At 40.7% G+C, this 117,457-nt stretch overlaps 4 protein-coding genes across 23 annotated transcripts in view; 3 read left to right on the top strand and 1 right to left on the bottom strand.

Moving 5' to 3' along the window:
- The first annotated feature begins 4,304 nt into the window (after positions 1–4,304).
- LOC125749068 (zinc finger protein 830-like) lies at positions 4,305–10,407 on the top strand. The gene is made up of 10 exons (XM_049025942.1): positions 4,305–4,900; positions 5,275–5,374; positions 5,660–5,780; positions 6,041–6,071; positions 6,424–6,608; positions 6,835–6,925; positions 7,425–7,488; positions 9,229–9,309; positions 9,557–9,633; positions 9,822–10,407. The coding sequence occupies exons 1-10, from the start codon at positions 4,728–4,730 to the stop codon at positions 10,009–10,011; spliced, it is 1,113 nt and encodes a 370-aa protein (XP_048881899.1). The 5' UTR covers positions 4,305–4,727; the 3' UTR covers positions 10,012–10,407.
- A 728-nt stretch (positions 10,408–11,135) lies between these two features.
- LOC125749067 (poly(rC)-binding protein 3-like) lies at positions 11,136–72,722 on the bottom strand. 15 transcript variants are annotated; one of them, XR_007399769.1, is made up of 17 exons: positions 72,319–72,716; positions 52,965–53,071; positions 44,324–44,384; positions 28,958–29,120; positions 28,795–28,818; positions 28,669–28,701; positions 27,939–28,055; positions 24,368–24,499; positions 23,752–23,880; positions 23,406–23,549; positions 23,129–23,161; positions 20,145–20,186; positions 18,964–19,039; positions 17,443–17,495; positions 16,309–16,662; positions 16,134–16,219; positions 14,660–16,088 (listed from the first exon to the last, which is right to left on the bottom strand). XR_007399769.1 is itself a non-coding variant. In XM_049025932.1 (16 exons), exons 4-16 carry the CDS (start codon positions 29,063–29,065, stop codon positions 14,308–14,310), a joined length of 1,407 nt encoding a protein of 468 aa, XP_048881889.1. In that variant the 5' UTR covers positions 29,066–29,120; positions 44,324–44,384; positions 52,965–53,071; positions 72,319–72,721; the 3' UTR covers positions 11,136–14,307. The 15 variants fall into 15 exon arrangements, 9 of the variants coding, with proteins under 9 accessions (XP_048881889.1, XP_048881890.1, XP_048881895.1 ...); XM_049025932.1 differs by lacking the exons at positions 14,660–16,088; positions 16,134–16,219 and adding an exon at positions 11,136–14,653 and having other exon boundaries at positions 16,493–16,662; positions 72,319–72,721; XM_049025933.1 differs by lacking the exons at positions 14,660–16,088; positions 16,134–16,219 and adding an exon at positions 11,136–14,653 and having other exon boundaries at positions 16,493–16,662; positions 72,563–72,721.
- Positions 72,723–74,134: 1,412 nt separating this feature from the next.
- Positions 74,135–97,117, top strand: LOC125749256 (molybdenum cofactor sulfurase-like). Of its 6 annotated transcripts, none has more exons than XM_049026327.1 (15): positions 77,850–79,041; positions 80,065–80,154; positions 81,205–81,271; positions 84,919–85,545; positions 86,022–86,098; positions 89,768–89,967; positions 90,183–90,299; positions 90,568–90,624; positions 90,706–90,948; positions 93,102–93,264; positions 93,868–93,952; positions 95,177–95,289; positions 95,651–95,753; positions 96,028–96,358; positions 96,751–97,117. In XM_049026327.1, the coding sequence occupies exons 1-15, from the start codon at positions 78,921–78,923 to the stop codon at positions 96,856–96,858; spliced, it is 2,502 nt and encodes an 833-aa protein (XP_048882284.1). In that variant the 5' UTR covers positions 77,850–78,920; the 3' UTR covers positions 96,859–97,117. The 6 variants fall into 6 exon arrangements, with proteins under 6 accessions (XP_048882287.1, XP_048882284.1, XP_048882283.1 ...); XM_049026328.1 differs by having other exon boundaries at positions 77,855–79,041; positions 90,568–90,948; positions 96,028–96,163; positions 96,254–96,358; XM_049026330.1 differs by lacking the exon at positions 77,850–79,041 and adding an exon at positions 74,135–74,230 and having other exon boundaries at positions 90,568–90,948.
- A 9,252-nt stretch (positions 97,118–106,369) lies between these two features.
- LOC125749437 (potassium-transporting ATPase alpha chain 1) overlaps positions 106,370–117,457 on the top strand; it is a 16,008-nt gene continuing 4,920 nt past the window's right edge. Inside the window, exons 1-13 of the mRNA XM_049026705.1 lie at positions 106,370–106,381; positions 109,599–109,718; positions 109,888–109,947; positions 110,347–110,550; positions 110,774–110,887; positions 110,974–111,108; positions 111,279–111,396; positions 111,568–111,836; positions 115,865–116,063; positions 116,270–116,379; positions 116,490–116,624; positions 116,840–117,032; positions 117,181–117,356. Of these exons, the coding sequence (XP_048882662.1) occupies positions 106,370–106,381; positions 109,599–109,718; positions 109,888–109,947; positions 110,347–110,550; positions 110,774–110,887; positions 110,974–111,108; positions 111,279–111,396; positions 111,568–111,836; positions 115,865–116,063; positions 116,270–116,379; positions 116,490–116,624; positions 116,840–117,032; positions 117,181–117,356 (1,845 nt within the window). The remainder of the gene's footprint in view (positions 106,382–109,598; positions 109,719–109,887; positions 109,948–110,346; positions 110,551–110,773; positions 110,888–110,973; positions 111,109–111,278; positions 111,397–111,567; positions 111,837–115,864; positions 116,064–116,269; positions 116,380–116,489; positions 116,625–116,839; positions 117,033–117,180; positions 117,357–117,457) is intronic.

The raw sequence follows: 117,457 nt of genomic DNA, 5'->3' as shown, positions 1-117,457 counted from the left end.
GAACCTGCAGAATAACAGTATTATGTTTGCAGAAGTGACATTCCTTGGTCTTTAGCCTGGTCCTTTTCCTGACAAGATTCAGAATGATTTTGATCTTCAGCTCCAACTTAACATGTTGGTGTAAGGTGTAAAACTAACACCTTGCTGGAAATGATCATAGAGCTGGAAGAACAAATCAGAGAACACAAGCAAATCAAAGATAGCACTTTTATAGTCTTACTCTGCCAATCCATATGTCCCATTTAGTCTTTATCATCAGCTCTGATGGAGTCATCACCTGAGGAACGTGAATTTGTCAGGCTTCATTGGAAGTGCAAATGCAGGGAACCCATGGTCCCTACGCAGTATCCTTTTGAAATCTTTTGGCATTCAGCAACACACCTGCATAACAGACTTTAAAGTCTTTAATAATTAGTGAATCAATACTTCTGAATGTAAAGGTAAAACAATCTGCAACCACAGGCTCATTAATAGGGTCCTGAGTGACTGACATCAAGCATTAATTTTAAACTGAGGGATCAAAGTTAGTGAAAAATTTCTAAATTTGTTATCTGTATCTATTTATTAACACAATGAGGTCAACTTGAGGAAATTAAAAATTATGGGTACTCCAATCAAAACTCTTACTGGTTGTGTAGGTAATTCTATCATCATTTACACCCCAGGTTGCCAAAACTCCAAAAGCAACACATAAGTTTGATTCTTTTGTTTGCCTTCCCCAGGTAATGACTGGTTACCATGATTGCTGCAGGTTTACTGCACCTGCCCTTGTTTCAGAGATTCTAGATTATAGGTCAGAAAACTTGCGCCATGCAGGGCAGCAGCCAGAATAATGCGGCATGAGAATGTAAGGCGTGGGGGGATTTGGGGCTGGGAGGGAGCGCAATATAAAATAAGGTGTGAGGAGCAAGGAAAGCAAAAGAGTCATTTCAGTGCAAGCAGGTTGGTGGTGGGGGGTGGGCAGGTACAAAAGGACAAAATCAGGGTCTGCATGTATCCTGCAGGGAGAGAAAAGAAGGTTCTGTCTTATATAAGGATTGGGAATAAGAAACTGGTGAGCATAATGGATGGGCTTGTGACCTGTTTGACCTGTCCAGGATGTCCACACCTCCTCCATAATTATGCCTCATGTGTGTATGCCAGGTATGACGTGCTCTGGTTTCAACCCCAGACAGACCCCCATGCCTTATTGCTTTTGATTCAGTATAACACCCAAGTCGCAGCCCCCCCCTTCCTGGCAAAACAGGATCTTCATTCTTCATGTTTACTTTCAGTGTTATGTCAATCCCCTATCTACCCAATCCCTGTCACGCTAAAAAGGAAACCCTATCAACCAAAAACGTTATTAACTGCCAAATCCCCATATCATGTATTTTTGCTTGCTATCATATCCCAGAGTGATCTGGCAATATACTGCCATGACTTCTCATCATTAGAGAAGGAACAACTTATCCATTTTTAATTTTGCTTCATAAATATTTCAGCAGATACTTTTTCTGGACATTGACACATCCCTTGCTAGCTGCAAATGTTTTTCAAAAGTGCAGAAGTAAAAACGCTTTATAGCATGACCTCACCATTAATTTTTTTCCCCTAAAAATAGCTTTAAGAAATCACAAATGCCTAGGAAATTGTATGCCTGCCCATGCATGGCAGTGGATCAATACGGCTCCTGCATTCACAATGAGAATCAGATGAAGAATGAAGGTAAAGGATGATCAATAAGGCAGAGCCAGAGTGCATAACATGCCCACTGCAGATTATTAGCAAACATTCAGATATCAGAGAATGAAGCGTCACTTTCGCAGATTCTGACTCAATGACCACTTCATAAAAATTCTACATCTGGGAAATTCTCTCATATAAGAATTTATATTAAAAATATAACTTAAAACTATGAACTCATAGTTACACATGCAATGATCACAAATAAATTTGAAGAAAGAAAGCCTGTGACTCCCGGGGACTATTCCGGATCATCTGAGGCTCCCATGTCGTATTTCTAAAAACGGCATCACTGAAACGCCAAAGGAAGATATGAACCTGCTGTTCCTAAGCTGCACATCATGGGTGCCATCATGCACAATGCAGAATACAGTCTCACTGGTTTAGGGGGAGCGGATTTCAATGTTTACTTCTGACAATTGAATTTTCATGCATTTTTATATAAATATGGGTTACTTTTCCGTTGTGGCAATTTCACCAATTAGAAGAATCGGTGATTCCAATGACATTACAAAGCAGACAGTGTGTAATAGGCCTTAAGGGGATGATTATAGAGGTTCATTGTGCCATGTCCATTAAAATCTGTCACTCTCACTGATGTAGTTTTAGTTCCTCCGTATGCTTTCTCGGTGTGATTATATCATGCACTACCCTTTGTGTTATGTTCCAAACATCCAATTCCAGAACAGAAATGCATTGAACGAAATGTGAGGAATTGACAATCTGATCACACGTACAAGGCAAACTACATCAGGCCGAGAGTCCGTAAAGCACAACCGACTGAAACGACTCGCGATGTGTTTCTTAGCATGTCGTGCTCATTCATGAACGCAGTTCATAACAACACCTGACAATATTCTTGGTGAGGCCACTTCTTGGCCAGTGTTCTCCTACCATGCTGGGTCTTTCTCATTCTGTTCTTCATGCAAGCATAGGTAAGACCTAACTGTCCCTGACTGAGCTTTTCCACAAACCCAGTGAGTACCAGGATTTTACATTTACCTAAAATAGCCTTAAATCAGCTGTCGGCGAATGTGTACACCATGCATGAATGGGTTTAATGGTAATAATTTTCAACAGAGTATTGGTCTACATCACAAAGATACAGTCTATTGACGACAGTCAGAGCCCAGGGACAGTGTGCAAAGACACAGGCTTAGGCCGTCCAAGACCACTGTGAAGATGGAAAGACCAAAGACCCAACTCAGGCCATCAAACGTCACCCAGGATATAAAGAAAAGGGTAAGGCTATCGGTATACATTTCTAAAGAAAATAAGTATGTGCGTATTTACCTAGCATAGGTAGGATAGTGACAGTAGAATATCTTTAGAACTTTAGAAGATTTCGCTGGAGAGGTGGATAGTTCAGGTCCAGAATGTACAAATCCAGACCAAGATTCTGTTTCAACCAACCAGGTGAGCATAAAGAGTCACAGTCACAGAGTACTCAACTGGTTGGATGAAACAAAATCTTATTCTGGATTTTTACTTTCTGCACCTGAACTGTCCACCTCTGTATGCCTGGTTTTTATTTATCATCATACTGATATGCCGATTATACATGGGTTGCTACACATTTTGCAATGTCTTGACCCTGAAATGGTGCATCACTTTTCACTTGGAGCCCTTAATGAACCTGTGACAATGATTAATTGAAAACGACACCTGAAGTAGGCATCTATAATTCAATAGTGCAAAACTGTTGTGTACCTTCTCGCTGAATATGTAAAATATCTTTTAATGTCTGCAACAGCTCACCTTTGTATTAACTACATATATTCCATTCTGTTCCATTCTGAAAAATGCCATCTAGTCAACCATTCAATCAATGGCTGCAGAAACACAGACTTTGGCAAAGAGTATAAAACATCCCCCCTTTCCAATTTACAGAACCACTTATCTAATGTAGCATTGCTTGGAGTCTATCCCAGGGAGTGTAAGCTACTCAGAAAAGATGGCCAGAAAGAAGATGAAATGCATAAAATCACTATGCTCAAAATATTATCCTGGAGTTTTGCGCTAAGACAATCACACAGTTGCTGTGTAATCAGAAATCCAAACCAAAATGCCAAGCCAGTGAATTACAAGGAACATGCACACATATGTGTATTCATCTTATCTTTATGAGGACTATTCATTTATTTCTATGGGCATAACCTTAATTCCAACAATGACAACCTTAACCAAAGGTTACAATGTAATATATTCATGACTACACGCACACACACACACACACAAAGTCCATACACACAAAGACAACTGCTAACCATTGTGTCTATACTTTGGTATAATTTTTTTTCAAATTATTAGTGAAAAATTATATTGCCCCTAAAAATCAAATTAATAAAAATCCTCCGGCAAATATAAAAAAAAGCCTAACTGATAAAATATTCACAACTGAAAAGTCTAAAGTATGTTTTTTTAACATAAAAACGATTACTTCAATTTATCGTTGGAAAAGAAAACTGTCCAACAATATTTTAAGCTGAAAATGTCACAATACCACCATCTGTCGGCAAATCCAGGTATTTCGTTACATATTGACCATATTTTTGCGCAGAAAACCCGAGTAAGCTGGGGGAGAACATGCAAAGGCTAAACGCACAGAGTCCAGAGCAGTAATCTTAACACCGCTGGAGGTGTTAGACCATTGTACCATCTTTCATATCTAAATGAATGTTGATAATATTCAGAAATAAGACGTTTAAATAGGGGTTAAATAATTTTAGCTAACCAAAACCTTAACAAATACGTCATTCACAAAGCTATATGTACGAAGGTAGGAAGTGAGAGATTTGGGTCGTGGATATTTAACCGATTAGCATGCAAAACTACTGTTTGTATCTTATAACCTAGAAAATAAGGCGAATGAGGGCAGTTCATGCAATCCACCAACAGTGGCATTACAACACTTATAAGTGAAGTGTGAAGCTGGCAAAAATAAAGGGGAGACTTCCGCTTGCTATTTCCGTTTGTTGTATCAAAATAAAAGTTCTGTTTCGATGCTTGACTTCTACACCGGAATTAAACTCCTGTTTACATCCGGAATGATGGCGTCCTCCCGAAATGACAAGGGAAAGAAATCGGTTAGTCAGGAGGAGCTGCGGCGGCTCATGAAAGAGAAACAGAAAGAAACAACCGGCAAGAAGAAACGTATCGAATCGCCCTTTGCAAAATATCCTTTTGTTTTTATCATGCGTCCTGACGGTAGCTCGCGTTTTGTTTCTAGTCGGCATGTGAGATATGTCTTGTTTACCTGCTGACTCTTTTCGATTTAGTGTTTCATGTTTTACTTTTCCATAGTGTATCGTTGCGTGTGTCCCGATGTGGGCCGGTATGTCGTCTTGGAAGTTCCCTGCTTCATGCCCTGAGCTGCCTCGGATATACTAAAGGCTCATGGCGACCCTGTGCTGGATAAGCCATACGAAAGATAGAATTATGGCCGATGTCTTAGATCAACTTCATTGCCCTTGTAATGTTTTCTATTAATGATTTTTAAACGAGTGACTCCAGATTTTACTTTTATTGACCTTAACCTCCGTCGCTCACGTACAACAGCCTTGGACACCTGAGCTGTGTGCTCTGCAATATTCCCGTCAAGTCTGAAATATTATGGCAAACTCACGTCCTGGGAAAACCACACAAAGAGGTTTGTTTGATATCAAAACATATGGTAGAGGCATATTCAGATTTACAGCATGCTTTGTGTCAAATGCCTGTGCAAAGGGAAATCTGAAATGCTGTGGCATTTGAGTTTTCAAAAGAGCTTATGCCTGTGCAAAGGAACCCAAACTGTGTAGCAGTGTGCTTGATAGTTTGTTTACTAGCACCCTTGTGCCATTTGTTGTTGGTGGGTAGCAATGTATTGAATCTGCTATTAAGGTGTTTGTTAGACAGTGTTTTCACAGTTACCTTTGGGTCTATTTTAATACAGAAAGTGGCTGAACTGAAAGAAACTAAACAAGGTCCGATTGTTGCTTCAGTTAGTCAGAATCCTACATCTTCTGTGCTAAAACGAAAGACATCAGACTCCCAACAGCCTGCAGCAAAAAAAGGTAACCTATTTGCGCCATGGACAATTTGGATTTACGTATTTCCTAAAGAGATTTATCCTTTATTTATGTATGGTTAATGAATTAACACATTCTCCAAAGAAGAATTTTGTCCATTCTGTGTTTATGCTGACAAACAGGAATATATTGAGCATTGTTATCTGAAATATTTAGATTTATATCAAATATGAGTTTCACAGCAGTTCTTGCCAAAAATTAAATTGTTCAGTAGAGCACATGTGATTTACAGAATTACCTTACAGGTAAAGCAGAGGGTTCATCATCTGTGTCAGGGTGAGTTTTGACATTATGTGCATGCATTTTATTTCTCTTGTATTTAATTGTTTTTCTAGTTGCTATAAATAGAAACAGGAACATAGGAAATGGGTGGGACATATCCCCAACATTTACCTTGGCTTCATTCAGTTGTCCAATACGTAAACCTTTGCATTTGAATTATTACGTTGTTTCCCACCCAATGTGAAACTCAATCTATGCTGTTGTTTGGAAATAATTGTGATGTTAGGTCAGTTGCATTGTAAATTTTTGTTGTGAGTGGCACAACCTGAACTACATTTCTGGTGTAATATGGTTGCTCTGAATCAGGTATTTGTGTGCATGTCCATTTTCTGCTCCCATTCTCTAGGATTCCTGCAGACTTTTTTGATGGAGGACTGGGACAGAATACTGCAGGCTCGAAAAAACCATCAGGGCTTGGGTTACTAGCTGGGAACTATGATGATGATGAAGATGATGCTGTTGGTGATGCAGAGCAAACAAAGCAGAACGTTGCTCTCTTGCCTTCATCCACCACACCTGGACTCCCAGCAGGTAATTTGTATAGGACAGTCATTTAAAGTTCTGATACATAAGGCTGCTTTAGATGACATGAATGGAATAGTATTGGCATGGATGAGCTAATCACTTACACAGTACTACGCAGTGGAACAGATCAACCTTTCACTTGGAAAAGTTTAGCCAATAAAAAAACATTGTATAATATGTGGCATAATTGGTGTTTATATATATATAATATATATATTTATGTACTGCCCAGACTTTTTTGACAGTGGCCTTCCCAGCGTTCCTGCTGTGTCTCACTCAGGATCCATTCTGAAAGTAGATGAACCAGAGAAGCCTGTGGAAAGGTATGGGACAGTACTGCGTTCTTAATTATTAATTGTGTGTGTGTGTGTGTGTGTGTGTGTGTGTGTGTGTGTGTGTGTGTGAGTGAGTGAGCATGATTGCGTGTTTGGGTAAGCATATTTCATAATGCTTTACATTAAAGGCACCTTCATAATGTCTTCATAGAACATTCATAAGCAGCATGTAAGGATATCTTAACGTTCTGACATACCTTAACAGCTTTAATATACATTTATAGCAAACATTATATGATAATAACAACATAATTGTATAATATTTATTAATGTATATTAAAGTTGTTAAGATATTAAGGTATACTTACTTGCTGCTTATGAATGTTCTATGAATGCATTAAGAAAGCACACTGAAAGTTCTGTGAATGTATAATGAATGCATTATGAAGGCTATGAGGATACACTCTACTTCTAATGAAATATTTGAATTTCTGATCATATCTGACTGTGAGCATATAGTGATAATTTGACCTTTGTACTTTTACAGGAAGGAGAACACAGCTGAAGCCTTACCTGAGGGATTTTTTGATGATCCGGTGATAGATGCAAAGGTAAAATATGTCTTTTATTTTGCATAATAATGTGAGCATTATCGAAAGGATTTGGGGCAATTCGGATCATTCTCTCAATCTGCCGAGTTCCCCTGCTGTCAGAAAATCAGATCTGCAGTCTGCTTAGAGCACTACTGAATGTTATCGTGTCACAAGCACTCTGATAAGTTGAACTAATTTATTGGAACTTTATCTACAATTGAAATAGAGATAATTAGTCTTATTAGCTTGGTTGGTGCTGTTCAAAGAACAAAAAGAGGAGCATTGAATTAGCATCATATTCCCAGACATCTGCTCCCCTTACCTGTCTTTCTACAGATGTTCTGTATTTTCTCTTTATAGTCTCCTCCTCCTTTTATGTGCTTTATTGTAGCTGTTTCAGGTCAAATGTATTTATATCAAGCAACGCCACATTTGTTGCCAGTCTACCATTAGACATATTAAACCATTTTCTGAGACTGCGGCCATTATTTGTTTTATATGATACAGTAGTGTCTTGGAACACAAACTTAATTCATTCCAGAAGGTGATTTGGTCGAGGACCAAGTCAGATTTCCACATAGGAAATTATGTAAATTAATTTAATCCGTTCCAGACCACCGAGTGATTGCCTATTTAAACGTATCTACCTAACTAACTAATGATAAAAAGCATTAACAATCAATATGAAACGGCATGAAAATCACACATGCAAAAGCAATAAACATGAGACAAATGACAATCCCATACTCTGAAGCGAGAGCAGACATACACGTACCAGTCTTGCTATAATTTCCTTTTTAAGTTTACTGGTACTCTTACTAGGTCCATTTGCCTTTTTTCAGCCCATCAGAGACACACCTTGATCTGTACAAATTTTAGCAGGTCTGTTTTGCTTTGTTGTGTTCCGAATTTTCAGTCTAGTTGCATCTAGTTTTTTCTCGACCAGTCCGTTCAAGGTCTGATTTGGTACAACTTAATGTGTCTTGACCCATACGCTTAAACTTTAGCAGGAATGGTCGAGTTCCAAAATTACAATTCAGTCTAGGTACAAGTACAAAAAAAAAAAAAAGATTTCAACAGACCGTTCGATGTCATAGTTGGTCGAGTTAAGAGGCGTTCAAGTTCCAAGGTTCTACTGTATTATGTTTAAATTTACTTCAGTTCATATCTGGAAGATTGAAAGATGTTACTCTGTTTAACAGTGTTTATACTTTTAGATATCTGAACCAGTTCAGTCTGAGAGGAGCCTGCACCTTAATTCCTGCATTATTATGAATCTGTGGGCCAGCTCCATGGGGATAAATAATTTAACAGCATGATGAATGGGTCCTTTGCCAGTGCTGCTATAGTCAGTACAGTCAGTTAGTGAGAGGGACAGTACAACGAGTATTGGAATAATTATGCCGAACTCACTTAAAAGAATATGAACTTGACAGTGGTAAAAAAAAGTGTAAACAGTATTAATGATTAATTAAAAAAAAAAAAACCTCATTGCACGCTGAATTCTATTCTTGAGATAAATGACAGCAATGAATGAGAGTAAATGTTGTTTAGTACTGTAATATTTTGGTCAGATATCTGAAATTGTCGTAATATCCACCATAAGAGATGGCAGGGAGTCTGATTCACTCCAGTTCAGCTCAGCATGGCTTGGCCGTGTGTGAAGTAGGGAAGGCTGGAAGGGCTGCGTCTGGAGCTGCATCACACCACAACAGGACACACCTAAGCGGAAAGGTGACGCTGGGCCTGTGATTTCAGGTACGCAAGGTGGATGCCCCCAAAGACCTGATGGACAAGGAGTGGGAGGAGTTTCAGAAGGAAATGCGGCATGTGAACAGCGTAAGGGGACAGACACTCTCCTTGAGCGCTGATGAAGAACAGCCCTCTGCCAGCCATTACCCCATGACCTGCATTTATTTACATTTATTTACAATTTCAGCAGGTTACATACTGAATTATATAAATTGTATATATCAACCCACGTGTAGCATAGATACCTGCTACAGATTGGCATGCGTATGGCCACCGTGTAGAACATAGTGCCAGGTCATCACACCTGTCCCTTACCTGGGTACCTTCATCACAGGCCTCAGAAGCTATCGTTGCTGAGGAGGATGAGGATGGTCGTCTGGAGCGTCAGATTGACGAGATTGACGAGCAGATGTGGGTAACCCTGTAGAGATTGTACAGTGAGTGAGTGAGTGAGTGAGTGAGTGAGTGAGTGAGTGAGTCCATCCATCCATCCATCCATCCATCCATCCATCCATCCATCGAGAGTCTTATTGGTGTATTCAGACACTCAGGGATGCGAAAGAGTTGATTGACCGTACTGTGTTTGACCATCTTCACAGTGAGTGTTACCGGCGAGTAGAGTTACTCAGGGACAGAAGGGAGGTGATGAAGAACATGGGGCAGGTGGATTCGAAACCACAGCAGGAACAGAGGAGCAGTGGGGACAAGGAAGAGGAGGAGGATGAGGAGGAGGAGGAACTCTTTAGTCTGCTGTCTCGTGACTGGAGAGCCAAAAGAGTGCTGAACTAAACTATTAAAACCCAAACTGATCCATTGCTAAACTCCTAAATGCTTCAGCTGTTATGATTTAGCAATATGCTTTGAACCTTTAGATAACAGGACTAAGCAGATATATTTTCTAGATTAATTATGAGAAAGTTTGATTTCAAGTTCCTTCCCTGAGCTCCCCAAGACCGCACTCAAATGACGAAGACACTTTAAGCAGTCAGAGCCCCATTCTTTACCTACCATGACCAAAAAACCCTGAATGTTGATGTGTAACTGCAGCCTTTCTTGCTGGTCAGCCACACTGGGTGACAAGCCACTTGCTTTTTTGTACATTTCTGAATGTGAATATCCAGTGTTGATGAGGCCTCCTGTCCAAATCTCTCTGTATTAAAGAATTTTTCTTTTTGTTTTTTGAAACACTGCCTGGCTGCTTTGCTGACACTGTCCATGCCCACTGCCCATGTCACGAAGCAGTATGGAATGACTATGCTGATCTCTTGACTGGATTGTCAGTAGTTTGCAGTCTATGTAAGTGACATGGAAGATGGGGCTGTTAGCAGCGTGGGTAATATGGAATACCAGAATATATGTCTGATTAATATGTCCTAGTCTTCTGATCATGCATGGTGGGGATTCTAGCGTAATGCCCTGTTATGCGGAATGACCTTGCAGAATGGCTTCAAGCAGGCTGCTGAGTGGCTGAGTGGGCTGAGTGTGCAGCTGCTCGCTGTACATCCCACACTGGCCAGAGACCAGCCTCAAACCAGCCTCAGCTGTTTCTTAGGTGGCAGTGTGTGGCTCAGCTGGCTAAACCTTTGTGCCTGCGATCAGAAGGTTGCTGGTTTAAGCCCACCCTTGGTAGAATAGGCATCTTTCTGTGGGCCCTTGAGCAACGTCCTTAGTCCTCAGTTCTATAGGCACAGGACTATAGGTGACTGCCCTGCTATTATGAGTGTGTTTGTCTCATGGAGAGCAGCATGAGGTTGGCAAAAAGAGGATTTCCCCCCAGAAATCAATAAAACATCATTCTATTTTATTAAATTACTATTACAACAGTGATAATGAATCAAGTTAATACTTGATTCATTTCTGTGTTTTGGAACTTGACCCAGATCAGCATGTAGAAATAAACGATGTGTCAAAGCATGTGTAATACTGATTCAGATTTATTAGGTGTATCCATTTTTACAGCACAGCTGTACAAGTACTGAAAAGTTCCCTGAAGCTCAGTAAATATACTGCGTGTTTATACAGCAGCAAAACATATCAATGCAAGTTTTATTTAAAAGTAAAAAATAAAATTCAGCCGCAGGTGGAACTGTAACACACTGAGACCATTGACTAGGTCCAGAGAAGGTACACCAGCTTCAAAACTGAAGGTTAAAACAACAACAGACGTCATCCCAGGAATGCTTCACTTATAAAAATCGGCATTTAATTTTGCTTAGTAATGTAGACAAAATTTAAGATACGGACCTGAATAACTAGAAGATCATGCTTTTACAAAGACACAAAAACTGAGCCCTAGTCCCAACTAGACCGAGGAAAATAAAACCGTTTAAGAAAATGACAAAACACAGATCAGGAAGCACATTTGCTTAAAGAGGATCGGACTTTCGTCTGAGAGATGAATGAATGGCAGGAATTCTTCACAGCATAGGAAGTCCATAGGAAGCCCATGTGGCTAAGGAACTGCCCCTCGGGATGCTAATCTGCTGACAGCAGCAGCAGAGCTACTACAGAGCTCCCAGGCCTGACACTTCAGAAGACAGCCTAAAGTTTGGAGAAAACCAGAAAAGAACAAAGAGCAGGACAATTCTTACTATTCGTCCCTTCACAGAGATGAGAACAACAAACTGATTGCACAGTTTCACAAGCTGTGGAGCTGTGTTCTGTCCATACTTCAGTACTTTAGAAAGTAATGTGATATTGCTGCGGGGTAGAACAGAGAATTTAATAACTTTAGTGCAATTTCATTTGATGAAGTCTGACCAGATGAATGTGGTTATATACATTATGCAGTGGAAGGGCATTTATATATGATATATGGGATGAGGATTATATTACAATATGCAGCAAAACACAAAATATATTATTTGCTTAACTGATTGCATGTGCATCACTTCATAACAGCTTTACGCGGCAGAAAATTCTGTTGCAGGCATGTGTGCAGCTCTCTGCCAGTGTGAGTAAGTGTTGGGGTGCATATGGGGCATCGGGTGCGGCTGTTGGGGTGGGAAAGCAGTGTTGGGGTGGATATGGGGCATCGGGTGCGGCTGTTGGGGTGGGAAAGCAGTGTTGGGGTGGATATGAGGCATCGGTTGGGGGCAAAAACCAAAAGGCAGCGTGAAGCACAAGTATAAATACAAAGTCAGTTAAAGATTGAACTGCTTCTAACAAGCCCCGAATGAATGTCAGGCTCCAGGCATGAACCTTAAGCAGTGCAGGCCCATTTCAACCCTGAGTCTCTCTTATGCCTTTTGTTATTCATGATGTTGTTAATCGTCAGCCAGATTATTTATTGATTTGTTAAAATATCAAAGCTTACCATAATCACATCCATTATGTAATATGAAATGAAACAACTGTCTACAGAGGATAACAGTATTTCTATATATAACTTAAACATCAGAGCAGAATAAGCATTTTTCCATACCAGTGGTGTTAAACGGATAAACTTGATTTTGATAAAGAATTAATGTTACTTTCTGTTAAGAAAAATAATAAGTATCTCTACACTGTCCATTTATCAGATTTTATTTACATTAAAACAAGAGTAAATCACTAAATGGCGAAATGTGAATATAAAATAAATGGAATTTGATGTGTATTTGGTGTGTGTGCAGGGAAGAATGAAAAATACTTCATCTCACAGCACAAGCCAATAGGATTTAGTGTTAAAAAGAGATCAATCACAGTAATACAGTTAACAGCTTAGAACTAAGGTATTCTATTACTGGAATACTGGACTTTAGTTACGTAATAAAAAATACCACCAGAGGTCACTAGTGTGAGCTGGATATTGCCTTCGCAATTTTGGTTAAAAAATAGGTTAAAAATAAATAGAATGAGGTTATACACATTTAAAATACAGAAGGGAATAGATGTTTTGGGGGACAGGCAGGCTGGAGAACTACTCCGGTGTAATGAATTGATAGCTGTATAGTCACCATATACATAATTGTATTTTATTGGCTCACCTCTCTATTCATCCCAAATATAACCCATCAGTTCCGTTTTTATATCTTTTCAAAAAGTAAATTTTATAGCTTAATTGTGTCCGGCGGGGTCAGCATATCCCGGCATCCTCGAGGGTGAATCGTAAATATCCCTTGTTATATTGTTGGTGTTAAAGCTGCCTTCCCGATCGAGGCGTGTACGTTTGCCCGTGTTTTGCGTGTACCCTGTCCCATCCTGCTGTGTTCGTAGCTTCTATAAATCTCCCACCATGGGTGCACCTTGTGTTTATGAGGCGGGTTTGGGGTTCGTTGAGTGTCATTTGCAGTCCTGTCAAGAACTACAATAAAAAGCCGTTTTCCGTTCCGCCAGGTAAGTCTCTTCGTCTTTCGCTATGCTAACGATTCCTCGGTCTGCCCGGTGCTATGTTAATTCGGATGTTTGTAAAAGTGACATTGGAGCTGGAAGTGGTGAAGGAAGGTGTCATGCAGGAAGACTAACAAAAACACAAAACAATCCCATTGAAAATGAAACACAGAACACCACCTGTTTCCACACACTTTACAGTGTTGTTGTTAGAGACATTAAGTTCATGATGACTGGGGTTAGTGACAGAAGGTTTCATACTGTGACTGGCATACTTTCAAGAAATTACAGCCATTTGTTCATACTGTCATTGGTACTTTAATCTTCAGTTCCTTGTCTGTGATTTAAATTTTATAGTGGAGTAATAGTTGCAATAGCTCAAAGTTTAAAGATATCAGCTTTGTCTAACATGCATTGGCGATGTTGGCAGTAAACTAGACAGAAGTTTGTTTGATTCTTGTGTAAAATTGCTTCTGATTAGTCTTGAGAAAAGAGTCTTTTATTAACGTATGTATGTAATATGGTTTAGTGTGGAAGACTCTTCATGTTTATGGCTATTACACAAAAGATTTGTTTGTTCAACACATAACTGGAGCTGTTGGAAACATCTCTCTGTTTATCAGAAGTCAGTTTACAAAAGAAAAAATAAGGTTTCAAACATGTTAACACATGGACATAATTTTGTTTATATAATAGGGCATGAAAGTACAGTCTACCCAGAGCTTCAAATTAGGGCTTAAAATGAAACAAAACAAAAGTGTTAATCATCTTTTCTCAGTATGGAGCAAACTTCTGGCGGTCTGATTTCTTGACTGCGGCAGTGGTTGGGATTTTGGTGGTGTATGCTGCACTGGAGGCTGCCGCCGCGGCATTAAGCGCGAGGAGCGGGACGGTTTTCATGCCAAGCAGACTGGAGACGGGCACGGCGTAGTGGGTGCTGGGTAACGTGGGCAGGGCGGGAGGGGATGTGGCACTGGCCGCGGCAGACACAGCGGCGGCTGCCAGGACGGCCATAGAGGAGGGGGTGGAACAAGGGGGGGTGGATTGAGAGAGGCTGATGTTGAGGTCAACAGGGGTCGTGACAGCAGCAGTCGGGCTGTTGACTTTAGCCAGTTCTAAGCTGTAAATGAAGGAGGAGGAGTTCAGGGACACGAGGGGAGGGGGGTTAAGCCACGGAGAGGGGGGATTGGAGTAGACCACGAGAGGAGTGGGGTTAAAAAGGTCAGCACAGGAAGAAGGGAACACAGGTGGAGCGGGAGAGAAAAGAGAAGAGAGAAAAAAGGAAAAATGAGGGTCAGAGGGGGGCATGTTATGTGTTAAAGAAGAAAAACAATAAAAGGGTTGTTTCATGATTTGATGGAAACACTCATGAGAAGATCCCGCATCAGGCTACATTTTTACACTAAAGAGAATAAAAGAAGCAAAGTAACAAACACGGTGAAATGACACACAAGCAAACTCAAAGGAAGAAATGTAAACCTTTGCAATGGCAAATGAGCTCCTGTCTCTCCTAGCAGCACATTATATTATGCTACTCCTGTTCGGCCAATTTCCTTATGTTAAATTACACATATTATACAATAATAATAATAATAATAATAATAAGCCAAGTAAATGGCGATATACGTCACAATGCCCTTTTATCTGGTTTTATTTTTTAACAACTGGCACAAGATCCTTCCTGCAATTCTGTGACCTTTCAGTTATTGGTCCAGTTTCTCCATCACTGCAGAAGGCAGCTGGGCGTCTTGTTTTATACACAGTTCGGCATGCCCAACAGGCACCTTGTGGCATGGTTAAACACTGGCAGGAGGAGAAATGCCACCTCACCCCTCATAACTAATAGCTAACAGGCACCTGGAAGAACCCTGAAGCAGAAGAATGAAATTCTCTCAATTTCCTTCCCTCCTTTCAGTGAAATAACTTGTTTGGCTGTGGTTTCATTCATCTGAGCTGCCATCTGAACCACTTCAGGAACTGATGACTAGGGCCCGCCTGACTAAGAGAATCTACCTGATATTACTGAGGTATGTACTAAGCTGATGTCGGGGGGAGGGGGGCTACTAGACATCAATGAGGTACTGTGCTAAGCTGATGTGGGGGACCTACCTGGCATTAATGAGGTACTGTGCTAAGCTGATATGGGGGAGCTACCTGGCATTAATGAGGTTCTGTGCTAAGCTGATGTGGGGGACCTACTTGGCATTAATGAGGTACTGTGCTAAGCTGATATGGGGGCCTGCCTGGCATTAATGAGGTACTGTGCTAAGCTGATGTGGGGGACCTACCTGGCATTAATGAGGTACTGTGCTAAGCTGATATGGGGGCCTGCCTGGCATTAATGAGGTACTGTGCTAAGCTGATGTGGGGGACCTACCTGGCATTAATGAGGTACTGTGCTAAGCTGATATGGGGGAGCTACCTGGCATTAATGAGGTACTGTGCTAAGCTGATATGGGGGCCTGCCTGGCATTAATGAGGTACTGTGCTAAGCTGATGTGGGGGACCTACCTGGCATTAATGAGGTACTGTGCTAAGCTGATATGGGGGCCTGCCTAGCATTAATGAGGTACTGTGCTAAGCTGATGTGGGGGACCTACCTGGCATTAATGAGGTACTGTGCTAAGCTGATGTGGGGGACCTACCTGGCATTAATGAGGTACTGTGCTAAGCTGATGTGGGGGACCTACCAGGCATTAATGAGGTACTGTGCTAAGCTGATATGGGGGCCTGCCTGGCATTAATGAGGTACTGTGCTAAGCTGATGTGGGGGACCTACCTGGCATTAATGAGGTACTGTGCTAAGCTGATGTGGGGGACCTACCTGGCATTAATGAGGTACTGTGCTAAGCTGATGTGGGGGACCTACCTGGCATTAATGAGGTACTGTGCTAAGCTGATGTGGGGGACCTACCTGGCATTAATGAGGTACTGTGCTAAGCTGATGTGGGGGACCTACCTGGCATTAATGAGGTACTGTGCTAAGCTGATGTTAGCTGGTGGTCCCGTGATGGTGACTTGACGTTCACCGGATCCTTCTGTAGCATTTGAAATTTTGATCTGGGCCCCTGACATCTGCCGGATCTCATTAATCTTGCTTCCTTGCCGGCCAATGATACATCCAATCAACTGAGAAGGAAAAAGGACAGGACAGAGGTTGTAGGTCAGCTACTGCCCATCACAACAACCTAACAATAAACCAGAGTATACATATAAATATTTCCAAAATCTTTACTCATTCTGCTATAAAAAACTACTATTCAAAGCCACCATCCTGGTAGATGGTCACTTATATTACAGGACTTTCATGAAACCACTACTTTTACTACTTAGTGCTCCCAATGCGTACATAGATAAAGGGGCATAATACACATGGTTTGCATGTTATACAAAATGGTCTAAAAGGAAATGATAAAGCAATTTGACATGCAAAGTGTAGAGTTCAGTCCAGTACAGTTTGTTTAGAAAATGTTATAATAAAATTGAATTTTTTAGGTTATTAGTCAGCCTAGCAAACGGTTATGGTTTGAGGTTAGAGGGGCCCCAAGTATTTTTTGCAGATTTTCACATTCGTGAGGATCTTCTGCTTCTAACCCTTGTAACTGGGAAGGGGTTACTATACTAGACAATTTCAGTTTGATAATGTACTTGTCATTTTAATTAGTTTTTCCTTCATTATCTGTTTGAACATAGTTATAAAATCCTCTCTATAAACCATTCCCATTGTATATAATGTAAATAAGGCACAGCACAGAAACATTGCTGAACACTCTGTTTAAACTCTGTCCTCATTATAGACCTGAAACAGGTCCGGGACTAGATTAATGTGCTGAGGTAACTACGAAAAGGTAAAAGGTTCTCGGGTCCATGACGGGATGAGTTTAAAAAAACGACTGCGTTCAGACTTACGTCATTGGGAATGGTGAACTCATGAGAGCTGGCTGGTGTGCTTGTGTCCAGGCCTGCATTGGGGAAACACAAAGAACATGCCCAGCTGCAAGTGGGAGTCTGTACACATGTGGGGAAGCCAGGTTTGGGGGATGAGAGGACTAACGCTCATTTGCTATTTTGGTTGTTAATGTTATGGGCATTTTGAAAAAAAGAAAAATATAAATGATATGTTTGTGTGGATATAAACCTAAGCCCTGATCCAACGCATGCATGGTATTCATGAGCACAGCGGCCCAGTGGAGATCCACTGAGGTTAACAAGGTGACAGGCTGGAAGATACCAGCCATCAGCTGCAATAGTATGTGGCTCAAGTGGGGCAGAGCCATAGCTAATCACAGAAATGCTGGGGAGGGCCAGAGGATACCCAAAAGCTATGGGCTTCAATGGGAAGAGTAAAGAGATGCATATTTTACACCGCCATTCTAATCAAAGGCAAAAGGCAACTTGCAGCTTAACCTATTTATACAGCTAAAATTTAATACTTTGGTCTTCACTCCACAACCCATTTGTGTTAGGAGGCTTTCTGTAGTGACCATAGTACATATTCATGAAGTTATCCATACACAGTAACAGTCAATAGTTTGAGTACACCACTGCCATAATTACCTGCAATTTTAATTTTAAATCTCTGCTAAACCTGGTGCCGTGGTCTGGGGTTTCTTTGCTGGTGACTAGGCTGAAGATATTTTCCACATCTAGTGCAATCTCAGGGGCGGCATGGTGGTGCAGTGGTTAGCACTGTTGCCTCACACCTCTGGGACTCGGGTTCGAGTCTTCGCCTGGGTCACATGTGTGTGGAGTTTGCATGTTCTCCCCATGTCGTTGTGGGGTTTCCTCCGGGTACTCCGGTTTCCCCCCACAGTCCAAAGACGTGCTGAGGCTAATTGGAGTTACTAAATTGCCCGTAGGAATGCATGTGTGAGTGAATGGTGTGTGAGTGTGCCCTGCGATGGGCTGGCCCCCCATCCTGGGTTGTTCCCTGCCTCGTGCCCATTGCTTCCGGGATAGGCTCCGGACCCCCTGCGACCCAGTAGGATAAGCGGTTTGGAAAATGGATGGATGGATAGTGCAATCTCAACCATCATCGCTATCATAGTATATTTCAAAGGTACGCCATTCAATGAGAAGTAAGGCTAAATGCACAGGTATTCATTCTTTAACAAGATAAAGACCCAAAACAGATGCTAAACTGTGCCTGAACGACCTGGTGAAATAGAAATGAAAGGACATCTCAAATGAACAACCTCCTCTCCAGGCCTTTGGCCACAAAGAAAATGGCCACAAGTGTTTTGCTTTAACCCTTGTATTCATCGCCCTGGGTGCCATGTGATATTACCATGGTATGGACATGAAACAGTAACAAGGACAGATTTGGTAAGACGGAACAGAAAAGGGTCACTGGGCACATTGTAAAGAAATGTTATCATGAGCACAGGAGGTGAGAGGGAGACTGACTCCCAGGAGGTGCTGGGTACGTACCAGGGAAGGTGGGGTTGTTCTGCCCAAGGGGGGTAAAGGGGGAATGCTGCATAGCCAACTGGTGAAGCTTGGTCAACTGCAGGGTAGGATGGGGAAATTAGAGCTAACCAATCAAATTGAATTATTTCAGAGTAAGACAACCCCCTCGCTTTTCTCTAAATTCTTTGATTAACTGGATTAATATTGTTACAGTTTGGTTTCCACAATTAATTATTAATCAAAGTACATGCAGTTATTTTATTGATCAAAACTGTTTAATTGCAAATACTTTTGTTGTTACAGCCACTGTTAATACAGTAGGATAGGAAGAAAGTCTTTTAGTATCATTCTCTTGGCTAAAAGAATTCCAGTTTGAAATTTGTCTGGTCGTTCACTAGATCTTTACACTCCCGTTTGTCTGCCTATTTGCCGATCTGTCTGTCTTTCTGTCTGCCTGTTTGTAAACATCATCTCAGTGATTCTGTCTGTCTGCCCGATAGCCCCTCTGTCTGTCTGCTTATATATTATGTTCCTACCTGTCTGTCTGTATGTCTATCTGTTACTTGTACACAGTGTCTCTATGCTCCTGTCTGTCTTGTATCCTCCATTCTGTTTGTCTGCACAATTCCTTACCAATTTGCCAATATATAGTGCTTTCCGCAATTATTGGCACCCCTTGTAAAGATTTGTAAAAAGGGTTAGAAAAAATCCACCTTTTCATGAAGCGGCTTCATATCACACTGAAAAATTTAAAAAAATCCAACCTTTCATTAACATAAATTTATTCCAAGAAAAAAAATCCTTTATCAAGAAATAATTATCTTTAACAAAAACACGTGTCACAATTTTTGGCACCCCTGCTTTTAATACCTTGTACAACCCCCCTTCACCAGTATAACAGAACTGAGTCTTCTCCTATAACATTTTATAAGGTTGGAGAATACTAAGCAGGGCATGTTCTCAGTATTCACCTGTCTTGCTTGTTTTTCTTAAAATCTGCTAACCCATATGCCCCTCTGTTTACCTGTCTGTCTATCTGGCCTGTGAAACAGGAAGCTATTCTGTTAGATGATGTTGTTAATCAGTGACGTTGCAACACAGAAAATAGGGTTTTAGGAAGGGTTGCTGTGGAGGGGTGGTGGTCATGGTGCCAGGGGTGCTGGTGGGGGGCTTGTGGGTTTAGGTGATGTCTGTGAACTCACGTCTGGATGGGGAATAGCATACTGCCCCTGGATTGTGAATGTCTGTAAAACACAACAAAAACAGTTCGAGGTTACAGTATAGTTATAACAGTCTTTTCAGCAGTCTCTCATCATGGTGTGAGAGATGTTATAGGGTATATGATGCACCCTTGCTGGTTATACCACAAAAGCAAGCATCTCACAGAGTGAAATATAGGATCAAAGCATACAGTGCCTCCTTAAGAAACACTATAGAATCCTTGCTTTTCAGCATCATGGTGAACTACCTCGCGAATTAAGTTTTTAAAAGAAATGCGAAATAATTAGTGTATTTCATTGGAAAAATATCTTGAAGAACTGCAATATTTTAGTAGTAGAAGAGAACAATCAACAATGTTTAGCAATGAAACACATTTTGTTTTTTAGTACAAATATTTATCCAAAGTGAATGAAATAGCAGGCAGCACAGTGGCTTGGTGGTCAGCACTGCAGCCTCACACCTCCAGGGGTGTGAGCTGAATACGGGCCCTGGCTCTGTGGCTCGTGTTTTCCCCGTGTTCCCGGTTGTTTTCCCAGCATAGTCCAAAGACGTGCATTTAGGCAGACTGATGTCTCCAAAATGACTCAGTTACCCAGGTAATGAGAAATATGTACATCCTTCTAATAATGATTGCACTTTGTAATATTCAGATTAATCTAGTAATTTCAGTGAACTACCTCTCAATAACTGAAGAGCTACCAATTTAAAGTATGCCTTGGAGGTAGGGGTCCCCTGTGAGCTGGCCAGGGCACAGCAATGGCAGTGGGAGTAGTTTTGGGCCTGCTTTTCAGTTTCCATGGTATTTGATCACCGGCCCCGTTGTCTCAGACTCTGAAAATCTAGCTGGCTCTGATTGGACTAATTCACTTGCTACAGTTCTAAATAGGGACAACTGGGCTGATGTGAAGCTAAAGTAATTATGGTGGAAAACGTCTATACTGGTCATCATGGATTTTGTGCTTTTTCTGTTTTAGGAATTAATTTGTTTGTTTCAGGGCTTCTGTTCCTCAGCTGGACCTTGTCTTCATTTTCTGAGGGACTTTGAAAATGGCAACTTCTTTTTTTTTCTTTTACATCTGGGAAAGGAAAGTATCTCTGGCATTCAGTCTCACCAATTTGGCAAAGTAGAACCCTAGCAGTGGACTAAGCCTGTGATCGGAATGGTGCTGGTTTGAGCCCCAGCCTTGGCAGAATTGTAACATGTCCCTGAGCCCTTCAGAAAGGCCCTTAACTCCCAGCTTCAGGAGTGCTGCATGCTAGCTGACCCTGTGCTATGACCACCAAGCTTGTTCTCACCTGTCTATGTGTCTCATGGCGATCGAGATGGGGAAGGCGAAAATAGGATTTTCCCATGGGGATTAATATCACTGTTCTGTTCAAAGCCATGTTACTTTTCAGCTGCACCTAGCATCTGACTGAAAGTGGCAGGATGCTAAGCCAAATTATACTTGCGATGTAGTGCTTGGCACGTAAATTCAAATTTTGATTTTTGGAACTTTCTGAATTTATTATTTTTTTTTCTTAAATCATTTCAATCCACGGTTGGTTGAATTCGTGAATGCAGAACCTGTGTATAAGGGAGGTCGACAGTATACATAAAATCGATTTGAAAGTTGACTTTCCAATGGAAAAACTTTTGAAAAACATTTTTGCATAGAGTGGGTAGCACTTGCCTGACACCTTCAAGACTGACTGGCTTGAATCCTTTTTCCACTCTGTGTGCAGTTAACATGGGTTTTGTTTCCTCCCACAGTCCAAAAACATGCAGATAGTCTAACTGAGGTCTGTAAATTACCCATAAAGCAGTGTTTCCTAGTCCGGCCCTCAGGGAACTGCAGATACTGTAGGCTTTGCTCCTTCCTAGCCGCCGATAGTACACATTTTTGCTCACTATCTGGCAGGGAGCTCTGAGGGAGCAAAAACATAGATCGTCTGTGGGTCCCTGACGACCAGGTCAGGAAATGCTATCGCAGAGTGTGACTGGACATATGTGAACTTTGAAGGACTGGCATCCCATCCAGGGTGCGGTCCAGTCTTGAGACTTATCCTGCCTGTCTCCAAATGCCCACCAAACAAGATATGTAACTAGCAGCTGTTTGAAGAGGCCAAAGAGTTGAAATGGAACAAAATCCAGCTGACTCTGGCACACGAGACCTAGAACTGTCCACCCTTAGAACAGAGAAGCAGAGTGAGGAACAACTTGTAACAAGTTGTATCATTACTGATTGGCCTTTAAGGTGTAAGACAGTGTTTGACTTCATTTTGCATATTTTTCGGTTGCTTTGTATGATCATTGAAGTGATCAGTGATGGTCTGCACCAGTAAATGAGTATTTCTTCCCGCCTTCATTGTAGAAGCCTCTCACAACACTCCAAAGCATTTTCTCTAACTTTGATAATTTGGTAAACACACCATAACATATCTTAGCTGTAGTGTATCCAGTCAGTCCATAACTTCACTGTGAGCTCAAAATCACACTAAATAATACAAGAGTAGCATCCAGTGGGAGCACCCAAAGGTCTCTGTGTCTTCTTCTTTGCAGTAACTTAGGCCTTGTAGGTTTACGCTCCATCTTCAAACACTTACATGTGTCGCTGGTTCTAGGCTTCATTCATTGGCTACCAGCTGGAGCTGAAGTAAATTAAGGCCCTTCATACTACTATGTAAGGTAGCCATGCTGTGCCTCTATGTTTACGAGAGCTTGGCAGACCCTGCCCTCCCCAAAGTCACCTGAAAGGCGATAGTTCTGGATGTATGTATATCTTTATCTTTTTGTGTCAGCTGTATTATGAGGCTGTTGCGGATGTATCGATTTGAGCTCTGTAGAAATTCAATGCAATATAAATTTAAGAGCCACTCTGGTTTCATGTAAATAAATTTAGTGATGAAGCTCTTTATGTTCCGGGCTACATATAGACTAGAGTGGGAATAGCCCTCTCTACTGGGAGCGAGCTTAAATGAGTACCTTAGGACCCGCAGACCATATCTCAGGCACATCCTGGTGATTCAAAAGAAAATCAAATTAGACTTCCAATCCCAAGGTGTACTTCAGTAGCCAGTATCGCAGTTTTCGGAAAGTAAAATGTGGCTTGAAACCAGCCAGGAAATTATATTCTATAATAAACAAACATCCCCATGACAGTGAACACTATAGTTGCAGTATAGTGAACAAATATTGAAAAGCTGTCACATTTACATAAATATAGGCTCCTTATGTTTTACTTAAAGAGACACACACTCACTGATGTGGGCTGAGGCTGTGCTAATACAGCAGGGGTCCCTGCTGACCCTAGAATGGTGTCTGTGCGCATCTGTCCTCCAGCAAAAAGGATGGGTGTTGATGTGGACTTGGGGCGGTAAGGAATGGTTGCACCTTTGGGTGGAGACTGAAGACAGGGAGGAGCATTACAGACATTCACACTGAGCCCAATACAGTCAATCCAGACATCTGCACCATTATCTTATAGCCATTTATTCATGTAACTGATTCTTAATGTAGAATGATCATGAAACTCTACATTGTTGGTATATTTATGGTTCAGTGGTCTCCTTATGATGTGTAGGTAAATCAAACCAGAAGGTGCCCACCTCTAGCATGACTACACAGATCTGCTTCACACATTGGATAATGGCTTCTGGGGAGCCTGAGATGGTGACTGCTCTTTCTGTAGAGTTGGGTAGCATGTCGCCTGCCACCTGAACTTGGGCCCCTGTGGTCTAACACAGAAATTTGGAAATTTGGGGACACAAGAGGCAGCAACGTTTCTTAACCAAAGGTCAACGCCATCATGGTGCATGCAGACGAACAAAATGCAGCTTTTATCACAGACATGCTATTTAAAAATGTACCCTACGGAGTTTTTTTTTTTTTGAGTGAAAAAATAGACAGAATACAGACACAGATGAGTCTTGCCATGGACACATTTGTTTGGGTACAGACAGGTTGACAGTCCGTTGTATTACAGCTTGTAAAGTCAGACAGGTGAGTTAATAAAAGTTAGGCAGTTTGCATTGTCATTAAACCTAAAAAACTGTCCCATCTCCTTACAGCAGCTGTTGCTATAGCATTACCACTTCATCTTAGTAGCACCTTAGCATATTAGTAAGGAACAGCACTGAGGCAGTGCTTAGGTATTAGGTGCATCTAAATCCCAATAAAACGTATCAGCAGTTTTCTGTCAACATGGCAAAGTGCAGATGCTACCTCTCTGATCTCCTTGATTTTGGATCCTCCTTTGCCTATGAGTGAACCGCATTGGCTGGCTGGAACCACCAGTCGTAACGTCACCGGAGGCTTGCTGGTCACCGTGCTGTTTGTCATGGATGCATTGATCTCCTGCCAGGACAAATTGGGTCACAAACACCAGGTCATGCATTCATAACTGCACTCTGAAGGTGTTATTCATCAGTTCTGGTTGTGACTGTATTTATTATTGCACAGGAATGGCCATCATCGTGCTGTAACCCATATCTGTGCTCTATGATGTGTTTATTCACCTGCTTTTGGGCATAACTGTCATACGTCACAAGCCATCTCTACCCAGCATCAACAGGTTCTCATGTATTAACACATAACAAAGCACACTGCACCTGTCGAAAGCTTCAGGAAGAAATGTTCCCCAGACTGATAAATGCAGCATATACTGTAGTTTCCCATACAATGAAAGATCATTATATTTGTCGTGGGTTGGAGTCGTGGTTCAGTGTTACAAGTAGTATTCTGTGTGAGTTTTAACAACACTTTACTGGCTCAATAGGTTTGCTCATATAAACATACACGGTAATTTATGGGAATGAATATCTAGTGATCAAGACAGTATGCACTTTTAAATATATAGAAGTGGATGGAGCAGAAATACAAATAATAAGTGGGAAAAATGACTGGAAAAATTACAATAAGAGACATTGCATGGGGGAGATAAGGCTATTTTTGTGCCTTATTTGAGCTCGGATTCTGCTGTTCTGCTTCTCCAAAGGGAGGCTTGGAAGATTCCATGGCTTCAGGCTGTTACAACTGCACATGGATGCCTATGGCTTGACATGCCATCGACAAGCAGACGTATCACCATTTCATGGGGTTGTATGCAAACTTGAAGAGTTTTACAAACCTTGGAGGTAAAAAAACCCTGTGGTGCTTTAGTGCTGAGGGTTAGCATGTCTGATGTTTACCTATTTTCATATGCTTTTTCCTGCCTACAAGCACACTCAGCTGAGACAGTCCGGTTTGTAGGACCTCTTAGAAGACAGTCCACAATCAGGATTCTTTCGTGTCCCCCAGGCAGTGCAGATATTAGAGCATGAAATGCAGACCCACATTGACCTGTAAACTCTGCAGTCAAACTGACTTAGTTTGCTATCCAGAAAGAAGTCATTTATAGAGTGTGTGGTTTTCCTCATTTGTTGTTATTGATTGTCTCCATGCTTTGCCCAAGCTGTGGATGGGCCATTGGCTGAGAAGTGGCTTTTAACCTTTCATAAGTCCTGTTTTGTTGCTCTGATTTCCTTCTCCAGTTGGTACTTTGCCATTTTAAAGAGATTTTCATCTTGCTTTCCTTGCCAGAGCTCTGCTATAAACCATGCCTCGCCTGCATCTAACCTTGACCTTTGTGGGAATCCGCCTACCTAATGTGTAAATGTATTCACCTGGGTTGCTAGTTGCATTCTTAAAAATACTGCAGTCTCTGCAGCCAAAACAGCACGGTAGGTTCCATATGGCTTCACTGGTCCATCTTTTCCTTGTCACAACAGGCTTTGCAGAGTTTAATTTTCACCTGCATATTTCTGGGGTTACTGACTCTATTTTGCTTTGTCGAACTTTTTTCAGAATGATAAAATGGAAGCCTGGCTTCGTCCATTCAGCCTTGATTATCTGCACACAGGGAAATTAGGAGGTGAATGCTGAAGAGGAATAGAAGGGCTAACAGTCAAAGAAAAAAAGGGTTGAGGTCAGGGGAAGACTGTGCCATAATTACATTTATTAATGTAATAAATGATTCCACCCCCTCTTTATTTCCCCTAAAAGAGCTTTTGAGCCAAAGGCCAAGCAGTAGTGTTATGGTGCCCAGAATTGGCACTGGTCCAGGTTTCTGTGAAGCATAAGGTAAATGAGGGTAAAATGCTTATTTTTGGTTTAATCATAAGATTTCATTTGGCCAAAGACCACAGTCACAAAAAATCCAGTGGTGTGTATTGTCTGCTTCCAAAAGCATAAAAGGGATAAAACTGCAGTGCTTTTAATTAGAATATGCAGCCTGTTTGTGGATGAAACATTAGGGTATAGATTGATGTCTCCAAATTGCCCAGATTGTGTGTGTGTGTGAGTGTGTGTGTGTCTGTTTGTAGGCATATGCTCTGCAAAATACTCATCCATCCATCTCATCCAGGATGCCCCATCCCTTGTGTCCTGGGCATCCTGAGATAAGCTCCCAGATCACCGCAGGTCTATGCAGTTTATTGATCGAGTTGTGTTTTCCTTGCATCCATTGCTTTATCTTTTTTAGATGTGCAATTCTGTATTGCATCCACTTGCCAGGCCTCAGTTAGCCTAAGTGCATGTTTTTGGACTGCAGCAAGCAACCAGCATATCTCAAGGAAACCCAACAATAGGGGGGAATCATGCCAAGTCCACACACACATGCGCACACACACAGGTTTGTAATTATATATTTGTGGGGACTCCCCATATATTTCTATGGGGAAAACTCACATCACAACACGATGACCTTAACCCCTACCCAACCCTAACCATCACCATAAGTAACCATACAAAATACAAAACTTTTGGCATTTTTAGTTTTTTGATTGCATTTACAGATGTTTGTGGGGACCTGAAAAATTGTCACCACAACATCATACTAACAGGATTTAATTACATTGTGGGGAACATTTGGTCCCCACAATGTAATATAAATATAATCCACATACATGCATACACACGCACATGCACGTGATTTGAACCCCCAAACTTGGCGGTGTGAGGCACCAATGCTACCCACAGTATCACCCATTATTTTTCATTCTGTTTAATAGAAAATTCTACAGATTTTACAGATCCTGTTGGTTCTGAGACCCCTTCTAAAGCTGTTTATCTGTAAGACTGGGGAGGCATGAGCATCCCTGGGTGGGCAGACGCCAGACAAGGACAATGACTCATTTCACCGGTGGCTGATTACCAGTTATATAAGATTGCGTTCATGTTCTGTTGTAGCCCAACACGACCTCTTTTCAATTTATCCTTGTAGTAAGAAGTGTTAAAGAATTATTTATGAATGTGCAATTATATGCTGCTTATCAATGCATGGCATATTACCTGTATATTAATTCAACCAGATAATTTGTGTCAAGATTTGTAAACTACCATTACAGTTAAAAGAACCTGGATTTCACTTAAGCACTGAGTTCATACTGTGTGCTGATTGGTCAGTCTCCTATAATCATGCATGTGCAACTAATATTATTATGAAACAGCTGGATGAGTCTTTCAAGGAAATAATCCAGACAAAGCACCAGCAGAAGGACACAAAGTGTCCCTCCTGACATGGGGTTTCTCCAGACGGTGCACGTTTTTGCTCCCTCCCATACTGCAGATTTTTGCCTCTCCCTACCGGGAACTAGGAGGGGGGAAAAATGTTTAATTCTGTTCAATTAAATTTATTTATATATAGCGCCTTTCACAAGAGAATCTGTGGATCCTCAACAATCAGATTGGGAAACAGATAGAAAGTTAATTTCAGTATTTAAATACAGCATAGTAAAGATGGAGATGAAGCACAAACCTCTTCAAACTTGACCGCTATCATGGAGAAGGCCTTGAAGATGGCATCTGTGGGACCCGTGATGGTGACAATGCGCTCTGGACATGAACCCTCTGAGATATTGATCCGTGCTCCACTCTGATGGCCAGGCAGGGGACAGATGGAGAGCAGACAGCAGGAAACATGAGGCGAGGACGAGAAGAGATACGAGAAACATACGAGGACAAGTAGGAGGACAAAAAGGAACAGGAATAGAGAGGGATACTCAGTCAAATCCAGACAACTGTACAGAGCAAGGTGCTGTATTCTGACAGTATACTTTTATAGAATAATTATATTAGGTTCAAATAGATAGCATTGTAGCCTCATGCCTCCACTGTAGTGGATTTGGGTTCTGATCCCAGTTCTGTGTTGATGTTTTGATGTTCTCCTCCTGTTTGTGTGAGTTTCTTAACGGTACTCTACTTTCCTCTCATCATCCAATGGCATGCAGTTAGGTGCTTTAAGCATGTCTACACTGTGTGTGTGTGTGTGTGTGTGTGTGTGTGTGTGTGTGTGTGTGTGTGTGTGTGTGTGTGTGTGTGTGTGTGTGTGTGTGTGTGTGTGTGTGTGTGTTTGTGTGTGTGTGCCCGGCAAGAACTGGTAATATTTGCAGGATGCACCCAGTCTTGTGCCCTGTGTTTTCTGGCTCTTAATTTTATGATAATGTAATAATCACTTATTAGTAATTCAATAAAATTGATAGCTTTACCTCCTCCCTCATCTTTTTTACCGATTCTCCTTTCTGTAAGTAAAGAATATAGAGAAAAGTTGAACATATCATCTTTCCGAAACAAACTGATGTAATCTAAAGCACTTAGAAATGGCACACTCGTACCTTTCCAATTATGCTTCCAACTTCCTGTAGAGTTAGAAAAAAGTAGAACGAACATTAAGCATCAACAAGACAGATAGCATAAGAAATGGCAGGAGAGAAATCAGGAGGGAAAATAGCAGGAGAAATATGGGAGACAGTATGAGGAACATAATGGAAAGCAGACCTTTCCATGCATCAGCAGCCGTATGGTCAGCATGACGTTCAAACCTCCATCTAAAATCTTCCCATCCTTGGTGCTGAGGTTCATGTTCACATTCATAGTCATGTTCATGTTCACACCAGACGTGGCTCTGCAGGCCAACCACCTGGTTTCACACAGATGCACCCTGCAAGCATGATGACAAGAACCATGTTCTCATGAAGTTGTCATACACACTGTGCACAAGATCATAGACAGCAGTACAGTACAGAGTCTCAGACATTTATCTAGGTTGGGAGCCAATGAGCACCAGGCAGAGGATAATCTATGATGGGGCGCCAACCCATCACAGGGCATAGACACACTGTGCATGCCTACAATCTGGCATCTCCAATTCACCTTAGCATGTTTTTGGGCCGTGGCAGAAAAACCAGGGAAACCTGACAATTACGTGGGAAAAACAGGCAAATGTCATAGAAGTAAAGCCAGGGTATAAACTCAAACCATGGGCCCAGAGGTATGAGGCAACAATGCGAGCCACCACACTATCGTGCCACCATCAGTCCTCACACAATGACCATATTTAATCTGACGAAGAGAAACTCTACACCAAAGTTTCTTCTAGTGAGTAGGACCTATGGATTATGATTGAGATGTTAAAAACAAACCTGTGGCATCTGCCATGTTTGGAATTGGCTGGGAGGTGGATCACACTGCCTCCACGGGATTAGCAATTATCCCACACTGTTGTTAATTACCCTAAAGGCCTTTTGATGACCCAGCACTACTGGTAATCACAGTGATCACAGTTATGTTAGTACAGTTATTACTGGTAAGTTAGTACAGTTACTACCCAGCACTCTATATAGTCTACAACTGCTTATACTTTTCTGTAAACCGAAACGGCCATACACAGTGGTTAGGGCTGAGTAAAATATTCTGATTGTAATTATAAATGTTCAGGTTCTCATGCAATGATTTAGTATTTGGATTCTGGTCATGTGCTTAAAGTCTTCTGGTTCTGAGATCCATTAAAATCTCCATGATTCACTTATTCTAATTAGGGTTTGCAGTGGGGCCTGAAGCCATAGTTGTGTATACTAAAAGGTATTTATCATACTTTTCCCATACATAAAAAATAGCAAAAAGAATTTGAAAATTTAATTTTTTTATGTATAGCTTTCCAGACTAAGGCCATTTATTTGGATTTCAGTAAACAAAATTCAAATGCATTCTGATATACTATAACAAGAAAATCATTTAGGCCTTAGATCAAACCAGACCTTCGGCTCATATAGTCATGGCTATACATCAGAAGGAAACAACCAAATAAATTGTTATAAGACATGTTTGAAAGTTTGAGTAGTTCAGCTCAGTGTTATACGGACAGCTCTGCTATTGCGTATGTGTATTTCCAAACCATGAATTGGCTCATACGCATCTCCTAAATAGGAAAAAGCAGTGGAGTAACGTGCCTGAACATACAGGTCGAAGGAGGAATACACTTAATACTCAGCTAGCTCAGTTAACCCATGTGCTTTGATTTGGAAGTGTGAATTTTTAGGAGCGCAATAAAAAAATCGATATGATTCAGAAAACGTTTAGTCAGATCATGCACATAGATGTGTATGAGTAGTGGCAGTTCCACACCATTTCAACTGGCGGGGGGTGGTTTAGATGCATTTGACCATAATGCCCTCTGAGTATAGATTGCCAGCATTAAGAAGCCATAGACCAGTTTGAAAACCGATTAATTTATTTAGCCAATGCTTTGCAGGTACATTTTAAAGTTCTTCCAAATATGTCACTCGCTCTGGTTTCTTGTTTAGACTGTCCTGCTCCCAGAAGCTTGATTTTTATTTATTTATTTATTTATTTATTTATTTATTTGTTTGTTTGTTTGTTTGTTTATTTATTTATTTGTTTATTTTTTATTTATCTTTTTACTGTTGTTAACTTTTTGCTTTTCACCCACTGAAGTGTCTCGACCACCCGACACACCGCCTTAAGTGTCCGGCAAGAGAATATGTTTATGTTGGTATCCCGCCTGTTCCCAGCCCACAAATATAAATGTAAATAATAATGATAGTAATAATAATACATTTATTTCAGACCCAACGAGGTGGGGGAGGGGGTAAACATGTTGTCATGGGGACACTACCCTTCCACCACTGCACCATATATAAAACTCAATTTTATATAAATCTGTGACTGCAATCAAAAATTCAAGGTAATTCAAGGTCTACTTGATGGGGCGCAAAAACTCCAGTTACTGCTGAAGTACAAATTATGAACAAATATAGTTACTACTTGAGATAAAATATGCATTCATTAATGATGAACAAACATGGATCAGTTATGTTATTCATGACTTCTTCCTTCAGTAGTTCCTTCAGTAGTTCACAAAGGCTTACAAAATTGGATATGGTAACTTATGCAGTAACTGCTTGATAAAACATGCATATGTATTAATTAATCATGAATTAACACGAGATCAATGTGTTACTAAGACTTATTTTGTGGTTAATTAATACATACATGATAGTATAATGCTATATTATTTGTGCCCCATCATGTAAAGTGATGCCAAACTTACAAATACCAAAGTCTTATGTTTTCTTTGGTTACCTATGGTTAATGTTAGGGCAGGGTAGAAGTTAAGGTCGTCATTGTTGGGATTAGCGTTTCCCCCATAGAAATGCATGAAGAGTCCCCACAATGATATGAATATGCGAGCGAGCGTGTGTGCATGCGTGCGTGTGTGTGTGTGTGTGATGTTATAGCAGACATGCCCGTACTCATGGATTAATCGCCATGTAGCTTGGTTACAAGATGTGTATGAAGGGCAGTGCGGTACAGACATGGTGGCTAACATTTCTCTGGACCCTTTAGTACAAAGTTGCCTTTGTATGCATCTGCAATCTGTCTGCTGGGAGCAGAGAGACTTGCCCTGGCCTTGGCTGCTGGGGCTTTATTAGAGACAGTCACACAGTCATCACTTGATCCTGAGCCCAGCAGAAAACAAACAGCTCCTCTTTGTGTCTCATCTAATTATGGACTGTCATGCAAGCTCCATTTAGCTGGGACAAATGCTTGGACCCACTGTGGAGTGTAAGCAAGTAAGCATGTGAAGATCATGTCACTGTCCCAAACCCTTGTACTAAGAGGCCGAGAGCTGAATCAGGTCTATACTCTGGACACACTGTGTTCTGCCACTGCTCCATCCTTCGTAGCAGCTCTATGACAGAAAAACACTGCGCTCTTGCTCTTTTAGAAAACTGGAACAGGCAAACAAACAGGAGGCTGCTGTGGAGTCTTGCTATTTGAATTTCAGGGTGAATTTCAAATGGTGATGAAAGGCATTCATTAATTCAGAGCCCACTGCTAATCAGAGTGCTAATTACATGTTAGACGCACTTTTAAAAAGCTGTTTCCAGAAATACCCAGTAAAGCAGGCTGTTGTTAAAACTCATGGAGGAAAGTCAGCCGCATAAATCCTGACTGGAAGGAGGGATCCTCGAATGCAGAACGCCTGAACCATCAGGTCTTCAGAGCATATGTCCCACTGTGATAGCTTATACAGCAGCTACCTGTAAAGGTTAATGGAGGGCATCCTTTCAGCAGTCCTCCGATTATGTAAATAATTAATAAACCAATCAGATTTCACCTCTAATCTATTATTATTTAAGGCTTAGTCTTTTAAAATACATTCTCTATTCCCTACTTTTTTTGCTAATTAAGCCAACCAGTTAAAACCATTATTTGTGTTCACCATTGTAGCAATACACTTAAGACGTCCTTTTTAATGGAGGAAACTGGCTGTACCTAGGAAAACTTAAGGTGGAAACACTGCAGTGGACGTATCGGAGCTCTGACCTGAAATTCAGAAAACATCTCAGCCATGAGGCAGAATATGAAATTAGGGCAGGTAAATCATGTTTCTCCCTAACAACATAGCTTTCTGGAGATTAGTACAGCAAATGTCAACAACAACATGGTATAACCGTCACATGATTAAATAATGTGTAAAACATGTTCATTTGTATTGAACATTTTTCATTCGTTTTAATGAAAAAAAAAATAATCCAACTGTACTGTTCTAACACAGGAGAATATGCTTTTAAAAGACGTTAAACATGAAAAATTAATCATAATCATTAACAGTCACTGCAATAAATCTGCAGAGGGGGACCCCCCCCCCCCATACTTGCAAAATCAACTGAGGAGGACCTCCCCCCCCCATCCTCCCATATCGCCAAAATCTAACATTTAGTTATACACCATTAGATTTGTTGTGAAGTATAGCACTGTTGCCTCACAATACAAGGGATGTGGAATTGACCCCAGCCTCTGTCGTGTGTGTGTATGTGTGTGTAGGTGTTTGTGCGTTGTGTAGGTGTGTGTGTAGGTGTATATGTGTATGTGTGTGTAGGTGTTTGTGTGAGTGAGTAGGTGTTCGTGTGTGTAGGTGTTTGTGCGTTGTATAGGTGTGTGTGTGTGTGTGTGTGTGTGTGTGTGTGTGTGTGTGTGTGTGTGTGTGTGTGTGTGTGTGTGTGCATCTGGCATCTGCATGATCTCCCACATCCTACAGTCCAAAGACATGCAGTTTGACTAATCAGTCTGTAAATTGCCTGAAGTGAATGACTGTGTGTGTATGACAGAGAGTGATGTGATGGGCCCATATTATCCTGGATGTTTCTTTGCCCTCTGCAGCTTGGGATTAGCCCTCAGGCCCCAACCCTGGCTCTGTGTAGGATAAGTGGTTAGTAGATAGATGGTTTATTATCTAAGTAAGTAGAATAGACTGAAGTGTTTATTTTTAAATTTACTTCAACACTGGGAGTAAATTGCAGTGGACCTAATCCTTCCTGGAGTGTTTTTTTCATGTTGGATTACAGTGTCTGGCCCATGACTCTCTCATACATAATTCTGCCCACCGGGTCCCTATTCCCTGTGCCTACTCAAAGGCAAATAAATCTGAAGGCCTGTCAGTGTATTACGCCCTCAAGCCCTCCTTTGCAGTTCTGCTCCATTCCGAACTCCCTGCTTCACGCGTTTCTGTTCCCTAGTGGCCCAGACTTCCACTCTATAAGCAAATGATAAATGTATCATAGAATGTATGGACTTCACCTGTTCTACTTGTGTCTGAGGGAGTTTCCTCTAATGTGATACACTGCGATTCAGCTCTGAATGAACCCTGTTTAGATCCAAAGGGTTTTTTTGTACCATTTTGAAAGCACTGCAAAAGCTATCCAAGCCTATAGGTAACTGAGCTTGATCATCACATCTTAGAATGAAAAATATTACATTAATAGGCAGCAGTTTTGACAGGAGTATACATTTATGACAGCATTAATGATTTTGGCCAATTTTATAAATAATAAATAAATAATAAACTTGGCCAATTGCAGCCGTACTGGGAATCCATGCCCCGTATCGTAGACTCCTGAGCTGCATTTCTGATTTGAATTGTGTTTTTGTTACTTCTCTTATGTCTGAGGAAATGACATATCTCGTTAAAAGCCCATCTGGTATAGTAGCGTATCAGTATGGCAGCTCTTAGGTGATCAGTGTGCTTCCACCCGTCTGACCCCTCAAGATGTGCTCTCTGATTGGTTAGTGACCTCCATCTTTGTTGCTAGCTTATTCCCTAATCCTGAAGAGCATTACCTACCATCTGTGCACAAATCAGAGGAGTTCAGTGCTATGGACACTAATAAAACACCTGTGTTAGCGTGGTCCTGTCACATAATATGGTTAAAGGTAATAATGTAAGTCTACCAATGGCTGGAAGTGAATCATTACACAGTATCTGTATCAGTGTGTCCTGTTACAAAGTACAGTACAAACTTTTACACAGCTAACTATGATTTTGTATTCAGTCCACTTTTAAATTGAAAATGATCTCAATAACTGCGAAAATAAGTGTTACACCCCACATATACATATTAATGTAAAAAGATGCTTCTCAGTGTAATGGTAACAGCCTGATTTTTCAGGAAGCTTTTGGGAAACTCCGTCGCTTGTGCTTCTGCAGACTGGCAGAGCTGTAGCTGCAGTGTGGATGGAGGCCACAGCTGTGCACATGTTCACTTAAAGGGTCACCATTTACTGCAGGTAATGATACACGTGGACTTGGAAGGAGGAACGTTTAATCCATGCCAATAAAAACATACAACTAATTACATTTAGTATGGTTTGTAGTGCTGTTAAGGCTCAGCGAAATTATAGAACTTGAAATTAAATTGGCGTATCGTTCAATTATGATAGCCTAAGAACATGAAAACAAAATCTATGGAGTGTATGAATGTGTAAAAGTGTAAAAAGACTAAGCCAATGTGATAAAAGACTAAGCCAGTGTGATAAAAGACTAAGCCTATATGATAAAAGACTAAGCCTATGTAGACAATATCCCTCAGGGGTACTAGGTTGCCCATTATTGGAGTTCAGGCAGATGGATGTCAGCACATTTATTTACCCCAGATTCTAGTGTTTTACATAATATAGGGTTACATAGCTGTTTCCTTTTTTCAGTAGTAACCAACACTATGGTTGTCATCTTGATTGTCGCAAAGACATTAAAATCATATGGATCACGGTGATGCAGATTGCGATGGTGCAGAGCTGCAAATGGAACCATCCAGCTACCCATCTCCAATTGCATTTTCAGTGCGGCTTGGAGCTTTTCACGAGGTAAAAGGAAGGGTGTACTTCACACACACACACGCACGCGCACACACACACACACACACACTCACAAATGGCTATTTACTGTACATTTATTGTTCTTACCACAATTACAACTACCAATGACTCTCCATTGTGATACATGCTACACATAGTAGGGAAATCGGTCATTCTTCATTTACAGTAGATATGATTTAAGGCTATTTTAATCAGTTTTCAGACTTAAAAATATAAAAATCAACCTATTGAGGCATGCAAATGGCTCCCGTGGTGTACTAGCTATCTCCAGTTACACTCCTTCGTAATATCACTTTTAATTATATCCTTTAAATTGTCTCCTTTTAATTTAATGATAATTTTCTAATTTCATTTACATATAGTTACATGTACTAAATCATCAGCATGTTCCCCGCGTGTAGTTGTGTGTTACAAGCTCCTTGTCCACTGCATCACTGAAGGAACAAACAGTGTCAAATGGGACTCACTTCCTGTGCTGCTTCATTAAATAAATGCAGAGAACAGTCACAGCAGTGCTAAATCCGGAGGATTTGCCTGCTTAGTGTTAAACCCCTGACCTATTTACTGCACCCCTCCCCCCAGCACACATATCATTAACCCCAGAGCTGCATGGGAGCTCCAGCAGAAATAGTGAAAGACACATTGCGCTTTTAAATAGAACTTTCATCTGACAAGTTCTTGCAGTGACATAAGCATACCTGAGATTGATAAGATTCCTTCACTGCTGTGAATCAACATCAAACAATGGAATAATTCAAAGAATATCACAATACCATAAATAGTAACTACGGACTCTTATACAACTCATTGTCATTGTTCAATTTCCTTTGGGAAGTAACAAGAAAAGCAAAAAGTACAAGAAAAAGCTTTTTGTTTGTTAGCAGATTTTATTCTTCAGTATACAAGAGACCGCTCTGGAAAAGTGAGCAGAAGCCAGAAGAACGTTCCTGATTAGTGCCTCTTTCTCACATAACCACTGGTATTCTAGTTTGTCACCATAAGGAGGATGGGCAGCGTGTGCCAGGTGTCCACACCACTCCATCACAAGATGACAAATACTGGCCCTCTGTGAAAGTTTTCAAGATCAAGGCTTCGCCTCCAACAAGCATAATAGCTACAGCAGCAGCAGTAATAATAGTAATAATGATATTTTTTATAGCGTTTGCTTTTTTCTTTTAAAAACATGGTTTTTTTGGGTAGTATCTTCTCATCACTGCCCAGTACGGACAGAGTAAGAAGATGATGCACTTAACATTTTCATCCCTGATGCATGAAGTAAGAAAGTGGCACTGACCTTGTGTGTGAGTGTGTTCCGGATCAACCCAAGTCGTACTCCCAGTGTGAGCAAGCAGAGTAAGGCGATGCAGAGCAAGAGGCCAGCACAGTACCGTCCCCCTGTGTGGTGGCTAGATCCTCAGTGCACACAGATGGCCCAGTGCCCTAAGCCCAGAGGGAACAAGCGGGCTGCCTGCTCCCTCCCTCCCTTTCTTTACCACTGGTAGATAAGCCTGAGTCAGCCTGGGACTCAGCCTCTCCACCCAGCCACCTCCATTAGTCACACATGAGTGCAGTTCCTCAAAACTGCTGGAGGGACTAAGGGCAATAACTCAGTACTGCCCCACAGGTTGGGGATGGTACTGCACGGCAGGGGTGATAGTCACGCATTTTACTCACACACATACAGTTAAATGCCCATAATATTGCACTCACACACACACACAGCTTAACAGTCACAATCACACAGTATTATGGAGAAACACACACACACATACACACACAGCTTCCGAACCACACTGTGTGACAGATACACACATAATAGCTGAAGATTCAGCGCAGATGCCTCCACTTCCGGAAGCGCTGACATGCAGCACATAGAGCCCATAATTAGGTGCCCATCTCACCCCTGAGCTGTAATTAATAGGCCGCTTCTACTCCACTGTTTCATTTGCTTTGGCTGTTAATTGCTCAGCTGAGTTTGTCCGCCTCCACAGTGGTGGAAAGAGGAGTGGAAATCACACCAACCCACCCACCTTAAGTCGCATGGCTGTGCTCTTCAGGTTAAGCCAGGTACACCTGCATGAACTTGGAAACACTTACGAGTTTAGTTGTTCTAGGGGCCATACACATAGATTTGTTTTCTGATGAGTATTGTATGAGCATGACAGTTCACTAAATTCAAAACAAATAAAATGGAGTGGAAACTGTAACCCTCTACTGAACCTGGACACAAACCCAGAAGACACATGGACCTAGGTATTAGATACCCAAGATGGGATGTCAGTCCATCGCAAGGAATGCAGTCACATGCAGTGGGAAATACAGAGACACCGATTCACACAACTGCCTGTTTTTTAAGAGGAAACCTATTCAAACAAGGAAAAGAGCTTGATGGGCCGCATGGCCTCCTCTCATCTGTACAAGAAGCTGGACAGATGGATAATTGCTAGGAAATATTGGTCACATATATCACTTTAAATTAAAACCTGGGTTGGAGAAGTTTCCTTTCATGAACTAGTTACTCACATAGTTGCAGACTAATTCTTAAACTGGGTATGAAGTAAATAAATGTACAAATCTTTAATCCTCAGACCACGAATAAAGACCACAGTGTGTTGGAAATGCAGTTCCCAGATCGGGGGAGGGGGGGGCAATCTTATCTAGAAATGTCCATTGTGTATGCAGGTTTAGATTATTAATTACAGCTGAAGAGTCTTCTCACCTGGGTTTGAGCAGCTGACATAAAAGTTACCCCATAAATCTGCACACACGCCGGCCCATTGCAGATAGAAGCGGACATCCCTACCCTAGATCGTCTGATTTGTGGTTTTGTTGTCATCACTTTGGTCTTAGCCCCACATTTGATGCACATAGTTATTTTTTAAAAAGCATACCACTGTCAGCTGAGAAGTATGTTCAGTTGTCAGTCAGTATACTATCAGTTTAAGTGCATAAAATAACACTCAGCCGTCCCCAGGTTTCTGCATGTGCTGTAAGCCTTGGAGAATACTGTAAATGTGTGACATGGGGACAGGAGGGAGGAAGCAACACCCAACTGTAGGGAATGAGTCTGATGACACAGAGAAGTATCACTAACACCATAGCAAAGTGCAGTGTTTCCCAATCCAGTGCTTGGGGACCCACAGACAGTGCACATTTTTGCTCCCTCAGGTTACCTCCACTACAATTATGATTTTCAGATAACGCATGTAGCGCTCATGCAAAAGTACTGATGTTCTTAAACATACACTAGATAATCTTGAAAAGAAACAATTATTAAACTTGCAAAGGATTCAGGATTCTTTATCTGTCACATGCATAGTCATGCACGCACAGGACTTGCTTAGTTTTATTTCCTTTGAGAAAGTAAAAATGTTTCAGCAAAACCTACTGATGATCTGCTTTCGGGAAATCTTATCAGGTGGACCACACCCCCGCTGAATTTTATTGCCAACATTTTAAAATACTATAAGTGTACTTCAAAATGACATTGCTTTTGAAAATACCATATATCACAGTATACTGTTTGGACAGTTTCATGGTATGAAAAATTTGATACCAGTCAAGCCTAATCTCAACCCAGCTGACTACTGTGTTCCTAGCGATGTACTGAATTGCATGTGTATAACATGTAATGTGAATATTGATATCGCACATCATCCAGCCCTAAGTGCGAGTAATAAAACTCGGGCTGTTGGGACGCAATAGCTGAACATGTGGCAGGGGTCTTGCTAGAGGGAACGCAGGTGTATTATGCCATAGGTAACTGATCACACAGGAAAGGAGATTGTAATCTGACCTTGCAATAACCCAATGACATTTAGACCTTAAAACAATAGAAAATACTGTTTATTAGATACAAGGTGTGGTGGCTCGGTAGGTGGTACCATGTCCTCCTGCTCCTAGGATCATCATTTATTCCTGCCCTCAGCTGTGTGGTTGAGTGTTGGGGTGTTCTCTTGGTGCACTGGTCTTAGGGTAATTGGTGTCTGTAACTTGACCGTGTGTGAATGTGTGTCCTTTGGTGAATATACTGTCCATAGTGTCTCCTGGATCTAACTAATGTCACACAGTCTGCACACTCATTTATGTAGCAATTTAAATACCTTGCAAATAGTCCGTAGGGTGTGCAAACTACCTCGGCGCAACCCCAGCCATCTGCAAATGATTTAAGTACAAGCATCACAGTCTGTGTGTATGTACCACACAGGTTCAGTGGTACTTATGCATATGTACCATATGGTTCATAAACCACATTTCTTAAAGTTTCTTAAAGTAGGACATATGGAAGTATACCACTGTCTTATAGCACCACCTGTTGCATATAACTTAGAATTACATGACAAATTATGTCCTCACATCAGGCTCAAAGCCAGAAATAAATTTCCTGGTGGGTCGGGCAACTTTACCGATAAGTCCCCCTTGGTAGATGCTACCGGGCAGAGGATGCCAGAACAAATTTCAAGGGGAACTCGACTCGAAAGTTTACTACCAAGCTACCTGCATTATCAATAAAAAAATGAAGGATTGGAACCCATTATGATACTACTTGGTGACATGCCAGCCTTAATTAGTGCTCGTTGGGTGTGATCCGCATGTATTAATAGTCCATTAGTCATTCAAGCCAGCACCAGGAACACGTCCCTTTTCTTCTCTTCTCTTCATTACCATTTTCTCTTCCTTTCTCATCTCTAGGCTGTGTCATTGGCTTGAGGTAATAAAGCACCAAAAGCAAGATCAGAGGAATCTTTTTTCTATGTAATTTAATTAAAACATACAGGGATGGAGCTTATCACTATCCCACGTGTCCTGGGCACTGGATCAAATCACCTCATGTGTGTTGGTTACCAATGTAACTAGCAGACTGGTGTAGTTCATAGACTCACTACCCATTGTGGACTGATGACGCAAAGGGGATCACACCTTCCAAAGTCAGCCCTAATCTAAAGCGAAAGTGATGGAATTAATGATCATATTGCGTTACACTGTATGGACAGTCTCACATTCTCACATCAACACTATGCTCTATCTAATGTCTACTCTGTCATTTATTCAAACTGATCTTATGGCTCTATGCCATCCCAAGCCCATAAAATCACTCATAATTCTGTTGAGAAATAATCGCCATAGTAGGATGAAACGGTTATGAGGTAGATATTCAGGTCACTTTATCTTCATCCCAATGTATCACTAGCAACCCCAGGTCTGCCACCTGTAATGTCTTTATCTGACCTCTTAAAAGCTTTTGTATCGGTCAGTGGTTGATAAGACAAGTAGAACTGCCACAGATCCAATGGCCAAGTGGCTTGAAGGTAACTGCTTTTCTGTTATTTCAATCTCTCCCAGCCTTGTCTTCATTAGTATAGTAATTATCATTTACATATTTGACCAAGTAGTGCAGTGTGTGAGTGTAGTTGGGGGCATAGGACATGTCTACTCCAATACATATCCCATAACAAAATCAACTCAATATCAGGCTGAGGATCAGAACTTTTTACACAATCCCTTTCGGTATTTTTATACCCTGTTAGTTTATGCCATTCTGTCATAATGTCATCACCATTCTCGACTGACAAATTAATATCACTGCAGGATTACTTAGTTAATTAAGCATTAGAGCCTGCCAAGGCAAAGAGTAAATATCAGGTAACTCTTTATATTAAGTGCACCTTGACGAAGCATTTTTAATTCACTCAGAACATTCATATCCACCATGTAAGCATACCTTAACATCTTAAAGTATCACATTCACAATATTTTTAATGAACAAGACAGGACTGGTGAAATATATATAATGTTGTACTTTTTGTTATTAATGTATATTAAAGCTTTATATTAAAATTAATTGAAATTGTTAGGAATGCAATGCAAGATCTGCTTAAGGACATGCTTAAGATATATTTACATACTGCTTGTAAATGTTCTATAAATGCATTATGAATGTATTATGAAGGTGCATTGAATGTTCTGCAAATGCATTATAAAGGCATTGTGAAGGTGCAGCTAATGTAAAGCATTACTTAATATCTTCTCTGCCCAGCACCTTCTTCTCGGCTAAAAGCAGGAAAACAGAACATTAGACAATAGATGCTTTTCTGAAAAAAACACAAATTATTTTTCAGGGTGCAGTGACAGGTTTGTAATTAAACAATATTTTTACTGTCAGTGATGAATCATGCACAGTAAAACTTCTGTACTTTTCACAGTGAAATAGTCTCAGGTTTTATGTGTCTGCACCTGTCATTCATCTTGACTGACAACTGCCTTCCAGCCTTGGTGTTTCCGATTTATTATCCATGCGAATCAACTGAACACTCAGCTCATCTTTACAAATTAAGTTTGATGACAAGCATAAAATGAGAGCAGTGAATGATGTGTGGCTTATAAGACCTAAGCGCAGAGTGAACCTGGAGCTCAGTAGAGGTCTCTGCCGTTATTGCCTTCTGTTTGACGTACTTGTGAGTTTGATTTAATTGTAAGCTTTGGCAGCATTACCGCTCAGCAAGAGACAGGCAATATTAAACAGGCAGCATTGCAATACCATTTATCATAATATATTTCTGAAAACCTGTTTACAGAAGCGAAGTATTGCAGGCTATGGTTAGCCACCTGTCATGTTTATGCTGACTACTTCTGAGGAACAAAGTAAAATGCAGGTGGGAAAGAAGCAGCTAGAAAGATTTCAGGCCCAATCAACACAGATGTTTTGAAAACTTCAGTCAACATGAGATTATAATAAATGTGTAGTGCGAAGAAATGGTTAAGAGCATCTCCGGTGAAGAGTATCACTAGGTATGTCTCACTGCCATGACACTTTTCAGTGAGTTTATAATTGACTGACTGACTGACTGACTCTCTCTATCTCACTTTATTTTATTTGTAGTCTCGAATAATGCAATATATATTACTGGCATATACAAAACTACTTTTAAAATTATACTTTTACAATCAAAACCAGAGACAATGAGGAGGAGGGTCAAGGACTGAGATAATGATTCAGCTGACACTTCTTGCTGATTTACTTTTCACCTGCTAGCAGCAATCGGTGACATATGATGGAAAAAGGGTGGTGGAATTTGAGAGCAGAAAAGCAAATTTCTGTTTGAGTGACTCAGTAAAAATAGGTAGTGGATACTCACATTTTTAAATGAACCCTAAATCTATTCCAGAAGTTCCAAGTCCAACTTGACTGTCTAAATCACTTCCAGAATAACTTATTTGAGGGACTTCGCTGTTAGCAATTTAAGTGATGTAAACACTGTACCATTTAACAGACAGTAGATATCAATTCAGAACTCCACTCTAGCTGAACTTTCAATTATTCCATAAGTCTTGGATAATGAAGACACTGAAGGGGAACTTTTGAAACACTTGAATCTTTGGAGGGTCTCATACCCCTGTATCTCTGTCTTACTATGTACCTCTGTACCACATTCCCACTTCCTGTGCCTATGAGTCTATGTACTACATCACATTCTCTTTTGTGCCTGTGTACTACATCACATCCCATTTGCTTGTACATACACTATATTGCCAAATGTATTGGGACACCCCTCCAAATCATTGAATTCAGGTGTTCCAATCACTTCCATAGCCACAGGTGTATAAAATCAAGCACCTAGACTTGCGGATTGCTTCAACAAAAATTTGTGAAAGAATGGGTCACTCTCAGGAGCTCAGTTAATTCAAGCATGGTACAAAGTTAGTTACTAAATATTCCACAGTCAACTGTTAGTGGTATTATAATCAAGTGGAAGGAATTGGGACCAACAGCAACTAGATACTAGAAATGTAGTATCACAAAGCGGGGACAACACATGCTGAGGCGCACAGTTGGTTGGGTTTGGCCCCTTAGCTCCAGTGAAATGAACTGTTAATGCTGCAGCATTCAAAGGCATTTAGGACAATTTCATGCTCCCAACTTTGTGGGAGCAGTTTGGGGATGGCCCCTTCCTGTTCCAGCATGGCTGCACACCAGTGCACAAAGCGACATCCATAAGACATCCATGCATGAACAAGTGTGATGTGGAGGAACTCGACTGCCCTGCACAGACCCCTGACCTCAACCCGATAGAACACCTTTGGAATGAATTAGAGCGGAGACTGCGAGCCAGGCCTTCTCGTCCAACATCAGTGCCTGACCTCAGAAATGCTCTCCTGGAAGAATGGTCAAAAATTCCAATAAACACACTCCTAAACCTTATGAACAGCCTTCCCAGAAGAGTTGAAGCTGTTATTTCTGCAAAGGGTGGGCCAACTCCATATTAAAGCCTATGTATTAAGAATGGGATGTCATTAAAGTTCATGTGTGTGTAAAAGCAGGTGTCTCAACACATTTGACAATATAGTGTAAGTAGAGCAAATAGATAAATAACGTGTATTTGTTTACAATGACTTTAACACAATCATTTTGAATGTGTTTGTCAGTCTGGGTTTGTACTGTCAGGCTGCTTACTGTTTTGATGTTTTTTATTTATTCGTATATTTCAACATTCAGCAATGTCACATGATGAAATATGCATCATTTATTTATGATGTGTGTCACATATTAATCATTCATGGCTCCATAATGTCTTCTTAGTCTTAAGGTATCAAAGTTCATAAATACTGAATGAATGTTGACCCCTTTTGGGGGTTGTTTTGTTAGCAGCAGAAATGATCGTCAGTCTGCAGGGTGCATGGTCTCACCTTGCAAAGAGCCCGGCCTGGCCCTCATACAGCTGGTCTTATTAGCAGCCTGGAGCTGAACCTGGGGACAGAGAAAATCATGCCCTTTAAGCTCCTTCTTATCAATGTTCACCCTGCTGTTTACACATATGGTTATTTATAAATTTAATACAGTGCTATGCTCCAGCGTATGGTACCAGTGATTCCTGCCAATGCATACCTGCCAACACTCCTGATTTCCCCAGGTAGTGCCTGATTGTCCACCCCTTCTCCAGCTGGACTCTTGATTAACCATTACCATTAAGGAGCTCCCCATTTTCCGCATCCACACTTTAATGCACAACAAATGATATCGTACTCCAGGAGCATTGCTGACACTAATAATATAAGCATAAGCTGCGAGGCATACAAGCCCAGTTCACCCCGTGGTTAAAGCCACATCACACGCTGGGCTGCAGACCCTCATTAGTTGTCCTAGAGGCCTGAACTGAAGATCAAAGGGGACAGATGAGATAAATCCTCATTTACTGTATTGGATTTCCCATCTTTGCAATGCTTAAATCAATCTGTTTTTTTACATCTTCATTATACACATCTCCCCTTGTGTCATTCATATTTCAACTTAAAAAAATGAATGAGCACTTCTCCAACCTTCCAGATTCTCCCTGCTGTTGTTCAGGATGAACACCCTTACAGCAAACTGTAGCATCACTGGCTGGACTAGTGTCTGACAGCCAAGGAGACAGCATAAGTGTAGCATAGCATAATTATGCCAACAAAAAGATATATTGGGGTCTCTGCTAATGTAGTCCACTCCTGCAGATCTGTCACATTCCTGACCATCAGAAAGACCCGCAACTTCTTCCATCTGTGTAAGGAACCCTGAATACCCTCATTGATACCCAGGACAACCTGCAGGGTCCCAAAGAAAAACAACTAGGGGCAACATATCGTGTCTTTTGTTAATTTAATAAATCATAGTAGGTGCCCCCCTGTCTGTTTTCTGTAAAGTGATGTTAGAATATACTACAGCCTTCAGTCCTGCAGAGGCAGCTCTGCATGTTTCAGGTCCACATGCAGGGACATTGTAGGGCTAAATTGGATTGGGTGTGAGTTGCAGCACTTTGGGGGTGTTTGCTTTTGTAACATGAGGTCAAGAAGGTTCTTCCTGCACTGTCCTCACCATTCAGGACAGTCGAAGCCAGAAGACCATGCACATTGTCCCTCACAGCTCTGGATCAGTCTTGCACATACACAGTAGTATATATTAAGCTACATGCTAATTTTACACACAGGCATTGTACCCAGCATAAAACATGCAGTAGAAATAAGGAACTCCATGAGTCCACAGTTAAATTTAACCACAGTCCCTGTGATATTGACTCCGGTGCTGTTGCTGAAGGACATGGCACACTGACTCCTGTATTCTTTCTGAAGGCTATGACACACTGACTCCTGTATTCTTTCTGAAGGACATGGCACACTGACTCCTGTATTGTTTCTGAAGGCTGTGTTACACTAACTCCTGTATTCTTTCTGAAGGACATGGCACACTGACTCCTGTATTCTTTCTGAAGGCTGTGTTACACTGACTCCTGTATTCTTTCTGAAGGCTATGACACACTGACTCCTGTATTCTTTCTGAAGGCTATGACACACTGACTCCTGTATTCTTTCTGAAGGCTGAGTCACATTGACTCTGGTGCTGTTACTGAAGGCCAAGACACACTGACTCCTGATTTCTTTCTGAAGGCCATGTCACATTGACTCTCATGCTGTTTATGAAGGCAGAGTAATACTGACTCCTGTATTCTTTCTGAAGGCCATGTCACACTGACTCTTGTGCTCTTTCTAATTGCCGAGTCACACTGACCCTGACACTGTTTCTGAATGTCGAAACATACTCACTCCTGATCTCTTTCTGAAGGCCGTGTGACGCTGATCCCATGCTGTAACTTTAGGTCATGTCACACTGAACCCTGTGCTGTTTCTGAATGATGAGTCATTCTGACCCCCGTACTCCTTCTGAAGGCTGAGTCGCATTGACTCTGGTGCTGTTTTTCAATGCCATGTGACAAACTCTCATGCCTTTTCTGAAGGCCATGTGATTCTGACTCCTGTACTTTTCTGATTGTAGAATTAGACTGACTCTTGTACTCTTTCTGAAGGCCCAGTCACACTGACTCTCATGCTATTTTCCAGAGGTTTGACAGTATGTGTGAATCTGCCCTTGTGATAATGACAGAGTGCTGAACAGTTAAAAGACCTGTACCCACAATGTGATTTCCCTAACAAAATACTTTATTAACGCACAATACTGAGGGTGAGGCTTACTTTTTTAAGATTTTTTTTTTCTTTTTGTTTAATTTTATCCAGCAAAGATGCATGTTCACTGTGGTTGTTTTAATAAATAGTGTCATGCTGCTTTAGTTCATTTAATTAATAAAGAAATTAATGACAGGTGTAAGGTCTCACCTGTCAGGTGCTTGTGTGAATCTGCTCTAGGCATGAGTCACTAGCAGTGAATATTAATGGCAGCATGATTAGATTTTAATTTAGTTTCCATCGGCATTCTCAGTGGATCAGAAGCCACAGCTCTTCTGTTAATTGAAAGGGTAGAGAATGATTACATACTCTGGCAGGACGGGTTTTCACAGCTGCCTTCGTTAGTGAGTGCTTGGCTAATTGGATTGTAATGGGCTAACAAAAGCAGCAAACTTTACATATAATTTTTAATACTTTCATCAATGTAAAAATATTTTCAGAAACTTTCAGTCCTCTTGAGAACAACAGTGTGAAAGCTAATGAGCACTTCAAGTAAAATTACATACAGAATCACAAAAATAAGAGAAACTACTTGTCTATAAAGTATTCGGGCACCCCACCAAGTCATTCAGTTCGGGTGTTCCAATCAATTCCATGGCCACAGGTGTATAAAATCAAGCACCTAGGTATGCAGACTGCTTCTACAGACGTTTTCGAAAGAATAGGTCGCTCTCAGGAGCTCAGTGAATTCAGGCATGGTACTGTGATAGGATGCCACCTGTACAATAAGTCCATTTGTGAAATTTCCTTGCTACTAAATATTCCACAGTCAACTGTTAGTGGTATTATAGCAAAGTGGAAGCAATTGCGAACAACAGCAACTCAGCCACAAAGTGGTAGGTCATGTAAAATCACAGAGCTGGGACAACGAATGTTGAGGCACACAGTGTGTAGAAGTCACCAACTGTCTGCAGAGTCGCCTTCAGATTAGCTCAAGAACAGTGCATAGAGAACTTCATGGAATGGGTTTCCATGGCTGAGCAGTTGCATCCAAGCCTTACATCACTAAGTGCAACGCAAAGCGTCGAATGCAGTGGTGTAAAGCACACTGCCGCTGGACTCAGGAGCAGTGGAGACGTGTTCTCTGTAGTGACGAATCATGCTTCTCTGTATGGCAATCCGATGGACGAGTCTGGGTTTGGGGGTTGTCAGAAGAACAGTACTTGCCTGACTGCATTGTGCTAAGTGTAACGTTTGGTGGAGGGGGGTTATGATGTGGGGTTGTTTTTCAGGAGTTTGGTTTGGCTCCTTAGTTCCAGTGAAAGGAACTCTTAATGCTGCAGTATTCAAAGCTATTGTGGACAATTTCATGCTCCCAACTTTGTTGTTTCACAACTCTGTTGTGAAAGGCACTATATAAAAATGAATTGAATTCAATTATAGCTGCAACGGGTGGGCCAAATCCATATTAAAGCCTATGAATTAGGAATGAGATGTCATTGAAGTTCACATGTGTGTCAAGACATGTGTCCCAATACTTTTGGCAATATACTGTATGTAGAGTAAATAGAGGACACCTACATAAGTACTAAGAGGATGTATAATCTGTGAACACACAGCTAGAGATACATTCATCACACACCCTTGACTTAAAATGGACTGTTAGGAAACTGTTTATTTCCAGATTCACCATCATGTTGATGTAATATTTGAACAATTTCAGTAGTGGTGCTGCAATACAACTTTGCAATAACATGTTAAAAACATCACAGCTGCAATCCAAATCTAGTGCTCATTTATGGATAATTCAGCATCGTTTTCTGACTTCAAAGGAAGAAGTCCAAAGGCATGTTGCACTGAGCATGTATAATGCATTCAAAATTTAAAAAAAAAAACAGCCTTGAAATTCCTTGATCCACTGAGTGCTGCAGAAATCCTTTACATAATGCAGAAAGAGACTTTCTGTATTTGGATACAGATTCTTTATATCTGCTCCTTTGAGCATAGCAACTATGTTGCATCATCATAGCCAGCACCTTCATCCTAAAATCAGTGTATAAAAGACACAGGAAAAAACACCCGCACAAACACAGGCAATATGCAGCCTAACAGAGCTGCCTAACGGTTCTTAGTTTGTGCTGTGATTTTTGATAGTAGACAGAATTATTAGTAGCCAAAATCTTCAGTGGTGCTTTCAAAGCGAAAATTTTATCACTTGTGCTCAAACAGTAATTTTCTTGAAAATAAGGTGGAATGGCAGGTGGCATGGTGCCACAGTGGGTGGTGTTGTAGCTTTACACCACCAGGGATGGGAACAGAAATACCCCCAATTTCTATGGGTCTGTGGGTGATTTTCCCTTTTGCACATGCTTTCTTAAACAGTCAAACAGCAGGCAGTTAGACAAACTGGTGTCTCTAAATTGCCCTCCATACCCAGATCATATGAATAACTAAATATTTGAGTTATATACTAAAGGGTAACACATCCAGTTCATATTGGAATAATAACTCTATTCCAGGACCTAAAGAACCTACTGGCAGAGTGAAGCATGTTGATTTAGTTCCTGACCGTTATATAAGCTTACCTAAGCAAGAATAGTATCATCAGAATAGTAAAATCAGAATTGTTCTTACATTGATAAATGTACTACTAATAAATTGCCTAATATACTGCATTGTGCAGTAAATGTGCAATATTTCATCATCTATCCATGTAACAACGCATTATGTAATAATGCCACATTATGTAATAGCTTGATAAAATGTAACAATTTTTATCACATACAGTAATGTGATGTTATTACATAACGCATTGTTTCATACGTGTAACAATACATCATGTAATAACACTGCATTAGGTAATAACTTGACGAAATGTAACAAAGATATAAACTACAGTATAATTTTATATAGCAACATTATCCTACTATTATCATCATCATCATCATCAAAATTCAATTTGTGACATTCTGTCGAGTTATATTATGCATAATGTGAGATTACAATCTATCTTGAATCGCTTATCCTGGTCAGGGTTATGGGGCAACCTGGAGAGTATTCCAGGCAGCACAGGGCACGAGGGTAGTGAACGCTAGGTGAGATGCTAGGCCAACACAGCAAACAACATTACTTCATTCAAAAAGTGACATGATATGACGCACCAAATGCGGAAAAAATAAACATAAAACAGGAAAGCAAACTATCTACTGTCTCTCTACTCTAACCTTTTGAACCAGGTAAGAACAGAAATCGCAGAAATTCACATTATATGCTCTCTACCTACCCACTCTATATACTCTATGTAATCATTTAGAAGGTCAACAATTCAGCTTTACCAGTGATATTTCCCATTTGAGTTGGCACACAAATGTGGTATTTTTATTCCAGTTCTCTATTTTTAGTTTAGTGAAAAGCAATATTTAAGTATATTTATAAGTGATTTTCTGTGTAAGCCGGACAACACAGTCAGCTTTTAGCTTGGTGCACTTACCCTTGAATTCACCTCAGTGGCTCCTATCTACAATTACAGAATCAAGATCAGTTTTCACAGAAAGAAGCAATGTTTCCCATTCAGAGAATCACTAAGAATGATCACACCTGCTAAGAAGCCTAAGTCTATGCTTTCAGATGATGAATCTTAATACATAAAAATAGCAATGCAAACAATTCAGCGAGAGACAATTGCATTCTGGAGTCCGAAGTAAATTGAAATACTTTTTAGTTTAAAAAGTTTTAACTAACTTAAAATATAAAAAAAAAATCAGTACCAATGTCATTTGATTGCCCTAATTAGAAATGACCAAATGCAATGTGTTGTGTAATATATCTGGTCTCAACTGCTTTCAAAGGAGTGATGGCATTTACTGTTGTGTTCTGAAAGGTACACGTAAACTAAATACTTTGTGAGGAAAGCTTAATTTAAAAAGATATGGCAAGTATACTGCGATGGGCTGGCCCCCCGTCCTGGGTTGTTCCCTGCCTTGTGCCCATAGCGTCTGGGATAGGCTCCGGACCCCCCGCGACCCAGTAGGATAAGCGGTTTGGAAAATGGATGGATGGATGGTTTCAGCATGATGAGAAGTTTTTGCCAGAGTCCTCCCCACCCTCACTGACCGGTTGTGTGGCTGCTGTTTTCTATAATTCACAAGCTTACAGATTTTAACTAGATGTAATTGCACTTCCTTTGAAAGCCTCACGTCTTCTTTTCCCAGTTATTTGTCTGCTCTAACCACATCTAGGCCTATAACACAAGCACTTTCTTACTTTTTGAATTGTAATTTGTAGTTTTCTTTGTAACAAAGCTGGTTGTAAAAGTGCACTTACTAAATAAAGTTCTATTCACTGAGTGATTTAATTCACTCATTTTTACTCCCAACCATGTATTTACTTATTGCATAGTTAATAACTACACAACCCAGAAAACCAAGCATTGCAGCTTTACACCACCAGGGTTGGGAACTGAAATGCCCCCAGTATCTATGGGTCTGTGGGTGATTTTCCCCTTTTGCACACATGGCATCATACTGAATGGCACAGACCACACAGCTAGGATATTGCATTTTCAGAAAAGAAAAAATATTGTCTATCTTTATCTGTACCAATGACCAGCCCCAACTAAAAGACTGTTAAATCATTACTTGCATTTAGATATACAGTAGGAATCCGTTTCATTCTCTTAGGACTTATGCCAGAATGCATCAGGAACATGGAAAGTGCTGTAGGCAAGAGATCAGCAGAAGGCGATACTCCACTGCTATGAGTTCCTTCATTAAAATACTGCCTGGAGGTTTCCACCTTAATCTTCCGCATTCACAGCAGTATTAGCTGGACTGTAGTCATGTTACTGATCAGAATGTCCTTTGAAATTCATCAGGAAGAATCTGATCTTACAAATGATATCCAGACTTACAAACAGACTAGTCAGTGAGCAGCATACACAGCAGCAGAAAAATCTTTTATGTGCACTGTAACTAAATAGGCTTTTGCTATGATGGACAGCAATGTGGTGTATCAGGGACATGCTTATGTATATGGCAGCGTAATGCATATAAATACAGGATACCTGTTAGCTCATTGGAATTTTACTTAAACACAAATGTTCTTAGGGTTGAAGGAAATATGATTGGTTCAGAGAGAGAACCAATCAGTTGATGGTCCTGCCTCCTCAATTTGCTTAGACCTACCTCCTCCACAATCTGATCACAATCTCTTTGAACCAAACATTTTTCCTTCTGCCCTCAGAACATATTAGTGCAAGTAAAACTCCCACGACCTACCTGATAGTTGTGGAACTTAATACCTGTTAGTTGCCCATCCGCTCTCCCAACTACTAAAGCTATATTAAAGCCAAAAAAATCTCTAAAAACATTTGCAGATCCATCCATGTTTCCAGCCTGCTTTAAGCACTATATCAGTTTTCTGAAAAAATTGTTAATTTGTGATATTACTTATTCTTTATGAGCTTTGATAACGCATTTGTTGTTTCACTATTACCAACACATGTTTACTTAGTGTGTGAAATCTGACCTTGATCTTTAAAAATATCAGGGTCAAACTGTCAGTCCTCACAGTTGATTGTTGTGTTCTTTCTTCACCAAGGCAAAGAGGTCACCAATTCAAACAAGCCTCACAGAAACTTGCACATATAAATAATGATGCCATCTGCCTAGAATCTCAAGTGAATGTCTCTTTGCAACATGATACACATTGCATGTGTTATTTTAGTAATTAACAATAAATCACAATATGTCCTTAAAACTACACCATGATAAGCAACATGTAAGCCATTCTTAAAATGATTTTTACAGTTAATTCCTAATTTGTCCTCAAATTCTCCTATGATTTGCATACAAATCCTGGTACTAGTCTCCAAACTTGGGTAAGCATTATCTAATATGGATGGATTATTTTGATTCACTCTCCCTGTCAGGAGACGCAGTGGCTTCCTCAAACTAGAATTTCAGAAAGTTAGCTGAGATGGTCCAGACATCTCACAAGGATGCCATCTGGTCAGCTCTCAAGCAGGCTGGACACCAGAATTCTCCCCCACAGGGATCAACAAAGTTTCATTTTATCTTATTTTAAAAACGTTGTATTTTCAGCATCATCAAATATATTCCCCTCAGTCTTCATTAAATGTAGATCTGTTTGTATGATTTCTTGTGACCTGTCATACAAGTCATGCATTCCATGCATACTCTATTGGGGGGTTTTATGCAGTATACATTCTCTGTTAAGGGGTTGTTGTAAGATCTTCTTCAGTGTAAGTATTCACTTAGTTATTCAAATACTCTATAAAAAGTGGCATCTTTTTATTGTAGTTTTAAATCACTTTGATAAATTACCCTAGTGCAGATACAACCCATATTACAGTATATTTTAAATACAAGAATTTTACCTGTTTGGGGTTGTTCTTCACTTCACTGTAGGAGTCCACAGATTTAAATGAGCTTCAGCTGTTCTCGGACAAGCATGTCTTGCTCAGCCATTTTCCTGGTGGTGAATCTGGAAATAGAGTACAGACAGGTGACTCAGCTTGGCAGACCCACAGAGCATCGCAGCAGGGTCATTCGAGAAGTTGGACCAGGGAGCAGTTGCTGTTCTGAAAGTCACTGTGCTCACTTTAGCACCGTCAAAACAAAACACAGCCTTTTAGTCTTAACACAGACAAACCAAAGAACAAACCACATCAGGAAAAGTACAGTATGTGGGATGTGAGGTCGACCCCAAGCAGTTTTAGCACACAACACAGCTGTGTTTTATCTTCACTGGTATTTGATCCATGTGTTGCATGCACTGTTTATACTGATAGGGCAGATCACTGGCTATCCAATGCCACAGTTATGTTTCCATGTCTATGCTCTCACCTGCTAGCTGTACAGATGCAGAAAAGTATTACTCAACCCTGAATATATATTCATATAATGTTTTTAACATTGAGGAAACAGTTAAAACTAACTACAACTTAATTTGTTTATTATTTTTATTAATTTCACCTTCTTAAGCATAAACTAGATCAGAGGTGTCAAACTCCATTCCTGGGGGGCGGAGCCCTATGCATTTTTGGGTTTCCCCTCATTTAATACACCTGAATCAACTCCTTGCACCTCCTCGTGCTAATTACCACACAGCTCTTGAGCTGAATCATTTGTGGTGGAACAGGGAACGAACTAAGCTACACAGGGCTCCGCCCCCCAGGACTGGAGTTTGACACCCCTGGTCTAGATTCTCCATTTGATTTCAAACTGGCTGAAACTGAAGTCATGAATAACTGTGGCTGGAAAAGCATTTTTGGACTTAGCTCTATATGATGAAATCGTTGGTTATGTTGGTTCTAGGGGCAGCATGGTGGTGCAGCGGTTAGCACTGTTGCGTCACACCTCTGGGACCCGGGTTTGAGTTTCTGCCTGGGTCACATGTGTGTGGAGTTTGCATGTTCTCCCCATGTCATCGTGGGGTTTCCTCCGGGTACTCCGGTTTCCCCCCACAGTCCAAAGACATGCTGAGGCTAATTGGACTTGCTAAATTGCACCTAGGAATGTGTGTGTGAGTGACTGGTGTGTGAGTGTGCCCTGCGATGGACTGGGTTTCCTAAACCTAATCCTGGGTTGTTCCCTGCCTAGTGCCCATTTCTTCCGGGATAGGCTCCGGACCCCCTGCGACCCAGTAGGATAAGCGATTTGGAAAATGGATGGATGGATGGATGTTGGTTCTAGGTTGACCTCTAGATTGATCTCTGGTTCTGATCAGATCTCCAGTTCATTGCCTAGCAGTTATGTCGTGAGCTGATATCAAAGTTGGGAATTAGGGCCTATCCATGCAGTTTTGAATTGATCGGTACCACAGCCAGATCCATCTAATTTCCCACATCCACCTAATTTTCGGCAATTGCGCAGATTGTACGGATCTGTCATGGGCTGCAGTAGGTCTGAGGCACATGGCTTGAAACTACAAACTATTGAGATGTCAGTTGTATGGAAAGTCTTTAAATTGGAAACTCAATGTAGCCAAACAACTACCAGCAATGTTTGCAATGCCATCCTTTTGAGAGGAGGTAGGGTTAGGGTTAGTGCGCCATTTAATTCTAATCTAATTTGGCACTTGCAAAATATCATAAGAAAGAACACTGAGAAATCAAGAGGCACTCAGACAAACAATGCACCAATGACTACTTTAAGTATATTTAAATATTTATTAAAACACTGGTTTGGGACTCGGAATCAGCAGATATAAATATTGAATCAATCAGATCGAATTAGGATACCAAAAAAATTGGATCAGGAAATCCCTATTGTCTAGCTTAGAATCCTGAATTCCGTTTGCTTCTTGCCTGATGATTGAGTCTAACCTATCTATCTCAATTAACAGCTATTTCATGACAGTCCTGTTAGTACCAAATCCGTGGTCTGTACAATGAAGCAGGGTTACTGGCTTTTTGGGGTAATTTGTCGGATTTAAGGTACCACAGTTTCAGTGGACTACATAATCGTTGACTTACATTTTGCCCAGACTACCTTAAATCAAGTTACCCAGATAAGCCAGTAACCCCACTTCTTAGTACAGGCCACAGGTTGTCAAAGTGGTTTGATAAGTGGAAGATTTAGCATTGTGTTTGTACATGGCTTGGGCTTTGTCCAATGGTCACTGCCATTCCCTTGTTTATAAATAACATTCTATTTTTGCAATTGTATCTATTCTATCTTTGAATATCACTCAAAAACAGCTGCAATCAAGAACAGTGTTATGTAAATTAGATTGAAGGTTGAGATGAATTGATTTAACAGAGTGCACTTCTCCAGTAAACCCTGTATGTACACATTTTAATTTTGTAATATTTTTGGACAACATTTTTGTGTAGGCCAGGACAATTTTTCAAACCAGGTGCAATATATTACCATCTGCCTGTGTGTTATAAATACAATGAATATCCTGTCCTTTTCTGGACTTAACCATTTGGCTCAGAGGTGAGTCACAATTTAAATCTGTTTTGCTAATGGATGGCATGGGGTAACAGTGGGGGGCTCTGCTGCCTCATACAACCTAGGCCGGGAGTTTGAATGCTGCCCCTGCCCTGAGTGTGTGGAGATTGTAGTCTCTGCGTGCTGTGCAGGTTTTCTCCTACAACACAAAGACCAGAATTTAGGTGAAACTGTGTCTCTAAATCGCCAATAGTGTGTGAGCGTGTACATGTGTCTGCCCTGTATGGGACGAGCTTCCTGACCAAACGTTTACGCCTGTGCTTCCTGGGATAGGCTCCAATATGGCCCTGTACTGCATACGTGGCTGGAAGACAGTTTCATTAATAAATATACAGCCGTTCAGAGTAAAAGCATCACCTGCTATTAGCCATCGTTGCCATAAACCTTGTAGTAGTCAGTTCATGGAACTGGCAGTGCCAAAGAAAGAGATGCAAAGAAGCCTTCAGCACTGTGTGCTGCTCCATTTCACGTTTGTCATATTTGCTCTATCTGCCAAGCAGGCTGTTAACAAACATACAACTGAACCACACGTTCACACTTGTTAATAAAAGCCCACCTGGTGGAGACTATGATGCAATATAGATCACGGCCCATTTACACACAAACATCTACAATGTAAACATTGCAAAAACAATTTAAAGCAGAAATATACAGTACAACCCTCCAGATCCAGATAATGCTGGATATGTCAGAAAAGACTGCACCAGCATATTAAACAGTATGACTTCCTCAGTATCTAATAAAGTACACAAACACATTGTGCACTTTACCTCAATTACACTTACTTTATCTGAAATGGAAGTAAGGCTAATTACCCAGTAATTAGTAGGAATGGCTCTGTCCTGTACCTCAGTGGGTCTCGCAGCCATTGTGGCATTAAACCTCCCATGTAGCTGCATGTTCTTTCAGTTATTCATCGTATGTGTGTGTGTGTGAGTGTGTACAGTATGCTGCAACGGACCAGCTTCCCATCCAGTGTGATCTCCTGTTCTGGATCAGTGCTTAGAAGATGGGTGGATGGTTGTGTCTGTTCTGTAGACTGAAGTAACCTCTGTTATTTCCCAATGTTGGATATTCATCCCATCACTGATTTCTCAAATACGTGGATGATAATCATTTATATATAAATATATCAAAGTATCAATTATCAATACTCTTGGGAACTGGAAGTTCCTGGCATTTTTTTATTGTTATTTTATTACTTTAAGGTCCTATGTCTCTCACATTCACTTCTCCAATGTAATCCGGAAATAAACATACAATCTGGTCAGACGTGTTCAGAAGATACAAAATAATTAATCATCATGTGAACCATTTCGCAATTTCACTCTAAAAAGGACTGAAGACTTCAATTGCTTTATATACGGGGCGGATTTATAGGCCAGGTGCCAAAGATGGAGATACCACAATCGTTTATATTTCCAAAAGAATGAAGTCATCACAAAGAATTACTGCACTGCGTTTTCTCCTTTAGATCTAAGCTGGATCCGAGTCACATGAGCAGAGTAATCATAAAGATCTCAGTGCTTATCCTTCCACTTGTTTACAACTTCCAATTTCAGACAGAGGATATGTTTTTAAAGGAGTGTAGTGTCAACTGGCCGGGACATGTTTGAGTTTGTACAGATGGCGTCAGAGTCCTGCCAGATGGATGTCACAGTGTGGTGTCTGGCACAGATGACTTTTCCTCAGTGTGAAATGGATACAGAAGAAAAGCCCAATAGAAATGAAGGCCATTTTCTCCAGCATTATTACATTCTAGATCTTTATTACACTCTTTGGTTTGAAACATCTATCTAGTTAGTAGACAGTGCATGTGCTCTGCTGAAATTTACATTCCTATTTCATTACAACCCATGGACATATAACAGATGCGTTGAATGAAGGAGTGATACAAGAATCAATAACTCACAGGCATCTGAAAAACAAACAACAAAACTACTGTATACACATTCCAAATAAGGTGAGAGAGCCTCGCGAATATAAATCTTGCTGAACCTAATCTTAACCTTGCATGTTCTCAGTACCAGTTGGTTCCAACAGCACAGGATTCCCATTAATTATTTTGAATTTAAAATAAAATGTAATAGAATGACCTTATACATGAATTTCAATGTGTTGCATGCCACTCCCTACAATCTTGTCTTCAGTGTACTTATAATTTTGTTGTGATTGCTGTTTGTAATGTACAGTACCAGTCAAAAATCTGGACATACCAACTCCAAATTCAACTATTCATACTGTAATCTTAGAGTTTCTACCTACAGCAATGACATGATCTGATGTATTTTAAAGCAGCCAAAGAGAAAACATAATCAAAGAGGAAGTATTCAGGTAAAATTGAAACAAAACAGACATACTGTAGACCCCCACCATCTAGTATTTCACTAGCCAGTGTTCAGTCACTAGAAAACAAATTATGAAGTACTACTGTACTTTCATGTTTCACTCAGACATACATGACCACTACTATACAGGGCTCTGTAATATCTCGAATCGGAGTGAACCATCCTGGAGGAAAAGCAGGGGAGGAATATATTTGATAATGTGATGCACAGTACTACATGCATCTAGCTTCACTAATAGTCCTTATCATCTGATGCGGTTATGCCTTCATTGTTAATATACTGACCGTATCTGAACCCGCTTTCTGAATTGAGCAGGGCCCGTAAACCCCATCTGAACCTGCTTTCTGAATTGATATTGGTTTGGATAAAAGCATCTGCTAAGTAGATGCCTTAAACAACTGAGGTGCAACTGATTATTCAGGTTGGATTTAGAGGCTGCTTTGATGACAGTGACTCTTGTTGACATTCATGTCAGTTATGCTTACATATCTTACCAAAATGGATGATACAAGATAAAGAGACATAATAAAATTGAAAAGTTGTGGAGGGTCAACATGTGAATACAAACTGTAACTGACTTCTAATGGTTAAGTCTAAATTGGACCTTATTTCCTAGTCTATAGTATACATATTTGCACAAGCATAAAAAAAAAACACATTCAGCATAAATAACTGCAATGATACATACCATTTTGAAGGTAATTCTCCAGAAAAATATAGCATAATTTCAAGCATAATGGAAAAGCAAGTAGTTACACATTTGGAGTAAATATCTGAACGTGATGCCTTCTGTGGCTGTTTTCTGGTGCCAGAATGGATTCCATTTTCATTCAGTTGAGCAGCTAAACGTACTGTAAAGCTACTGGCAGAATCTCACTGGCAGTTATATACTGCATCACTGTCTTCGATAAAGGGCCCATTAATCATTACAGGTATTGCATATGCTTTTGCCCCATTTTAAATATGCTAAGCAGTTTCTATGCCCTTGGTTTTACAAAATTGAATATTATGCTTTTCTGGATCTTTAACCTTGTAGGTTTCCCAACCACTGATTTAAGATTTATGCATTACAGATTCTGAAATAAGTAAGACTCTCATACGCAGATCTTTTTGGGATGCTAACATTATGAATGGGGAAAAAGCATGAATGTTTCACAACTCAACTAAAGCACTGATAACTAATGTTTTGGAGAGAAAAGCACAGATGTGTCCAGAAATGCCTATAGTTTGTATTCTGATGTGTTATACCTGCAATCCATTAGCATAGAGCATCTGCTAAAGTACCTGTGAAGCGCTGTATTTAGTAATGAGTGCTTGGATCATTTCTTCAGAGAGCTGTTAAACTCAATGGAAAAAGTTCCTTCAGTGCTAGGCTTTCATTATTCATTCTTCTGATCTGCATTATGAAAGGACCCAAAAATCCCATCAGTCGTAAATACTTTCATAGCAGAAATTTAACTGTATAACATCAAGGTCTTACCAGTATTTCTATACCATGTTAGCTCTGGGTTTGAGCTGAGTCATTGCATGAGAATGAGACACATTACACAGCATTATGAAGCCTATAAGGAGCAAGTCAGGTATTGCATACAGAGGCCCAGCTGATAAAAACAAGCTCAAAGTGTCTACATTGTATCGGTTTTAGGACTGGTGTGTGGTTCGGCAGACTAATCCCTTATACCTATGAGCAGAAGGTTCTGGTTCAATCACACCCTTGGCAGAATAATCATATGCCTGTGGGCCCTGGAGCAAGGTCCTTAACCCCCTGGGCTCCACAAAGTGCCCCGTTGCTGTTACCCCCCCCCCCCCCCCGAAAAGATAGCTCTCACTATGAAAATCCAGATGGGGCAAAGCATATTTCCCTAGGAGGATTAATGCAGTATCATTATTCCATTCTAAAAAGCAGAATTTACATTTAGACAGCAAGTTTAAGAACTTCATATTCTGTGTAGCAGTTATACGATTCGTTTGTTAACTCCTAAATATGTAACATTGAGTGAATCTGAACGAATCCATGTATAACAGCTTTTAACAAATAATTATGTAGATCTTAACATTTTTAAAATTATTTTCCATCCATGTGATTCTCCACAACCACTTACCCGAAGCAGTGGCTCTGAAACATTTCCCTTGAAGCGAAGGTAGAAAGCATCCTGAACTGGATGACAATCCACCACGCTGCATAAAATTACGCACTACAGGCAACTCAGGAACAGCAATCCCCCTAAAGCACATGACATTGGAGTTTCCAAAGGAAACCTGTGGTGGTACTGTGAGAGCACACCACAGACACAGAACTGGGGGTGAAAACCACAGCCTTGGGGTGTGAAGCCAAAACATTAATACAAATTTATTATAAAATATTTGGATTGCTGTATTAAATGTCATTGGCAGAACTACAGCAGTTATCTTTTAGCCTTAGACTAGTGTAACTTTACCCTCAGGTTTTCAGTGCAGCTTGAAAACTGTTTTAATGTTCAGTCATGGGGAACTCTCCATTGCAGCATGTAACACTGTAGTCCATCTGCCCATCGTTCATCTGTTTATCCAGTATACTGTTTTTTGGGATCTGGAGTCTATCTCAAGCAGCACAAGCCACTAGGCAGAGGATACCCTGAACGGGACGCACCTAACCCTAACCCTAACACTAAAGTCAGTCATAATTATCACCATCACCATACTCCAGTGAAACATTTTTGGTGGTAACTAATTGCTCTTGATGGACATTTTTTGTCAAGAAGTACCTGAAAACCACATTGCTTGCACATTTCACATCATTAAGTCATAAACTGATATTTGCTTGCTAAATGACAGGGTCACTTTCATTGTCTGTTTTTCACTGTCAGTGTTATTATTTGCATTATGTAGAAATGTTAAAGATAATTTTCTCTGCTTTTTATAGACATAATAAAGAACAATCACAGAATCACAATGAACGAAAATCTACATGCAAATCCAACATATTTCAAAATATAAAATAGTTTATGTTCAAATATAATACACGATCAAATATAGAATATATATCCAAATATGACAGATACAACATAACATAAGATTACAGCAAGACCAAACAAAACAGTCAGTAATGGTTATAAAAGTATAATTTTTTACATTTTTTCCAGTGTTCTGCTTATTTTCATTGTTTTTAATAATAAAAGGCAAATGCAATTTGAGATTAGATCCTTTATGTGTCTGATGCTTCATTTTCTGTTTACACTCTTTGTCTTTTCATATTCATACACCAATTTAATTTTGGACCAATTCATCTTCCACAGACAATGTGGTCCACATCCTTCCTAATCAAACCGAGATTAAACAGGGATTCCTGAAGTCCCAGAGCATCAATGGCAGAGCCACACCTGTCAAACCGCAGTGTTGTGCAAAATGATTTGATCCTTTGTCTTTCAAGTGATGGGACCAAATAGCAGAATTTATATCAGTAGCAATATATTTATGTACAAGTTTTCGTTATTCTTCTGAAACTGGAGAACACCATTGTAATTATACACATAGTGCCGCTAACCTTGCTTGCCACTGTGTACCCACTGGTGCGAGAAGAAAATCCTTTAGGAATGCAGCTGCAGTAATACAGTACGTGTAATTTTCGGTCACAAAGCCACATTAAAGACCAAATTACTCATGCAGTTTTTGCAGATTCGGTACTCATGGAAGGTATTAGTTTGGTCTGAGATTAAACTGAAATGCATGAACATACTTCTGATTCCCTTCAGTAATCAGTTCCCTCCACTTTTCCAGATGTTTCGGATGAATTGATTCTTTCTTTGGCATCAATCAACACAAAATATCCCATAATTAAAAACTGAAAATATATTTAAGAATTTTTGCAAATATATGAGAAATAAAAGCTGAAATCCCCTTTTAACTGAGGTATCTGGAGCCTGCCGCTTTGTAGGATCACCTTTCGCAGAAATGACAGCTGCACGTCTTCCTTCTGTGCTCCTACTAGCTTGGCACACCTGCATTCGAACAATTTCTCTCCCTTGCAGATCCACCCACAAGGGATGGGAAATGTGGCCGAACCGTGATATCCAAGCTTCTCTACAGATTTTCTATGGGTTTCATCTCCAGGACTTGGCTGGGTCATTCAAGGACATTCAGAGACTCGTTCTCAAGTCACTCCAGCACTATCTTGGCTGCAAGCTTCTGGTCGTTGTCATGCTGAAAGGTGAATCTTTATTCTGCTCTAAGTTTCCGTGCACTCTGGAGGAGGTTTTCTTCAAGGACCTTTCTATATTTGGCTTTGCTCATGCCTCAGTGCTGGCCAATTTCCCAGGCACTGCCATTGAGAAGCATCCCCTCGGGATGAGGGTGTCATCACCATGCTTCACTACAGGAATGGTTTGGGGATGAACCTACTAGTTCTTGCCAGATTTTGTGTTTGGCATTGAGGCCAAAGAGTTCAATTTCTGTTTCATAAGTAAATCTTCTTCCTCATACTGTCAGAGAGCCCTTTGTGGTGGTGATTTTTATACACTTTTTACCAGATCTATGCTTTGACACAATCCTACCTTGCTATCCTACCTATCGGTTGAGAGGTCCTTGGACTTTGTGGATTTGCCTTTATTCTTTCATGCCTTGTGAACTCTGGGACTACATAAAGACAGATGTGTGCTTTTCTAAATCATGATCAGTCCTGTGAATTTGCCACAGGTGAACCACAGTCGCTTCCAGATTCAATTTGTAGCTCGATTTGTAGTGTCATAGCATATGGTCTGAACATTAAACATTAAATTATAGGCTTTATTTTTAATACATTTTCAGCAGTTCCAAAAAAACACGTTTTCACTTTGTGATTCTGGGATATTGTGTGTTGATTTCTCGAGTAACATCTTCAGTAATTGGTGTTACTTACAGGGAGAGAGGTGGTTAACAAACTCAGAGGGGAGATTCTGCTTCACTGGATCCTCACTAATGCTGAAAGTCTTTTAGTGTCAAATCATACACACTACTCTCACAGCTGAATCTTTTTGATAATGCACTTGTGTACATTCCCCCTCCCCCACCATACATACAAACAAACAGCCAGGGAAAAAAATTAAGATACAACTCTATATTTTTAAACAAGTCTGCATTTTTAAATCCTGGTTTAATCGTGGTTCTGCTGCCAGAAGGCAAAACGTCTAAGACAGCAGTACACATGAACCCTTAAAAGGAATGGAAACATCACCTGCAGGTGTGAAGCACACTGCTAGGACAGTTCGTATTATTCACATACGCACAACCATAAGCTGAAAGATTAGTGAGCCAATTGTGCTGTGGGGCTTAAATTTTTTCCATGGCTGTATATTATGTATGAAGGATATGAGTGATATGACTAATGGGCACATGAGGGCATCTACACACTTCATGAAGGTTCCGGTTGCCCAAGACAGACCACACCAACGGCGGATTGTAGTATTGTGTGCCAAGCATTAGAGAACCCCATGACATCTGTGCCTGCCATCCGGACACAGGTATATGACTCTCTACAACACCTCATGTCATCCTGCACCTTGTCTCGAAGACTGGCATCAGCCGGACTACAGGTTCACCGTCCCATGAGTAGGGTGGCGTTAACACCAGCGCAGAGACGGCTGTGTTTGGAGTGGTGCCATAACCGATTTGATGACGAATAGCATTGTGCCATGTTCAGCCATGAATCTTGGTTCTGCATTACCACAGATGACTGTCGTGTGCACGTATGGCGGTGCTGAGGGGAGAGGACCAATCCTGCCAATGTTGTGGAGAGACACACCAGCGTTACTCCTGGCATCATGGTGTGGGGAGCCATAGGGTATGACATCATGGTGTGGGGAGCCATAGGGTATGACTTCTGGTAGTGATTCAGGGGACCCTGATGGCACAGTGTTACGTCAGTGACATCCTGCGTCCTCATGTCTTATCCCTCCTGAGACAGCACCCTGGTACAGTCTTTCAACAGGACAACACCTATCCACATACAGCATGTGTGTCTATGCACTGCCTGCGTCATGTTGAGGTCCCCCGATCTTTCCCCAATTGAACATGTGTGGGATCAGCGCAGACGTCAACTCATACCCGGTGCCAATCTGCAGGATCTCGAGGGCCAATTACAACAGCTGTGGGCTGACTTGTCGCAGGATAGGATACAACGGCTGTAAGACTCCCTTCCCCTCTGTATCGCCACATGTATCAAGGCCCGTTGGGGAGCACAACCTTCTGAACTGGGAACCAGCAGTGTGCCCATACTGCCAACTCTGGTGTCCATTTGATCTGATATTATAATCATTGTGATACAGCCACATGACCTTCCAGCACGTGCAGATTCATTTCATTTCCAACACTCAGTCCGGGTGCTTAACTTTTATTTGTAACTGAGTATGAACCCTCTGCATGGCAATGATTGTTAGTCTAGTAATCATTGATAGAAAACTTGTAAAACTTGTTAACTAGTGGAAGCACAAAAAGTATATTTGTTTTGACCATAATACATATTAACATGAAGGAAGACTATTCCTGTAGTCATTCTTAGCACTGCCTGTCACTTACCAGGGAATGGTGAGAAACAGTCTTTTGACTGATTGAAACTTATTCCAAAACCACAATATTCATGTATATCAAATACCAAAATCAAAGGATTGACATACAATTATAATAATAAAAAGTAGTTGATTGTGAGGTGTAGAATAAACAGTAGTTCATAACCTAAATGTCCTATTCCACATATGAAGCAGCAAACAGTAACCTGTTATTTTCAAGAGGAAAGATGATGTTCTGTTTCCTGCGAATTGTGGACAGCGTGGTGGTTTGGGAAGGGTTGCTCTAGTCTGTGGAGCTGTTCTAGTTTGGTCCCAGAGGGTAGAGGTAGCGAGAAGAATCCCCTGATGTACGCATGACAAAGACAGTGTTCCTATGTTCATTTCAGTCCATATGATTTTCTGTCTGATGTCTGAAGAAGGTCAGGTGCGTTCTGGACATTACTATGTATGAAATTAATCGTTATTCATCAAGTAATGAAAACAGAAGAAACTGTTGAGGCATTTTTATTAAGAAACGGTCTGCAGCAGATATTGCTGTAACAAAATGATTTGTGAAAAAGTCCATCCCATAAGGATATACCCCCCCCCCCCCCCCCCATCTGAAAAGTGACCAACACCAAGAGAAGAAAGTGTAGATGGGATAGTAAGGGCTGGGGGTGGGTGTGAATAGCCAGGCTGGGTCAGTTTTGCATGCAGCAGGGAGGGAAAAGCTGACAGTCAGGAAGGGCTGCACAACTTAAAGTGATGGAACACTTTGCCTAGCAAATGGGCAGGACAAGATGACAATGACACAGAGAGGAAAAGATGGGAAAAGTGGTGTAATTTTGGAGGCAAACGTTTGGCCATACCCATACTCTGACAGTGATATTATTCTGGCCTCTAAGACGGAGCTACGTGTCGCCTTCCTTACCCACCAAAAGCTTCACCATCATGGATTTCACTTTCCATCCATAGCACATCATTAGATATGATGAGTCAGATCAGGAAAACTCCAGGAGCACATAACTTTTGGAAGAGAACATATAGAATGCAACCGCTGAAGAACAGCCAGTTCAGCCAGTGTGATGAGCAAAGCAGAAATGTCCCCACCAGTGGCACTAGGCACTGTGCAGTGCCGCCTGCACCTGCTCCTGTGGAGATGATTAAAGACCGGGAGCAAACGGTGCCATTAACGTGGCCACACATCATTTGAGATTCACTCAAACCCAAGGACAAGCACCAGTGGAATCAGTCAGAAAAACTCGCCATATCCACAAATCAAGGACAACCGTGAAAAAGGGAACATTTCTATAGCACTGAACAGAGACAGCAGACACAGTCATAAGCTGACCAGAAAAACAACATATTTCAAAAAATATACATTATCCCAATAATAAATGTGTCTCTTAGCAATGAGTGAACAATTTCTGATTAACTGGAATAAACAAGGTCAAAAATACAAATGAAATTATATAATAACTATTGCCTCTAGATCACCTGAAGTAATGAGCCATGATGGAATTTCTGCACTCTAAGGGCCGCCATGCAGCAATGAAACTCGCTACAATGTTCAGACATGTCTTCAGCTTTCCAGTTCAGCAGCCCAGCACTGTAGAAGCTCCATCAGTTAGTGTACGCTTCTATCCCAGCTTTAACCCATTCAAAGGCATCAAAAGCTCCCCAGTAACTTAAAACATACTGCAAAAGTGGTCACTTTTTTCAAGCTTTTAATTAAAAGCTTTTGATTTAATGCTTGAAAATTGAAAAGTCATGCAACAAAAAAAATCAGACAAGTACACGTGAAGGAAGATAAAGCGCTAAGTCGTGTGTTGTACACCTTAATATACAAAGAGCTGTCTCATATAGGATGAGACGGTATAGCTTAAAATCTTAAACATGTCTTATTCACTGAAAAACAGCAATAAACTTGGATCCTTATAACCTGAGATACAGAAAACAAAAGATTACAGCACAGACATTAACCCTAAAAGACTACAGCTTAAGGCACAGACATTAACCCTAAAAGACTACAGCTTAAGGCACAGACATTAACCCTAAAAGACTACAGCTTAAGGCACAGACATTAACCCTAAAAGACTACTGCTTAAGGCACAGACATTAACCCTAAAAGACTACAGCTTAAGGCACAGACATTAACCCTAAAAGACTACTGCTTAAGGCACAGACATTGTCTATGGCCTGCCTTCATCATGCTGAGCTCCTCCCACGGCCAGCCAGGTCATCACTGCAATATAGTCACCTGACCTTTCATCACGTGCAGATTCATTTCATTTCCACCACTCCGTCTGGGAAACTGTTTTTGTCACTGAGTATATTTATATTTCAGGTTGTTTGCTCATGCATTTCAGGACAAATGAATAAATAAAGCTTGACATTTCTGGGTTAAATATTTCAAGCAACAAAGACATTAAGTGAAAAAATCTCAACAGCATTTTCCATGCTGAAGTCTTTTGACTTTATTTTCCAATGAATATAATGCATTTTTGCCAAACATAACATCTGTCTACAAAACTATTTCTTTATCAATTCAAGCCAAGCAAATTCAGAACAGAATATCAGGGAAAACGTTAGTGCTACATAAATAAAATTTAGCTGAAAGCCATATTTATTTAATCTAACTAATCTATTCTGAATACACATTGTAAATATTATTAATATATTCTTGCATTTGTTACATTGTCTTGTAAATAAACACGTAAGATTTGGGAGTATTTCAAAGACAGAAAAATTGTATAATTCACAAAAATACTGTATAAGTACATTAACCTGCGAAGGCTACAAGGTGTCAGAAAGATCCTGGACAAAATACAAGTTGATTTACTGGTAGGCTGAGCAGGAATATTCTTCTGAGAATATGTCAAACGTCACACAAGAAAAAAAATGTCGGTATCTATGTCAAAGTGTCATTTTTGACAGAAACACCTGATTCATGTCTAAGAGAAGGAGAACATTTGGGTCTGTGCTCTACTGTCGGCCTCCTTTGTTTTAAACAAAATCACTGGAGTCACTCTCCAGAAATCTGAATATAAACCTTCAACCTCACAAAATAAATATTTTTGAAGGGTTTCAATAATTTTGTTACAAGGATTTTTTAGTACTAAATGTTGTGTAATTTTCACCTGAGCACCAGTTCCAGCGGAAAAAGAACAAAACTGGACTGTTGGACAGCACAAAAAACGCAAATATGATTTTGAGTCAGGCTGCCAACATATCATAAGTAAACAAACCATGTAAATGTAATCAGCACCCTTCTCCATTTCCAAGAAACAGCATCTAATTCCGGACACCATATTTCCCTCATAATCATGAGCAGTAGGGTCACTCACTGTGTCACCTGCTGGGGGTTAACACGTGCTAACCTTAACTACAGCCTGGCTGTGGTAATCTGTTTCTGGCCCGGTGTTTAATCAGTGGAGACCTACTCCCCCTGAAGAACCAGCCAAGGGAAATTCAATTACTTTGTTCCATTTATCACAGCCCATCCTGATCCCGTCAGGAAACGCGTGTACAGTCAGTTTTCAACCCCCCCCCCCCCCCCCCCCCCCAGCTCAAGCTGTCTGGCCCCAGTACAGCACACAAGAGACAATAAACATTGTCACTCTGCATTTTGGGCTAAATCTGTCACTATGCCAAAAACTGACACAAGATACAAGTTATTTAAAGAGAAAATTAACCCTCAATTAAGTTTCACTGCATGAATGACCTTGTGCATTTTACACATGTAACTTTTAAACTGAATGAATGAAAGAGAATTTTCTTGAAGATTGTGTTTTCCTTATTGTGTCTGATGAAACCAATGAAACATAGTAAAGAAGACATGCAATTCCCTACTAAAGACCTCTCTCTATATGCATTACGCATGGCATCTAATCAGGGCCACTTTTGGGAGATCCAAACATTGCATTATTCATTAGAATCTGAGGGACTGAACTAATGACATTTACTGATGTGTTGCTACATGGTCGTGTGTTTCTCTTCTTTAAGCAGCCTTTTTTAATCATTCATAATGAACATATTTCTGCAATGCAGATATTCCTAAAAGAGCAGTCATTAGTACACTATAAGAGAGTATCTATATATACATCACATACAAGGTTTATCCAAGGATTATTTTCAGGAGCTGAATTTGAAGGCAAAACCATGAACATAGGGACCAAACAGCATCCTAAAGAAATTAAAGCTACACAACAAAAGGGCTACAAAATGATATATAAATGTATCTCAGTGGGTACTGCTGGCTCCATAATTAAGGAATAAAAGCATCAAATATTACTTAGATACTGCCTAGACATGCAAGGGCAGCTACTGAGTAGCCAGCAATTACTGTGAAAGACCTACAGAATCTGGTGGTAGACAGTGCAAGATCAGGCCACCAAAGCCCATATAGGCCTACTAAGTATGATATCTGAATACTTCTGAAAATATTAGGCCAATATTTCAGTTTTTGAACCAGTAACCGTGGGAGATGTAAATCTCCCAATATTTAATTTGAATTCCTTCATCCCCTCTCCCCCAGTCACAAGACCTTTGTATTTAAATTAAGTTTTGTCTTCCCCATTATTAAACTCTCTCCTACTCCTTTATTTGCAAAGCATTGTACAGGCCAGAGCAGAGTGTTCATTACTACATACTTACGAGTAGCTCAGTGGGGTGTCTGCCTCCCAGTACACAAATTTGTCTTCTTATTTGAGGAAGCAGTAACCTAGCAGAGCCTTTTATGAGTGCTAGCTTCTACCAGTAACAAGTAATTTCTGCAGCAACCTTCATTGTCACTCTTTCTTCATGTAAAATATCACTCTAAACCTCAAGACAACAGTCATTAGGCAAACCTCCATTTCCAGCGTTAACTCTGGAACAGCATCCAGTTTGATGGCATTGAAAAGCCACCTGTGTACTAAACCTTAACACACTACCATAAGTAAATTTTAAAACATTCATTATTCATTCAGGTAAACAACACAAGATCCTGATCAACCTGGAAATACCAGTCTATCACAGGGAACACACAATCATACGCTATGGAAGTATGGGGAGTGGTGTGTGTCTCAGGGGGTACCCGTGATCGGGAACTCACTGGAGCAAATTGCAGGCTTGGCAGACTAATTTCACTCCTGGACTCTAGAACAAGGCCCCTGACAGGGACTGGCTGACCCTGGAACAAGGCCCCTAAGAGGAACCGACTGACCCTGGAACAAGGCCCCTAAGAGGAACCGACTGACCCTGGAACAAGGCCCCTAAGAGGAACCGACTGACCCTGGAACAAGGCCCCTGACAGGGACCGACTGACCCTGGAACAAGGCCCCTGACAGGGACCGACTGACCCTGGAACAGGACCCCTGACAGGGACCGGCTGACCTGGAACAGGACCCCTGACAGGGACCGGCTGACCCTATTTTCTTAAATTTATGTCACTCTGGATAAAAGTGTAGGCTAAATAAATAATATGTAATAAAATATAGATACAGCAGCTCAGTTACTTACATGCTTCTGGAGTGTGGGAGGTAACCTGAGTGCCCAAACATCACAAGAAGAACATGCAAAATCCACACAAACAGAGAAGGTCCTGAACCACCAGCCCTAGAGGAATGAGGCAACACTGATACTCACTATGGCACCCAGCATTTACTTCTGAGTTAGTGTTCAGGACTACTATGCTCTGCTATACTCTCTACATTAAAAAATCCATCCACCCATCCATCCATCCATCCAAACCGCTTGTCCTTATGGGTCGCGGGACATTTAAAAATAACTGCTGTAATTCTATTACAATTAATTTCAAACAAATTCAATGCTAAGCAATCCCTTCAGCATTCATTGTCATCCATATACTACCTGGAAGCTAAGGCAACTGTTAAAGTGTGTGCATGTCCAGTATGGCCCAGTACAGCTGTTTCCCTGGGTTTTAATAAGGTTCACACACTGATGCTCCCACACACAAAACATGCTGGTGGCAGAGCCAGCTGCTGATGACACTCCCAGACTCAGATAACATGCAAACACCAGAAGTCAAGCAACAACAGGTGTGCTGGTAGCACGGCCAACCAGGCAACACCCAGAATACACAACGACTAACATGCTGTGCCCTTCTGTGACAGGAAACTCTGTGCTATTCAGTTGAAATAAGTAGACAAGGGTTTGGAATGACCTATGAAACTGCATAACCTACATAGCAGATCGCTGCTCATTCAGACGATGCACTAAAAATTATATAACAATCTTAGTTAATATTTAGGGGAAGCCCTACCAGATAACATAATCCCAGCTTTCCTGTCACTTCTCCTTCTCCACAGTCTTTTTTCAGAATGACAGGAGAACCTCCAGCTAGAAGAGTGATAAAGGGCGGTTCACAGAAAATAAAACCATCCTCTGCTGGGAAGCTGCCTGCGTCTCCTTCAGGATGCGCTTGCTGATGAGGTCAGTCTGTGACTGTCACTGTAGCCACTCAGTCTCAGATGTCACTCAGTCTCTATGAAAGCCAAGATGACTCGTATTCTGTCCCCTCATCCTTGTAATAGAATGCTGAATCACCCTGGTTTTAAACTTAACCAGGCATAATAAACCGCGTAATGAAGCAGTGATACAGTTGTTATGCTGTTGTGTTGTTTACCTGACAGCTGTGTCCTCAGCATGGGCTCAGGCTAACAGACTATAAGCCATTACTATGACATGCTTCTCACCTCCTCGAAAAGCTGATTTAATGGACTTATATCTCTGGTTTGCCTCCATTAGTCTTATTTTATTAACTACTACTGAGAAACTGTGTCCATTTTCATATATTTGCTATTTCTATTGTGCTATATAGCAGAGTGTACTAAAATACTATTATTGTTATAAAACAAGTACTAGTGATAATCATATAGAAAAATAATTGTCCCTGTTAGGGTAAACTCACACCATTAAGCCACAAAATAACAGATCATATCCACATTCTTCCCCAGTACCCACACAAACAGCAGTGTAGCCTTTGCACCTTTGCCTTTGCTTAAAGTACAAGTCAATCCCAACAGATCTCCTTAAAACGACTGGTGACCTCTTTCTGAACTCACCATCATGGTGTGGCAATATACAGGTGAGTAACCCAGCCCCCCCCCCCCCCCCCCCCCCCACACACACACACACACAGCTGAGCACTAACATATATCCACAAGACAAAGAGCTAAATCAGTTAAATCATTTCTAGCCTGTCTCCGCATTTCTTATATGCAAAGAAAATAATCTGAAATATTCATTTATATGTATTTAATAAATTATTGCATTGCAGATGGTTTGTACAATTGTATTGCAGATGAATGGTTTGTACAATTAAAAATAATCTGCAACTACAAAAGTTGTTCATGAGCAAACAGGCAATTTAACTATATATCAAAACACGTCATGAACATGTCATATGATGTTTTGGTGTTTTATTTGTGGTTATAACGATTTGTATTTTTTTCCAAATACTGTTTTACGTTACAACTTGACATAAAATACATAGTATGAAAAAAACACAAAGCCTGAATATTTTCAGCTACCACTCGTTTTCATGTTATGCGTGTTCATCAGTTTCTTCCTGCCTGCTATCAGCGCCCTTTCACTTGCCTTATGTGACTCGTCGCAATACTTGAAAAATACTCAACCAGGCTGAAAAATTAGACACAGAGAAACGTCCGTTTGGAGGCACCCAAACATGGCTTTAGGGAGAGACTGACAGCGCGTTGTCCCGAAGCGGCGGTGGTACGGTCACTCCGGAGGAGTTTTCCCGCAGGATGGATGGATAAGGTCGGGAGGAAGACGGAAGCTGGCAGCGCGGAGAGAGGGAGAGCTTGCTGAACATAATCGGAATTCAGCAATAAACACCCTGTCAAGCCGTGTGCGCGCACACACACACACACACGGAAAAAAGTGATGAAAAGACAAAAACTCACCTTTAACAGGGAATGTTGGGTGGAATCAGAGGAAGAGCGAAGGTGTGAAATTATTAAACACAGACAAGGGTTTGGAAAGCGGGGTGAAGGGAACGGGAAAACCAAATAAAAAAAGGCTAGTCATTCAGCAGGAAAAAAAATGTTCTGGATAATGATCCTACGTGTGAATAAAAACAATAACATATATAGAAAAGTCCCTATCTTTGGCGGCTATTGGGATGAGAAAATAATCCAATGAGGGCACCTCGTCTTCAGGTAAGATGTCTGGTGAATTCTCCAGCAGACTGCTCTGCGCGGAGAGCTTCGCCTTCCCTGGTCCACCGACCGCACTTTCTCTCCCCGCTCCGCTCGCTGCTCTCCGCGGTGACGTCAGAGAGAGCGTGTCTGAGAGCGCCGCACCTGTCAGCTACCTTCAGTGTGCGGATGCAAGCGCGGAAACGAGCGCGGGGACGAGCTCGGTGGCCAGCCTCTTATAACGCCACGTGTAGGTTGTCGCGTACACATCATCGCTATTCAGTAGGAATTCCCCCTTTTTCACGGTCTAAGACAGACATCTGCCCTCGTACATAAATAGGCAGCCATAAATAAAGGATTATATTGGATATAGTTGTATTAAATTTAGTCTATATACCCAATACAACGGCTTATCCAGTACAGTGCTGTGTTGAGCCGGGAGCACAGCTCAGGGTGCCCAGCTTACAAAACAGGAACCTATAACTATATATTAATTATTCCTTTTACGCCAAATGTTATCTGTTTTGACACCTACAAGAAACCATTGTGCAGGTGGCATGGTGCCTCGGTGGGACGCTCTGTCACCTCACACCCCTACTCCGTGTGTGTGAAGTTTGCATGTTCTCCCTGTTGTCTGCTGCTTTCCTCCTCAGTTCAAAGACATGCAGTAGGGTTAACTGGTGTCCCTAATTTGGCCATAGCCTATGCTTGTGTGTGCGCGCCCTGTAATGGACAGGGCGCACACACCCCAGGTCTGCCCCTGCCACCTGCCCTGTACTGCCTGCACTAAGAAATTAGAAGTTGGACGGATGAAAAACAAACATTTATTTTTCAGGACATCAGTTATTGTTGTAATTGTATAATGATCATTGATTTAAAATTAATTCCCCAGGGACGTAAAAATAATGAATAAATAGGGAAAGTGGAGTCTTTCAACAAATACACATTTACGTATGAGGGCTAAAGCCCCCCTAAAATAGGGCTAACAACGCCCATGGAGTTCCCTAAATTTCATGAGTACTAAGGCATTGATATATCAACCTATTATTTATGTTTATTAATCTTCTGAAGTTATTCTACGTTCTAGAAATAAAGAGGGAAAATCCACCTGACTCATATTTCAACGTCTGTTTTAGTTCAGTCTTTATCTTTTTGAAAATGATATCCCCAACATGAAAGAATTCATCTGAATGTTTAACTGTTTATATAAGGAACACTCCAAATAACCTCGAACCATGAACAATACGAATGCAAATTATGACCATACTATATCTTAAGTAAATCCAGTTACAAATACTGAACAAATTATTTAAATACATAATTGCTGTTCTGCCCCCACCCTGGGTTGTTCCCTGCCTCGTGCCCATTGCTTCCGGGATAGGCTCCGGACCCCCCGCGACCCAGTAGGATAAGCGGTTTGGAAAATGGATGGATGGATGGATTGTTACGTGCCACTTTTAGTTCACGTTTAGTTTCAGCTCCGCCCACAGCCCTCTACCCGTTCTCCATTTGCCGTTTGCTCCTCCTCCATGTCCAGACCCCGCCCACGACTCGTGGTATGCGCCACTCATCACTTCCGTATCCTAGAACTGAAAAGCCGCCAGCAAAAAACCTTGGCAGCTCTGCTTATCGATTATTGTTGTTGTTTTGCGGTTCTCGGATTTTCCTTTGCTCTTAGGTAAGTTTAGCTGTGGGTTGCGTTCGGAAGCTGGATTTTATTTATTGTTTTGGCTTTAGTCACTCCTGAGTCATTCTGCACCGGGTGTGCTTGTTCAGTGTCCGTGGCGTGTCAGTAAAAAAAAAAAATACTAAAAATTACCCCTTTGTCCACTCCTGTTCTCTTGTCCATCACATTCTAATTTCCCTTACGCCTATTCTCCTTTTCATTCTGTTACACCCCAACCCTAGACTGGGGCTCGTCACACTGTGTGTTAAATTCTGCAATAGACTCTAGGCCAGGCGTCTCGGTCTAGGTTTTCTACTACTTGGCTTCCGATGAGCCACACCTGTTCCTGGTATTTACCTGAGCAGAGGTGTGGCTCATCAGAAGCTGGGTAGAAAACCTATTGGACAGTAGCTGTCCAGGACCAGAGTTGGGGACCCCTGCTCTAGACGCACTGCAACACAGAATGACATAAATGTTTACAGGGGCTTAGTGGATGCGGTATTAGTAATAGAATTTTGAAATATTAAAAGATTTATTTGGTGAACTGTGATGAACTGTAAACAGTTAAGTAATAAATTGTGCAGCATCTTGCCTAGCTTAAGGCCATTACAGGGTCAGTACTCTATAACATAGTTGAATCTTTATATAATAGTAGGAAATGTGGACAACTAAAAAGCATCTCTAGGGTTTCAAGGTCAGCCCCTCCCTCTGGGTTTGCCAACAATAAAGCCAGAGAGAGTGTGTGTTGTGTAGGGTTATCTTCTTTCGTGCCCTCTTTGGGTCAGCTCTTCTGCACCCAGTCTTTGGTCTTCTACTTCGCTCCAGAAGCCAGTGGAGGGTCATATTTATTCATTCCAATTATATTCAGGTCTGCTATAAGGAAAATTACATGTGATTTGTACTCCCTAACAGTAGTGTTACAATAATAAAAGAATACAATGTAACACAGCAGTTTTGAATAGTTTATTCTGATAAGGATGGTACCCAGTGATTTCAGTGATCTACAAGGGACAAACTTAATAATCATTGTAACATAACATGCATAATAATAATCATTGTAACATAATAACATACGTAATAATCATATCACTGAGGTAAAGAAAAACATGGCAACATCTAAAAACTAAGACACTTAAAAAATACTGACTCAACCAGATTAAAGGGATAATTAGGAATATATAGACATTTGATGCAGATTCAAGGTGTATTTGTGGGTCATCAGCTTATGGCTGAAAATTGTATGCTTGTATATCCTTCTAGTATGCCAGCAGTCAGTCCACCTGCAGTTAGACTAGGTAATCCACCTGAAGCTCAGCAGGTTTGGACTTGGTTTGAACTTGGATGGGAGTTGTTACTGGAAGAGGTGTTAGTGTGGCCATCAGGTTAGTCTGTCCTGTGTATCCCATTGACTCAGTGCAGTAATGGGGACACCGTGCTTTAAAAATGGTATTGTCCTTTGGATGTAAAACAGGTCCTGACTCTAAGGTCATAAAAGATCCCTGGGTATACTTCAAAAGAGTAGGGGTGGTACCCGTTGCCCTGTGGCGCTTTCAGATCTGCCCTCCTAATCATCCCCTATATCTAACTGGTGAATTCTCTCCTGCCACTTCAACACCTTAGCTACTGTGTGGTGAGCGCACTGGCAAAGAATGGCTGCTGTCGCATTCTCCAGGTGGGTGAAGTGTGGATCCTCATTGCTCCAGTTAAGTGCTCTGGGTGTTGTAAAGAAGCAGCACATAATCCAACATCCATTCAGCATGTAGAGAAAGAGCAAAAAAAAAAATGCTAAACTGATCCCAGTGGAACTCCAAATTTCAGCAGCAATACTGATAACAGTGCTGTTAGATACCTGAACTTACTGATGAAGATGGTTTGCCTCCTGCCTGAACAACTTAAGGAAGGTTCCGTTTATACCAACCTGACATTGACTGGCTGAAAATGTCAAAAGCCTCAGTGAAATCTAGCAGAATAAGTACTGATGCATTCCCTGAGGACAGCAGTAAATCATTTACAACTCTCATTAAAGCTGTTTCAGTACTGTGGCTTTGCCCGAATTCAGACTGAAACATTATTAGTGAGCACGTATGTTTGCTGTTGGGTGAGCACTGTTTCATCAATGATTTTTAAAGGGAACATTTTATACAGGTCTATAGTCCCTAAGAATGATTACAGTATTTTCTTAAGTAGTAGTCTGATTACAGCTGGTGAAGTGTTAAGTAGTGGTACTGAGTACTCACAATCATTGTTTAAGTTTAGTGGGAATAGGTTCTAGCATACATTAGTGGGTTTTGTTTTTGTCTTTTAAATTCTACTTCACTGACCAGCCAGAGGTATGTACAGTATGTCAGATCTCAGACTGTGATGTAGGTTAATATATAGATTGGAATTAATGTCTAATATTAAACAATATGCATTTGGAAGATCAAAAACTGTATTTGTTGGGTTAGTGGAAGTGTGGCCATACTTTTATATTCTTAATAAACCATATCCAGCCCACTGAGTTATTTTTACTGGCTCAAGGGTTTAATATAAGTTTAAATATAAATTGAAGACAATTCTATAGATAATGCAGGCAGAGGCCAACTTCTGAGGAGACACCAACTTGACAGCCAATTTCATTTTGCCTTGACAGGGGCAATAGCAGTGAAGCTTGCTTAGGGATAGGACTAGTACTGGTTAAAAATGGACTAGTTCTATTGATTTCTGCATACATTTTCAAAAAAGCTAAAAGTAAAATCTAACATGTCTGTTATTGTAACTATCATGGGAATGACAGGCCTCTGCCGAGATGGAGAAGCTCAGATTTGGCTCAAAGTAATTGGCCAGGCCTGTGTGAAACTATTCAGGCCAGGCTGATTGAACCATGTAGCTGGGAGTGTTTAATAGTTCTGAGTACTTATAAGATTTTTAAACATGGTAATGACGGTAATATTTGTAAATGATTGTTATTGATTAAGAAAAGGTTAGTGCATACGTTTAAAAAGCACATCTTATTACACAAGCTGGATAGGATTACATTTCTTAAAAATTATAACTATTAACGTGATTATATCTATATACTTTAATGCACGTTACAGTTTTTACATAAATATAAAATTATCCTTTTTTTACCCATTCCTTAAAGTCGTGGGCTTTTGGGATACTAGCAGGTCATTTTATATCAACATTGAATTGAGATTCTGGTACCATCAATTTTTCAATATTGAAAATCTTACCAGAATCAATTCAGTTTCAACGTTGATAATTTAACGCTGACCATAATTCAACGCATTTAACTATAATTCAACGTTGAAACTATAAAGTGGTGCTATCTTGGCATCTTTATTTTAACACCAGTGCAGCACCAACGCAGAATAAATACACCCGCACCATAAACTCCGCTAAACACAACCACGGATACATCGTTAACGTGTACAGCTTAACAGCAGTAACGAGAAGCAGGGCGTTTCGAATATTTCTTGTTTTACTGTTTTTATCTGGCGTAGTGGTGAGGCAACTAAATGGTCCAAAGGACCCGAAAGCTGATGGGAAGTGTAGTTACTGTTTCGCTAGGCAGTCAAGAGCATGCTTTCAATTGTGCGCGTATATCTAACAAAGTATAAGACGCTACTTTTTTTTTTTTTTTTTACCGAACTCAGACGACAAAACTAAGAAACCGGACACCGAAGCTACCACCATGCAAGAAAAGCAATGATAGTGTGTTGTTCTGTCAAAGAAATTGAGAACCTTCTCTTATCTAAGAACACGACAAAAAATACCGCCAGCGGTCGCTTTAATATTTATGTCAAGCAACTGACTGCTACATTTATTCACCAATGTTTACTACCGTCACATGGCAGCACTCAGGTTCTCATGCATGGGGTAATTTGTCATGTAGTGGGTGCGGCACAGCGCTGTAATCAGCGCATGCTCCTTACCACTTCCTCTACTGGAATACCAAAATAATAGTGAAAAACACCATAGCTTCGGGTTATGTACTGTTTTCGCAGTTCTTAAATTTCACTAGGGACTAGCTCGAGAATTAACACTCTAACTGTATATTTAACCTGTACCTATCACTCATCTTCGTCTTTTCGAATACAAAAACAATATCAATGTTGCTCATCTTTCTGATGGCACGGGCTTCTGATATAAAGCACTTATTGACCAAACTTGTAATTGTAAGAAGCAGTAAAGGCATTCTCAGAACGTTTTACATTTTTTAATTCAGTGAAAGAAACACGTGTAGTAATTCTCAGACACATTTTAGCATATCCTATGATAAATAAGAATGGTGTAACTGTACATGCACATGGACAACTATACATTCTGTCTGTCTAATTTTAATTGACACATATCAAAATTGGAACTGGCACACTATCAATATTGGTTGCAACGTACTTTTACCAGAAAAAAAATCAATTTAATTATGTGGTTTTTGATTTTCAAGGTTAGGCATCTAGTATCTATTCTCCAACCCGAGCCAGTAAAGTCGTTTTCTCGTTACTGTAACGTAGGCTTCTTTCGCTTTCAGCCCGCCCCTAAATTGTGTAAACCGCTTGGCAGATAAGTTAAGCTAAGGACTTTGGTCTTTACCTTAATGGCGAGTTTTAGCGTTTTGGTCCGAATTTTCTTTTTGTGGTGAGCCGTGTTTCTGTAAAGCGTCCGCCGTAACCCATTTATTCTAAGCAATCCTGTAAAAGGCCGGAAGGAGGAATGTGAAATGAATCTAGACGATTTTGACCGCTGTAGCCGTTTTGAGAGTTTTAAAGAGTCTTGGGATCATTACGGCTATGGAGGTGACTTCGAAGGCATGGTGCTAGCAGAGTTCTCCAGGATTAAAGGTACACCGAGGTCTGCAGATGCAGCCGTATTACTTAAAAAAAAGTTACAACTTAGAATTTTTTATTTCTAAATAAATCTCAGGATACTAAGTCTGTGGGTATATGTGTAATCCATACTGAGTCCTTACAGGGACAAGGCTTGGAGAATTTTAAAATTTTTGCGTTCCCTCGGAATCCTGTCTTGTGACATATATGCTGTGGACTATTTTGCTGCTGAACAAAGATCAACTCACCGCAATCGTCAAGTCAGCGAGCTTGACACTTTTGGTTGAAGCAGTTACTAGGCAATTCTCCTGAAACTCATGAGACCCATGGGAATTGTTTATGATATAATTTATTAATGTATGATTTCTTGTGTAAAATGCATATCATTACATTACAATTTTAGGTCACTATTATAGTATATAATATAATATATTATCACTGTTTTTATTATCCTGGGTTGTTCGCTGCCTCGTGCCCATTGCTTCCGGAATAGGCTCTGGACCCCCCGCGACCCAATAGGATAAGCGGTTTGGAAAATGGATGGATGGATGTTTTTATTATTTAATTGATTTTGTAAGTTACTAAGTTTTAAAGTCGCATCCCCTCAAACCTATTTTTTCCCATTGGATATGTGTATTTCAGTACGTGATTTTAGTGAATGCAAGGTTTTTCAGGAGTGCATTAGTCACGTTGTAGCTAGACTGTGTATAGCATCCAGTTTTGGAAAATGAAATGGTGCAAATTGTCTTGCAAGTCATGAAATGTCACCCATTAAAACGGACAAAAGTCCACTAGAAAGTAAGTCTACTCACATGGACAAACTGGAACCCTGAAATTGTAGGTAATTTACAGCAATTCATACATTAAACTTTGTACCAAGCAAACTGCCTGCAACTGCAGTTGTAATGGCTAATATCAACTGAAAGTCTTAATTGGGGATTGAGCGTTTCATAAACTTATACAGATAGTGTCTTGTCTTCAGCTCTGGTCAGTATGTGAAGATGGTAACATTACATTCTCTGTCTCTGTCCAAAAAAGGAATGACTTACCTCGATCATGCAGGGACAACATTGTTTCCAGAGTCACAAATTAAAGGATTCTTCCAAGATTTATGTGGAAGTGTCTATGGTGAGCTTTCATTTCTTCTGCTTATTCATTTTGTTCTAAATTCCTTTAGAAAACTACCAGTATCATATAAACAGTGGGGATTGTTTGCAGTAATGTATATCCAGATGCTACTTTAAATACAGAGTAGGAACTCAATAAGCTAACAAAATCCTATATTCGTATTCAGTATAAACTAACGGAGAGAGGGACAGGTGAAAAGTAGGAATGCATTACTTGTGTACTTCCGGGCTACACTGACATTAAGAGACCACAGTGACAGGAAGGGGAACTGATTGCACTAAATAATGGGATATGCTAACAGCAACAGGTTACAATGATTGGATCAGGTCAGACTTCACTACCAAAAACAGGCCACACAGGTAGAAACAGAAATGGTTTAGAGCTACAGGGTCAGGCTACACCTGTAGTTACAATTTACCATAGGAGCCACAGAAACAGACTACACTCGACGTAATCAGGCTACTTCGATAGGAACAGGGTACACTAGTAATCACAATCAACTGTATCAACAATAAGAACAGGCTAAAAGGCAAATGGGAAAACTGAAGATTTTTCCTGGGATCATTATAAGCAAGCATGCAAAAATTGATTGCCTTATTCTGTAGACATCTTCAATTGCATAAATAACTGACCATGCATTTAAAAGTAATCCAGAACTGTGAGTTTTGTCATTGATGGTAAGGTTTATTTGGCAAATACGTAATTGTTTTTTTTTTTTTACCTAATAAATGCATGCAATTTATAATGCATATTCTTCAGATACACACAGTTTTCTGTAGCCTATATGCTAATCTGTACGATTTGGGTCTCAGTTGTTTCACATTACTGTGAAAAGTCCTTGGGGACCCCCAGACGGTCCACGTTTTTGCTCTCTCCCAATTCGCAGGGCATAATAATGAACCACTGTGAAAATGTACTAGTACCAGTGATTTGTACAATAAACAAAGGATGACTTGCTTAAAGTGCATTTTACTGTAATTGGTTGAGAATTTAGTGTGTAGACTCAGACCTGATCTCCCAGTTTATCAATTTTAATATTCCATCTGGCAGGTAACCCACACAGCCACAACCCCAGTAGCAGACTGACTCATGACACTGTGGAGCATGTGCGCTACAGGTAAGTTATCCCAGGGATTAAAATGTAACTGAGGAATACACATAAGTGCAACATGCCTCACTGAAAACGGAAAGTAGAAACATCATTGAAAACAATAAGGGAATAAATAGTTAAGGTACATTTGCTGGAAACTAGGTTTTATCATAAATGCACATTTTATAAAAAAATATATTTTTCATTATTTGAAAATGAAGATAGTCCATTGCAAAATACAAAATGTGGAGTAAACAGCAAGTAAGCAGAAAATTTTAAATTGTTTCTAGTTCCTGGATTCTTCAAAAAAGCTTCACAAACACAAAGCATTTGGTTAAGAAGTTTCAGCAGGAAATCACCAGTCAAGTCTCCCTAGCTCTTCTGCAGCAGTTCCCAGAGATCATGAATTTAAGTTCTTTCTTTCTTTCCCAGATAGCTCTTGAAAAATTGCAAGGTCTTTTTGTGCCATTGTCCTTTTGAAGAATGAAGGGCCTGCTCAGCTGTAATCCTGATGGAATGATATGCCTTTGAAGTGTGCTGTGATATTCATGCTGGTTGAGATTGTCAGGGATTTCATAAAGATTACCAACTCTGTCACCAGCAAAGCAAACCCAGACCATGACACAAAAACCTCAATACTTAATAGTGGTGACCATAAATGCAGATGTCATGCGTATCCAGTTTAAAGCTCAGATAATTATGGTTTCAAGCAGGTTTTCTCAAACCTTTGACTGAGACTGTATGTACTGATGGAAAAAAGATGTGGAGTAAGTCATCAAATTTATGAATCTTGAATCCTTTACACTGATGCAGTGGTTTAGCTGCTTCTGTTGTTTTTATTTTTGAGATGGAATACGTCTGTTGACCTTTATAGGGATGAGGCATTCGGGAAATAATCAGTGTGTCTTCCTGGATTATTATAGCTAGAATTGTCCAGGGGCAGCTCATGAATCTTTGATGCAAGTGTCTAATATCAGATCTTGGATTTGCCTATAAGACCTAATATTAATGTTATAGAGAACATCAGCAAGGGGTGGGGGTTGAATCCAGAGTATTAATGTTATGTACCACTGGATGCCAGGACTGAAATCTGTTTTATGTAACTAAACTTAACCAATTTATGTACTGGGCTGGTCCCTTTTGCTGACGGAGCAGTCAGAATTCTTGAAGGCACTGGGAGCTTTCCTTGTAGGTTAGGTCCATGATATTTTTGCATTTGTAGCTTTCCTGTTGAAAATGAGTGAGAGATTGAGTTGAAATTGTGTGCAAGAGAGGATGAGTTCCATGTGAGAGATGTTGAAAATGCACAAGAGAGATTAAGTTGTGAGTAAGTATGTGAGACGAGTTCCAAAACATGAGAGCGATGCGACAGTGAACCAGTCCTACACCAGCAAAAGATATTGGGGGTCCTATTAAAATATTATTGGGAATAAATAAATAAAAACATGTAATGATTTCAGTAGTATTTCATGAAAATTAAAACCTGTGTGCTTTTCGCTGAACAGAGTGAGTAAACATTCAGTTAAAATGATCTTGAGCACTGCCAAAGTTTCTTGCAGCAACACTTTGAAATGCTGTCAAAAATGGTTGACCACCTGCTGCAGAATAGTTTAGACACACAAAATCCTTGCTAATTAGGCAAGGCACAATTAGGACTGATAAAAGCATTGTAGCATGCAAACAAGTGGCTTGGACTGCAGAACTACATGGTGTATAACCTGAGCAGCTAGCGGGAACAACAGATGTGTTCATCAGTCCTTCATTTAACTATTCAATCTAAGCATGCATACTGGTGCTTTAACATTTATAAGTCACTACTTTTAAAGTAAACTTTAATTCAATATTTATGCCTACAAACAAATCCTTATCTCATACGCACACATTATATAGGCTACAAAGGACAAACCTCTTCAGAAATGTGGTAGACGTGTTCTGTTCATTTCTGATGAAGCAATACCAGATAAAGAGTATATGCAAGGGGGGGTATTCCACAACCCATCCATCCATTTTCTGTAACCGCTTCTATTCAAGGTCACAGGTAGCTCTTTCATACTTAGCCCTGGCTGGAGTTGGGCTGTAGCTCACATGGGCCTCACCAAAATCCGTCTCGCATTCACACTGCACTTGGTGTCGAAAGGGTACCACGATGACATCACTCTGTTCGTGTTGAGAGGGGTACCGTTTCCATAGTGAAGACAAAAATGGAGAACTGCGAGATGTGATGAATGCAAGACTTTTTAAAAATGTACCGCAAATGCTTACATTATTTGTAGCTTTATTTGTTACCGTTTCCCAAGGTGACTTTGTCATCCTACAATTTATGAGAATCTCGGATAAGTTAATAGTCATCTACCATTATATTAGGGCCCCCCCCCCAATGACACCTCCCACCCCCCTTGAAGGTCGTTAATTTTATTTAATTAAATTTTCTATATAGCGCCAGATCACAACAGGAGTCATTTAAGGTTACCTGTCCTATAGAATAGGTCTATACATTGTCCATTTATTAAACAAACTAAATAACCGTATGTTATTTATCTTATTTAGACAACACCTTGTCATTTTTGTTTCTACACGGTCGCATGTTTACAGTTCTCCTCTGCTATCTGTATCGCGCATGGCGGAGCTCCGCTCCGATGCGCACACACAGACACATGCGCACACACACAGGTGAGCACACTCCCACCAGCGGACAAGAAGCATGCATCGGAAAATGTCGTGTCAATGACCTGAAAAGCAGACAAAAATATTTGTATTTTTTTTGTCTGTTGACAATAAAAGAAACGCACGGTTCTGCCCCCCCTCCTCCCCCCAAAGCTGTAAACTTAGGGAAACGCTGAAGTCATTTTCAGCGTCTACTGCTTCTCCTTATTCTTGTGTCCTGCTGTCTTAGAAATGTTGAACCTGAAAGCATCCTGCTGCTCAGCGTGTGCTTCTGTCAGCAGAACCACAATTAGACCATAATTTAAAAATGCAGATTTGTTTAAAAATATAGTGGTGTCTTAATTATATATGTTCCCTGTATGTTTTTAGTACTTCTTTAGCAAATCAATATCCCAACATTCAACAAACTTTGCATTGCAAAATGTAGATTCCAACATGTGACGGAGACACATGTAAGACTGACTTATCGAGTCATCCACCCTCCAACCACTTGTGCAATAGGCTGTAGGCTCTGTGTGACTCTAGCTCAGAAAGCACAGGGTACAAGGCAGAGGAATACACTGGATCACATTCAAGTGAATTGCATGGCTTAATTGCATGTTGACTTGCAGATTCGTAGCATGCAGAGAACATTAACAAAGTAAATTGTACTGTCCTATCTGTGCTAAAGTACTTCATGAAATAAAATGAAGTGCTGAGTGTCTGCAGCAACAATAGGTTAAATAAAAGTTTCCATATTAAAGCTTAAATGTTAGCTTAGTTACTGCGTGAGTTGTGACTGTGCTTGTTTCTCCGAGTTACCGGTTTCTTTGGTTGGGTTATTGTTTGAGAGTTTATGTCAGAATTCTGTAGCTTCACAATCTAACATGAAATGTATATATTCTACCATGTCAACTTGTTGTCTTATAATGAAGGGCTGACTTATATACACAAGGACTGAAGTCACGGTGCATATACGCTGCATTAGCTCAGAAGAGGAGCTTGACGGTACACTTACTCTGTCCCTGCAGGATCCTGCAACACTTCAACACCAGTCCAGAGGACTACACTGTAGTCTTCACCGCAGGCTGCACAGCAGCTATCAAGCTAGTAGCAGAAAGCTTCCCATGGACTCCAGCCTCTTCTTTCTGTTACCTGACTGACAACCACACTTCAGTGGTTGGCATCCGTGGCCTGACGTCACCAATCGGCGTAGCATCCATACCCATCAGGCCTGAAGAGGTGGAGGGGAGGGCAGGTGAAAGAACATATCTGAAGGCCGGAGACTCCCAGGTGCCACACCTCTTCTGCTACCCAGCCCAGAGCAACTTCTCTGGGAAGAAATACCCTCTGTGGCATGTCAAGGGCATCCGTTCAAGAGAGCTGTACCCCTCATGTACTCGGGAGGGCCAGTGGTTTGTGCTTCTTGATGCATCCAACTTGGTGGGTTGCTCACCCCTAGACCTACAGGAGTGTCCTGCAGACTTCCTTCCTGTTTCCTTCTACAAGATATTTGGCTTCCCTACTGGATTAGGGGCCCTGATCATCCGGAATGAATGCTCACATATGCTAAAGAAAACCTATTTCGGAGGAGGAACAGCTGCAGCCTACCTGGCTGGAGAGGACTACTATGTACCAAGGGTTAACACTGATGGCAGGTATAGCTAAGCACTAATTGTCTTCGGTCAAAACACACTTTCCTCAGTATATCAATTAATCAGGGTTTCTTCTGTTCCCTTTGATAGAGCATTGTTCAGTCTACCATGCATTCAAATGTTTTGTGAAGCTTGTTCACTTGGAGAGAAAATGCAGCTTCTTGTGAAGATATTTCATAGACTATAAATATAGTTTTCCTAAAGCATTTAAGTGTTACATTTGCAAAGACATAACTAGTGTTGTCCTGGCTACCTACTTCAAGTCGCCCATTTAATATCTTCCCTTGTATTAGGTGGCATCTACCTATTGTTGCTAAATCTTTGTAAGGTAAATTTAGGTGACTGTTTTAACAGTTCAGCTGCATAAAAATAATTTAATGTCATTGAATATTTCTTAAGTTTTAATGTGCTTGGAAATTCGTGTGCGATGTTCCTTCCATTACTTTATGTGTAATGTTGTATGACCGTGGTCTTTATAGGTTTGAAGATGGCACCATATCCTTCCTGGACATCATTGCAGTAAATCATGGTTTTGAAGCTCTGCATAGGCTCACAGGTGAGCAGGTACAGAATATTGGGGAAAACAAGAGCTGCTTTCCTGAGTCATTTGAATACAATGTGACCATGACGGCCAGTTTAAGATAAATGTGCCACTTTAAAATAAGGTGTTTCGGGCAATGTGTACAGTAATCTTCAGAGAAATGAACGAAATCAGTAAATGAAATGGACAAATGAGATGCAGACCTGCTTTGCTTAAGTGTCTTGTTGGGCAGTTTTGTTTCTGTTTCCTGAACCGTTGGTGTTAATATCTTGTGGGCTTTGCTTATGTCCCATACAAGTTATTGGGCCACAGATAGGGTTGGCTTGTTAATGTGCCTCTTCTGCATTTGTCTCAGCTTGATGTTTGATCAGCTTCAGTAACAGTAATGACAAAAAAGAAATGAAGAGCATTTTATTGTCATTATTGTTCAAATGATTTGTCGAAACACTGTGTCTTCTTTTTACTGTAATCTTCTCCTAAACCTGAAATCAAACACAACTGATGAAAATTTCACCTGAACGCAACATAATCAAAGTATTTCAAATGAAAGAAAATTTTCTCAAAACCTGCCATCTCTTTATAATTTAGATCTGGAAGTATACTACAGAATTTTGCCATATATCCGTGTTCTTTAATGTATCGGTGTGAATAACAAAAAACAAACTTAAGTAAAATATAATGTATAAAGTATGAATACATTCCCATATTCTAAGGACATGCTAAATGACACACTGACCATAGTACATGACTGTGGACCATCCCGCACTGCTGGGACTGAAGCCAGATATTGTTAGGTACAGTTAATAGATTGCCCAAAATGTTTGACATAAATCAGGTTTTTGAGGAATCCAAACAACTGAAACGACAGTAAACTTTTCCGTGTGGTTAGTTTTGCATTTTTAATGATCGAGTCCAAAATGTAGTGCTCCAAGTGTGTATAGTAGTAACCTTATACAAACAGGTGTGCAAGTTAGGTTGTATGTTCTATAGGAAATGACAATGTAATTTGACATGCAAAGTGCATGTACTGTACTGTTCGTTTAGAAATTGGTAATAAACAGAATGTTTATTTTATCGTTCAGACTGTTATGATTCGGGGTGCCCAAGTAGCCTATTATTAGTGAATTTTCATATTCGCTGAGATCTTCCGCCTCTAACCTTCATGAATGTGAAGGAATTAAAGTACTGATTTCAAAAATGAGTTGGCCATTCAAAATGTTTGAAACATTGCATCACAGTGACACCTGGTGGCCAATCGTGCTGTATAAAAGCCTTTTTGCAGGCAAGCTAGACCTGATCATACAAACCATATTGATTAAACAGCAGAAGGAATAAAAAGTTCATTATGATCAGAGGCATTCAGCTGCTTTTGACATGCCCCCCGTAGGGCTGATATATTTGTCCGATCATCCCACACACACCCACAAAAAAACCATCTTCCAGATATGAATCTTCGTATTTTCTGTTTTTGCTTGTTTTATCACATTTTCTTTGAAATATAGCTACAAGCAGCGAGATGTTTCTCTGTGGTTCATCAAAGTATGTAAGCACTAACTAGGTAACTTTCCCACCGTAAACCTAATTACATCACAGGTCATAACAGTTTTGTGTATTCAGTACTTGGTGCTTGTTTTGCACATTTCAATTACAGTAATAATGTTTGTGACAAAGACACCTTTATCCCTGATTTACCCCTCTGTTCCCCAGTTTAAAATTTTGAAATCAGACATGATTAAAGTGCACATTCCTGACATAAAGTTATTTGCATACATTTTGGTTTCACTGTGTAAAAAATAATATGTTTTATACATGGACCCCTGATTTCAGAGCACCATAATGTTTGGAACAAAGCAATGGTGTGTATATTAAAGCAGACATGTTTGGTACTTTGTTGCATATCCTTTGCATGCAAAGACTGCTTGAAGTTTGCAATTCATGGACATCACCAGGTGCTGAGTATCTTTTCTGGTAATGCTTTGCCAAGTCTCTAATGCAGCCATCTTCAGCTCTTGTTTTGGGAACTTGCCCCTTTAAGTTTCCTCTTCAGCGTATGGAACGCATGCTCAACTGGATTTAAATCGGGTGGCTGGCTTGGTCATTCAAGAACTTTCCATATTTTGCTTTGGGAAAAACTCTCATGTTGCTTTAGCAATTTAAATGGTGTGCTACTGCTATGATTGACCACTAGAGGCGCAATTTATAAATGGTATTGTAGAACTATAGCTGACCACTAGAGGCTGTATGGGTCATTGCTCCCTCTGTGGGGGCCCCAGGCAAGTTACTGGAACCTGTAAAAAAAAAAAAAAAAAAAGAATGCCGTTGGGGCAGGCCTTCAGGCTTCTGACCCATAAGTGGTTACACTGGCTTTCACTGACTACACTTATAACCAAGGAGATAGTTAGGCAGTTGCCGACACTAGATGAGTGACACACACCTTTATTGCATGCACACGCTACTTGTGGCTAATACCTGTGCTTTGCACAGTTTAAAATCATTTAACGTTATTACTAAAACAAGATGTGATGACAGCAGATCCAGATAGCCAATGTACTGTATCTCATCGCAAATGGTACTTAATCACGGCAGGTCTTAGGGGCTGGAGACTTCCAACTTTACAAATAATACGTTCACATGGCTTGCAGCGCAAGCGATGTGAAACTTGTCTAAAGCAGGCACACACATAGGAGTAAGATCCCGATAACCTAGCTACCTATCGGTCTTATCTCAGAGAGTCTAAGGGTACAGGTTAGAACCACGTAAGAGATCGCTGGCAGGATATTTAGAAACGGAGAATCTCATCTGAATCAATCCTGGAACAGGGGGGGGGGGGCGGCCCCCTAATATAATGGTAGGGGAAACACTATCAACACTCGGACCAATGATCAGGGACATCAGACCGGAGTCCTGGACTAGGGGTGTGTAAAGGCTATTTTTGACATATCAGAGCACAAGTGTTTCAGATTTATTTTATGCAAACAGGAAGTGCCACTGAATGAGTTTGTGAACAAATCTTTAGGTGACCTGAATCAAATCAGGAATTACTACAATTTCCACCTGGATTTGGATCACTGGCTCTCACAACCTAGAATCTACTGGAAAAAAAACAAATTTTGGGGGAAAAAAATCATCAAGTACACCAAGAGTTAAAAACTAAAAACTCTGTCCTGTGAGGTACTGGTAGTACTGTAATTTGCATCTAGTTTTGAATCTAGGCACTGGCTCCCATAGCCTAGAAGCTATTAAGTTTCAGGTGTAATAGGTGCTTGTTGGAGATCTGGAGTTGTGTGACTCTGTAAATTCATAATCATCCCTCAAGTCGTCTTTCTGTTCCAGCAACCTTCAAGATCTGCATGGTCTAATTTGCCACACAATTCCAGGAACAAATTATGCATTATGGATGGTTTGTCTTTTTGTTGTTTATGCCTCTTATTAATATTACAGCTCTCTAGTTTACATTTATAAGCATCATCCCTAGAATCACCTTCTAAGGACCTCAACAGTCATCAGCAAGATTTTTGATTGCAGAGATTTCAGTACATTTGTTTTGATTGTGAAGCTGATTTTGGTAATGAAAAAAGTGCATTAGAAATTCATTTTATTATTATTATTATTGTCGATATTTTCATTATTACTGTTTTATTTATTGGTTCTGTTTCTGTGTGTTTGCATGTGTGGTGTCTTCAGGGGGCATAGAGAGGATCCAGCTACACACATTTGGCCTGGCTCGCCATACCTACATGATGCTGTCCTGCCTTCAGCATAACAATGGCCAGCCAGCGGCCAGGTTATACTGTGACACAGAGTACCAGGACCCCAGCACCCAGGGACCCCTGTTAAACTTCAACCTGCTGGATGCCCATGGGGCTATAGTGGGGTACTCTAAGGTAACCCGATGGGATATCATGTTTTCTTAATATGCGGTCATTTTACCTAAGCAGCTTGCTGTGGCAGGACATGGGAAGCTCAGCTAACAGAAGTCGACGACATTTTATTTGAGGATTTTACTGACAGAATGGGAAAAGAGAAGTCCTTCGGAAAAGTGATCGATGCTATGTGTGACATTTCCCGCTTCCTGTTGAGTGCCTGTCTTCCCTGGCAGGTCCAGAAGCTTGCCAGCCTCTTTAATATCCAGCTGCGCACTGGCTGCTTCTGCAACACAGGAGCCTGCCAGCATTACCTGGGCATGAGCGACCAGCAGGTTAAAGCCAACCTACAGGTAAGTCTCATAGAAGAATCCAGCCTGAACATGGCAGCGACCGATTTTCATGGGTGCCGGATTTTATATTTATGCAATACTGCACACATTACCCAATGCACCTGGTCATATGACCATGCGCATTCAACATAATTAACTTATTCAGTTGTGGGATGGCAATAACCCATTTTGCATGGTTGTTTTCTGTAATCATGAGAGTTAATCACTGTTCTTTCATATGCAGTTATGTGACTGTTGCATCCTGTTGCACTGTACTCTGTGTGTGCAGGCAGGCCACGTGTGCGGCGATGATGTGGACATGATCGATGGGTTGCCCACAGGCTCAGTGCGTGTGTCCTTTGGCTACATGTCCACCTTCGGTGACTTCCAGCAGCTCCTGAGATTTGTGGTGGACTGCTTTGTGCAGAAGCCAGTGAGGCTGGACTACATCCGGCTGAACAGGCTGCGCTCCGCTTCGACTTGCTCCGCGTCTGTGCGACACCCCCAGAGCCCCGCAAGACCACAAATCTCCAGCCCCACTGGCACAGGGGAGGGCCTACAATTCTCACCTGTGGCTGTGGGATGTTTTCCCACACGAAGGACAAGCAATTGTGAGAGAACCCTGAGCCGAATCTTCCTATATCCGGTCAAATCATGTGCAGCAATAGAGGTAAGATACATCCCTGTCTCCATCCCTCTTACTGTAGTCACTGAATGGTGAATGCTGTCTGTGAAGAAGCCTGTTCCCTCTTACTGTACTCACTGATTGGTGAATGCTGTCTCTGAAGAAGCCTGGTTCTTCTTACTGTACTCACTGAATGGTGAATGCTGTCTGTGAAGAAGCCTGTTCCCTCTTACTGTACTCACTGATTGGTGAATGCTGTCTGTGAAGAAGCCTGGTTCTTCTTACTGTACTCACTGATTGGTGAATGCTGTCTGTGAAGAAGCCTGTTCCCTCTTACTGTACTCACTGATTGGTGAATGCTGTCTGTGAAGAAGCCTGTTCCCTCTTACTGTACTCACTGATTGGTGAATGCTGTCTGTGAAGAAGCCTGTTCCCTCTTACTGTACTCACTGATTGGTGAATGCTGTCTGTGAAGAAGCCTGTTCCCTCTTACTGTACTCACTGATTGGTGAATGCTGTCTGTGAAGAAGCCTGTTCCCTCTTACTGTACTCACTGATTGGTGAATGCTGTCTGTGAAGAAGCCTGGTTCTTCTTACTGTACTCACTGATTGGTGAATGCTGTCTGTGAAGAAGCCTGTTCCCTCTTACTGTACTCACTAATTGGTGAATGCTGTCTGTGAAGAAGCCTGGTTCTTCTTACTGTACTCACTGATTGGTGAATGCTGTCTGTGAAGAAGCCTCTTTCCCAGTAGCACTTTAGCAAAGTCTGAGAATCATGATAGATGTAGAAAACCAGTAGAATAAATTAGTTATATTTTATTAATCTCTATGGGAATTTTTTTTTTGCCAGCCTCATCTTGCTCTCCATGAGAGAGACAGGCACATATTCAAGTGAAAGCAAGCTTAAAGGCTCATGGCGCAGGGTCAGCCGACATGCTGGGGGTGAAGATCCCTGCTGACGGGCCCATGGATATGTGACTGTGCCTATGAGTAAAAGGTTGCCAATTTGAACCTCAGCAGAACAGAGCTTTAGACCACTGAGCCACATCAAGTACCAATCACAAGTCAAATCTTGTCAGTCGGTTTCATTATGCCTTCCAGTTTTCATGTTTATGTGTGTAAATTGCATTACAGTTTACATACTTTTTCAGTTCTAGGAAAAGTAAATGCCCTTTCAACACTTACTCTTAGTTGACTAGCAAGTCATCAGCTCCCTCTGCTGGGGAAAGCAGCACAGCCCCAGGACCATCCACATTAATGGCATTGATGCAAAGGCCTGTGTGTTATGGTTAAGATAAATGTATACAGGCAATTCAAACCAGCATTGCCATGGACCTGTAGCCTGTGGGATAGGCTCCAGGACCCCCCGACCCTGAATAGGACATCCATCCATCCATTTTCCAAACCGCTTATCCTACTGGGTCGCGGGGGGTCCGGAGCCTATCCCGGAAGCCCTGAATAGGACAAACAGTTGAAGATGGGTGGATGGATGGGATGGTTTATGCTTTGTACTTGGTTTATTATAAAGAATTTACAGGCCATGCATCCCCAGATATCCTAGGCGCAGCTACTGCAATGGAATCTTCAGGCATGATGTTAATATACAACTGTGTATGAAGGATATGAAGGAGAAGGCAGAATAGAAAGTGAAAGAGTGAGGATTGAAACAGGTAGATAATGACAATATAAGAAGGCAGTGAGTGAAGAATGGATAGGGTACATAAAGAAGATAGGAAACAATAGATATAGTAAAAAGATAACGTGAGTAAAAAGTAGAGTGAAGATATGATGATGGATAGACTAGGGACAGAAGTTGGTCACAGAATAGGAGAGGAGGTGCCAGGCGCAAAAACCCACCTCATTCTAAGGTGAGGCAAGGAAAAATTAGCTCAGAGAAAGGAACCAGGTTGAAAGGAGAAGCCCATCTCCCTCGAACCATCAGAGGGTAGTTTGCGTAACTTTGGGACATTCGGGCAGATGGAGGGACAGCACGGGACAGCAGAGAGACAGGTGAGGTGGTACAGGGGGGCAGCCAGCAGACCAATGGACAGGCAGGGTACTTCCCTGTATGGGGACCCATGCATAGCTCACTCTAGAAGGAGGGTCTGGAGATATGGCAAAGTACATTAGCAAGTATGAAACAGAAATACAGCAGTGCAAAGCCTGGATATACTGATGGTGTTTTGTGCTGTTGCAGGTGACTCAATGGGCAGTAGGTCACCTCGGCCTTCTTTATGACCGACTCTGGATGGTGGTCAACATTAACGGGGTTTGTTTGAGCCAGAAGCAGGAGCCTCGTTTGTGCCTGATCCAGCCTAGCATTCACTGGGCCTGCAAAGAGCTTTGTCTACACGCTACGGGTAAGCCTTGTTACTGTGGCAACACCTCAGCCCACCTCCACAAGTCAGTGCTGCTGTCATAACAGCACAAAGAGCTACCTCTAAGCTATTGACCAGTTCTATGACCTTGGCACCAGCATAAAGCCACAAATTCAGGACACATATTAGCCCTGCAGGACTTCCATTGCAGAATCAGACATATCTGCTTTGTAACAGTCAAAGACTGAATCTGCCGGTGACAAGCTCATGCCAGATGATGTCTATCTACAGTATGGAATAACCAATCATCTGACTATTAACTGAAACTTCAAGAAACCTGTTTAAAAGTGGTTTTGTAAATCTAACTTATGTGTCCCTTCATATATTGGAATAACACTTTCTGTATAAATGAAGCAAATATTTCTTCAAGATTCAGGAAATTTGCCTATAATAAAAGATTTTTATCTAGCTTTTACCTAGGGTATAAAACATACAAAAAAGGTGACATCAAATCATGGGAAAGAGAGAACTGAAGAAATAACAACAATATAATCAACAAAGTTTCCCATGTAATGTAGATTTACACTTTGTGCAATTCTATGACTTGTCTGTGTTTTTCATTGTCTGAATTAATTCTCTTATCAGGAATGAAACCTTTATCCATTCCGCTAGAGGGCAATAAACTGAATCCAGGCATCAAGGTGTTTCAGAGTAAAGTGTGTGGAGACAGGTATGTGTGTCTTATTCTCTATTTTTCAGATGTCATGATGTCTTCCAGCCACCCATCTTTCGTAACTACGTATACTTATAAGGTTGTAGTTAGGCTGGTGTCTATCCCAGGAAGCACAGGACACAATGCAGAGGACACCCTGGATGTGATTTTAGCATTATATTTTCACTGTATGATGTTTGAAAATGGCCACTTTACACAGCTATGTGATTTGTGTATTTTAGATGCATAAACTGTTATTATACACCTGAATAATCTTTGTAGATAACCTTTTGTAAACTCTTGTGTTTTGTGCTCCATTTATTATACATCTCTGTATTGTGATGTGGTGTAGGCATTTGCTGATGCCTTTATTTTGGAAATGTTTAATGTGGCAATGAAATATGAAGACTATACAGCCACAATAGACACCAGTTAAGTGGAATTTTTGGGTTAAAATCATAGTGTATTATGTTGATGGTGCAATAGGTTCTTGTGATGTTTAAAGAGAACCATTACAATAAGATTAATTAAACTGCACAGATGTTTTTGATTTTGTGGCAGGATACATGTTTTTCTATTCATTAATATCAGGACGATCTGCCAAAAGCATATTATGTAGAGTGCTATGAAGAATCCATTTATAATCAGGAGTATCAGAAGATGGATAATGGGTTTGATGTAAATTTATTTACAGCTGTAATTAAGGGTGGGCTATAAGACCAAAACCTTGCATCACAATTCACCAAATTAGAATGCATGTAGTAATGTTCATTGACCGTTTATCCACAGAACCACCAATAATATTTTTATGTCAATATTTTTGACTGGTTCATTCAGTTCTGTTCTTGCCAGCTTGCTATTAATTGCGATTGTAGCCATTGCCTCACAAAGGTCTATTAAACACAAATGTTTGGTGTTTCATGTCATTGTAAAGGTGTTACTAATTAAAAAAGATCCAGTGTGACTGCTTATCAATGAACTTTTTAACTCAGTACAGCTTTTTAATAACTGTAATTTAGGTTTCAATTTATTAGTACTTGAAAAGAATGTCTTACTTAAAACTACTGGCTGTTTTTAATGTGACATACTTTTGTGAAATGAAAAAAGCAATGATATTTGTAATAAAATCATTAAATTGACAATATTTTTACTGCATTAAGGAAGCATCCCAAGACTTTCTGTGCGCACTTTATATAGTGGTGTATATCTGTATATATAGTATATTTCCTCTGTCTTCCTCAGGGTTCAGAGTGTCGATTGTGGTGATGAAGCTGCTGATTGGATCTCTAAGTTTCTGGGAAAACCCTGTCGTCTGATTCGGCAGAGCCCTGGCTTCACCAGAGGAATGAAGCGAGGTTGAGATTTGCCCATTACACCCCCCCCCCTTTCAATCTTACACAGTCAGAATTTCTGTACTTCTAGCCTTGGTGCCATGGTATATTATTCTTTTATCCACTTTGAATTTTGCCCTGAGATTTTGCTGATTGGTCTTGATTTTGCAAAGTGTCGTTCTGCTTGCTTGTTTACTTTATATTTAACACATGATCAATAAATTAATTGATTAGTCAACTTAAAAGAACCTGCTTAGCAGTCAATTCGTCTTCCATGCCACTTAGTCACAACCGACTCATTGTGAGTAGAGTAAAATCTCAGGTTGGGAATTAGAAGACTCAGTCTATGATATGTGAAGGTATGAATGATGACTGTCTTCTTCAGACCATGCAAAGCCAGTAGCTGGTTTGTCTCTGGTAAATGAAGCACAGTATTTGATGATCAACATGGCCAGTGTCAAGTTCTTGAAGGAGCATATCAACAAGAGGTATAATGCAATGCAGATTCTACTGTATATATGTGACACCTATATCATAATATTCTGCTTGAAGAGAATAAAGGTGTTCTTTCTGAGATGTTAGTCATCACATACAGTTGAAGAGAGAACTGTTATCAAAATTTCCTTTAATTCTATAAATGTTTGATTTATTATCACTATCGTTAAAATGTTGTTATGTGGACATTCTGAGTAATTTAGACGTGGATTGATGTATACAAATTTAGAATGTATAAAATCTAAATATCTTCTTTTTGGGAGACAGACAGGGCTCTGAGGCTGAAAACCTTGACATCCAGCAGCTCATTGCACGTTTCCGTGCTAATCTAGTCGTCATGGGTGCAGAACCATTTGAGGAAGATAACTGGAAGCATGTGGTGATTGGCGACCTAGTGTTCCAGGTGAATTGTCCTATTAGCCCGCATCAGTCTAGTTTTCTGACGATAAAGAGCAGGAAGCTCATCAGAGCAGCTCCTTCTGTGATATGCCAGGTGACAGGCCTCAGCACGAGATGTCACATGATTGGGATTGATCAGCAGACGAGCACCCGGATGCCGGAGCCTCTAAACTCACTGTCCGCCTGCCGCAAGGGGAAGGTCAGTGCGGGGGGAGTGCAGTCTGAATCTGAAGGACCTCAGATAAAGGGTATTTTTGCATTTGGGTTAGTTTATCGGATATATGTAGCTGGGACAGGCAGTACAAGGACCCTCATATGAGTACTTTGACAGAAATAATACTGAAGATGGAAATCATTTGATGTTTCAATAGACACATTTTTCCAATTTTGATAATCTAAGTGTAACAAGGTCTGACAGCCAGTTCAGGTACTAGCAGAAGTACATATTTTAATCTCCAATTTTATTGGTGCATGTTTTTATTGGTCCACCTCATTGATAATGGCTGAGTTCTGGCCATTTATTTTGATCTTTCTTACAGCTCTTTCATTGTTCCGTGTACCATAGCTGAGTTTATTTTTTTCTTCTTTTAGGTCACGTTTGGTGTGTACTTAGTCCACCAGCACCAATTGGACCCGGATCATACCTCTACCTTGTCTGTAGGATGTCCAGTTGTGCCTCAGTCCCGTGGAGGAGATTAAAGTGCGGCTGCTCTAAAACCATTATTGATACTGGTATTGTTTTTTTAATGAATCACTCTCCTCCTGTTTCAGTACATTGAGTGATAAAAATTTTTACAGCAGTACTGAACCCCATTGATGAAAATGTTGTGCCAACTCTTGTATGTAATATTTGTTTACATGCAGTCTGCATTATTTACATGCTTTACCTGGAAGACGAAGTAGCTTTAAAAAAGTTAAATGAACAGCACATTTGTATTTTCATACAAAAAAAACCCAGTCAGAAACACACTTGTATCACGGCTGCTTTTACTTTCCTTGTTCTGTTCTTCACTTTTCCCTGATCACTTTTCCCTGATCATTTGTGTTTTCCTGCTCTTTCTGATGCCAAGTGTTTCCCATCTTACTTTTTGTTTTTTGTATTAAGGGTCTCCACAGAAGTTACCCCATATTGGAGCTTCGTTACAGGTGTAATGGCAGTGATTACATTCAGTCTACTTTTATATTCAGTGTCTTTTCTAAATTTTTTGGTGATCTGTTGAAATATTAATAACTTAAGAAAAACAAAAGTGTTCCAGCTACTTCCAACCTCACAGGCCCATTGAGTGTATAGCTTTTGTTAGGGAAAAGGGTCATTTGTTTCCATTGATTTAGTAGATGCTTTTATCAAAAACAGAGAACAGAATAATCGACCAGTCCCTGGGTCAATCGAGGTTAAGAGCTTTGCTTAAGGGTGCAATGGTGAAGTGGTGAAGACAGGATATGAACCATTGATTTTCTGGGCCCAGTTTTTTGAAAGTAATGCAGTGGGATTTTGGATCACGGATTGGATCAAATCCGTTTTTACTTTTCAAAAGTAAAAGAGGGATTCTGAATTAAGATCAGACCATGTAATACAATCTTACATTTTATTTGGATCAAACCTGCCCTTTGGGTTATTCAAAACTTTGAAGTCAGATTGGGATCTATTTGATCCAAAAAAAGTGAATAATCACAAAGAATGGTTACTGATGATATATAAATTCCTTCATATTTGAAGCCTATATGAAGCATGTCACATATAATGATATTGAGATATGGTAAACAACAACAACAAAATATCAAAGCTATCAGATGTCAAAGAAATGTCACTGTTGCTCATAGCTCTACAATTCCACAGTATATTAATGACAATGACCACAACAGATATACTCATTTAGTCATTTAATAGCAAAAGTAATTTCTCACAATTGCATCTCTAATTGCATGTCCAGTGTGTCCATCATGTAAGAACATTGGTGGCTGTTCTGTAAATGACTTGACTTTTTGACAGTATTGTTTTGTCATTTAACATTAGAACAAACTAAAAAAATGTAAAATGTTTTTTTTTGCAGTGTTTCTGTTTCTTACAATTAAAACAAACAATGGCTATTTGTGGCCACTGGTATTTTGCCTACCTGTTGTTTTTTGCTAAGCCAGTAGGCTACACTGTTGGTTCTGTTTAAGGCTATGGTAAACAGGATTTAGTAATCCTGAAATTTGATATTTGGATCACAGTGATCCAACCCAATATTCCTTTAAAAAACTGTCATAAAAGTAAGATAGATCAGTTAATCCTGGATAGCAAAACATGGGATTTCCAAATCCAGACCAATTTGATCCAGATTAAATTTTTTGAAAAACTGGGCCCTGGTCAAAGGCACAAAATCCTAACCTACAATCCACACATTGCTGCCCCCTGGAGTATGAAGTAAGGAGCGTAGTGTTACGGTTACAATTACAATCATTACATTTGTGTCAACACATGTTCTGACCATCCATGCTCTCTGCCTTCCCACATGTCCGGGTGGTGCCTAGAGCAGGCTAAGTGGAACGCAGCTTCAGCGGTCGCTGAGGCAAAAACTCGGGTATGGAAGGAGTTTGGCGAGGCCATGGAGAATGACTTCCGGACGGCTTCGAGAAGATTCTGGTCCACCATCCGGCGTCTCAGGGTGGGAAAGCGGTGCAGCATCAACACTGTTTATAGTGGGGATGGTGCGCTGCTGACCTCAGCTCGGGACGTTGTGGGTCAGTGGAAGGAATACTTCGAAGACCTCCTCAATCCCACCGACACGCCTTCCAATGAGGAAGCAGAGTCTGGGGACTTGGGGGTGGACTCACCTATCTCTGGGGCAGAGGTCGCTGAGGTGGTTAAAAAGTTCTTTGGTGGCCGATCCCCGGGGATGGATGAGATCCGCCCGGAGTTCCTCAAGGCTCTGGATGTTGCGGGGCTGTCTTGGTTGACACGCATCTACGGCATTGCGTGGACATCGGGGGCGGTGCCTCTGGATTGGCAGACTGGGGTGGTGGTCCCCCTCTTCAAGAAGGGGGGCCAGAGGGTGTGTTCCAACTATAGGGGGATCACACTACTCAGCCTCCCTGGTAAGGTCTATTCGGGGGTGCTGGAGAGGAGGGTCCGGCGGATAGTCGACCTCGGATTCAGGAGGAGCAGTGTGGTTTTCGCCCTGGCCATGGAACAGTGGACCAGCTCTATACTCTCGGCAGGGTCCTGGAGGGTGCGTGGGAGTTTGCCCAACCAGTCTACATGTGTTTTGTGGACTTGGAGAAGGCATTCGACCGCGTCCCTCGGGGAGTCCTGTGGGGAGTGCTCCGGGAGTATGGGGTGCCGGGTTGCCTTATAAGGGCTGTTCGGTCCCTCTATGACCGGTGCCAGAGCTTAGTCTGCATTGTCGGCAGTAAGTCGAACTCATTCCTGGTGAGGGTTGGACTTCGCCAGGGCTGCCCTTTGTCACCTGATTGCAGGCACGGTCACTCTGTGTGTCGCGCTACCCTCCATCCTCTGGCCCACCAGCACTTAAGGTTTCATTATAATGATTTTCCGGGCGACGCACCGGAAACAAAAACTACTCTGCCTGATCTAAGCATGCTAAGGCATTTTACATGCTAACAGGCTAACATGCTAACTTTTGAAATAACTGCAGATTCTGCATGTAGATCGCTTAGTGTAAAGGCTAGGGTTCAGTTAAGGAGTGAAAACTACCTATAATACTTCTGTACCATCTGATTTTGGGGCGTGACCGTGTCGTGGCTGAGGGTGTGTCGGGGGGCGTGGTCAGTGCCTGGCCCGGGGCGTGGCCAATGCTCTACGCATACACGCTTGCGAAGGAAGTTTCTATTTCGCTCCGTTTCTGACATATTCGAAAAAGACGTTGTAGCTTTTTTTGTAATAGTGTGTTTTGATGCTAGTTTTATCTATTGACTCATCAAGACGGATCTGAGGAACTTTGTTTCAAGTCTCTACAACATTCCTAGGCGGAGATATACCCACTTCCGGTTTTGATGCTAACATGCTAACATGCTAAGTTTTGAGATAACTGCAGATTCTGAATATAGGAGGCGCAGGTAAAGGCTAAGATCCAAAGTTTCAGCCTGATCTGAGTATGCTAAGGCATTTTTAAACTTCAGTTAGTACAAAATGCAGCAGCCAGAGTTCTCACAAAAACTAAAAAAGTTGATCACATTAGCCCTATACTGTCCTCCCTGCACTGGCTACCAGTGAAATCTAGGATTGACTACAAAATACTGCTATTAACCTACAAAGCTCTGAATGGCCTTGCACCACAATATCTTAATGATCTTCTGGTCCCTTACAACCCTTCTCGCCTGCTTCGATCACAAGGAGCAGGATATCTGTTAGTTCCTAGAGTAGACAGGACTACGGCAGGCTGCAGAGCATTCTCTTACAGAGCTCCGCAGCTGTGGAATGGTCTCCCGGGGGATGTGCGGGATTCAGGCACACTCTCGCTATTCAAGTCTAGATTAAAAACGCACTTGTATAGTTTAGCGTATAGGAAACCTAGTTCTAGTTCCAGCTAGTCGCTCACTCCCAGTTAGACTAACAGTATGAGGTGAAGAGCTGGGTGGGGATCGGTGTCCTTGGCTTTGGATAAACTGATGCGTCAGTGCTGTCGCTCTAGCCTTACACTAGAGTGCTGATGTTCAGGGAGTCCCCATGCCTGTGTTCCCGCCTGTCTCTCCCTCTTTCTCATGCTGCTATAGCCAGATCTGCCGGAGCCTAGATGAATATTGCACTCAATCATTTTGCTTGCACTGCCTCTAGTTTCCTCAACTCTGGCTAACACACTATTTTCTTACTTCCTCCCCCACCCCTTCTGGGGTGTGCTGCCCGGAGAACCATAACATCGAGGAATTTATGCTTCTGCTGCCTGCAAGACCACTACCTCCACTTCCGGCAACTACCCTCCAGCCTGCCTGCCCTTGGCTCACGGATGCCTCTCCTTCCTCCCCTGCATATTAGCTTAAACTATATAATTCTTGTTTTGTTTGATTTTTCTGCTGGCCCCTGGAGGATGGGCCCCCCCTTTGGGTCTGGTTCCTCCCAAGGTTTCTTCCTCTTAGGGAGTTTTTCCTTGCCACCGTTGCCTTTGGCTTACTCACTGGGGGGTCTTTACGTGGCAGAAATGTAAAGCGCATTGAGACAATGTAATGTTGTGATAATGCGCTATATAAATAAAATTGCAATTGCAATTTTACATGCAAACAGGCTAGCATGCTAACTTTTGAAATAACTGCGGATTCTGCATGTAGAAGGCTTAGGTAAAGGCTAGGGTTCAGTTAAACATTGGATAAAAATAAACCACAGAAAAGATAGAAAATAAACTGAGAATAACATTAAATCGATTTCACATGAAATTAAATAAATAGCATACCCATTAACTCAATGGTACAGGCCTGATACTTGGGTAGAAAGAGTAGCTGGTATCCTCACCACAAGGCGAACATGTGTCCAAGAGTCCCCTCAAGTGCACGTCCCACGGCGGTTCTCACAAGGCGGTGCGGTAGCGAGCCACACCACGCTAAATCCACCACTGCCCCTCTCTCGCTCCTCCGGATGGACGTCAGTCCCCTCGGTTGTTCTACTCTGCAGCAGTCCAACTTCACAGCTCGCTGGGCTAGCGACTGTTCATCCTCGATGATGGCGTCAGCTCCCAGCGTTGGCAAGCTAACATTAGCCTACTCTTCCGAATTGTGTTTAGGGACCGTAAAACCCAGTGGAGGACATAAGCACATTCACTGTCCGTTCACTGCACACATACGCCACTGACTTTAAAGTTGACTGACTGAGACCGAGCATGGGACACAATTATCCGCAATCCTGCATCAAGAGAGAGAACCACCATCAGCTCAGTTGTGATCACATGACGGTTGGCACACAAAGCGTATACATGTTACTCGTATTGCAAGACCTCATTTATCCAGTTAAAATTTATTAAAAATTTTCGCTCATCTTGCAAAACACTCGCAAACCAAGTTACTCGCAGTCCGAGTTTTGACTGTATGTTAAGTAAAGAATAAACCATATCATTAAAAAAAATAAAAACTTTGTAATTAATTATAAGAATTAAACACTTACTGTAATTAAAAGGACATTTGGACTGCTGAAAATGCAGTAATATGCAAAAAATGAGGGAAATGATCATTGAATTCTGGAAATACCCCCAACATCATCTTCCTTAGCCACACGAAACACTACCGTTACCAGAGCTGGAACCATAAACTTTCTGGGCACTAGCATCCAACAAATTGGACACAAACATCACCTCTATCACTAAGAAGGCCCAACAAGAGCTATACTTCTTGCAGAAGTCCATGGCTAAATTCTACATGGCTGTGAATGTAAGCACCAATACTGCCAAAACAAATTCTTAGTAAATACAGTTGTACCTGGCCAATAAAAGTGAATTCTGATTCTGAGTATTCCTTGAATTCCAAGGTCATACCTAAGAGGTCTTGCCTATTCTCCAATAGCCTTATATATCTTTCTTCCCTTTCCTTTCCACAGAATCCAAAGCTAAGCTTGATAGTGCCTACATTTATTATGTTGCTGATCATGGGCCACATTCTAAGAGCACTTAGTACATTCAAAATTTTTTGATATGCATGCAAATATTTACCGGTTGTAGGTGGTAGCAGGAAATTCATACCTTTTGCGTAGTTAAATGGTGGTCTTAACATGGAGCTAACCTGCACATTTATCACTTGGTTCCCTTTTGAAATAGATTTCAGTTTAGATTATGAACTGGGAACTTTGTTTGACCTTCAGTTCAGTTCCTTCACTTTGAAAGGGCCCCATTATATCCATATGACATTTAATGATTTTTAATAACCTTTTCTTATGCAATACAGAATAATAACACACATTTAATAAAATGTACGGCAGATTATTGTCGCTACATTGCTGGCTGTCGGAATGCTGCTCCATAAATGGTGTGGGTTATATAGACAACTGGTGAATGTTTCGGGGTAGGCCTGGGCTTTTGAGGAGGGACGGTATTCACCCCTCGCAGGCTGGTGTCAACCTCCTGTCTAAAAGCATAGCTCATAGCCTCGAGGAAAATCGCTGACTAACTAGAGTCAAGTCCAGGCGAGAGGCAAACAAGCATAACCGACCGCCTGCTAGTCGCTTAGAGTCGTCACCTAGGCTTCATTTTATTGAGATTGTGTCTGTTCCCCACGTCTTTAATCATGGAAGCCTATTCCACCATAGTGTATATCATAATAACTTAATAAAAATCACAATGAATCAGTTATTAGAAAACAGTTGTGATGCAAGGCTTAAACTTAAACTTAGACTTCTGAATATAAGATCACTGGCTCCTAAAGCACTATTAATAAATGAAATAATTACTGATTTTAGCCTTGGTGCTCTATGCCTAACTGAAACCTGGCTTAAACCAAATGAATTCATTGCACTAAATGTATCTACTCCAGTGGAATACAGTTATAAGCATAACCCTAGACCAAATCGCAAAGGTGGTGGTGTTGCTGCAATTTTTCAGTCCTACCTAGGAGTGTCTGAGAAATATGGTGTGAGTTTCAGCACATTTGAAACTCTTGTTCTTAGCCTTGCTGGCTCATCTCTTTCTACTTCTTCACCCCAAATCACCATTGTTATTGTGTATAGACCGCCTGGGCCGTACAGTGATTTTCTTAAAGAGTTTGCTGATTTTTTAACAAACCTGGTGGTCAGTAGCGAAAAAGCTGTTATTGTGGGTGATTTCAACATTCATATGGAAAAAGATAGTGATCTTTTAAAAATAGCATTTGCAGCCATTCTTGACTCTGTAGGTGTATGTCAGAATGTAGTCGGCCTACTCATACCTATAACCATACCCTTGATTTGATTATTAGCCATGGCATTCTGGTGGAACATGTATCTATTACACCTGTTACTTGTTAATGTTTGAAATCCAGTATAGCCTCCCGTTGACCACAGCCCCAAAGTACAGAATCAGATGTTCCATTGCCTCACTAAGTACAACAACTTTTATGAAACAACTTTCACAGTCCTTCAGCCTTACATAAATGAACGTAAATGAACAGGCAACTGTAAACATGGAAAAATACCTTCGTAGCACACTAGTTCTTGTAGCTCCACTTAAGAAGATAAAGCATAGTGATAACAAACCTGCCCCCTGGTACTCTGATCATACTGGTGAACTCAAACAGGCATCATGCAAGCTAGAGCGCAAATGGTGCTGAACTAAACTAGAAGTTTTCAAATCCGCATGGAAAGAGAGCCTCTCTAAATACAGACAAGCACTAGCGACTGCTAGGTCTGTGTATCTCTCCAGATTAATGGACGTGAACAAAACCAATCCTAAATTCCTATTTGAATCCGTGGCTAGGTTAACACAGAATTCTTCAGAGGAAAATTAAGAATTCTTTTAGGAGCGTCTAGAAGCTCTCCTATAGAGCTCCTCAGCTGTGGAATGGTCTTCCACCGGATGTGTGGGATTCAGGCTCACTCTCAATATTCAAGTCTAGACTAAAAACACACCTGTTTAGTTTATCTTATAGGGACACTAGTTCTAGCTCTAGCTAACTCCTCACTCCCAGTCAGACCTATAGTGTGAGGTGTAGAGCTGGGTGGGGATTGGTGCCATTGACTTCGGATAAACTGAATTGACAGTGCTGTCACTCTAGCTTTACAATCGCTTGTGGGATTGGAGTGCTGACATTTCAGGGACTCCCCATGCCTGCATTCCCACGTGCATCTCCCTCCTACTTATGCTGCCATAGCCATATCTGCTGGAGCTTATAAATTGCACTTACATATTGCACTCACCTAACTGTCAGCGCTGCCTATTGTCTCCCCTACTTTGACAAATTGCATATTCTTTTTCCCTCCTGTGGTATGCTGCCTGGAGACCCTGATTTATCACGATCCTGCACACCCAGCTACATGCGAGGTCTCCACTACGCATGACATCCTTCTGTCCAGCTTGCCCTTCTGCCTGTGTCGTCCTCCATGTATGCCCGGCTGCCTTACTACTGGTTGCCCGATGATCTGAAGAAGCGCCAACAGATGAGAATAGACTCTCCCGTTGAGTCTGCTCCGTCTCAAGGTTTCTTCCCTTTAGGGAGTTTTTCCTTGCCCCTGTAGCCTCTGGCTTAGTCACCCCCCCCCGGGGGCTTTGGGCAGGGATGCTGTAAAGCGCTTTGAGACGATGTAATGTGAAAACGCACTATACAAAAATTAATTTCTTTGTTGTTTTTGTTATTTATGTCTGAACTTAAATGATTATTACTTATAAGACGAATACTCAACTGTAACATTGAAATTCAGGCAATAGTTTTTGCTGTCTACAGTATTTGCTCTCACTTTCTCTGATAAGATGCATTCAAAATGACCTTTCTTAAAAGTCTACGCACCTCAACACTCTGTATGCTATCAGTGTTTGCTTTTTTATATCTGATATGTATTCACGAATGAAAATGTGACAAGCACTATATTAACAGCACTGATAATAACTGAACCATACCCAAACTTTGACGCATGAAACTGTTGTAATGGGATAATAAGATTCTGAACAGTAATCATAGTGTTTGACGACTTTTAAACATGTTTGTGCTACATAATAGTTGTTATGAAACTACACACAAGTGTAAATTTTTTTCAACATTTTGAAAACACATTGCTTTTTAAAAAATTTAACTTACTATATATAGAAATACAGAATATATAGAAGAGTTTTAAAAATTTCAAGATGACCAAGTACACAAACCAAGAGTTTCACTGATTTATTTTTACAATATTAATTTCCGATTCATTTACAATTCCTTAAGGAACAGATAATAACAGTTAATAAATGACCTTGGACTCCAAATTAATGTTATCTGAAATCCACTCAATGCCAATAAAAACAGACTATCAGACTTACTCAGATATGCACAAGCTTTTTACGCAAAGCTTTTACATGTAGACTGATAAGACATTTTTCTACGAGTGAATTTGACGTGAGATTGTGTGTTTAGAATAGGGAGGTCCTTGTACGTTTTCAGCACTGGGTGGAAGTTCAATTGTTGGGTGGGGAATATAAAATTCATCCAGTCTAACATATTTTTTGCAGTTTTGGGGATCTTGTTGAAGCAAAACACCTTTGCAGGGATCAAATGAAAATAAAAAATTTCAGAGAAAAGCAACAACGTGGATTGGACAACAATTGATTTGGACAGAAAGTCCGGCATCATGAGTAAAAAGGTGGGTGGTCATATTATTATCAGTTCACAAGATATATTGGAGGTTTATCTTCTTATTTAACTGAAATATACTCAAGCTTTTGTGAAATTTTGCAAAATATAACATTTGGTGCTGGTATGTTACACTACCTCTTAAAATAATATTAGGATAAACATCAAGAACACAAATTTCTGTTTTTGTTAGTTTCAAATTCAAAGACAGCAATTTCCATTATAATCACTGGCTATCCTTAGGGCAGTGGGCAGCTCAGTGGGGTTAGGATTTGTGCCCGTGTCTAGAAGGTTGTGGAGTCAATTCCTGCAGCCAGCAGAGTGATTATGTCACTCTTGGGTTTTTAGGAAAAGCACTAACCACAGCTGTTCCAGGGGAGCTGGATACTAACTAACCCCAAATTTTCTTCGTTTCTTTATTGCATTGGACATCTGCTGAATAACTATGTCTAAACCCATGAAGCATGTGAAAACAAGCCTCTTGTATAACATTTTAAAAACTGATTGTTAATTGCTGAACTTCTTAACATGTTTCTATTGCTAAATTTGAATTTGCTTCTTTGTTTATGTATTTACAAATTCTTTACATTTGCATGTACAACAAATAATAATAATAATCTTGACATTACCCTGCAGCTTTATATCATTTCCACTATGCATTTCACCATAAATAAAAACAATTGTTTTCATAGAATCCACTTCAAAGAAACAAAGCAAACTAAGCAACTGGAGATTAGAAAACACAGTAGGCCTGAGAGGATCCTGTGTTTTATTGCAAATATCAAGCTATTCAGACGGACACTGAAAAATGTTCAGCAGATACTTAGATAAGAAAAATGCCATGTTTGTGGAGTGGATACTTGCAATGTGCATACCCATGGAATACTAAAATTGTAAGGGGTTCATAAGGGGAAAGCCGTCATAAAGGTATCAGAAGATCGATTAAATAAAAGATTCCATTCATTAGGTTGTAATACTATTTGATTTGGATACATCCATAAATTAACCAATTATTTTGGCAACATAAATATTTTGTGGTGCTTATTAACTCTTTTTCTTTAGAATGGACACTATGGGTAAAACTACTGAGAACGTAAGGACAGAAACAAGACTGGGAGGTCACAAGTTGTTAAGTGATACACGAATACTAATAATTTTCTTCCCTTTTCATTGCTATATAAATACATTTATGATTTATGTTCCCAATCCCCTCCTAATTCTTTATTTGGTATTTTATGATTGTTGTTATGTGTATGGGGAGATACAGTGGGTGACTCTTCCTGAGTTAGGTGTTTGAACCGTGTACCAAGGATGTTTTCAAGTTCCGCTGGTATTGTGTGGGTTTTCTATAGCTACTCTTGTTTACTCCTGCACCCCCGAAACACATTTTAAGGCAAACTGCTGTATATGTCTTGCCCATTATGATGTAAGTATGTATGAGTGTCAATCTTAACAGGGATTAGCAGCCCATTCAGGCTCTAACCCAGTCTTATACTCTGTACCACCTGTGATAAGTTCGAGCCTGTCAGTGACCCTATACTGATGAATAGCTTGAAGGTGAATTGATAGAAACATGATAGGTCTAAGACTTCGGTAATGGCATCCTGAGAAAGGGAGTTTCAGTTAATTAAATTCTGTAGTTAGTTAAGTGTTTTTTTTGATATACACACACACACACACACACACATGTACACACACACACTATATTGGCAAAAGTACTGGGACACCCCCCCAAATCATTGAATTCAGGTTTTCCAGTCACTTCCATAGCCACAGGTGTATAAAATCAAGCACCTATGCATGCAGACTGCTTCTACAAACATTTGCGAAAGAATGGGTCGTTCTCAAAAGCTCAGTGAGTTCAAGTGTGGTACCGTGATAGGATGCCACCTGTGCAATAAGCACATTCCTGAAATTTCCTCGCTAATAAATATTACACAGTTGCATGTTACTGGTATTATAACAAAATGGAAGCTATTGGGATCAACAGCAATGAAGTGGTCGGCCACGTAAAATCACAGGTTGGAGACAATGCATGCTGAGGCTCACAGTGTGCAGAAGTCGCCAAAAGTCAATAGCTACAGACCTCCAAACTACGTGTCTAGTAGACAGTGCGTAGAGAACTTCATGGAATGGGTTTTAATGGCTGAGCAGCTGCATCCAAGCCTTACATCACCAAGTGCAATGCAAAGCGTTGGATGCAGTGATGGAAAACACATGGCTACGTGGTTGTTTCTCAGAGGTTGGGCTTGGCCCCTTAGGTCCAGTGATAGGAACTCTTTATGCTGCAGTATTCAAAGCCATTCTGGACAGTTTCATGCTCCCAACTTCCTTCCTGTTCCAACATGACTGCGCACCAGTGCACAAAACGGACATGGACGAGTGAGTCTGGTGTAGAGGAACTTGACTGGCCTGCACAGAGTCCTGACCTCAACCTGATAGAACACCTTTGGGATGAATTAGAGCAGAGACTGTGAGCCAGACTTTCTCATCCAACATCAGTGCCTGACCTCAGAAATGCTCTCTTGGAAGAATGGTCAAAAATTCTCATAAACACACTCCTAAACTGTGTGGACAGCCTTCCAAGAAGAGTTGAAGTTTAATGTGTTAAAGCCTATGTGTTAGGAATGGGATGTTATTATGTGTGTAAAGGCAGTTGTTTAAATACTTTTGGCAATATAGTGTGTGTGCATGTGCATACACCCATACACACACAGGTATCTATCGACTTGTGTCCAGGTTTCTTTTCGAAAGTGAGAACATAAGTCAATCTGGACTTATATCAATTATAGGGGAGAGGTCAAACATACTGTACAGCACAAGATTTAACTAAACCTCTATAGTGGTAATGCAATGTGTTTGTTTTGGTTCTTGCTGCATGCTGCACATGTGGTAAAATACATCTGCTAACGTCCACTATGTCTGCTTTGGATGTCTCCCGATAAATTTTATTAAGGCTCATAAGTAGGAGTGGACATACTCGGTAGGACATAAGTCAATGGATGACTGTACTTCATGATAAAGTCTCATGTAGATCACAAAATACATGTCCTGTCCTTCACGTGTTCTCACTGGAGCTGATTGAACGCATGTTTATTCTTTATCAAAGTATTCCTTTGTTTTGTATAAAATAAGAATATAGTATTGAGTACTGTGTCCTTGAAGTTCTGAAGGATACCCTCAAACATGCCATGTTCCTTTCTTTGTTTCATTCTCCCTCTTTCCAGGACTCATGCAATATGTTTGTGGAGATGGAGAAGGTGGATGGGGAGATGGATGTCCAGATAAAGAAAAAGAAACAAGTGAAAAAGGAGAGGCTGGAGAACATGAAAAGGGAAATGGACATTGTATGTATCAGGACAAGGCCATGAAGTCTCAGAAAAAATGTATCATTGGGAAAATAATATCTGAAAGCACTGTTTTGAAGATTTTCATTGGAAACAAAAATTGATATTTAAACATTAAATGAAACTGAAATGAAATTAGCATGTCTGATAAAAGTGTGTGTCCTTACAGGATGACCATGAGATTACCATAGAGGAACTTGAAATGAAATACACAACTAGTGTTACAAAGGTAACAGCACTGTTTGACCATTGCTTTTTCTAATGTGAATGCAAAATGCATTTTAATGGGCAGTATGATATCTCAAAGGGTAGTATTATGGCCTCTATCTCTAGTGTTGGGTGGTAGAATCCTGTTCTATCAGTGTAAAGCTTGCATGTCCTCTTGGTTTGCTCTAAGCACTTGCATTTCCTCACAAGCTAAAGACATGCAATTCAGTGAATTCGAGTCTCTAAACAGCCCTTTATGGGTGTTTCCCTGCTTCCTGGGATACATTCCACACTGACTGGAATCCTGTACTGAATATTTGGTTAGCTTCTTCCCCCATTGATGTGTCTGCTGCTTATATACTCATTTGCTGTTCTGTAGTCATGTTTTTTTTTCTAACTTCTCGGTCTCCACATCCCATAGGGTCTGAACACCACCTTTGCAGAACAAGTCCTGGAAAGGGATGGACCAAATGAGCTAAAGCCTCCCAAGGGCACCCCTGAATATGTGAAATTTGCCAGGCAGCTGGCAGGAGGGCTGCAGTGCCTGATGTGGGTGGCAGCAGTCATCTGCTTCATAGCCTTTGGCATTGAGTATGCCAAGGGAGACCTGTCCAGTGATGACAATGTGAGAATTAGAACCTAAGAGGACAAAAGGAACACACTGGGAAGGGAGGACTCATGAAGGGCCTAGTTTGATGACAGGGATCAAATAATGCTCTCTGTAATGTTACCAAGAATGGGAGAAGGTCCATCATTTTACCCACCGATTCTGCCAGTATAGTGTTGTCATAATAATATTAAGTTTGTATTTGCATTGTCCATACTATCTTTTTCTGCTTTATTTCCAGCTGTACCTGGCAATCACTCTGATTGCTGTGGTGGTTGTGACAGGATGTTTTGGCTATTACCAGGAGTTCAAGAGCACCAATATAATTGCCAGCTTCAAAAATTTGGTACCACAGGTAAGGATAAGAATAATGTAAAACTGCTAATGTATATGGCATTAAAATTTCAGACATTGACCAAAACTGTGTACTCCTTTTTACAGCAAGCCATAGTAATCAGGAATGGGCAGAAGAACCAGATCAATGCCAACATGTTGGTAGTGGGTGATTTGGTGGAGATTAAGGGTGGAGACCGTGTGCCGGCTGACATCCGTATCATCACAGCTCAGGGTTGCAAGGTAATCATCCAATAAAATGTTGATTCAGTCCAACGGAATAATACAATTTGACATAAATATTGGCAAAGCATTGTGAGAAATATTGAGTTCTTGTACTACTGTTACCAGACAAACACTTTGTTTTTACCTTCTGACTTTTCAGCTGATAAATACTGTAACTCTCGCCATAGGTAGACAATTCTTCTCTTACAGGGGAGTCTGAACCACAAAACAGGACTCCTGAGTGCACCCATGAGAACCCTTTGGAGACACGTAATATTGCCTTCTTCTCTACAACCTGCCTTGAGGGTCAGTTTCTATATTCACAGGGTACTCACATGTTCACACCACACCAACAAAGGGTAAACTGTGTTTGTAAGTTTACAAACTACAATAAGCGACAGAAAAACAGAATCATTGTACTGTGCTGTAATCACATAAATTTCAATAATTTCACGTGGGACTATCTTCCTGTTTCAGGAGTAGCTACAGGCATTGTTATCAATACAGGTGACCGCACAATTATTGGCCGCATTGCCAGTCTCGCTTCTGGGGTGGGGAATGAGAAAACCCCAATAGCCATTGAAATTGAACACTTTGTGGACATTATTGCTGGGCTAGCCATCTTCTTTGGCTTCACTTTCTTCGTGGTGGCCATGTTCATTGGTTATGCCTTCCTGGAGGCCATGATCTTCTTCATGGCCATTGTTGTAGCCTATGTTCCAGAGGGACTTCTTGCCACTGTTACTGTGAGTATATACGAGTGATTTTTCATTTTTATATTTTAACAGATATTTCAGTGTACTTTTGTCCTTTTTAAAATTGATTATGAAGTGGTAACCGTTTACTTGAGGGGGCACAAATAATACATTAAATAAGAGTGCAGTACTGCATTAATTAACTAAAACCTAAGTGTTAGTTACATACGGATCCCATGTTCATTCATCATTAATCAGTCATAATGGTTCCTATATTTCATGCAGCTGCTATATTTGTTTTTGATTTGTACTTGGGTAGTAACTGAGTTACTAGGTTTCTTGTGCCCCTCAAGAAAAGTGGTATCAATAAAGGCTTCATAATTGTGAAAGAAAATAAGCTGTCCCCTTTTGTAAAAAATAGTTTTTTACAATATAGCAAGCATAGGGGGGAAATGGATAGATGTATATCAAGCCTATCCCCTCTGCTTATCCTATGAACCTAATGTCAAAGGAATAAGCCTTATAAAAAATTTAATAAAAGTAAAGCAAATGCATTTAAATTTTGTACAAAATGTTTGAAGTCTTCATCTACATATTTGTTCTTATATGCAGCAGAAGTCTTAGGCTGATAAAGACATTTTTTTCTAAATGTACCTAAGTATTAAGTGTATGCCCCCAAAAAACACAACATTAGAATATATGCTAAATTAACAGTAACAATAAATGCTAACTTCAAAAAATTCTCCAAAAAGTTGCTGATATCTTGTTAAATGGCTAGAACATATATATAAAACGTAAGGTCCACAGGCTACATCAGGTGCAGTTCTTTTCGGTCCACGACATGAATTTGATATTCAAATAAAAATGACCCAGGAATAGGGGTGTAATAGTACACGAAATTCACAGTTCGGTACAGCCCAGTGGTTTTGGGTACGTGGTTTGGTGCAGTTTTGGTACAGTAGTAAAACAGATTTTTTTTCAAAATTATTTATTGCTAAAACTGCAAACAGAAACACAAATAGGAGCAACTGTAAATCAAAGGCAATGTGTCAGATGTTGCAGATTAAGAAAATATTTGTACATTATAAAAATAAATATGTAAAATAAATCAAATTCAAAAATGACATTATGACAGTCATAATTAACTAAATCTTGTATTCTCTACTACTGATTATAGTCACATATCTGTACCACGAAACACCCATATAGATGTGAGATTGTTTTAGTTTGGTCTTATTTTCCTGGCATCTTATATGCCATGGGTAAAGTTCATGTTGTTTCAAATGAATAATTATGTTGGATGTGAGATGGCTATAACACAGGTATAAGTCTTGGTGGTGTGATTGATAAGGAAGCCAAAATGTCCCCAAATTTCCGATTATGACTGACAGTAACCAGCTTTAGCCGTAACCAACTCACAGCCGCAATTAGTTTTTTGTGTTGAACTTCTACCAATGAATTTTTGTTCCGCCCATGTCAAGAACATAAGAATTTTACAAACAAGAGGACCCCATTCGGCCTATCAAGCTCATTTGGGGAGAACTCAACTAATAGCTCGGAGTTGCTAAAATCTTATCTAGCTCTGATTTAAAGGAACCCAAGGATTTAGCTTGCACTACACTAACAGGAAGACTATTCCGTACTCTAACAACACGCTGTGTAAAGAAGTGCTTTCTCAAATCCATTTTAAAGTGTTCTCCCACTAATTTCCACCTATGGCCACAAGTTCTAGAATTTAAACTAACACTGAAGTAGCCGTTTGGCTGAACAGCACCCAGACCTGTTAGAATCTTATATACCTGGATCATGTCCTCCCTTAGTCTCCTTTGCTCGAGGCTGAACAGATTCAGCTCAGCTAACCTCTCCTCATAAGATGTTCCTCTAAGACCAGGAATCATTCTTGTAGTCCTACGGTGAACCCTTTCCAAGGCATCAATGTCCTTTTTAAGGTATGATGACCAAACCTGCACACAATATTCTAGGTGGGGTCTTACCAAGGATTTATATAATCGTAGCATCACCTCCCTTGACTTAAACTCCACACACATAGAGATGTAACCCAACATCCTTTTGGCCTTTTTAATTGTTTCCCCACACTGGCGAGAGTGGGACATGGAAGCATCAACATACACACTGAGGTCTTTCTCATAATCAGCTACTTTTATTTCAGTGGAAACCATAAAATATCTGTACTGCAGATACAGGACACTAAAATTAACCTCAAATTTAATCATGTTGTGATCACTACCATCCAGTGGTTTTAAAACCTCTAATTTTCCAATCCTATATTGGTTGTTAGACAAAACAAGATCAAGAGGAGCATCTCCCCCAGTAGGGGTATTAACAAACTGAGTAAAAAAACAATCCTGTACTAATTCCACCATGTTAAGTTCATTTACTGAAGAACCAGAGACTCTACTGTCTGAACCACTGTGTCCCGGGTAAACTAAAATCACCCATAACTACCACATCATTTTTATTACTCATAAGCCTGATGTGGTTCTATAACATTCTGCATTCCTCTGAAACTGCATTAGCCTCTCACGGACCAAACACTGACAATTAGGCCATTTGGGTTTTTAGCATCAAGTTTTACCCAAACAGCTTCTGTACTTTTATTTTTACTATTTTACATATATTACAATCCACCTCCCTATACTGCAACACCACCTCCCAAGAAATATATTCATTTGTTTCATTGTGCACTCCAAATTCAAACTAGACAGCACATGATGAATATGTGCACCGTTACAGCCTTGCCTGGGAAATAGGGGTCATCCCAAGCAAAGCTGCACTAAACCTTCCCTCTCCCTCCATGGACAAGTTCAATAGTGGCAAGTTAGCATAAATTTCAGCAAAGCATTCTGGCTGTCATCTGGTTGTTTATATTTCTTGTCACTAAACTCAATCTACTTCTCATTTAAAACAAGGAGTTAGTGAATAATGTCAAATAAAAGCAGATAACAGTTCATCAACCCAGTAGACACATTTGATTTAATTATATGCCTTCAGAGAGGTTTTTGTGTATAATTGTTAAGTTATATTTAAAAAGAAAGTCTTCTGAAATAACAAATGTATATATATATTTGTAAAAGTCATTTACATCTAGTATAGCCATCCATCACAGTAACCGCTTAATCCCAACTAGGGTTGGGGGGGACCAGAGCCTATTCCAAGAACAATGGGCACAGGCAGGAATCAGCCCTGGGCAGTCACCAACACACCGCACACACACTCACAGGGGCAACTTAGAGTTGCCAACCAACCTATCATGCACACTTTTGGACTGTGGGAGGAAACCAGAGCCCCCAGGCAGAAACCCACGCAAACACTGGGAGGGCATGCAAACTCCACACAGAAAGATCCTATGCACAGCCCCGGGACTGAACCCAGGACCTTCTTGTCATGAGATAGCAGTGCCAACCACTGCGCTACCGTGCCCATCTAGTATAGGTATATGTAGGTATCGCTACCACCTCCCTTAATTACTTATTACATTTATAGTAAATAATACCAAATAACAGCAAAGTTTGGATTATACTTTTATTAAACAAACAAACAAGCAAATAAATAAGCAAGCAGGAAAGCCTTGGTCATCCCACAAATTCATTGCTTCCCAAACCAGTTCTCAGGGACCGCTCTGTGTATATGTTAAATTTCATTAGCCGCTCAATTAATTAACATTCAAATGATCCGATCCGTTCCCTGCCTCGTGCCCATTGCTTCCGGGATAGGCTCTGGACCCCCCGCGACCCAGTAGGATAAGCCGTTTGGAAAATGGATGGATGGATGGATGATCCGATGAGGTATTAGCCAGACATGGTATACTAGTAGTTGAGTCAAAAATTACATCATTGGTAGATTGGATGGTTACTGTAAATACCAGGGTGATATTCCGTTATAATATCTAACTCACAGACATCGTAGTTTTACACCAAGATCAAGATAAATTAAACATAATTTTCTCCGGCAGCCTAAGACTTTTGCACTGTACCATATATGGGATTTTTGTACATTTCTAATGACATAAAACCATTTCAATGGCACAAAAGAATGAATAATCTCTTCCCTATCTCTAGGTGTGTCTGTCCTTGACAGCTAAGCGACTTGCAAGTAAGAACTGTGTTGTGAAGAATTTGGAGGCTGTAGAGACCTTAGGTTCTACTTCAGTTATCTGCTCTGATAAGACGGGCACACTGACCCAGAACCGTATGACGGTGGCTCATCTGTGGTTTGACAACCAGATCCATGCTGCTGATACCACTGAAGACCAGTCAGGTGAGTGGTGACCATGTCCAGTCTATAAAATTTTTGAAAACTGCCGTGTCATACATCCAGTGATACTGAAGGTTTGGTGTCAGTTCTTAGTATAAATCAGTTTAAACCAGATGTAAATATAAGTTCATTGACACTATAGGTTCTGAAAGGCTAAGCCCATTGCATCTGAATATGCCATATTTATTCCAATGTAACTCCGTACGCAGGTCAAAGTTTTGACCAGTCATCAGAAACATGGCGAGCTCTTGCAAGGGTTGCAGGACTCTGTAACAGAGCTACATTCAAACCTAATCAGGAGACTGTGCCCATCCCCAAGGTGAGGAATAAGCCCACTGAGAGACAGACTACTACAACAATACACATCGGAATATCAGCAATCAATAAAGACATTTTTTTTTTCCTACTTAAAACCACTGATTTACAAAGAGAGAAGTGGTGGGTGATGCTTCTGAGACTGCCCTACTGAAATTCACAGAGCTAACCATCGGAAACATCCTGGAGTATAGAAATCGATTCAACAAAGTCTGTGAAATTCCATTCAACTCCACAAACAAGTTCCAGGTGAGATATTGACCTTTTGTTAAACTGACCAATAATGCTGGGTTTTCAGTTGCATACAATTCCCTTTGATATACAGGCTCTCTATCACATCCTTCAAGGAAATTCAGCATTTTACATTTTGTCTGTGGAGTTCTACGTCCTTTGACAACACATTGTTAATTTTCACTCGTTTTATATTTAGTTTTAATTTAATCTCTCCCCATGTTGGCTGGCAGTTGTCAATACATGAATTAGAAGACCCATTAGATTTGCGCTACCTGTTGGTGATGAAGGGAGCACCAGAGAGGATCCTGGAGCGTTGCGCCACCATACTTATTAAGGGTCAGGAACTTCCCCTGGATGAGCAGTGGAAGGAAGCCTTCCAGACAGCTTATATGGATTTAGGAAGCCTTGGGGAGAGAGTGCTTGGTAAGTGATATAAAGGTAGAGAGCATCAATTTAGGAAAGGATCTTTTTAAAGCAGGAAGATAGAACACCTGAAGGGTGTAAGGACAGAGTGACTTCGCAAGAATTTATGCTGATCCCATGTCCCCAAATTTTGCATTTTTTTAAATAGGCTTCTGCCACATATACCTGAATGAGAAGGAGTTTCCCAGAGGCTTCCGCTTTGACACTGATCAGATGAATTTCCCCACGTCGGGTTTGTGTTTTGCTGGCCTCGTCTCCATGATCGACCCACCACGTGCCACCGTTCCCGACGCTGTCAAGAAGTGCCGTACAGCTGGCATCCGGGTACTAATGAACGATGCAGAGTAAAAGTTTTCTTACATATTATTAGGTTAGAGGGTTTGTACTGAGTAAGCATGGGATTTTGAAACTATTTCAAAAATAAT

This window comes from Brienomyrus brachyistius, chromosome 9, assembly GCF_023856365.1.
Source record: "Brienomyrus brachyistius isolate T26 chromosome 9, BBRACH_0.4, whole genome shotgun sequence".
Classification (NCBI taxonomy): Eukaryota; Metazoa; Chordata; class Actinopteri; order Osteoglossiformes; family Mormyridae; genus Brienomyrus; species Brienomyrus brachyistius.
Note: the sequence above shows the minus strand (reverse complement) of the source record. Positions and strands in the feature narration are given on the sequence as shown.

What these genes read in the sequence shown, in the direction of transcription:
- LOC125749068 (XM_049025942.1), top strand. Translation starts at nt 4,728, where the DNA reads ATGCTTGACTTCTACACCGGAATTAAACTCCTGTTTACATCCGGAATG. An exon ending in ATCCGGTGATAGATGCAAAG is followed by an intron (nt 7,489 to 9,228) that starts GTAAAATATGTC and finishes CTGTGATTTCAG; the next exon opens with GTACGCAAGGTGGATGCCCC. An exon ending in GACGAGATTGACGAGCAGAT is followed by an intron (nt 9,634 to 9,821) that starts GTGGGTAACCCT and finishes CCATCTTCACAG; the next exon opens with TGAGTGTTACCGGCGAGTAG.
- LOC125749067 (XM_049025934.1), bottom strand. Translation starts at nt 29,065, where the DNA reads ATGAACATGACTATGAATGTGAACATGAACCTCAGCACCAAGGATGGG. An exon ending in CACAGCCTCAGCCCACATCA is followed by an intron (nt 23,162 to 23,405) that starts GTGAGTGTGTGT and finishes TTGAATCACCAG; the next exon opens with GATGTGCCTGAGATATGGTC. An exon ending in CAGTACCTCATTAATGCCAG is followed by an intron (nt 14,654 to 16,492) that starts GTAGGTCCCCCA and finishes CTTCATTTACAG; the next exon opens with CTTAGAACTGGCTAAAGTCA.
- LOC125749256 (XM_049026326.1), top strand. Translation starts at nt 78,921, where the DNA reads ATGAATCTAGACGATTTTGACCGCTGTAGCCGTTTTGAGAGTTTTAAA. An exon ending in TTTATGTGGAAGTGTCTATG is followed by an intron (nt 80,155 to 81,204) that starts GTGAGCTTTCAT and finishes TCCATCTGGCAG; the next exon opens with GTAACCCACACAGCCACAAC. An exon ending in GTGGAGCATGTGCGCTACAG is followed by an intron (nt 81,272 to 84,918) that starts GTAAGTTATCCC and finishes CTGTCCCTGCAG; the next exon opens with GATCCTGCAACACTTCAACA.